This window comes from Coregonus clupeaformis, chromosome 30, assembly GCF_020615455.1.
Source record: "Coregonus clupeaformis isolate EN_2021a chromosome 30, ASM2061545v1, whole genome shotgun sequence".
NCBI lineage: Eukaryota > Metazoa > Chordata > Actinopteri > Salmoniformes > Salmonidae > Coregonus > Coregonus clupeaformis.
Window position 1 is genome coordinate 4,686,016 of NC_059221.1, and position 144,179 is coordinate 4,830,194.

Here is a 144,179-nt window from a genome sequence, read left to right on the forward strand (position 1 = left end):
CATGCCACGTCATCGACTGTGTCATCGACTTGCTATAACATATGTGGTTGGCTGATATGTAAAATACATAACCAGGCATTGTAAGATCTGGCAGGCGTCAGCAACACCTGAGCAGAGGAACACGCCCTATATCTTCATTTGATGCCCTATATCTTCATTTGATGTCCTGGGGACTTTACCCCTTGGAACGCTGCACCAATCAGGGCCTCCCTAACCAGAATGACACCGCCCACAAATCTGCATATAATTGCACCCACTTCAACTAATTCGGCTATTGCGGTTGTGCCTTTGAAGACTGAACATTGAAACGATTCGCTGCTAATTTTAAAGGAGCTTTTATTCATCCACAGACGTTTTGATCTTATGGGACTAAAAAAAAGATGGACAATGACAACACAATCTGTCCAAGGTTGATACAAAAATGTTTACTCTGTATATAAAACACACACACCAGATATTTTATTAATTGTGGTTCTTTCACACATGCCTAAATATACTGTATTTACATCATCATTAAAATCCCCTGAACCTCCACTCAAACAGCCAGGGTAAAAATCCATAGCAATTTAGTTTTAGAGAAGTTTCTTGTCCCAGTCCAGCCCTACATCACATATGAGGGATGGTTCCAGATCCAGGCAGCAGGTCCGGTTTGTCTCCTCCCGTCCCCCCGCGGGCTTTCCCTTCCCTGGGGCTCTCTAGTCCCTGGAGGCCCCCGATCATTGAGCCCAGGGTACCGAAGCTGCTGGCGCAGTGCTCCACCTGGGCTGACACGGACACACACAGGGGCCCCTGCTGGGCCTTGGAGCCCTGAGGCACGGGAGTGGTAGCGTTCTCACTGAGGCTCTGCACTGTCACACAGGACTGGGGGGGGGGTAGGAGGAGGGAAGGTAGGAAGGGAGGTAAGAGAGATGGAAGTGGGAGGGAGGGAGAGTGACAGAGAGAGAGAGGGTAGGAGAAAGAAAGATAGGGGAGGAAAAAGGTGAGAGAGCTAGTTCCAATTTTGGGCTGATAATCAACAGGTGTAATACATTAATGTACTAACGACCCTTGCCTAGGGTGTAATGCACTCACGTTCGCCATAGAAATGTCGCTCCCCACCAGTGTCTTCTTCTTTCTGGCTAGATTGGGGTTCCAGTGGCACACAAGACTGTCATTCTGAACACTGTAGTTCTTGTGTCCGATCAGCCAGTATGTGTTCATTTTCCCTTTACCCTGGGAGAGAGGAAGTCAACTGTCATCACACCAACATAGAGGAGAGAAGTGGTGTGTAATGAACTGTAAATAGACTGGTGAAGTGTTTAATTATGTGGAGTCGATCCAGACTCTAATTAACTAACGAGTTAAAAGTGACTCAAAGCCATCAGTGTGACTCATTGACCCATTAGAGCAGGGGTGTCAAACTCATTCCATGGAGGGCCTAGTGTCTGCTGTTTATTCTTTTCCCCTTTCAATTAAGACCTAGACAACCATGTGAGGGGAGTTCCTTACTAATCAGTGACCTTAATTCATCAATCAAGGACAAGGGAGGAGCGAAAACCATCGGCCTGCCGTGGAATGAGTTTGACACATTTGCATTAGATTTAAGGAGGATATACACTAAGTGTGCAAAACATTATGAACATCTTTCTAATATTGAGATGCACCCCCTTTTGCCCTCAGAACAGCCTCAATTCGTCGGGGCATGGATTCTACAAGGTGTCGAAGGCGTTACACAGGAATGCTGGCCCATGTTGACTCCAATGCTTCCCACAGTTGTGTTAAGTTGGCTGGATGTCCTTTGGTTGGTGGACTATTCTTGATAGACAATGGAAATTGTTGAGTGTGAGAAACCCAGTAGCGTTGCATTTTTTTGGTACTTTTTACCCCTGTTTCTCCCCAATTTCGTGATATCCAATTGGTATTTGCAGTCTTGTCCCATCGCTGCAACTCCCGTATGGACTCGGGAGAGGCGAAGGTCGAGAGCCATGCATCCTCCGAAACATGACCCTGCCAAGCCACACTGCTTCTTGACACACTGCTCGCTTAACCCGGAAGCCAGCCGCACCAATGTGTCGGAGGAAACACCGTACAACTGGCGAACGTGTCAGCGTGCATGCGCCCGGCCCGCCACAGGAGTCGCTAGCGCGCGATGGGACAAGGACATCCCGGCCAGCCAAACCCTCCCCTAACCCGGACGACGCTGGGCCAATTGTGCGTTGACTCATGGGTCTCCCGGTCGCGGCCGGCTACGACACAGCCTGGGATCGAACCCGGAACTGTAGTGACGCCTCAAGCACTGCAGTGCCTTAGACCGCTGCGCCACTCGGGAGGCCATTGTTGCAGTTTTTGACACACTCAAACCGGTGCGCTTGGCACCTACTACCATACCCTGTTCAAAGGCACTTAAATATTTTGTCTTGCCCATTCACCCTCTGAATGGCACACATACACAATCCATGTCTCAATTGTCTCAAGGAATACACTGATTGAAGTGGATTTAACAGGTGACATCAATAAGGGATCATAGCTTTCACCTGGTCAGTCTGTCATGGAAAGAGCAGGTGTTCCTAATGTTATGTACACTCAGTGTAAGTGGTATGTATCAATCTGAGTGGTCATAACTTCACAATCATATCTTATTAAACTGTCAAGAGGAGTGAAACAAGGTTGTCTACTATAGGGATATATACAGTGGGGGAAAAAAGTATTTAGTCAGCCACCAATTGTGCAAGTTCTCCCACTTAAAAAGATGAGAGAGGCCTGTAATTGTCATCATAGGTACACGTCAACTATGACAGACATATTGAGAAAAAAAAATCCAGAAAATCACATTGTAGGATTTTTAATGAATTTATTTGCAAATTATGGTGGAAAATAAGTATTTGGTCACCTACAAACAAGCACGATTTCTGGCTCTCACAGACCTGTAACTTCTTCTTTAAGAGGCTCCTCTGTCCCCACTCGTTACCTGTATTAATGGCACCTGTTTGAACTTGTTATCAGTATAAAAGACACCTGTCCACAACCTCAAACAGTCACACTCCAAACTCCACTATGGCCAAGACCAAAGAGCTGTCAAAGGACACCAGAAACAAAATTGTAGACCTGCACCAGGCTGGGAAGACTGAATCTGCAATAGGTAAGCAGCTTGGTTTGAAGAAATCAACTGTGGGAGCAATTATTAGGAAATGGAAGACATTCAAGACCACTGATAATCTCCCTCGATCTGGGGCTCCACGCAAGATCTCACCCCGTGGGGGTCAAAATGATCACAAGAACGGTGAGCAAAAATCACAGAACCACACGGGGGACCTAGTGAATGACCTGCAGAGAGCTGGGACCAAAGTAACAAAGCCTACCATCAGTAACACACTACGCCGCCAGGGACTCAAATCCTGCAGTGCCAGACGTGTCCCCCTGCTTAAGCCAGTACATGTCCAGGCCCGTCTGAAGTTTGCTAGAGTGCATTTGGTTGATCCAGAAGGGGATTGGGAGAATGTCATATGGTCAGATGAAACCAAAATATAACTTTTTGGTAAAAACTCAACTCGTCGTGTTTGGAGGACAAAGAATGCTGAGTTGCATCCAAAGAACACCATACCTACTGTGAAGCATGGGGGTGGAAACATCATGCTTTGGGGCTGTTTTTCTGCAAAGGGACCAGGATGACTGATCCGTGTAAAGGAAAGAATGAATGGGGCCATGTATCGTGAGATTTTGAGTGAAAACCTCCTTCCATCAGCAAGGGCATTGAAGATGAAACGTGGCTGGGTCTTTCAGCATGACAATGATCCCAAACACACCGCCCGGGCAACGGAGTGGCTTCGTAAGAAGCATTTCAAGGTCCTGGAGTGGCCTAGCCAGTCTCCAGATCTCAACCCCATAGAAAATCTTTGGAGGGAGTTGAAAGTCTGTGTTGCCCAGCGACAGCCCCAAAACATCACTGCTCTAGAGGAGATCTGCATGGAGGAATGGGCCAAAATACCAGCAACAGTGTGTGAAAACCTTGTGAAGACTTACAGAAAACGTTTGACCTGTGTCATTGCCAACAAAGGGTATATACAGTGGGGGAAAAAAGTATGTAGTCAGCCACCAATTGTGCAAGTTTTCCCACTTAAAAATATGAGAGAGGCCTGTAATTGTCATCATAGGTACACGTCAACTATGACAGACAAAATGAGGGGAAAAAAATCCAGAAAATCACATTGTAGGATTTTTATGAATTTATTTGCAAATTATGGTGGAAAATAAGTATTTGGTCAATAACAAAAGTTTCTCAATACTTTGTTATATACCCTTTGTTGGCAATGACACAGGTCAAACGTTTTCTGTAAGTCTTCACAAGGTTTTCACACACTGTTGCTGGTATTTTGGCCCATTCCTCCATGCAGATCTCCTCTAGAGCAGTGATGTTTTGGGGCTGTCGCTGGGCAACACGGACTTTCAACTCCCTCCAAAGATTTTCTATGGGGTTGAGATCTGGAGACTGGCTAGGCCACTCCAGGACCTTGAAATGCTTCTTACGAAGCCACTCCTTCGTTGCCCGGGCGGTGTGTTTGGGATCATTGTCATGCTGAAAGACCCAGCCACGTTTAATCTTCAATGCCCTTGCTGATGGAAGGAGGTTTTCACTCAAAATCTCACGATACATGGCCCCATTCATTCTTTCCTTTACACGGATCAGTCGTCCTGGTCCCTTTGCAGAAAAACAGCCCCAAAGCATGATGTTTCCACCCCCATGCTTCACAGTAGGTATGGTGTTCTTTGGATGCAACTCAGCATTCTTTGTCCTCCAAACACGACGAGTTGAGTTTTTACCAAAAAGTTCTATTTTGGTTTCATCTGACCATATGACATTCTCCCAATCCTCTTCTGGATCATCCAAATGCACTCTAGCAAACTTCAGATGGGCCTGGACATGTACTGGCTTAAGCAGGGGGACACGTCTGGCACTGCAGGATTTGAGTCCCTGGCGGCGTAGTGTGTTACTGATGGTAGGCTTTGTTACTTTGGTCCCAGCTCTCTGCAGGTCATTCACTAGGTCCCCCGTGTGGTTCTGGGATTTTTGCTCACCGTTCTTGTGATCATTTTGACCCCACGGGGTGAGATCTTGCGTGGAGCCCCAGATCGAGGGAGATTATCAGTGGTCTTGTATGTCTTCCATTTCCTAATAATTGCTCCCACAGTTGATTTCTTCAAACCAAGCTGCCTACCTATTGCAGATTCAGTCTTCCCAGCCTGGTGCAGGTCTACAATTTTGTTTCTGGTGTCCTTTGACAGCTCTTTGGTCTTGGCCATAGTGGAGTTTGGAGTGTGACTGTTTGAGGTTGTGGACAGGTGTCTTTTATACTGATAACAAGTTCAAACAGGTGCCATTAATACAGGTAACGAGTGGAGGACAGAGGAGCTTCTTAAAGAAGAAGTTACAGGTCTGTGAGAGCCAGAAATCTTGCTTGTTTGTAGGTGACCAAATACTTATTTTCCACCATAATTTGCAAATAAATTCATTAAAAAATCCTACTATGTGATTTTCTGGATTTTTTTCCCTCAATTTGTCTGTCATAGTTGACGTGTACCTATGATGAAAATTACAGGCCTCTCTCATCTTTTTAAGTGGGAGAACTTGCACAATTGGTGGCTGACTAAATACTTTTTTCCTCCACTGTAACAAAGTATTGAGAAACTTTTGTTATTGACCAAATACTTATTTTCCACCATAATTTGCAAATAAATTCATTAAAAATCCTACAATGTGATTTTCTGGATTTCTTTTTCTCATTTTGTCTGTCATAGTTGACGTGTACCTATTATGAAAATTACAGGCCTCTCTCATCTTTTTAAATGGGAGAACTTGCACAATTGGTGGCTGACTAAATACTTTTTTTCCCCACTGTATTTATTATGGCCATCGAAATGTTAGCTATTAAACATTGATCCAATAATAATATCAAGGGGGACCACCCATACACAAAAATGTATGCACGCATGACTGTAAGTCGCTTTGGATAAAAGCGTCTGCTAAATGGCATATTATTATTATTATTATTATAAATCCAGGGCTTATTAAAAACAAAGGTGTCATTGTACGCTGACGACTCATGGTTTCTTTTAAATCCACAATTTTAATCCCTGAACAGCCTCATAGAAGATATAGATACTTTCTCTGTAGCTCAGCTGGTAGAGCACGGCTCTTGTAACGCCAGGGTTGTGGGTTCGATCCCCGGGACCACCCATACCTAAAAATTTATGCACGCATGACTGTATGTCGCTTTGGATAAAAGTGTCTGCTAAATGGCATATTATTATTATTATTATTATTATTACAACCAAACTATGAAAAGTATGATAATTATCATAGTTGTGATTTAAAAAAAATACAACTTTTACATTACCGTGTAGTTTACCAATAAAATGGTCTGATGGTGAAGTGGACATACTCGGTATTCATATCCCGAAAGAAAGAAACAATCTCAATACAATACATTTTAATAGAAAGTTAGCAAAAATAGATAAGATCTTGCTACCATGGAAAGGTAAATACCTTTCTATTTGTGAAAAAATATCCCTGATTAATTATTTAGTTATATACCAGTTTACTTATTTACTTATGGCCCTGCTTACATCGAACAACTTTTTTTTTTTTTATTATATGAGCAAAACATATTCCACTTTATTTGGAACAGCAAGCCGAACTAAATTAAACGGGCCTATTTATATAACGAATATTAATTCAGAGAGCTGAAATTATTACATTTTAATGCATTGAACCTTTCACTAAAGGCTTCAGTCATACAGAAGTGCTTAAATCCGAACGGGTTTTCCAGCAGATTAGTAAGATTGTCTCAACCTGTGTACAAAAATGGCCTTTTTCCCTTTATTCAGATTCCAACCTCTTACTTTCGGTTATTTGAAAATGAAATCATCTCCAGAATATTTTTTAAACAAGCCATAGAAAGCTGGTTGCAATTTCAGTTTTATTTAATCCACCAGAAAATACTAAAATATACTAACTGATAAAAAAAAACATTTTTGAAAATAAAAATAGAAAATTGGATAATCGTTGTTAATGATATCCTAAATACGATTGATGGAGTTATGTCACTGATGGAGTTATGTCACACATGCAGCTAACAATAATATATGGAAATGTCTGCTCTCTCCAAAATTACAACCAACTGATTGCAGCATTACCGCTAAAATGGAAGAGGCAAGTGTAAGGGGGAGAAGGTAAGGAACTTGTCTGTCGGCCCTACATTAAAGACCAAAATTGGTTGAAGAAAATTGTGAGAAATAAAAAGTATAACAGTTTAATTTAAGGACAAAAAAATTGACAGCTGCGCCATACAGGTTGCAAAATAGTAAGGAAGAGATTTTTGTTGTGCCGATTCCATGGCACATGGTTTATGAACTGATACACAAAACAACGGCAGATTCAAAATTTGTATACAAAATTCTTGCAAACAAATAGAATGTTATGTATATGAAGATACAACCATCCCAGCTCTGCAGATTTTGTTGCGAAGAGAAAAGCATTAGATCACTTGTTTTGGTACTGCCCATGTGACAGGTTAAAGGAAATACTCATAGCCTGTTATACACTAAAAAGTATCAGTAAGTTCATAGTATGTGAGGATCTTAAAATATCTAAGGTTAAAAAGATCTACGAAATGCTCTTAATCTATGAGCCTGAGATCGATTGCTCTGGTCTCCACCCAAGTTCCCGGGGAAATCACGGTCTTTTCCTCATTACACTAAAGTTCTCAGTGAGGAAACATAACCGTATCACTCTCGTGATTATTTCTCCCCTTTTTCAGATACATTATTGATATAAAACATAGTTAATTTAAATGTAATAACTTGCTAACATGTCAAGAGTGTTTTAGGTGTGTTTTAGTAACATCTTGAGTAAGTTAGAGTTAAGTTTTCAGAGTGTAATATGGGTGTGTGTGAGCGGAGCCCCGCTCGGTTGCAGCGAAGAATAGCTTCGTACTGAGAGTAGCTGCCATTTTATGTTAATTGTGAATGAACATGTACACTGTTAATAATATATTTTGCGGTGTTATTTGTATAATGTGTTTCAAACACTTTATTGACATTGTTGATAAATGTAGTTATGGTTTACTGAGCTAAAGCTACTTTGTGCTTGACAGTTATTGTTACGGATACAGGTATCCTGTGTCCTGTGTTTTTCTCTCCTTCTGCTCTAATCACAGGTGTCCTGTATGTTCCTGATTGGTGGTCGTTGAGGTGTCTGCTGATTGGACCAATCAGTGAACATTCCTGTGCATTGCACCACCTGTTACTCGTTTTTTTCAATCACACATCCCATTATATAAAACCAGTCACTTGTGTTTGTTGTGAGAGAGAGAATATTTCCGTATGTGAGTATGGACACTGTGGTGTCCTGTTTTTGTTTACTCACTAAATTGCTGGTTACTCTGGTTGGTAATTTTGTTAGACCACTGTTTTGTATGGAGTAATGGATACTGTGATGTCCTGTGTTTAGAGTACTCAGTAATTTGCTGGTTACTCTGTTTGGTAACTATTGTGTGTTTCTGGGAAAAGGGGAGTTTGAGCTAGCTGCCCTTGGGCATACATTTCCCGTAGAAAGAACTGTCTATAAACACTAGTTAGACCTGAGCGGACCACCCCCTGTGCTTTTGTATGATTAGCAGTAGTTTAGCGGTTCTTGAGGCAGGCAAGATCAGTTTAGGGGTGTTTTACACTATTGTTTCATTTCTTGGGTCCTGCTCAGCCCTTTTTCCCAAACCGTTACCGTGTGTTCAGAAATAAACCATTTGTGTTTGACGGTAGTTCATGGTTGTTGTGTCATATTTGTTCTCACTGTTCCATGCCACACTTATAATTTACATGAATTATGTTACGGGTCTCATGTCCATCACCCTAGACGTTCAAAGCCACGGGGTTCGTAACATAAAGTGGGGGCTCGTCTGGGATATATCCCATGCTACTCATGCAAATTAGTAAGTGTCTGGTTCAGTGTTGAGCTTGGCAGCTGTAACTACCTGTTTTTTTTTGTGTGTTCAGTATTCGACGGCTCGTGTTGCTAATTTAGGATGGCTACTTTTGAGTTGGATGCATTTTTGGAAAACCCTACGTGGGAGGTTTTTGATAATTGCCGTAGAGTGGATCTACAGGCTTTGGCTGACCACTTTTCTGTACCCATACCGAGGGGTTTAGTGAAAGCAGAAGTTAGGGAAGTAGTGCTAGCGATATTGTTGAACGAGCGAGTGCTTGAGTTACCGCCGCCTGAGTCTGCTGCTCCTGTAGGGGATGTGGTTGCTGTTCCTGTAAGCCCATCAGTGTCTGAGGACGAGACTAAGGCTCCAGCCACATTGCCCCGTTATGACCCACTCTCCCCACTGACTGACAGTGATGCCAGGATGGATGTCCGCTCGACACGGCTCCAAATGGAGGCGGAAGAGCGGGCACAAATCAGGCTAGACAAACTGGAGACGCGTAAGATGGAACTGGAGACGCGTAGGCTTGATCAAGAACTAGAGACGCGTAAGATGGAACTGGAGACGCGTAGGCTTGATCAAGAACTGGAGATGCGTAAAATGGAACTAGAGGCAGAAACAGCGAGGTTAGTCTCTGCTCATACTATGCCTGCTAGTGAGCCATCCTCACCAGCTGTGTCGTCTGCTACGTTTGATATTAGTAGGCAGATCACCTTGGTACCTGTGTTCAGGGAGTCAGAGGTTGATTCCTATTTCAGTGTTTTTGAACGTATAGCAGTAGCATTGAAATGGCCCAAAGAGGTATGGTGCCTATTACTTCAGTGTAAACTAACAGGTAAAGCCCAAGAGGGTCTGGCAGCGCTACCTCTTGAAGACAGTTTGAATTATGACGTGGTCAAAGCTACTGTTCTTCGTGCCTATGAGCTTGTTCCTGAGGCGTATCGACAGAGATTTAGGTCTCATAAAAAGTCTCCTACTCAGACTTATGTGGAGTTTGCTAGAGACAAAGGAAATCTGTTTGACAAATGGCACAGTGCTAGTAAAGTAACTGATTTTAACTCTCTACGGGAGTTAATCTTGTTAGAAGAGTTTAAAAATTGCTTACCCGAACGCATTGTAGTTTATCTGAACGAACAGAAAGTATCCTCACTGTCGGAAGCGTCTGTATTGGCAGACGAGTTTGTGTTGACGCATAAGAGCGTGTTTTCGGCTCGTACGGAGGGCAGGGCTGCGGAGTTGCTAACTTTTAGTCCTAGTCGACCAGCAGTACATCCAGCACGCCCAAAAGATGTGCGTCACTGTTTCTATTGTCATAAGGTGGGGCATATGGTTAATGATTGCTTTCTGCTAAAACGCAAACCGGGGATGCCTCAGCACGCCAGGCCGCCAACGGGTGTTGGGCTGATTCGATGCGGTTGTAAGGCCGGAATCAAGACAGAGGCCTCATACTGAATGTGGTTTGAAAGTCCCTGTCCCAGATCACAGTTATGAACTGTTCATTTTTGAGGGGTTTGTTTCTATATCAGATGACGAAGCGTCTCAGCGTCCAGTTAGAATCCTCAGAGATACTGGTGCGGCGCAGTCGTTCATACTATCTGATGTGTTGCCCTTGTCCAATAATACATATTGTGGTTCCAATGTGTTAGTACAAGGAATTGAAATGGGATTTGTCCCAGTGCCATTGCACTTTGTGAACGTACACTCTGAGTTAGTCAGTGGATTGTTCAGAGTGGGCGTACGTCCTATGTTGCCAGTAAAAGGTGTGACATTTATAATGGGCAACGATATTGCCGGAGGAAAGGTGATACCCGTATTGGAGGTATTGGATAAAAGTGACCAGTCTCTCTCCGAGGAGCTGGCACAGGGTTATCCAGATGTGTTCCCCGCTTGTGCTGTCACACGTGCTCAAGCACGACAAGTGGGTGAAGTGATAGATTTGTCAAACACGATTCTATTCAGAGAGTGTGACCCCGAGGATAGTTCGGGTGCTACCTCTGGTAAGCTGGTGCAGTCTGACCAACAGCCCAGAGAAAGGAAGAAGGATGTGGAACTTGTTGCTGAGGCCATACAGTTACCAGTTACTCGTGAGCAGCTGATCGCTAACCAACAGGTTGACATTAGCCTGGCTAAATGTTTTTCTAGTGTTGTCTCAGAGGAGGAGCTAAAGAAGAAAAACATGGCATACTTCATTGATGGTAATCTCCTCATGCGTAAATGGACATCCCATGTTGACGCTGGCGGAGATTGGAATGCTGTTTACCAAATAGTGATTCCTACAGCCTTTCGACAAAATGTTTTATCCCTCGCTCATGATCACCAGTGGTCCGGACATCTGGGAGTCACCAAGACTTATGATCGAGTTTTGCGACATTTCTTTTGGCCTGGTTTAAAGCAAGATGTGGCTCAGTTCTGTCGGACTTGCCACACCTGTCAAGTAACTGGGAAACCGAACCAGGTTATTTCCCCGCGCCTCTTTGTCCCATACCGGCCATAGGTGAACCCTTCGAACATGTGATGGTTGATTGTGTTGGACCATTACCAAAAACAAAATCTGGTAACCAGTTTATGTTGACAATTATGTGTGTGGCCACCAGGTACCCAGAGGCCATTCCTCTGCGAAGGATTACTGCTCCGGTGGTGAGTAAAGCGTTGATCAAATTCTTCTCAACTTTTGGGTTACCTAAGGTGATACAAACTGATCAGGGTACGAATTTCCTTTCTAAACTTTTCAAACAAGTGTTAAAATCCTTGTCAGTTACACACCGTGTGTCAAGCGCATATCACCCAGAGTCTCAGGGTGCGCTTGAACGTTGGCATCAGACCCTGAAGTCTATGCTCCGTAAATATTGCTTGAAATCTGAGAAAGATTGGGATGAGGGAGTTCCTCTAGTTTTGTTTGCTGTCCGTGAGACAGTACAGGAATCCCTAGGGTTCAGCCCAGCTGAACTGGTGTTTGGACACACCATGAGAGGACCTATGAAAGTCCTTAAGGATCAGTTTTTGTCACAAGAGTTGTGTGTGAAAGAAAATGTGTTGGACTACGTTAGTCGCTTTCGTGAGCGCCTACATGCTGCCTGTGCTCTAGCAAAGGAAGCGCTGTCTTCCTCACAGAAACGGATGAAACGACAATATGACACACAGGCTGTTTCTCGTTCACTGCAGCCAGGTGACCAAGTTCTTGTATTGTTGCCTGTGCCAGGAGCGTCATTGTCAGCACGTTTCTCTGGTCCTTATGTCATTGAAAAGAAACTAAGTGAAACTGACTACGTGATACAGACTCCTGATAGAAAACGCCAATCTCGTGTGTGCCACGTTAACATGTTGAAGACATACCACACCAGACCCGTCACTCAGGTAGACAGTCCAGAGAAACTGGCCGAGTCGGCTGTCTCTATTGCTGCTACGGCTGTAGTGGGAGGTCATGTTAATGATGTGGACGGAGATGGTTTGGAGTTGCGCAATACTCAGCAGCAGTGTGCTAGATTGCCCAATTCAGAGATGCTGCTGTCTCTCCCGTCAAGCCTGATTCATTTAACGGACAGACAGTCAGATGATATTGTGAGACTATTACACAGCTTTCCATGTCTTTTTAATGATGTTCCTACGTGCACAAATGTGTTAGAACATGACATTAATGTTGGAAACGCTGCACCTATCAAGCAACATCCTTATCGTGTCAACGTCTCTAAAAGAAAGATAATGAGGGGTGAGGTCGGTTATTTGCTGGAGAATAACCTGGCTATGCCAAGTTCAAGTCCTTGGAGTTCTCCGTGCATTCTGGTTCCTAAACCTGATGGGACATCCAGATTATGTACGGACTATCGGAAAGTCAATGCTGTCACAGTGCCCGACTCGTTCCCGTTACCCAGACTGGATGACTGTATTGATACTGTTGGTGCTGCTACTTATGTAACCAAACTAGATCTTCTAAAGGTTACTGGCAGGTGCCGTTAACCCCACGTGCCTCCGACATCTCTGCCTTTGTGACCCCAGATCACTTCCTACAATATGCTGTCATGGCATTTGGGATGCGGAACGCACCAGCCACTTTCCAACGCCTGGTTAACACAGTATTGGCTGGAGTTCCTAATTGTAGTGCTTACCTTGATGATCTGGTAATTTATTCAACTGAGTGGTCTGATCATGTTAACACTCTAAGGGTAGTGTGTGAACGTCTAGCAACCGCTTCTCTAACCCTGAACTTAGCAAAGTGCGAGTTTGGGAAGGCCACTGTTACTTATCTTGGTAAACAGGTCGGCCATGGTCAGGTGCGCCCTCTAGATGCCAAGGTCTCGGCTATAAACGCATTTCCCGCACCTACCACCAGAAGAGAGCTACGCCGTTTTTAGGGATGGTTGGCTACTACCGTAGTTTCTGTAAAAATTTCTCTGCTGTAGTTGCTCCATTAACGGATTTGCTCAGTCCGGCGAGAAAATTTGTATGGTCTGAAGATTGTCGTACTGCTTTCAACACTGCTAAAGCACTCTTATGTAGTACTCCTGTTCTTGCTGCGCCAGATTTTGAACGACCGTTTAAACTGGAGGTAGATGCAAGTGCCAGAGGTGCTGGGGCTGTTCTACTGCAGCAAGACCAGAGTGGAGTGGACCATCCTGTCTGTTATTTTTCACGGAAATTTAACAAATGTCAGACAAACTATTCCACCATTGAACAAGAAGCTCTAGCTTTGTTGTTAGCTCTGCAGTACTTTGAAGTTTATGTTGGTTCCAGTGCATTACCAGTGATAGTGTATACTGACCATAACCCCTTAGTTTTTCTCCACCGGATGTACAACCAGAACCAACGCCTTATGCGTTGGGCACTTGTCGTGCAAAATTATAATTTGGAGATCCGCCACAAAAAGGGGTTGGATAATGTGTTGGCAGATGCTTTGTCTCGTGTGTAATGATCTAGGTTTTTTTTTGTTATCCCGGCAGGATGATTTGTGAATTTGGGTGTTGTGATAGTCCGTGTGTCGCAAACCATTGTGGTTTGCTCTTTTAAGGGTGGGAGTGTTACGGATACAGGTATCCTGTGTCCTGTGTTTTTCTCTCCTTCTGCTCTAATCACAGGTGTCCTGTATGTTCCTGATTGGTGGTCGTTGAGGTGTCTGCTGATTGGACCAATCAGTGAACATTCCTGTGCATTGCACCACCTGTTACTCGTTTTTTCAATCACACATCCCATTATATAAAAACCAGTCACTTGTGTTTGTTGTGAGAGAGAGAATATTTCCGTATGTGAGTATGGACACTGTGGTGTCCTGTTTTTGTTTACTCACTAAATTGCTGGTTACTCTGGTTGGTAATTTTGTTAGACCACTGTTTTGTATGGAGTAATGGATACTGTGATGTCCTGTGTTTAGAGTACTCAGTAATTTGCTGGTTACTCTGTTTGGTAACTATTGTGTGTTTCTGGGAAAAGGGGAGTTTGAGCTAGCTGCCCTTGGGCATACATTTCCCGTAGAAAGAACTGTCTATAAACACTAGTTAGACCTGAGCGGACCACCCCCTGTACTTTTGTATGATTAGCAGTAGTTTAGCGGTTCTTGAGGCAGGCAAGATCAGTTTAGGGGGTGTTTTACACTATTGTTTCATTTCTTGGGTCCTGCTCAGCCCTTTTTCCCAAACCGTTACCGTGTGTTCAGAAATAAACCATTTGTGTTTGACGGTAGTTCATGGTTGTTGTGTCATATTTGTTCTCACTGTTCCATGCCACACTTATAATTTACATGAATTATGTTACGGGTCTCATGTCCATCACCCTAGACGTTCAAAGCCACGGGGTTCGTAACAGTTATATTGGAAAATTAGTATATGTTTCAGTGAATTACAGTGTATGCTGTTTTGACTTGAATAAGCTTTGTACTCTACAAAACTATCTATTTCCTGTATATCTGTTGTTCTGTAAAAGGTGGTAGTTTTGTAAAATGATTACACTAAAGTTCTCAGTGAGGAAACATAAACGTATCACTCTCGTGATTATTTCTCCCCTTTTTCAGGGGCGTAACATTTTTGGAGGCACGGCTGAGATTGCTGCTCAGATGTCCGGTTTCCACATCCTGGTCGCTGAATTCCGAGCCAGCTAAATCCAAACATAACAACCCAGGCAGGCTGCAGTGAGGAAAGTGTTGCTGTTCGAGGGGAGCTGGAAGTTGGTGGTTAAGTACGTGTCAACTGAGGCCATTGAGAGACCATCAGAGACATTAAGGACCATCTAATTCAGAGTCAACTCCTGCACAGTAAAAGTTCATCCTGTCCTGTCAACATGACAAGAGGTAGTAGGAGAATTGGCAGGAAGAGGTAGTAGGAGAATTGCACACCCTGACTAAAGACAAGTTACTAGAGATATGTGATATCCTTGACATATCAGGCGAACAGAGAAGAGATGTTCAAGACAAATCCCGCATATCATTGATGACTCACATTATGATGTTCCTTGAAAGAGAGGAAGTTGCAGAGTTAGAAGATGGCGGCATGTCGGAATTGTTGCTACTTAAAGACAAAATGACAGAGATGATCAGGGGCACAGATAACAAAACAGGGCAAACTGACCATGATATTGAAACAGCCGGAACACATCACAGAATAGAGGAACTGAGAACTGTAACCCCACAACAAGGAGTGGGAACTGAGCAGATTACTGCAGCCAAAGCCAGTGATTCGCTGCGCCAGCCCCAACCCCCTGCCCATCTTCAGGGGAGCATGCAGCTCTCACCCGGTGCACAGCCCGGCTCATACTGGCGCAAAGAGTTAAACATTTCTGGGCCAGAAAGATAAACTGACTTTTTCCAGCCTTGCCCATCAGATTGAGAATGGATTTAACAGAGGCTATCCTGAGGTAGAAATAGTAGACACAGTAATCAGGGCTATTTCTCCAGGCTCACAGCTACTTGGAAGGTAAACCCCAGCTAACTCTTCCCACACTTAGATGCATCCTGCGTTCCCACTTCCAAGAGAAGAGTGCAACAGAGCTTTACAAACAGCTAGCTTCAGAAGCACAGCATAGCAAGGAGACCCCTCAAAGCTTCCTGATGCGCGTTTTAGATTTGAGGCAGAAAGTACTATTTGCGTCCCAGGAGTCAGAATCAGGGCTTAAGTATGACCCTGCTCTGGTCCAGCGCATGTGTTTACACACAGTCCTTACAGGTCTCCAGAGTGACAGTATCAGGATAGACATGCAGCCTCTCCTGCTAGATAGCGAAACATCAGATGAGGTTTTGCTAGAGAAGCTTAACATTTCTTGTGCTAATGAGATAGAAAGACGAAACAAAAAGCGGTTTAATGCCCCACAGCCTGCTACAACTGTAAGTGTAGTCCAGTTAGAAGATACGCCATCTGCAAAGTGTCCTGTGAAGGAAGCCAATGCTAAGATACCCGCAGAACTGTTAACAGAGTTAGCTGAACTTAAGACAGATGTAGCTTCCCTAAAAGGTCTCAGTGCAGAGATTGCTCAGATTAAGGAGACATTACAGCAGCCTATGTTTCAGTCACCGCCTTATGCCTATGCCACAGCTCCAGTTAGGAGGCCAGATAGGGACCCCCAGCCACCTGTTTCCCAGCAGCAGTATTACAGCAACTACAGTCAGCCCCAAGCACCTGACCCTGCGCAGCATCAATATGCACCTAACCTGTATACCAACCGCTCTGCTCAAGCTCCAAGGAGGTGTTTTTTCTGCCAGCAGGCCAGAACAGATGCACGCTGCACACACTGCTTCCGATGTGGGAGTGGAGAACATTTTCAAGCTGGATGTAAAATCCGGGGAGTCAGACCATCAAAAGAGGCCCCTTTAAACGGGGAAGGGTTACCGCTGAGGGACGAGTGTTAACCGTAGCTACCAAAAAGTCCCAGAAATGTGCAAATTGTGCCAGAGAAGATTCATTTGAGAACCTGAAACAATGTTCATCATGTAAAGAGACACTGTACTATTCCAAAGGATGTCAAAACCAACATTGGACCAAAGATAAGGAAAAATGCACTCACCTGAAAATTGACTCTACCAGTGAAAAGCTTTCCTGTACAGAGGAAAATGCCCACTCTTTACCATCCCTAGCTCAAGTTTGCCACCCCGATAAGGTCACCTCGCTAGTCGGCAGACAGTGCCTTGTTTAGTGTCACCTGAATCGCCACCACCTCCAAGCCCTATGGGACACAGGCTCTCAGGTATCGGTCATTGATGAACAATGGAAAGAGTAATCTCTCCCAAACGCAAGGCTGAGGGATGTTTCAGAAATTCTGGACTCACCTGATGATCTAAGATTTACTGCAGCAAATGGGACTGAAATGCCGTACCTGGGATGGATTGAAACAACTTTTCGGCTAGCCTCTGAAACTGACCAAACAAAGGAACTGATCATCCCAGTGCTGGTAATGAAAGGCTGTCACCTATCTCATCCCATCATAGGTTTCAATGTTATCGAGCACATCCTGACAATGACCGAAAAGACTAAACGGTACAGTACAGTGAAAAAAGCTTTCCCAAGCCTCAAAAGAAACAAGGTGAGAGCTTTTATACAGGCTGTTAGCGCAGAACAAACAGATGAATATGAAGTAAAAACCAAGAAAGAAAAGGTTGCTGTACCAAAACAGTAGCATTCAGATTGAGTGCCGTGTAGCTTCCCAGCCTTTCAAAGAGGACATGACAATGCTTTTCCAGCCAGACCTGAACCCGCAGTGGCCAGATGAACTTGAGTTCTTTGACACACTAGTCAGAGTCAGGAAAGGTGTTTTTCCAGTTATCATGCTTGATGTCTCTAACCCCACTGACCACGACATTGCCCTGCTAGGACGCACAATAATCGGTACAGTACAAACCATTATGACTGTGTTACCTGCCCAAGTCTTTGAAAAAGCTGTCACCCCAGCCACAGTGAATCACACCAGCGTTCGAACCCCATGTACTGCCACTAAACAGTGGGATCCACTAGTAGGTTTAAGTCACCTAACCGAAGAACAGAGAGAGGTTGTTAGGCAAATGCTTAGAGAAGATTGTCACTCCTTCTCCAGATCAGACAATGACATTGGCTGCATTGAACGATTGAAAATGACTATTTCTCTAAAGGACTCTGACCCAGTCAAGCGCACATACATGTCAGTGCCCAGGCCACTGTATCAGGAGATGAAGGGTTACCTTCATGACCTCATAGCCCAGGGCTGGGTTAGGAAGTCAAACTCTTCATATTTCTCACCTGTCGTGTGCGTTAGGAAGAAGGACGGGACCCTCCGGTTGTGTATAGATTACAGAAACCTGAACAGAAAGACACATCCCGACCGCCAGCCCATCCCTCGGGTCCAAGACATCATGGACAGTTTAGGTGGTAATTCCTGGTTCTCCCTCTTAGATCAGGGAAAAGCGTATCACCAGGGGTTCATCTCTGAAGAAAGCAGATCACTGACAGCATTTGTGACCCCGTGGGGACTCTGAGTGGATACGTATGCCATTCGGCCTCATGAACGCTCCTGCAGCTTTTCAGCGTTGTATGGAGGAATGTTTGGAAGGGCTCCGGGATAACATCTGCATTCCTTATCTGGACGACACGCTAGTTTTCAGTAAAACTTTCGACAGCCATGTGAATTATGTGCGAAAAGTTTTGCAGCGTCTCAGAGAGTATGGCATCAAACTCAAGCCAAGTAAGTGTGATCTCTTTAAACCCCAGGTCCGTTATTTGGGCAGAATAGTGTCTGCAGAGGGCAGCAGAGTTGAACCAGCCGATTTTGAAGCAGTAAGAGCATTGAAAGAAATCAGACCAGAGACTGTGGGCCAGCTCAGAAAAATGCTTGGTTTACTCACTTACTACAGACAGTACATCAAAGACTTTTCTAGGAGGGCCAGCTGTCTGTATGACCTCCTGAAAGCAGATTCAGAGAAATTACTTGACCACCCACGGAAAACAAAAACAAAGAAAGTAAGTCATGTGGTGCCCTCAAACAAGCCAATCCTGTGGACTGACCAGCATCAACAGGTACTTGAACAGCTGATTGAGTGTTTGCTTCACCCACCAGTCTTAGGTTTCCACTGATGCGTCACACCAAGGCTTGGGAGCAGTTCTTTATCAAAAGCAAGATGGGAAGCTTAGGGTCATTGCTTATGGCTCTCGAACCTTAACAGCAGCTGAGAAGAACTATCACTACCACTCTGGCAAGCTAGAATTTCTAGCTCTAAAATGGGCAATCACTGATAAGTTCCATGATTATTTGTACTATGCTCCGACCTTCACTGTATACAGCGATAACAACCCGCTCAGCTACATTCTGTCTACTGCAAAAAGGAACACAACCACTTCCAGGTGGGTTGCAGAATTGGCTGATTTCCACTTTACAATAAAGTACAGGCCAGGCAGAGTGAACAGTGATGCAGATGCTTTGTCAAGAATGCCACTGGATGTAGAGTCACTGATGAGAGAATGTTCTGAGGAGCTTCCACCAGACACCATTGCCGCCACGATACAAGCAGTTGAGGTAGAGAAAGAGTCTGTTGTACCTTGGTCACTTTCAGCTGCATCTATGTCAGTATCAGCTGAAGGTGAGACAACCACTGCAACAATCAGCTCGATCCCAAAAAATGGGATAAGAGAAGCACAAGAATCTGATCTGGTCATCCGTCCTGTGCTCGATTTCAAACTGTCTGGTTCCAAACCACCAGTTAAAGAGCAAAAGGAATCCAGTCCAAAGACAAAATGCCTATTCAGAGAATGGGACAAATTGACAATAGACAGTGATGGCATCCTGTACAGAATCACTACTGCCCGCAAGCAGTTAGTTCTACCAGTGCAGTACAAAGGTAAAGTGATGGAAGAGCTGCACAATAACATGGGACACCAAGGTACTGACCGCACTGTATCACTAGTACGTGACCGCTTCTTCTGGCCATATATGCAATCTGACATCGAGCACTATGTGACTAAAACTTGTAGCTGTGTCAAGCAGAAAAAGCCAGGCCATGAAACAAGAGCTCCTCTGACAAACATTGTGACAACACAGCCATTTGAACTGGTATGTATAGATTTCCTCCATCTCGACAGATGCAAAGGGGGATATGAGTACATCCTCGTGATTGTTAATCATTTTACACGTTTCACTCAAGCCTACGCCACCACATCAAAGTCAGGAAAAACTGCTGCAAATCTCATTTTCAATGACTTTGCCCTGAAGTTTGGGTTCCCCTCCCGCATCCACCATGACCAAGGGGGAGAATTTGAAAATCAGTTGTTCCATCAGTTAAAGAAACTCAGTGGCATGGCGGGGTCCAGAACAACACCCTACCACCCGATGGGGAACGGTCAAGTGGAACGTATGAACAGAACATTGTTGCAAATGCTAAAGACACTAACTGAGACACAAAAGTCAAATTGGAAGGAGTCTCTGAACAAACTGGTTTATGCCTATAACTGCACCTGTTGCGAAGTGACTGGCTATTCACCATTTTATCTTCTGTTTGGGAGATCACCCAGGCTTCCAGTTGATATGCTCTTTGGATTGTGCACAGATGCAGGTTCCAGTAACCAGCGAGACTACGTGGAGAACTGGAAACGAGGGATGGAAGAAGCATACGCCATTGCAAATGAAAATGCTCAGAAAGCTGCTGAAAGAAGTAAGAAGTACTATGACACTAAAGTTAGGAGTTCAGTGCTACAGCCTGGCAAGCAAGTTCTGATTAAAAACCTGACACCAAGAGGAGGACCAGGCAAACTCTGTAACTATTGGGAAGATAAAATTCACACAGTAGTGAGACAAATGGGTTCAGACCTGCCGATTTATGAGTTGAGACCAGAAAAGGGTAGGGGACGCTCCAGGGTCCTGCACAGAAACCTGCTCATGTCCTGTGACCACTTACCTTTTGAGACACAACCAGAAAGGTCTAAAGATGACAAAAGTAAGAAAAAAAAGAGACATCAGCCTGCATCACAGCCTCTAGATTCTGATGAAGACAGCGGGGATGAATATGACCTTCATCATGAGCCGCTACAGGTCCCCACATCTCCTACAGTACCTGAGGAGAGGTATGCTGAACCAGCGAGAGAGTCGGAACACAGGCCCCCACCAGTGAAACAGACAGTTGCGGTGCCAGTTCCTGATACGCTAGCAGCACAGCCTCTTGTTGAAAAGCAGCTGGAGGAGACAACAACAGTTAAAGACCTGCCTGCTGAGGAGATGAACTTGCCTGCTGAAAATGTGCCTGATGATCGTCCACTAAGTGCCTTTCCTTCATTAACTGCTGCTGCTGAACCTGAGAAACCAGCCTACCAGCTGTCACAAAGAGAGAGACACCCTCCAAGACGTATCACCTATGATCAGCTTGGTATCCCTTCCTGCTACAGTATCCAGCCACAGCCACAGTTGTTTCCTGTCTACCCTGCACCAGGACTGGTTCCATGGCTGCCATCACTACAGCGATATTACCTACAGCCACCCTACATGTATGGACTTCAGCAAACATGTGGCTACAGAGTTGGCATGTTTGACCATGGACTACTGACTGATTTCACAGACTGTCACAAGAGACAATTTGCAGACTATGCATATAGATAATTAAAACTGATGGACTGTTGACAATAGTATGAGAAAAGACTGCTTATGGACTGTTTATACAGCTGGTCAACAGATATGAACTGTGAATATAACTTGTTGGTTCTATTTGAACTGTGACCTTTGACCTCTGCTCAAGTACTAGCTTACAGAAGAGGATTTTCTAGGTCCAGTGCATATAGACTGTTTAAGAAGACAATGTTGGTAATGTTGGGACAACATTTATTTTGTCGGGGAGAGTGTGACAGGTTAAAGGAAATACTCATAGCCTGTTATACACTAAAAAATATCATTAATTAACTTAAACACATTTAGCATCTCCTGGCTTCCACGCATAGCCTACAAGCCACTGATGCAGACCTTTGGAACATCTACATTTTAAAAAGTCGAATAAATCCATGTAATATAGCCTACACCATCACAATAAATCCATTATTTATTTTAGACAGGTCTAAAGAAACATGATATGAAGAAAATGTAGTCTATTTCAGAAGAACAGAATAGCATACTCTGAGTTGTCCTTATGTTAGGCCCTGATCTGGCTATGCCATATGGCTGTGCGCTACATTAGTTCATTTGCTTAGAATTCCGTGGCATTTTTTTATATTATTTTATAGTATGAAGAATACAATTGATGATAGCTGAATAAAATAGAAAGGCTATTTTCTCCAAACGATTTGAGGGAGTGCGCACATGCGGCTATTCTGTGTTGAGCTGGTATATATGCTTAATTTAGAGTTATTTATTTAACTTTAGTTGTGATACAAATGTTGGGCTATATGTTTTGATTTTGAATACATTCTAAGGCTGCATGATACAACTCTAATGATGATTTGAAAAAAGTCGCATGAAAGGCATGATCACTGCATTGTTTTCTGCGCAGGCTGTACACACTTCATCAGTCTCTCATTCACAATTTGACAAGCACTTGATAACGCCTCAAATTTCCCAGCTGCATCCCCTTTGTGTGGCCGTAATGCCCCCTAAAAAAATCGATGCCTTTTGTAGCCAGTGGCCGTTGTGCCCTTGGGCTGAATGTAATAATTATAATTCCCTTCTCCCGGCTGCGTGCAGAAGCACCTCTCACTCACATGGCTCTCCATCACGTGATCGGGTCTTTCTCACAGACTACAAGTGAAGACAGACACATCGGGGATGCAACTGCGCACGTCCTTATCCAATTCCGAGGCGCATATGGAAGATATTGGAAGAAATGTCCACATTTACTTTTCGTCAGCCAACAAGATGAGGAGGCCTAATGAACAGCAAAAGCACTAGCCTATGTCAATCTACAAAATGTTAACCTATTTTATTCTGTGCGAGAAATAAATATTCCAAAGTATTCATCGCCCTTGGCATTTTTCCTATTTTGTTGCCTTACAACCTGGAATTAAAATGGATTTTTTGGGGGGTTTGTATCATTTGATTTACACAACATGCCTACCCCTTTGAAGATGCAATATATTTTTTATTGTGAAACAAACAAGAACTAAGACAAAAAAACAGAAAACTTGAGCGTGCATAACTATTCACCCCCCCAAAGTCAATACTTTGTAGAGCCACCTTTTGCAGCAATTACAGCTGCAAGTCTCTTGGGGTATGTCGCTATAAGCTTGGCACATCTAGCCACTGGGATTTTTGCCCATTCTTCAAGGCAAAACTGCTCCAGCTCCTTCAAGTTGGATGGGTTCCGCTGGTGTACAGCAATCTTTAAGTCATACCACAGATTCTCAATTGGATTGAGGTCTGGGCTTTGACTAGGCCATTCCAAGACATTTAAATGTTTCCCCTTAAACCACTTGAGTGTTGCTTTAGCAGTATGCTTAGGGTCATTGTCCTGCTGGAAGGTGAACCTCCGTCCCAGTCTCAAATCTCTGGAAGACTGAAACAGGTTTCCCTCAAGAATTTCCCTGTTTTTAGCGCCATCCATCATTCCTTCAATTCTGACCAGTTTCCCAGTCCCTGCCGATGAAAAACATCCCCACAGCATGATGCTGCCACCACCATGCTTCACTGTGGGGATGGTGTTCTCGGGGTGATGAGAGGTGTTGGGTTTGCGCCAGACATAGCGTTTTCCTTGATGGTCAAAAAGCTAAATTTTTGTCTCATCTGACCAGAGTACCTTCTTCCATATATTTGGGGAGTCTCCCACATGCCATTTGGCGAACACCAAACGTGTTTGCTTATTTTTTTCTTTAAGCGATGGCTTTTTTCTGCCCACTCTTCCGTAAAGCCCAGCTATGTGGAGTGTATGACTTAAAGTGGTCCTATGGACAGATACTCCAATCTCCGCTGTGGAGCTTTGCAGCTCCTTCAGGTTTATCTTTGGTGTCTTTGTTGCCTCTCTGATTAATGCCCTCCTTGCCTGGTCCGTGAGTTTTGGTGGGCGGCCCTCTCTTGGCAGGTTTGTTGTGGTGCCATATTCTTTCCATTTTTTAATAATGGATTTAAAGGTGCTCCGTGGGATGTTCAAAGTTTCGGATATTTTTTTATAACCCAACCCTGATCTGTACTTCTCCACAACTTTGTCCCTGACTTGTTTGGAGAGCACCTTGGTCTTCATGGTGCTGCTTGCTTGGTGGTGCCCCTTGCTTAGTGGTGTGGCAGACTCTGGGGCCTTTCAGAACAGGTGTATACAGTGAGGGAAAAAAAGTATTTGATCCCCTGCTGATTTTGTACGTTTGCCCACTGACAAATACATGATCAGTCTATAATTTTAATGGTAGGTTTATTTGAATAGTATTTGACTCCCTCTCAATCAGAAAGATTTCTGGCTCCCAGGGGTCTTTTATACAGGTAACAAGCTGAGATTAGGAGCACACTCTTAAAGGGAGTGCTCCTAATCTCAGCTTGTTACCTGTATAAAAGACACCTGTCCACAGAAGCAATCAATCAGATTCCAAACTCTCCACCAAGACCAAAGAGCTCTTCAAGGATGTCAGGGTCAAGATTGTAGACCTACACAAGGCTGGAATGGGCTACAAGACCATCGCCAAGCAGCTTGGTGAGAAGGTGACAACAGTTGGTGCGATTATTCGCAAATGGAAGAAACACAAAATAACTGTCAATCTCCCTCGGCCTGGGGCTCCATGCCTCGAAACCTTAATGACTTGGAGAAGATCTGCAAAGAGGAGTGGGACAAAATCCCTCCTGAGATGTGTGCAAACCTGGTGGCCAACTACAAGAAACATCTGACCTCTGTGATTGCCAACAAGGATTTTGCCACCAAGTACTAAGTCATGTTTTGCAGAGGGGTCAAATACTTATTTCCCTCATTAAAATGCAAATCAATTTATAACATTTTTGACATGCGTTTTTCTGGATGTTTTTGTTGTTATTCTGTCTCTCACTGTTCAAATAAACCTACCATTAAAATTATAGACTGATCATGTCTTTGTCAGTGGGTAAACGTACAAAATCAGCAGGGGATCAAATACTTTTTTCCCTCACTGTATATACTGAGATCATGTGACAGATCATGTGACACTTAGATTGCACACAGGTGGACTTTATTTAACTAATTATGTGACTTCTGAAGGTAATTGGTTGCACCAGATCTTATTTAGGGGCTTCATAGCAAAGGGGGTGAATACATATGCACGCACCACCTTGCCGTTATTTATTTTTTGGAATTTTTTTGAAACAAGTTATTTTTTTCATTCCACTTCACCAATTTGGACTATTTTGTGTATGTCCATTACATGAAATCCAAATAAAAATCCATTTAAATTACAAGTTGGAAAAACGCCAAGGGGGATGAATACTTTTGCAAGGCACTGTAGTCTGAGACAGTTGTGGGATGCATAGATCCCAAATGAATACAACCACTAACATCAGAAAACCCTGTTTTATGCAATGAGCCTGACGCAACAGATGAGAACGTTTAGCTGAAAATGTTGATAAACTATTAGGCTATTTCTTCAAATTATAAGCACAGCAATGCGCACATGGCAGTAGGCTATAAGCGCGAATGTTCCATTAGCAGGAAAACACTATTCTCAAAAGTAACCACAAATGTGATTATGCATGTAATGCTTTTATTATAAAGGTGCATTTTTACGGTGAAAATGATCTTCCCCAAACTTGAAACCCACGCACTGTATGTATGCCAGTTAGGCTCTACACCCCTTGTAAAGCGGATTAATGTGCTTCATTTTACGAAGTTATTTGGCTACTTTAGTTGTGATACAAACCTTATCAAAACATATAGGCCTATGGGCTAGGCTACATGAGATGTGCGAATACGATTTGAAAAAGTTGCAAAAAAAACGCGCTGTTTCTTGTCTTAAGCTGGGCATCATTCAAAAGTGATAGGCTAATATATCATTCACAGGTGATAGGCTAATATTGTCACCCATTACACTATTCTTGATTTAATCTTGTCTTTACATATACTAAATAATACACGTGTGAAATTTGTTTTGATTTAGAATGGACCATTATCATGCACCTGCCTCGAAACAGGGGCAGCGGAAAAAAATACATGTCATCTATGCACTTAAATAGCGAATGGAGGACGCTTTTCCCGTGGTTCATTTTCATGCCAGCCAGGTAGGCTATACTCCTGTTGTAAAGAGAAGCAATGTGCTTAATATTAGGAAAGTTGAGAAATAAATATAGTAGACCTAGCCTATAGAAAGCTGATGGGATCCTCCTCTTTTTAATAGAGGCCATCACTCTATTTTCTCACGCAATTGCATAGCCTATAGAAATGTTGCGCAACATGAGCTCATGCTCTCATTAAGTGTTTGATTAGATTTTCGATTACATTTGCATTGATGTTAGAGTGATTAGAGGGACAATAGAGTGCTGAGTACCAGGCAGTTAGCAAGTTTGGTAGGCTACTAATGACCATCAGCAGCATCCGAGCTTGGAGAAGCCTAATTACCATTACTAAATGGTCATGTGGAATTTGACTGCCGTCATGACTTGTGACCACTGGTGTGGCGGTAATACGGTCACCGTAACAGCCCTACTGACAACTCATACTAAATTCTTCCGCTGCTACGTACCTTAGTCTGAAACTGCCATCTTTGTCTTTTGTGGTGACCAGGGGCAGGATGGGTGTTGCACAAAATAAAGTCTTCAGCAATAGGATCGTCTCTAACCAATCAGAGTATCAGCCAATGACACATTTTCAAACTGCCGCTTTACCCACGTGTGTTCTGGCTCCGGCCCAACCCATCAGTTTCTGGACCAATCAGACGGCCCCAAATGTGTTCACACTCGGTGAAGTCAGGAAGGTGCTCAGATCCAGACTCATTGCGGAGAAGAAACTAACGTCCGTGAGCATGGCGTAGCGTTGGACGGAGCAAGGAGTCTGGGTAGCCAGGCAAGATTAAGCCTATTCCAGGACTAAAAATATAACAACTTTATTTCCCTCAAAGAGAACTTCAGGGGTATGCTATTTTTCCCAGTGTCAATAGAAGAGCCTTACCTTCACCTCGATCTCTCCTCTCAGCTGGAGCTCGTAGGCACCGTCCTTCATCAGAGCCAGGTATACGGCTGAGCTGGCGTGGATCCTCTGAGCTGACACACACACACACACACACACACACACACATACACACACACACAAACACACACAAAGAAAAGTGGAATGTTTGTACAAAAAGAGAGGAGAGTGTGTGTGTGTGTGCATGCATGCCGTACACCTACGCAAGCTGGTGGACTCCATTCTAGAGGCTGTGTTGACAGTATCTCCAAACAGGCAATATCTGGGCATCTTGTAGCCGACAATACCTGCCACACATGGACCTGGGGCAAGGAGAGCAAATGAAGAGAAAGACAAGCCTGCTACACCATAATTTACTCACTGATATTTACTTTGGTAATAACACCAGGTTATAGACTTACATCAAACTTACCACAGAAATAAGTATGCAAGATATAGTATACAGTGCCTTGCAAAAGTATTCATCCCCCTTGGCGTTTTTCCTATTTTGTTGCATTACAACTTGTAATTTAAATTGATTTTTATTTGGATTTCATGTAATGGACATATACAAAATAGTCCAAATTGGTGAAGTGGAATGAAAAAAATAACTTGTTTCAAAAAATTCAATAAATAACGTAAAAGTGGTGCGTGCATATGTATTCACCCCCTTTGCTATGAAGCCCCTAAATAAGATATGGTGCAACCAATTACCTTCAGAAGTCACATAATTAGTTACATAAAGTCCACCTGTGTGCAATCTAAGTGTCACATGATCTGTCACATGATCTCAATATATATACACCTGTTCTGAAAGGCCCCAGAGTCTGTCACACCACTAAGCAAGGGGCACCACCAAGCAAGCAGCACCATGAAGACCAAGGAGCTCTCCAAACAGGTCAGGGACAAAGTTGTGGAGAAGTACAGATCAGGGTTGGGTTATAAAAAAAATATCCGAAACTTTGAACATCCCACGGAGCACCAGTAAATCCATTATTACAAAATGGAAAGAATATGCCACCACAACAAACCTGCCAAGAGAGGGCCGCCCACCAAAACTCACGGACCAGGCAAGGAGGGCATTAATCAGAGAGGCAACAAAGACACCAAAGATAACCCTGAAGGAGCTGCAAAGCTCCACAGCGGAGATTGGAGTATCTGTCCATAGGACCACTTTAAGCCATACACTCCACAGAGCTGGGCTTTACGGAAGAGTGGGCAGAAAAAAGCCATTGCTTAAAGAAAAAAATAAGCCAACACATTTGGTGGTTGCCAAATGAAATTCTTGAGGGAAACCTGTTTCAGTCTTCCAGAGATTTGAGACTGGGACGGAGGTTCACCTTCCAGCAGGACAATGACCCTAAGCATACTGCTAAAGCAACACTCGAGTGGTTTAAGGGGAAACATTTAAATGTCTTGGAATGGCCTAGTCAAAGCCCAGACCTCAATCCAATTGAGAATCTGTGGTATGACTTAAAGATTGCTGTACACCAGCGGAACCCATCCAACTTGAAGGAGCTGGAGCAGTTTTGCCTTGAAGAATGGGCAAAAATCCCAGTGGCTAGATATGCCAAGCTTATAGCGACATATCCCAAGAGACTTGCAGCTGTAATTGCTGCAAAAGGTGGCTCTACAAAGTATTGACTTTGGGGGGGTGAATAGTTATGCACGCTCAAGTTCTGTTTTTTTGTCTTATTTCTTGTTTCTTTCACAATAAAAAATATATTCGAAGTGGTAGGCATGTTGTGTAAATCAAATGATACAAACCCCCCAAAAATCAATTTTAATTCCAGATTGTAAGGCAACAAAATAGGAGAAATGCCAATGGGGGTGAATACTTTCGCAAGCCACTGTATACATTGAGTGTACAAAACATTAGGAACACCTTCCTAAAATTGAGTTGCACCCCCTTTTGCCCTCAGAACAGCCTCAATTCGTCGGGGCATGGACTCTACAAGGTGTCGAAAGCGTTCCACAGGGATGCTGGCCCATGTTAACTCCAATGCTTCCCACAGTTGTGTCAAGTTGGCTGGATGTCCTTTGGGTGGTGGACCATTGTTGATACACACAGGAAACTGTTGAGCGCGAGAATCCCAGCAGCGTTGCAGTTCTTACACACTCAACCCGGTGCGCCTCGCACCTACTACCATACCCCGTTCAAAGGCACTTAAATATTTTGTCTTGCCCATTCACCCTCTGAATGGCACACATACACAATCCATGTCTCAATTGTCTCAAGACTTAAAAATCCTTCTTTAACCGGTCTCCTCCCCTTCATTTACACTGATTGAAGTAGATTTAACAGGTGACATCAATAAGGGTTCATAGCTTCACATGTCAGGGAAAGAGCAGATGTTCCTAATATTTTGTACACTCAGCGTATATTACCAAACATAAAGTTCCCTCTCAGGAAATGAAAGTTATTTGCATTAAATGAAATATTGCTTGCGTACACATGTCAGAAAACTCAAAGCATCTGCCTGTTAGGTGAGTTTATCAGGTACTTTTACAGCACCTAAAACCCTTATGCGATTTTAACATGGGTAAGAAAGGTGTGTGTGGCGGTGTGTGGTGTGTGCCTGTGTGTGTGCGTAATGTGTGTGTTCTCTCACCTGTGTGTATGCCTGCGCGGAGCTGTAGTCTCGTGTTGGGCATGTGGGGGATTGCCACCTGTCTGACCGCCGCCACCAGGTCCAGCGACATCTTGGCGATCTCATCAGCGTGCTTATCCCCATTCCTTTCAGGCAGCCCACTCACCACCATGTAGGCATCGCCTATCGTCTCCACCTGGGGGAGCAAATACAATGGCTCCACTCATGATAAGCGCATTTCAGATAGGTCGGAAACATCCCAATACTCAAACTTACACACTATTTAGTATGAAGTGATGTATTGGCCATTCATACTACATAATATGCTAGTATGTAGATTGGGACATAGGAAGTCTCCGATTACCCATACTTGTGTTTTCAATAGTATGCACTTTGAGTATACAAAAATATAACGTTTTACAGCTTTAAATGCCAGGATGCCATACTCATTTATGCTTTTTTTCCTAGTATGAATTCGCTGTACACTATTGAGTCGTCTTATCAGACCCACATATGTTTGACAACAGCTGATAATCAGATAAGGGGATGGGCTGTACCAAAATGAAGGAATGGCGGGGAACAACCCTATTGCGAATTAGATGACGTCTTCTCAGTATGGATGAGCGTATTCTGTTGATATTTGTTCCGTTTTTGTTCAAAATAGTAGGTAGTATGGTTAGTACACAGTATTTAGTTTTAGTAAGTAGTAGTATGAAAAATGTATGCACTCACTAACTGTAAGTCGCTCTGGATAAGAGCGTCTGCTAAATGACTAAAATGTAAAATGTAGGCAAGAACGATTTTGGTCCAATCCAATCTCCATGTAGGCTACCCCAGTTCAGTCTTACCTTGTAGACGTCATAGGAGTCGATGCGAGTGTCAAAGCACATGTACAGGTTGTTCAGCATCTCCACGACTTGCAGAGGGGTGCAGGAGGCCGAGATAGTGGTGAAACCAACGATATCAGAAAAGAAAATAGTCACCTGTACAGAAAAACATTTTTAAGATGCCTTTCTTAGCCTCATCATATGTTAAATTGTTAAAGTGCTAGTACAGTCAGTACATTGTATTTATATTCATTTCTCTCTTATTTATGCCCATAGGGGGATCATGGGCACGTGCCCCCTCAGATTTGTCTTGTTTTACATTTTTCAGATGTTAAATTAATTACTATACATTTTTAAGCCGACGTTTTATCATAATTATTTATAAAAAGATCTGTCAGCTGCGGAGGGGGCACATTAACTGGACCAGGCAAAGAGTATCACCCCCTTATTCTCCCTAGTAAGATGGGCAGGATTCACAGGAGGTGTGCTTGTAAATTAATTTGATCAAGCTATGTTGACTATTGATTCCTTCTTGATGAATAAATAAAATGAAAATGTTTTGTTGTTTCTCTGTAATACTAGCCACCTAGCAATTTTATGAAGTTGGATTTAGCTAGCCAGCAATCTACCAACCTAATAACTAGCTACCAAGCCATTTCAGGGTATCAATCAAGTTAGAGCAGCTTGTCTAACTACACTATATATACAAAAGTATGTGGACACCCCTTCAAATTAGTGGATTCGGCTATTTCAGCCACACCCGTTGCTGACAGGTGTATAAAATCGAGCACACAGCCATGCAATCTTCATAGACAAACATTGGCAGTAGAATGGCCTTACTGAAGAGGTCAGTGACTTTCAACGAGGCACCGTCATATGAAGCCACCTTTCCAACAAGTCAGTTTGTCAAATTTCTGTCTTGCTGGAGCTGCCCCGGTCAACTGTAAGTGCTGTTGTTGTGAAGTGGAAACGTCTAGGAGCAACAATGGCTCAGCCACGAAGTGGCAGGCCACACAAGCTCACAGAATGGGACTTCTGCATGCTGAAGTGCTTAAAATTAGCTCACTACTGAGTTACAAACTGCCTCCGGAAGCAATGTCAGCACAATAATTGTTAGTTGGGAGCTTCATGAAATGGGTTTCCATGGCTGAGCAGCCGCACACAAGCCTAAGATCATCATGCTCAATTCCAAGCGTCGGCTTGAGTGGTGTAAAGCTCGCTGCCTTTGGAAACTGTTCTCTGGAGTGATGAATCACGCTTCACCATCTGGCAGTCTGACAGATGAATCTGGGTTTGGCGGATGCCAGGAGAACGCTACCTGCCCGAATGCATAGTGCCAACTGTAAAGTTTGGTGGAGGAGAAATAATGGTCTGGGGCTGTTTTTCATGGTTCGGGCTAAGCCCCTTCCAGTGAAGGGAAATCTTAACGTTACAGCATACAATTACATTCTAGACGATTCTGTGCTTCCAACTTTGTGGCAACAGTTTGGGGAAGGCCCTTTCCTGTTTCAGCATGACAATGCCCCTGTGCACAAAGCGAGGTCCATACAGAAATGGCTTGTTGAGATCGGTGTGGTAGAACTTGACTGGCCTGCATAGAGCCCTGAGCTCAACCCCATCGAACACTTTTGGGATGAATTGGAATGCTGATTGCGAGCCAGGCCTAATCGCCCAATATCAGTGCCCGACCTCACTAATGCTCTTGTAGCTGAATGGAATCAAGTCCCCGCAGCAATGTTCCAACATCTAGTGGAAAGCCTTCCCAGAAGAGTGGAGGCTGTTATAGCAGCAAAGGGGGACCAGCTCTTTTTTAAAGCCCATTATTTTGGCATGAGATGTTCGACGACAGGTGTCCACAGGGTTGTTTTACTTTAGAAATGACTGAAATTGCTTTAATTATTTCGTTATGATACTATATACCAGTGTGGCAGTTGTACTAAACTCCTAAGAAGTTAAAAAGTTCTTAAAGAATCAATGTGCATAATTAATAAAAATGACAATTGAACAGATAAAGAGGTATGCTTAGATAACTTATGCAGAAAAATACAATTTTTTTTTACATAGAATTAGGCATAATGATTTTGGCTCTAGATTTCAGGAAAAAGCTGTTTCAGGTGTTTAAAAATAATCTACATTCTCCGACTTCTGATAACCCCCCTCCATCAACACATACTTCGTACCCCCTCTAAATAATAGGTGCATGACGCCACTGGTTGACGCCATTTAGATTTCAATCTACAGTATTCTACAAGAGAGACAGTGATCCATGGTAAACATGAGAAAACCAATGGTGTGTCATTTGTAAGTGTACTGTACAGTCATATTGTATACTTATAATACTTATAGTGTCTTTGTTTAGCACAATGGTGGTTCCCCAGGAATCTGTCTTATGGCCTTCAACGTTGAGTTTATATGACCTAAGACAGTATGACCTTCCTCGTGTATGCAGATTATACTCTTGTGCTAATATTGTGTTCCATTTTCAGAATGTTCCATTGCTGGAACTCAAAGAAGCCTGTGTAAAAACGGACCACATCCCCTTTGGTAGCTAATAGCCCTGAGCAGAGTGCTTTTGGCCCAGCTGCTTCAAGCACCTCAATGAGCTGGACGCAATTTGCACCTGCGTAACCCGTTTTATCTCCTAATGAATATGGAACACCGTAATTATAGGTAATTACAACAACAATAAGAACAAAGAAACCAAATGCAGGGGTTCATTCAGTGATCTTGCCAAAGTATCGCACCAATACTGTCCCCTATCATTACAAGGCCCTCACACTGCTAAAAGTGTGGAGGTGAAGGGGGTGGGGGGGTGGGGGGGGCATGATAATACACCTTGTGTCAGTGTCACACAGAAAGGGTATTATCTTGCTGATATTTAAGTTGGTTATAGACATTTTAAAACGTTTCTTTAACTTAGAAGTTGTGGTTAGAAGGTGCTATAAGAAAACAGGATTCTTGAGAGGTTATTTGCTCTATTCAAAGAACCATTTTCTCTTCCAAATGGTTCTTTACAATGTTGAGGGGGGTTCACTAATGTTGAGGGTTGTGGCTAATTTTGAATTCCTAACTCTCTAGCATAACCAAAGAGTGATGACCATGGGATATGGAAATGATGACGCAGCAAGAAATAGAATTGATCGACATGATGGAACTGAAGGCCCACATCTGCTCAGATCAATCAAACCCACCTTCTCGTAGCTCTCCGCCTCCACGTGCTTCTGCTGCCTCAGCTGCTTGGCTACGGTCTTGGGCAGCATCTGGTGCAGGAGGTCCTCGGCCAGCTGTCTCTGGCGCTTCAGGTCCTCGGTCCTCTCCTGCAGGCTGCGTGCATAGTTCTGGATCCACTCCGTCATCTGCTTGAAGGACACCAGCACCAACGGATAGATCAGGCAGGCCAATGTCAACAGGGAGATCCGCATGCTGAGCCCTGAGAACATGGCCCTGGATCGGAGCTTCAGAGCTGGCACCGCCCTGGCCAGCAGGCACGCCTGGGTGTCCCTCAGAGCCTGGATGCCAGTCTGAGAGCCTGTGAGGACGCCTGCTGTTCTCACCGTGCCAAACGCTGGGATCTGCCACGGGGCAGACTCAAAGACATATGGGTCAACTTTGAGGCTGTTGGTCAGGTTGAGCTTTAGTTGAATGTTCTCCACCCAGCAGTCCTCTAGCGTTTCTGACAAGAGCTGGGCAAAGGCTAGACGGCTGAGTGCGTGGATCCACTTCTTGTGAAAGTCAGCTTGGTTTCCTATGGAAGGGAGTTCCCTGAACTGGTGGTTGAGTTCCAGGAATGTGACCAACAGTCTCAATGAGAGGACATCTTTCCAGTCTGAAAACTGCTTGACTTGACTAATGTCCTGTTCCACGTCCCCCCAAATGTCCAGGAGTCTGACAATGGTCAAGGAGAACACGGACATGTCACTGTTGTCCTCAACTCCCCATGTTGTGTTCAGAAATTCTGTCAAATCTTCCCAGAGTTTCTGGCAGAACTCCACCAACTCCTCGCTGCATGGGTGACCCTGACTGTTTCTGTGGCCCTCCTTATCAGTGCAAAGTCTAATAATCACTGGTAAAATGCTAGTTGGTAGACACTTTTCTTGGTCTGTCTCGTTACTCCTGTACTTTCTGCATAGACTTCTCCTGTTTTGGAGTTCACCTATGAGTTGGAGAATAGCCGTAGTCCTGCATGAAGTCAGCTCGGCGACAGCGGCCTCTGTGGCGCGCAGCAGGTCCAAGTTGGAGCTGAGGTCGACGGAGACTGAGCCGAGCAGAGCCAGAAACGAGAGCAGACAAGCCGTGAAGATGCGACGAACAGTGCGGTTACTGCCGAGACACAGATAGAGAGAGAAACTGCAAAAAATATAAAAATATACAGAAATAAGGATCTGATTAAATAATACAAATAATACAATTGATTGTCAATATGAAATATTATTAAATTATGACATTATCATTTAAAAACCTTGGAATCAAGGCTGAGTTGCTGTTTATTGGTGAATTAATAGATATGTGTAGGATATAAATGTTTGATTACACTTAGAAAAAAGGTTTCTGGACAGAACCAAAAAGGGTTATATTGCTTGCTTCGTACACTGAGTATACAAAACATTAAGAACATATGCTCTTTCCATGACATAGACTGACCAGGTGAAAGCTATGATCCCTTATTGATGTCACTTGTTAAATCCACTTCAATCAGTGTAGATAAAGTGGAGGAGACAGAAATCTTTCTTTAACCTTGACACAACTGAGACATGAATTGTGTGTGGGCCCCATTCAGAGTGTGAATCGGCAATACAATCGATATCAACGGGGTATGGTAGTAGATGCCAGGCGCACCGGTTTGTGTCAAGAACTGCAACGCTGCTGGGTTTTTCATGCTCAACAACAATTTCCCATATGTATCAAGAATGGTCCACCACCCAAACGCCATCCAGTGCAACTCAGTATTAGGAAGGCGTTGCTAATGTTTGGTATACTCAGTGTATATGGCATTTGTAGGGTTATTTTTTAAGTCCATGGATTCTTCACTGAACCAAAATGAGTTCCATATAGAAACCTTGGGCTCCATTTAGGGTTCTATATGGAACCAATTTCCTTTTTGGTTCTATCCAGAACCTTTTTTTCAAAGAGCTAATAAATTGGTACACTTACTCTTTCAAATAGCCTTACTCTATCAAATAGGCTATCTTTCTGCGAAAAAGCTCAAATAAGGCTATAGGCCTAATGTAAATATTTATAATAGTTTTCATCATTATTGCCAAAAACGTAGCCCTTTATAGGATAGGCCTACAAAAGTAAACTAAGGTGTTCGGTTTGTAGGCTATTAACATTTATAGAACAATAGTCACAATTGACATACACACCTGCAAATATTGCAGCCGCTGTCTGTCTCTTCCTGCGTCTTTGGTGCGACTCTTCTTTTACGTCTGCTTTTCTGAATTTTGGTAAATGTTCCTTTCAGAGAAGCTGAGGACAGGGTCCCAGATGCGAAGCATTCCTTTTTCATGTACTCCAAAGATGACATGGACTCGTCGTTCGAAAGTAAAACGTGAATATCAAAATAATTATTTTATGATGTAAGTTCAAGAGAATAAAAGGTGAACATTGTGACCTATTATTTACAAAAATGTCTGTCATTTGGACCTGGAATATCGCATGTTCCAGCTATCAGATAGGACTCACAGGATGCTTATTAATGGTTGCAACTAGTGACGTGTGTTGGATAATTGTTGAGGTTTAATTTCTGCAAAGGGAGGGAATACATGCCAATCAAATCTCACCTCGTTTCACCCAGGCTTTTCAACAGACAAACAAGTAATACATTAGATTCTAATTTTATCATGCGTCTCTTTGAAATGTTTTATTACATTTTCATATTGACATTTTTATTCGATGACAATCTACAAAAAGCATAATCAACAATTGCCCATCATCTTAAAATAGTTCAAAAATCCTGTGTTATTACACTCATTAACAATATTCATTCGTTTCATGTTTAACACGAATGATTGAGGTAACAAAGTAGGCTTCTATGCTCAAACTCCAAAATGATGGGCATAATCTTATTAGCGCACAAAAATATCCTATGGATTCCAATTGAGTTGAATGCTTATTGAATTGATTATTTGATTTTCACTAATATCTATAATTGAGAGATGTTCCTTTATCAGAAGAGTTGGTTGAAAAAGATGCGTTTCCACAAACGGGGGAAATAATGAATAGTGCGTAATTGCTTTTGTATATGGAACTCCATGACAGCTGTGTCCACCCTTGAGCATAGGTTTAGCCTATCGATATTTGAGTGAGTCTAAATAAAGAGAAATACGTTAAATCTTAGTATGCAGAATAAGGGAACAAGGGAAATTGTAGGCTCCTATCCAGTTATTGATCTGCCTAATTCAGTGTCTGCTCCATAATAACAGGAAAAGCCAATAAATACCATGCGTTTAAACTTTATTTTGGTGGGGTGAGAAAACGAAAAGGACAATACTTTTGCTGGAAACCAAAATAAAACTTATTTAAGGTCGATTACCAGTGCTAGACTTGGGATGAAAGAAGTGCAAGAGCTTTCTTTTTCTATGTCGGTCCATTAGTCTATGTTCACCGAAATTCACAAATGACATTATGCTATAGAGACCTCTGATTATTCACTGTTAATGGTTTATACACATTTTCCATGACTTCTCCGTGTCTTATAACCACATTTTCATGACTCTTATCATAGCCTACATGAAAAAGTAAGCATTTTTTACACTGGAAAGCTGCTGAGTCTGAGCCCATGTAGACCTACCACCTCCTGCCGCTTAGCCCTTGATCAAGGCACTTAGTCTCCCACATAGAACTGCACTGTTAGTCACATGTTGTCATAGCCACGTGAAGTAGTTTGGGGTTGGTGCAATTTGCAGAAGAAAAAAAAGTTGACAGCACTGAAGACATTGGTCTGCTAATACAGGACTAGTAAAGGCCCAGTGCACTACTTTTGTGAAGCATTTTAAACTAAATGTATTTGAGTGTTTACTAGCATTTGTAACTTGAGTCTTATAATTATCTGTACAAAACAGTTAATCTAATAATACTTGCTTGATAAACACTACAAGTCAAAAGATTGGACACACCTAATCAAGGGTTTTTCGTATTTTTTGTAAACTATTTTCTACATTTTATTGAATACATCAAAACTATGAAATAACATGTAGTATCCAAAAAAGTGTTAAACAAATCAAAATATATTTTATATTTGAGATTCTTCAAAGTAGCTGGATGGAAAGTCTACAGGTGCAAACCTAGATGACCAGCCTATGTACAATACAGTAACGTACATTTACATTAAGTGGTTTGTAAGGATGGTAAATTAATACTGCACAAAAAGGGGTTGTTTCCCATGTTATTTGATCTAGAAAAATATTTAATTTGATGTGGATGTTTTGTGTCTTTGCCAATAACTTATTACCTTTTTTTGTAAATGTTTGAGGACAGGGTTTTGTTCTTTCTGGATCCCATTAGAATGACAATCACAGAGAAAGGGACAGGGCAACAACTCTTACAATTCCAACTATTAAATCCTGCAAGATACTGTTCTTAATTATATAATTACCTTTTTTGCCAAAGCAGAAATGCTAAAAAACTAATGTTGTTGCCTATGCTACAGACGTCTATATCTGTCCGCTAATACTAGTAAAGGCCCAGTGCAATACTTTGGTGATTTGTTATATAATTTATATACAGTCAGGTCCATAAGTATTTGGACAGTGACACAGTTTGCATCATTTTGGCTCTGTACGCCACCACACTGGATTTGAAAGGAAACAATCAAGATGTGCTTTAAAGTGTAGACTTTCGTATTTAATTTAAGGGTTTTGTCAAAATTATTGAATGAACCGTGTAGGAATTACAACCATTTTTATACATAGCACCCCAATTTTAGGGGCTCAAAATTAATTGGACAAACTAACATAATCATAAATTAAATTGTGAGTTTTAATACTTGGTTGCAAATCCTTTGCAGTCCGGAACCCATAGACATCACCAGATGCTGGGTTTCTTCCCTGGTGATGCTCTGCCAGGCCTTTACTGCAGCGGTCTTCAGTTCCTGCTTGTTTTTGGGGCGTTTTGCCTTCAGTTTTGCCTTCAGCAAGTGAAATGTATGCTCAATTGGATTCAAGTCAGGTGATTGACTTGGCCATTGCAGAACATTCCACTTCTTTGCCTTAAAAAAGTATTTGGTTGCTTTCGCAGTATGCTCCGGGTCATTGTCCATCTGCACTGTGAAGCGCCGTTCAATGAGTTTTTAAGCTTTTGGCTGAATCTGAGCAGGTAATATAGCCCTAAACACTTCAGAATTCATCCTGCTGCTTTTGTCAGCAGTCACATCATCAATAAATACAAGGGAACCCGTTCCATTGGCAGCCATACATGCCCACGCCATAACACTACCTCCAGCATGCTTCACAGATGAGGTGGTGTGCTTCGGATCATGAGCAGTCCCTTTCCTTCTCCATACTCTTCACATTATTCTGGTACAAGGTGATCTTTGTCTCATTTACTCTGGTGGTCTTCTCTTGATTGTTGACTTTGACACAGATACGCCTACCTCCTGGAGGGTGTTCTTGATCTGGCCAACTGTTGTGAAGGGGTTTTTCTTCACCAGGGAAATAATTATTCTGTCATCCACCACAGTTGTTTTCCGTGGTCTTCCGGGCCTTTTTGTGTTCCTGAGCTCACAAGTGCGTTCTTTCTTTTTAAGAATGTACAAAATAGTTGATTTGGCCACACCTAATGTTTTTGCTATCTCTCCGATGGGTTTGCTTTGATTTTTCAGCCTAATGATGGCTTGCTTCACTGGCAGTGACAGCTTTTTGGACTACATATTGAGGGTTAACAGCAACAGATTTCAAATGCAAATGCCACACTTGAAATCAACTCCAGACCTTTTATCTGCTTAGTTGTAAATGAACTAATGAGGGAATAATAAAATAATAATAACTTGGTCAATGTCCAAATATTTATGGACCTGACTGTATGTACAGTATCTCACAAAAGTGAGTACACCCCTCACATTTTTGTAAATATTTGAGTATATCTTTTCATGTGACAACACTGAAGAAATGACACTTTGCTACAATGTAAAGTAGTGAGTGTACAGCTTGTATAACAGTGTAAATTTGCTGTCCCCTCAAAATAACTAAACACACAGCCATTAATGTCTAAACCGCTGGCAACAAAAGTGAGTACACCCCTAAGTGAAAATGTCCAAATTGGGCCCAATTAGCCATTTTCCCTCCCCGGTGTCATGTGACTCGTTAGTGTTACAAGGTCTCAGGTGTGAATGGGGAGCAGGTGTGTTAAATTTGGTGTCATCGATCTCACACTCCCTCATTCTGGTCACTGGAAGTTCAACATGGCACCTCATGGCAAAGAACTCTCTGGGGATCTGAAAAAAAGAATTGTTGCTCTACATAAAGATGGCCTGGGCTATAAGAAGATTGCCAAGACCCTGAAACTGAACTGCAGCACGGTGGCCAAGACCATACAGCGGTTTAACAGGACAGGTTCCACTCAGAACATGCCTCGCCATGGTCGACCAAAGAAGTTGAGTGCACATGCTCAGCGTCATATCCAGAGGTCGTCTTTGGGAAATAGACGTAAGAGTGCTGCCAGTATTGCTGCAGAGGTTGAAGGGGTGGGGGGTCAGCCTGTCAGTGCTCAGACCATACGCAGCACACTGCATCAAATTGGTCTGCATGGCTGTCGTCCCAGAAGGAAGCCTCTTCTAAAGATGATGCACAAGAAAGCCCACAAACAGATTGCTGAAGACAAGCATACTAAGGACATGGATTACTGGAACAATGTCCTATGGTCTGATGAGACCAAGATAAACTTATTTGGTTCAGATGGTGTCAAGCGTGTGTGGCGGCAACCAGGTGAGGAGTACAAAGACAAGTGTGTCTTGCCTACAGTCAAGCATGGTGGTGGGAGTGTCATGGTCTGGGGCTGCATGAGTGCTGCCTGCACTGGGGAGCTACAGTTCATTGAGGGAACCATGAATGCCAACATGTACTGTGACATACTGAAGCAGAGCATGATACCCTCTTTTCAGAGACTGGGCCGCAGGGCAGTATTCCAACATGATAACGACCCCAAACACACCTCCAAGACGACCACTGCCTTGCTAAAGAAGCTGAGGGTAAAGGTGATGGACTGGCCAAGCATGTCTCCAGACCTAAACCCTATTGAGCATCTGTGGGGCATCCTCAAACGGAAGGTGGAGGAGTGTAAGGTCTCTAACATCCACCAGCTCCGTGATGTCGTCATGGAGGAGTGGAAGACCCATTTGCGACCAAGCTTTAACATCCTGACTGATCTCTTGATGTTGCTTCAATTATTTTTTTTACATTTTAGTCATTTAGCAGACGCTCTTATCCAGAGCGACTTACAGTTAGTGAGTGCATACATTTTTCATTCTGGTCCCCCGTGGGAATCGAACCCACATCCCTGGCATTGCAAGCGCCATGCTCTACCAACTGAGCTACAAGAGAGATATATCAACATAATTTTCCTTCCTCATGATGCCATCTATTTTGTGAAGTGCACCAGTCCCTCCTGAAGCAAAGCACCCCCACAGCATGATGGTGCCACCCGTGCTTCACAGTTGGGATGGTGTTCTCCGGCTTGCAAGCCACCCCCTTTGTCCTCCAAACATGAAGATGGTCATTATGGCCAAACAGTTCTATTTTTGTCCCCTTGTGCAGTTGCAAACTGTAGTCTGCCTTTTTTATGGCGGTTTGGAGCAGTGGCTTCTTCCTTGCTGAGCGGCCTTTCAGGTTATGTCGATATAGGACTAGTTTTACTGTGGATATAGATACTTTTGTACCCGTTTCCTCCAGCATCTTCACAAGGTCCTTTGATGTTGTTCTGGGATTGATTTGCACTTTTCGCACCAAAGTACGTGTCACGTTCGTTAAATGAAGGGACAGACCAAGGCGCAGCGTGATATACGTACATGTTTATTAAACAATAAACGAAACGTGAAGTCCAAGGTAGCGCACACACAACATACATTTACATTACATTTACATTTTAGTCATTTAGCAGACGCTCTTATCCAGAGCGACTTACAGGAGCAATTAGGGTTAAGTGCCTTGCTCAAGGGCACATTAACGTCATTTAGCAGACGCTCTTAGCCAGAGCGACTCACAAATTGGTGCGTTCGCCCTATAGCCAGTGGGATAACCACTTTACAATTTGGGGGGGGTTAGAAGGATTACTTTATCCTATCCCAGGTATTCCTTAAAGATTTTCACATACCTTACAATGAGAGAGTTAGCTAACTCTCTCTCCGCACTGCTAAAGCTAACTCTCTCTCCTCTGCTCTTGTCCTTCTAGACCTGTCTGCTGCCTTTGATACTGTGAACCATCAGATCCTCCTCTCCACCCTCTCCGAGCTGGGCATCTCCGGCGCGGCTCACTCCTGGATTGCGTCCTACCTGACCGGTCGCTCCTACCAAGTGGCGTGGCGAGAAGCGAGAAGGAGAGAGAGAGCTAACTCTCTCTCCTTTAAGGTATTCCTTAAAGATTTTCACATACCTTACAATGAACAAGATCCCACAACTAGACTGTGCCAAAAGGCTGCTTAAGTATGGTCCCCAATCAGAGACAACGCGCGACAGCTGCCTCTGATTGGGAACCACACCGGCGACATAGATCCACACATGCTAGATATACAACATAGAATATATACAAACAAAGAATACACACACCCTGACTCAACATATAAGAGTCCTCTGAGTCAGGGCGTGACAGTACGTTCATCTCTAGGAGACAGAAAGCGTCTCCTTCCTGAGCGGTATGACGGCAGCGTGGTCCCATGGTGTTTATACTTCCGTACTATTGTTTGTACAGATGAACGTGGTACCTTCAGGCGTTTGGAAATTGCTCCCAAGGATGAACCAGACTTGTGGAGGTCTACAATTTCTTTTCTGAGGTTTTGGCTGATTTCTTTTGATTTTCCCATGATGTCAAGCAAAGAGGCACTGAATTTGAAGGTAGGCCTTGAAATACATCCACAGGTACACCTCCAATTGACTCAAAAGGATGTCAATTAGCCTATCAGAAGCTTCTAAAGCCATGACATAATTTTCTGGAATTTTCCAAGCTGTTTAAAGGCACAGTCAACTTAGTGTATGTAAACAGAAATAGAACTGTTTGCCCATAATGACCATCGTTATATTTGGTGGAAAAAGGGGAGAACTGCAAACTGAAGAACACCATCCCAACCGTGACGCACGGGGATGGCTGCATCATGCTGTGGGGGTGCTTTGCTGCAGGAGGGACTGGTGCACTTCACAAAATAGATGGCATCATGAGGAAGGAAAATTATGTGGATATATTGAAGCAACATCTCAAGATATCAGTCAGGAAGTTAAAGCTTGCGCGAGCAAGGAGGCCTACAAACCTGATTCAGTTACACCAGCTCTGTCAGGAAGATTCAACCAACTTATTGTGGGAAGCTTGTGGATGGCTCCCCGAAACGTTTGACCCAAGTTAAACAATTTAAAAGGCAATGCTCCCAAATACTAATTGAGTGTATGTAAACTTCTGACCCACTGGGAATGTGATGAAAGAAATAAAAGCTGAAAAAAATTCTGACATTTCACATTCTTAAAATAAAGTGGGGATCCTAACTGACCTAAGACAGGGAATTTTTACTAGGAGTAAATGTCAGGAATTGTGAAAAACTGAGTTTAAATGTATTTGGCTAAGGTGTATGTAAACTTCCAACTTCAGCTGTATGTACAGTGAGGGAAAAAAGTATTTGATCCCCTGCTGATTTTGTACGTTTGCCCACTGACAATGACATGATCAGTCTATAATTTTAATGGTAGGTTTATTTGAAAAGTGAGAGACAGAATAACAAAAAAATCCAGAAAAACGCATGTCAAAAATGTTATAAATTGATTTGCATTTTAACGAGGGAAATAGTATTTGACCCCTCTGCAAAACATGACTTAGTACTTGGTGGCAAAACCCTTGTTGGCAATCACAGAGGTCAGACGTTTCTTGTAGTTGGCCACCAGGTTTGCACACATCTCAGGAGGGATTTTGTCCCACTCCTCTTTGCAGATCTTCTCCAAGTCATTAAGGTTTCGAGGCTGACGTTTGGCAACTCGAACCTTCAGCTCCCTCCACAGATGTTTTATGGATTAAGGTCTGGAGACTGGCTAGGCCACTCCAGGACCTTAATGTGCTTCTTCTTGAGCCACTCCTTTGTTGCATTGGCCGTGTGTTTTGGGTCATTGTCATGCTGGAATACCCATCCACGACCCATTTTCAATGCCCTGGCTGAGGGAAGGAGGTTCTCACCCAAGATTTGATGGTACATGGCCACGTCCATCATCCCTTTGATGCGGTGAAGTTGTCCTGTCCCTTTAGCAGAAAAACACCCCCAAAGCATAATGTTTCCACCTCCATGTTTGACGGGGGGGGGGTGGTGTTCTTGGGGTCATAGGCAGCATTCCTCCTCCTCCAAACACAGCGAGTTGAGTTGATGGCAAAGAGCTCGATTTTGGTCACATCTGACCACAACACTTTCACCCAGTTCTCCTCTGAATCATTCAGATGTTCATTGGCAAAATTCAGACGGGCCTGTATTTGTGCTTTCTTGAGCAGGGGGACCTTGCGGGCGCTGCAGGATTTCAGTCCTTCACAGCGTAGTGTGTTACCAATTGTTTTCTTGGTGACTATAGTCCCAGCTGCCTTGAGATCATTGACAAGATCCTCCCGTGTAGTTCTGGGCTGATTCCTCACCGTTCTCATGATCATTGCAACTCCACGAGGTGAGATCTCGCATATGGAGCCCCAGGCCGAGGGAAACAGGTGCACTAAACTAGACATGACCAAACAAACATCGAAACATCCAACGGTGGCAGCTAGTACTCCGGGGACGACGAACGCCGAAGCCTGCGCGAACAAGGAGGAGGAGCAGCCTTGGCGGTATTCGTGACAGTGGAATGCTTTCGACACCTTGAAGAGTCCATGTGCCGATGAATTATGGCTGTTCTGAGAGCTAAAGGGGGTGGGGGGGTCTCAATATGTGACCCGTTTCAGAAAGCTAGGTGTATGTCGCACGTCACTACTTCACAGGAGAGGCATTTGAACATATTTTTTTGGGAGGGGATCAAAATGTGAGCATAGTTGGTTTCGCCACGGAAAAAGACAGGAACCTTCCCGCTAGCCATGATTGGCTGAGATAATGGGTGGGCTGGACATGCCGGGAGATGAGTTTGGATTGGTCTGACATGTAGCATGCCTCTGTCTATAACGTGAGCTGCTCAGTATGTGTTGATGATCCTTTCTACCGCAGCTTTTTTTAAACATACACTACATGCCCAAAAGTACGTGGACACCTGCTCGTTGAACATCTCATTCCAAAATCATGGGCGTTCATTTGGAGTTGGACACCCCTTTGTTGCTATAACAGCCTCCACTCTTCTGGGAAGGCTTTCCACTAGATGTTGGAACATTGCTGTGGGGACTTGATTCCATTTAGCCACAAGAGCATTAGTGAGGTCGGGCACTAGATTTGTCCGTCGGACTGCCAGATGGTGAAGTGTAATTCATCACTCCAGAGAACGCATTTTCACTGCTCCAGAGTCCAATGGCGGCAAGCTTTACATCACTCCAGCCGACGCTTGGCTTTGCGCATGTTGATCTTAGGCTTGTGTATGGCTGCTCAGCCATGGAAACTAATTTAATGAAGCTCCCGATGAACAGTTCTTATGTGGACGTTGCTTCCAGAGGCAGTTTGGAACTCGGTAGTGAGTGTTGGAACCGAGGACAGATGATTTTTACACGCTATTCGCTTCAGCACTTGGCGGTCCCGTTCTGTAAGCTTGTGTGGCCTGCTACTTCGCGGCTGAGCCGTTGTTGCTCCTAGACGTAACTCTTTAAAGAACCGCTCTCGTGGTACCCCAGATCCTAATTAGTTAATTGTTACATGATTAATGTAATCGGGTAACAATTAAACATAGTTAGTTAATTAGAGAAACAGTCTTCTGATTAATGTTAAAGTCAAGTCATGACACACTGTACCCAATGATTTATGAAAATGTACTTGATAGGTGATGTCCTCATTGTGGTTTCACAGACGTGTTTAATACGTTTTATGTACACACTTTATTAGAATACTTATGAAATGTACATTGTTATATTTGGTAACACTTGCTTATTTTCCCTCGACTCCAACCCCATTCGATGCATTGAACGGATGTGAGTGGAGCAATGTCTACATAAGGGTGCAAATTATAAACACTCACAAAAGCTCTGTACAAAAAAGACTTGAGGCCGATACGTAAAACTTAATAAAGAGCAGTGATACCAGCAAGAGCAATGTGCGGGTTTCTTCTTTTTTCTCATCTTATTCAACTGTTAACATGCACCTGCAACAAATATACAGTTGAAGTCAGAAGTTTACATACACTTAGGATGGAGTCATTAAAACTCGTTTTTCAACCACTCCACTAATTTCAGGTTAACAAACTATAGTTTTGGCAAGTCGGTTAGGACATCTACTTTGTGCATGACACAAGTCATTTTTCCAACAATTGTTTACAGACATATTATTTAACTTATAATTCACTGTATCACAATTCCAGTGGGTCAGAGGTTTACATACACTAAGTTGACTGTGCCTTTAAACAGCTTCCAGAATTCCAGAAAATGATGTCATGGCTTTAGAAGCTTCTGATAGGCTAATTGACATCATTTGAGTCATTTGCTTCAGTGAAGCCTCCGTTTAACAGAAAGAATAGCAGAGCCCTGTTTAGTGTAAATGGAATAGGCTATTACTATTTTTGAATTTTAGTCTTTGAGAAATATATATTTGTCCATCCATTCAATATCAACCCCTCTGTCAAACTGAGAAACACTGGATGTATTTCAAGGCCTACCTTCAAACTCAGTGCCTCTTTGCTTGACATCATGGGAAAATCAAAAGAAATCAGCCAAGACCTCAGAAAAAAAATTGTAGACCTCCACAAGTCTGGTTCATCCTTGGGAGCAATTCCCAAACGCCTGAAGTTCACCACGTTCATCTGTCAAACAATAGTACGCAAGTATAAACACCATGGGACCACGCAGCCATCATACCGCTCAGGAAGGAGACATCTTCTGTCTTCTAGAGATGAACGTACTTTGGTGAGAAAAGTGAAAATCAATCCCAGAACAACAGCAAAGGACCTTGTGAAGATGCTGGAGGAAACAGGTACAACAGTATCTATATCCACAGTAAAACGAGTCCTATATCGACATAACCTGAAAGGCCGCTCAGCAAGGAAGAAGCCACTGCTCCAAAACTGCCATAAAAAAGCCAGACTACGGTTTGCAACTGCACATGGGGACAAAATATCGTACTTTTTGGAGAAAGGTCCTCTGGTCGGATGGAACAAAAATAGAACTGTTTGGCCATAATGACCATCGTTATGTTTGGAGGAAAAAGGGGGTTGCTTGCAAGCCGAAGAACGCCATCCCAACCGTGAAGCACGGGGCTTCACAAAATAGATGTCATCATGAGGAAGGAAAATTATGTGGATATATTGAAGCAACATCTCAAGACATCAGTCAGGAAGTTAAAGCTTGGTCGCAAATGGGTCTTCCAAATGGACAATGACCCCTTCCAAAGTTGTGGCAAAATGGCTTAAGGACAACAAAGTCAAGGTATTGGAGTGGCCATCACAAAGCCCTGACCTCAATCCTATAGAAAATGTGTTGGCAGAACTGAAAAACCGTGTGCGAGCAAGGAGGCCTACAAACCTGACTCAGTTACACCAGCTCTGTCAGGAGGAATGGGCCAAAATTCACCCAACTTATTGTGGGAAAGTTGTGGAAGGCTACCCGAAATGTTTGACCCAAGTTAAACAATTTAAAGGCAATGCTACCAAATACTAATTGAGTGTATGTAAACTTCTGACCCACTGGAATGTGATGAAAGAAATAAAAGCTGAAATAAATAATTCTCTCTATTATTATTCTGACATTTCACATTCTTAAAATAAAGTGGTGATCCTAACTGAACTAAGACAGGGATTTTTTTACAAGGATTAAATGTCAGGAATTGTGAAACTGAGTTTAAATGTATTTGCCTAAAGTGTATGTAAACTTCTGACTTCAACTGTAGCTCGGATGTGCAAGTGCCTTTTGAATTTTAAATGACTCAAATGTAAAATGAGAAAATTGAGGATGGATCAACAACATTGTAGTTAATCCACAATACTAACCTAAATGACAGAGTAAAAAGAAAGAAGCCTGTACAAAATAAAAATATTCCAAAACATAAATCCTGTTTGCAACAAGGCACTAAAGTAATTCCGCAAAAAATGTGGCAAAGCAATTAACCTTTTGTCCTGAATACAAAGTGTTATGTTTGGGGCAAATCCAATACAACACATTACTAAGTACCACTCTCCATAGTTTCAAGCATAGTGGTGGCTACATCATGTTATGGGTATTGTGATGATCGTCTTTATGTCCTCCACCACCTAATCTAAAGCCAGGCCTTATTCTAAATAACCAGACATTGCAAACGGTTAATGATTAATGAGAAGCACATTTATTAATTGTATTTGTGTGGTTAGTGATGTCCTTTTGATTGATGATCATCTGTGAAAGAGAGAAGAAACATGTGTTAGAGTTTATGGTCGCACGCCAACAATTGTTTTTTGCGCGCAAAACCTCTTGTTGTGCGGTGCCCAGTATGATGCTTCTTCTAATCATGTATATACTGGTCAAACCTTACAACTACAATGTTTAACTATCATATCGTTAAAGTTAAGCAAAATAAATGTACATTTTTACCTTGTTTTCCTTGTTAATTGAAGAGGGTTATCTGTCCATTTCCTGGTCCGAGTTTCCACAGGCAAACAGTGGATGCGTTCAAGCGCATGGTTTATTCAGTGTATGGGTAAAGCGGTAGTAGCTTATCCCAGGGGGACGTACATGTTTAAATCCCAGGTTGTATTTATGCGTAGATCAGGTGAAGCACCTTTGTTGATATGTGTGCTTGTATGAATACATACATGTTTATGAACTGAACATGTTGTATTGAATTTCTTGCATTGTGAAGGTTAATTGATCATTGTGTCAGGTCTTCCTCCTATTGGCTGATGCATTGTGGGTATGTGTATTTAAACCCTGTCATTGTTATTGTTTGTTGGACAAGACTGAAACAGACAGGACAAGAGTAGCATGCTGCTGGGTTAACAGGCAATTATTGAGCCTGGGTTTTTGTTTGAGTTTATTAGGCCTACTTTTTGTTCATTGCACAATCCAGGTGTGGAAAGCTCTTAGAGGCTTAGCCAGAAAGACGCACAGCTGTAATCGCTGCCAAAGGTGCTTCTACAAAGTATTGAATACTTATGTAAATGGGTGTGAATACTTATGTAAATGAGATTTCTGTATTTCATTTTCAATACATTTGCTAAAATTACTAAAAACATTTTCACTTTGTCATTATGGGGTATTGTGTGTAAATGGGTGAGATTATAATTTTTTTGAATCCATTTTGAATTCAGGCTGTAACACAACAAAATGTGGAGTATGTCTAGGAGTATTAATTCTTTCTGAAGGCACTGCAGCTGCGCAATTTAGATAACGCATTGATATATAGCTAGCTAGCTTTCTGAAATGATGACAGAGAGAACAAAGAATATGCATGTCCAAATATTAATGACGTCTGGAATCCGACATGGTTTCACTGCAATTATCAACATTTCAACAGCTTGTATAGACACGGTTTAGCTGAGACTCATCTCTTGAAAGGTAGACTGGTAGCCTTTTTCTGAAATAATTGTCACCTGACTTAACTGAAATGGGGCTCACATAACTTTAATTAGCTGGCTAAGGTTAGCATGCTTGCTAGGTACACTGACAGCTGTCAGTCAGTGGCCTATTTGTTGTTATTTCTCTGCTACACGTGGAAATCACCACAACGTTCCCACCCCCAATTCCTGAATATGTATTGGCAGCTTGCGTCAGTCTTCGAGCTGTAACCTAGATGAAAATGTCCACTCTAGGACAGGAATTACTCAAAATAGGTGCAGCAACTTCCTCTGAGGTGGGCCTTTAAACATAATGTATGTGAGGCTGAGACTGTGAGAGGAAACCTTGAGGTGGTGAAGAGTTCTGATCAGAAGAAACTCAATCACCACTCCATCATGATGACTTTCCGTATCCTTGAAGCCCAGGGATTTTTTGAAGTCTCAGTGAGGTACTGGGGGAGAAGATTCTTAGGTGTGATGCACCCACCCACACACACACACACACACACTCCTCCTTCCTGATGATGGATGGAATCCCCTGCATCTCCCTCCCAAAGCCCACCTTCTCCATCTGGTCCTCTGTAGCTCAGCTGGTAGAGCACGGCGCTTGTAACGCCAAGGTAGTGGGTTCGATCCCCGGGACCACCCATACACAAAAAAAAAAAAAAAATGTATGCACGCATGACTGCAAGTCGCTTTGGATAAAAGCGTCTGCTAAATGGCATAAAAAAATAAAAAATAAATAAAAGATTGACAGTTCTTTTGCGTTTCTTCCATTTCCACTGTTGTCACCTTCTCACCAAGCTGCTTGGCGATGGTCTTGTAGCCCATTCCAGCCTTGTGTAGGTCTACAATCTTGTCCCTGACATCCTTGGAGAGCTCTTTGGTCTTGGCCATGGTGGAGAGTTTGGAATCTGATTGATTGATTGCTTCTGTGGACAGGTGTCTTTTATACAGGTAACAAGCTGAGATTAGGAGCACTCCCTTTAAGAGTGTGCTCCTAATCTCAGCTTGTTACCTGTATAAAAGACACCTGGGAGCCAGAAATCTTTCTGATTGAGAGGGGGTCAAATACTTATTTCCCTCATTAAAATGCAAATCAATTAATATATTTTTTTCTTTCATTTCATTTTTGTTTTGTTATTCTGTCTCTCACTGTTCAAATAAACCTACCATTAAAATTATAGACTGATCATGTCTTTGTCAGTGGGCAAACGTACAAAATCAGCAGGGGATCAAATACTTTTTTCCCTCACTGTATGTGTGTATATATATACAGTGGGGAGAACAAGTATTTGATACACTGCCGATTTTGCAGGTTTTCCTACTTACAAAGCATGTAGAGGTCTGTAGTTTTTATCATAGGTACACTTCAACTGTGAGAGACGGAATCAAAAAAAAAATCCAGAAAATCACATTGTATTATTTTTAAGTAATTCATTTGCATTTTATTGCATGACATAAGTATTTGATACATCAGAAAAGCAGAACTTAATATTTGGTACAGAAACCTTTGTTTGCAATTACAGAGATCATACGTTTCCTGTAGGTCTTGACCAGGTTTGCACACACTGCAGCAGGGAATTTGGCCCACTCCTCCATTCAGACCTTCTCCAGATCCTTCAGGTTTCGGGGCTGTCGCTGGGCAATACGGACTTTCAGCTCCCTCCAAAGATTTTCTATTGGGTTCAGGTCTGGAGACTGGCTAGGCCACTCCAGGACCTTGAGATGCTTCTTACGGAGCCACTCCTTAGTTGCCCTGACTGTGTGTTTCGGGTCATTGTCATGCTGGAAGACCCAGTCACGACCCATCTTCAATGCTCTTACTGAGGGAAGGAGGTTGTTGGCCAAGATCTCGCGATACATGGCCCCATCCATCCTCCCCTCAATACGGTGCAGTCGTCCTGTCACCTTTGCAGAAAAGCATCCCCAAAGAATGATGTTTCCACCTCCATGCTTCACGGTTGGGATGGTGTTCTTGGGGTTGTACTCATCCTTCTTCTTCCTCCAAACACGGCGAGTGGAGTTTAGACCAAAAAGCTCTATTTTTGTCTCATCAGACCACATGACCTTCTCCCATTCCTCCTCTGGATCGTCCAGATGGTCATTGGCAAACTTCAGACGGGCCTGGACATGCACTGGCTTGAGCAGGGGGACCTTGCGTGCGCTGCAGGATTTTAATCCATGACGGCGTAGTGTGTTACTAATGGTTTTCTTTGAGACTGTGGTCCCAGCTCTCTTCAGGTCATTGACCAGGTCCTGCCGTGTAGTTCTGCGCTGATCCCTCACCTTCCTCATGATCATTGATGCCCCACGAGGTGAGATCTTGCATGGAGCCCCAGACCGAGGGTGATTGACCGTCATCTTGAACTTCTTCCATTTTCTAATAATTGCGCCAACAGTTGTTGCCTTCTCACCAAGCTGCTTGCCTATTGTCCTGTAGCCCATCCCAGCCTTGTGCAGGTCTACAATTTTATCCCTGATGTCCTTACACAGCTCTCTGGTCTTGGCCATTGTGGAGAGGTTGGAGTCTGTTTGATTGAGTTTGTGGACAGGTGTATTTTATACAGGTAACAAGTTCAAACAGGTGCAGTTAATACAGGTAATGAGTGGAGAACAGTAGGGCTTCTTAAAGAAAAACGAACAGGTCTGTGAGAGACGGAATTCTTACTGGTTGGTAGGTGATCAAATACTTATGTCATGCAATAAAATGCAAATTAATTACTTAAAAATCATACAATGTGATTTTCTGGATTCTGTCTCTCACAGTTGAGGTGTACCTATGATAAAAATTACAGACCTCTACATGCTTTGTAAGTAGGAAAACCTGCAAAATCGGCAGTGTATCAAATACTTGTTCTCCCCACTGTAGGTGGAAATCTACATTTTGACAATTACATTTAACATGTTTTAAGGTAGTCAACTTGGTGGACCCGCTTTCCAACTCTATATATATACACACATAATTATTTTTTCACTGGGTGATGCAGCACCCTCATCACCCCTACTTCCCGCGGCTGCTCCTGGGTATGCAGGCTTCAACATTACATCCAAATCCTTTTGTCTTTATAACATTATTCCCTCATTCAATAAATCAGGGATCAAATGGATAAGGTAGGCTACTTCTAAGCAGTAGCTGTGCGTGGGTAAAATCACTGGGAAAGCCCCCCCTCCCCCCCAAAAAGAAAAGCCATATTACAACCTGTGTTGTGATAATTGCGTTGTTTACTCTATAACCTGTTAATTCATATGCCTTGCGCCCGTGATATACAGGCCTAAGGCCGAGACAATAAGAACATAGTGGCAGAATAAATTCAACCGGATAGAAAGTATATTGCATGTACAGTAACAGACAGTTACATGACCTATAGCATGGTCATGCAAGTTAATGCTTTACATTTTTGAACCACTAAACAACTATTGATTTAGAACCGCAGGGAGTTACCGCAAGTCGCAAAGAAAACAGGAGCTGCCTCCACTATTCCAGCACCATTTCAACTTCAACAAATCACCTCTGCTTAGTCTAATACAGTGACAACTAAAAGATAACAAAAACAATTTAGTCCAATCAACGCAAGCTAAATATGTGGCTGTACATGGTTCTGATTTCTGTGTGTGTGCGTGCGCGCGTTTGTACAAGTAGAAAAACATGTTTGACTAACCCTACTTGTAGAGAAACGCCAATGCCGCCACCTCCTCTCTTTCATGTTGACGAAACGGTCTATCACTGTCATACAGCACACGCTTTTATTTTTTGTTGTCCTAGGCCACCTGGTTGAAATGCTTGCTCGCTAGTCTAACTTCCATTCATGGGCAACGTTAGCTAGTTAACATTAGCCTTCTACATCTAGCTACATATCCTCTCAAGCCAGGGGCACAACAATGTATGAATTAATGGTTGGATCAGAATCACCGTTATAATCATTGGCCAGAATTAAGTAAAAAGTCAAAATCCCTATCTCCATTCATGGCTTATTTAGGAAAGGGCCACCTGAGGACAACAACACAACAATATGCAACAATTCAAGTTTTTCTGTCAATGACGTATGCTCTCAATGGGTTTTGGTAGGAGTGACGCCAAAATCCAAGCTGGCTTCCCTTGACACTTTTTTTTTGGTGCGCCAGGTCCATTTCACAGTTGAGCTCGCTCAGTTTAGCACAACGCAGATTTTGTATACTTTTGTTTTGTATCAAGGGAGGCCAAATGCTTGCTGGCTTCCCTTGCCTTCAATGAGACGGGCGGCAACAATATCATACTCGTTTGGACCAGACAGCGTCAGATAGATGGCCTACACATAGAGATACAGAGGGGCGCTGTTTCGCTCACTCTGATTCTTTCTCCTCAGATACATTCAGCTGCTAGCGAATTGAAGGAAAATTATGAAAACACAGAGACAAAAGCTACATTATTTTATGTTTTATTTTTTGGGGAAGGCCTGGCTTCCCTTAGCATCCATGAATACATGCCACTGCTTCAAATCGAGGTATCTAACCAGACATGTTTATATAAAAGGCTAAAATATTCATGTTTCGGGCGAGATCTATGCACAGCAAGTTATTTGTCAATTACGCTATTCTTATAATATTTTTAACGTTGTCGCAATTACATGATTACTGTTTAATATAGGGGAATCCCTGCTTTCCAATGGTGCAGATTTATTTAGGCTCTACAGCGCCGGTGGAAAGGCAACAACGAAATGAATACTTAGTTAGCTATAGTTAACTAGCGAGATAACTGCTACAAGTTACGTTTTGAATTGGTGATCTAGTTAGTCTGTTAGTCATTATTTTATACCTGCTGCTGAAATGTCGCTCTCTCCCCTCGGGCAACAGCCCACTCACACAGCACCACAGACATACACTGAAGGGTCATTTCGATAATGGCTGATATGTAGTTTAATTGATTGATCATATTTAAAAGTGTGCTTTCATGAATTACATGAACAATTATGAAACTAATTTCCATGACTTTTCATGAACTTACAAACCCTCATTTGACAACTTGGAACAGCGCATCATGCCATTCAGTCTGGAAACATTTTCAATCTGCGCAATCTCGAACAACCTACTGTCTTTCACAGACTAGTGGCAAATAAACTGGAACAAAGCGGAATCAGGAAATGAATGCCCACTCTCCATTGCTGTTCATTCAGCTTTGATCAAACTTTTTTGCCTCGGTGTGTGAATCTGGGCCAGCGATTGGCTACTTTGTTTTTTTTAGAGGAGCCGGTACGCAATTCCCAAAAAATGAGAAGTGCCGGTTCAGTGTTCCAGACAGCTCCGGCTCAAGTCAAGCACTGTTGAATACAAATATAACATCATAGATTTCACTTTCAATGCTCATTCACAAAGGAGTTTAACAATCTCTGACAGCATACTTTAATTGAACATATTTCAATCATAATTCAGTCTCTATGAATGCATTTGTATTTTATCCAAATCAACTTACAATAACATACACATACATTTTTATTTTCTCCCAAATCACATTCAAGTACAATCCAACCAAACTGTAGGTGTAATCAGAATAAATTAATTTAAGGCACACTCAGTAGTTACAATCAAAATAACAGATTCAAAAAAGCCCTTAAAAATGCTATATGAACAAGAAAACAATTCACACTTCACAACAAATCAGATTGGTAGAAACTCCGTTTATCTAGTAATTGTGGAGTATTTAAAAACAACATTAAGTTAAAGCACATAAATTCAATCATGGTAGATTCATTTGCATAATATAGAGTATAGAAACATCTGCTGTATGAATGTCCAAATGTAAGTCCATTGGTTTAATGTGTCAGAGTGAAGTGGCAGTGGAAACATACAGGCTACAAAAAACATTTAAGTATATTCCAAAACCAACCAAAAAAACAAGGCTCATTTACAATGTGAATGTTTACATTTCAATACATTGTTAATGGAGATGATTGCTTAGGGCCGAATCCTAACTTGAGATACAGTCATGACCGAAATGATTGGCACCCTTGATAAAGAGGAGCAAAAAAGACTGTATAAAATAAATTATACAATTACTGAGCTATATTGTGTGCAATTTTTTTTTGAAAATGATATTTGATACAAATACAATTGCTCAGAGAAATAGATTTAGTTAACAATACTTTTTTTCTCAAAAAGATAGGGGTCAATTATTGGCACACCTGTTTTCAATACCCCGACACCCTCCCCTTGCGAGGTCAATGGCACTGAGCCTTTTCCTAAAATGTTTTATGAGTTGCAGAACACATTGGGAGGGATCTTAGACCATTCAGAATCGTTCCAGAGCTTGATATCCTTTGTCTACTCTTATGGACTGCCCTCTTCAATTCATACCACATGTTTTCAATGGGGTTCAAGTCCAGAGACCACGATGGCCATAGCACTATTTTTTTGGGGTGTTCAATTAAACATTTCATTGTGGAATTTGATATGTGCTTGGGGTTATTGTTTTGCTGGAAGATCCACTTGCGGCCAAGTTGTTGCAGAGGTAACCAGGTTTTTGGCTAAAATGTCCTTGTACTGGGTAAAGTTCATGATGCCGTTGGCCCTAATCAGTGGAAGCAAAATAGCACCATAACAAAGATCCACCAACGTATTTTACAGTAGGTATGAGGTTATTTTCTGCTTATCATAGCCTTCTTTTGACACCAAACCCACCACTGGTGTGTGTGGCCAAAGAGCTCTATTTTCATGTCATCCAATAAATGTAAACGCCTGGAGTTTGCTAAACGGCATTAGCACCGACTTTTTTTTAAATCATTTTTTTATTTTTTTTGTCATTTAGCAGACGCTCTTATCCAGAGCGACTTACAGGAGCAATTAGGGTTAAGTGCCTTGCTTAAGGGCACATCGACAGATTTTTCACCTAGTCGGCTCGGGGATTAGAACCAGCGACCTTTCGGTTACTGGCACAACGCTCTTACCCACTAAGCTACCTGCCGCCCCCACTTCCACTTGGATTGGAACCGGTGCTATGGTCAGATGACATGAAAATAGAGCTCTTTGGCCACACACACCAGTGGTGGGTTTGGCGTTGAAAGGAAGATGTGATAAGCAGAAAAGATCCCCATACCTAAAAAGGGGAGGGTGCCAGATTATTGAAAACAGGGGTGCCAATAATTTTGACCCTTATCTTTTAGATACATTTTTTATTACTTGTTAAACAAAATGTCTTTCTCTGAGAAATTGTATTAGTATAAAATATAATTTGCCCAAAAAATTGCGAATACAATATAGCTCAGTGAATATATTTTGGTCACCTTAGCAATGTTTGGTGTTCAGAAGCAGAGGTCTTGAAGAAGTGCATTGAGTGGCAGACTCAGAGAAATGCACCAATAAGTGACTTTTTCCACTAGGAAATTAATACCCAATGCACACTGCCGGACGGACCTGGTAATTTAGCATCAGTTTGATGTCAATGGTTCTTAAGATTAAATTGACACTTGCTCGGCGTGAGTTGATCCTCAGATTTAAAAAAAACTTTATTTGGACTATATTAAGCTTAGCAGAAAATAGACTAGAGGGGTATAGGAAATTGACCTGTTTAAATACTTTGAAAATCCATCCCCCCATTCCATGAAACAATGACATTGGTGAAAGCTAGATAGTGGAACCCTTGTCTTTACCAATGCAATCATTTTAGACCATGTTAGACTTCCAAGTAAGTAAGGAAGCAAGGATCGATATTAAGATTTACCAACAGGACCGATAATGTGAAAGAAAATAAGCCGATTCCCTTCAATCACTCTCATACTTCAACCTTTGAGAAATGAGCCTCCATTTGGAGTTTTGCCAGTGAGTGACAACAAATCGGTTGGCATCATTCCACCCATAGTGTATGATGATGGTATTCATTCAAACCGACAGGTCGTCCTGCCAAAATGAATAGAAGCATTGTAAACAATGACAGACTTTCACTAGCCTTGCCAATGAAATAGGTTGTCAGGCGATATGAGCTTTTTTCTCTGAATTCAGTTCCAACATGTCGAAAGTCAAATCAACATGTTGACCATCACAACACAAATATAATTGCTAAATAATGACCCCAATCAGATGACATGAACAGTAACACACTTTATGGCAATGTAATTTGCTTGCTGCTACTCTGCACCTGTGATGTCATGGCTGCTTCCTAAGCTTCCATTTCCTCACTTGGCTTCGTCACCTGGTAAGGTTAAAGGGGAGGGTTATAAACAGGAAGAGGAAACAGCAAATGCAATGAAATCACTTTTGACAGCACCCCTTTTGATTTGAACAAAACCTTCCATACATATTTGCCCATTGTAGAAGTGATCAGAGTGACCTTTTGGACCTGAATGCCAAAACATTCAAGAGATAAAAGTGCTCAAAGTTGACCGATTTTGCATACCATAAGACATCCATGTCGTTATCACTGGAAAAGATAAACGGTTGAGATTTATATAACTTAAAATCTTACAAACAGGTTGTCAAACTGTTTTATAATTTCTTTAAAAAAAAAATTGAATAAGAAAAATATATTTAACCTTAAACGTCAATTATCCAAAAATTTGCAAACTCCGATTTTTTTCCTATTCGCATATGTTGTATCTTAGAGCCCATTTGACATAATCTGAGGTTGTGTTGTGCCCACCATCGGTTGAGACACAACATGCTCTTGAACACAGGGTGGGTGTCATGTTTGGGCTGATAAATGTACTAAAATAGGAATCAAATTTAAATGTTGACTTTCAAATGGCACCACAAAGCTGGTTGGAGGTCTACACATCAGAGAATGTTGACTTGAATGGTAATATCTGTTTTAAATTATACAGTCAATCCTCCATAGGAAACCTATTGAAATCATAGAAATATAGATAATAGAATAGACATGACCATTTAAGTTGACATTCGATGGTGGGTAGACTAGCGGACATCTTTGTGGTAGTAATTAGTTAAAATTAACATTTACATTTCTATGGTGTACCAGCTAAATTGCAGTGGTCTGAAGGGATAGGTCAATTCTACGAATTCTATTTATATGATTGAAATGACACTCACCCTGTATTCAAGAGCATGTTGTGTAAACAGATGGCGGGCACAACACAAAAACCTCAGATTATGTAAAGTAGGTTCTAAGCTACAACCTATGCGAATGAGAAATGTGAGTTTACTAGTTTTTAGATAATTTAAAGGTATAAAAAGGACAATTTTTATTTAAAAAAAACATGATTTTAGAAATTATAACAGTTTGACAACCCTGTTTGTAAGCTTTTAAATGATATCAAACTGAACCGTTTATCTTTTCCAGTGATGAATACATGGATGTCTCATGGTATGGTGGGGTTTGCTAAATGGGTAAACTTTGAGCACCTCCATCTCCTGAATGTTTAGGCGTTCAGGTCCAAAAAGTCCCTTTCTGACCACTTCTTCATGGACCAGACCCAGCGCCAGAACAAATCAGTTGGAGGGGCATTTGATTTCCATAGGCAGGCCCGTTTTTTCACGGGACCTCTTATGTGTGATTGCGCTTGCAATTTTTTAAAAATGGGTGTTATAGTAAAGACCATAGGCAGCTTATGTTTCAAGTTTGAGGAAGCTTACAATTTATCCTACCATTTCTACCCATCTACGTGCCAGTTATTAATATTTACATATGCACATTTTCGTGGAACAGTTTAATTTCAATAATAATGTTTTGTTTATCAAAACCATTGTCACGTGGTTAATCATACAAATCTGAAGTAAAATTATAAAATTCTAGAAGTTAAAATTCAACTATGGCTAGAGCACTAGCTACCATATGGACACATTGATCCATTGGCGGCTAAAGAAACGAGAGCGTAGAACTCAGCCTATAGGCCAATGCAGCAGTAGGCCTATAACTTCCATCATCAACTAAGTAAAATACATAGGCCTAAAGCCGACAAAATAAAAACAGTAGAAAATATCCAGATGAAATTTCTGGTTCTTTCAATCACATTCATCTCTCTTCCCTGCCTGTCTCTGCCTTCTTTCTTTGAGCTTCCTCTGGCTATATGGGATGATCAGATCATTCTATTTTGCTCTTTCACACCGAGGCTTGGTGATTATCAAGGCCGGGAGTGTTGGAAAGATTTTTCAAATACTGAGGAACTCATTCACAATGGATGTTAAAAAAACAGACTTTGTTGACTTGTGTGAGGCAAAGAAAAAAACGTGTGGTGAATTAAGACAAATCAGAAATAAGACATTGCCAAATGGGCACTTTCCTACATATGCATGCATTCTGGAGATGCACCATATCTTCGCCACACCCCCATACCCATACATGGTCTACACATACTGAGACAGAGGGCGCTGCTTCACTCACTCGGATGCTTTAACTGAGATTGATGCGTCTTTCTGTCGGCGCGCATCTCGGTCAGATAAATTATCAATATTTCAATATTGAATTTGGACGGGCAAGGCGGTACAGTAGGGCGGGCCTGGCCCCCTAAAGTTTTGTTTAAATCAAAAAGGATGCTGTCAAACAGTGATTGAATTAATATGGATTTACCCCAATCCCAAATCGACCCAAGGTTGAGCTTCTAACCCCGGGGCAAATGTGGCAATCTGAGAGGACTGGAAAGGTGTAAGAAATATGGCAGCAATTCCACCTGGCCTATCAGAAGACAATGTGGAGCTACTGGAACTGTCATCGAAATCTCTACAAGTGTCTAGGAGCTGGGAGTCGGTTGCGGATAGGACGAGTGCCTATCAACACATACAGTGGGGAGAACAAGTATCCAGAAAATCACATTGTATGATTTTTAAGTAATTAATTTGCATTTTATTGCATGACATAAGTATTTGATCACCTACCAACCAGTAAGAATTCCAGCTCTCACAGACCTGTTAGTTTTTCTTTAAGAAGCCCTCCTGTTCTCCACTCATTACCTGTTAACTGCACCTGTTTGAACTCGTTACCTGTATAAAAGACACCTGTCCACACACTCAATCAAACAGACTCCAACCTCTCCACAATGGCCAAGACCAGAGAGCTGTGTAAGGACATCAGGGATAAAATTGTAGACCTGCACAAGGCTGGGATGGGCTACAGGACAATAGGCAAGCAGCTTGGTGAGAATGCAACAACTGTTGATGCAATTATTAGAAAATGGAAGAAGTTCAAGATGACGGTCAATCGACTCGGTCTGGGGCTCCATGCAAGATCTCACCTTGTGGGGCATCAATGATCATGAGGAAGGTGAGGGATCAGCCCAGAACTACACGGCAGGACCTGGTCAATGACCTGAAGAGAGCTGGGACCACAGTCTCAAAGAAAACCATTAGTAACACACTACGCCATCATGGATTAAAATCCTGCAGCGCACGCAAGGTCCCCCTGCTCAAGCCAGCGCATGTCCAGGCCCATCTGAAGTTTGCCAATGACCATCTGGATGATCCAGAGGAGGAATGGGAGAAGGTCATGTGGTCTGATGAGACAAAAATAGAGCTTTTTGGTCTAAACTCCACTCGCCGTGTTTGGAGGAAGAAGAAGGATGAGTACAACCCCAAGAACACCATCCTAACCGAGAAGCATGGAGGTGGAAACATCATTCTTTGGGGATGCTTTTCTGCAAAGTGGACAGGACGACTGCACTGTATTGAGGGGAGGATGGATGGGGCCATGTATCGCGAGATCTTGCCAACAACCTCCTTCCCTCAGTAAGAGCATTGAAGATGGGTCGTGGCTGGGTCTTCCAGCATGACAACGACCCGAAACACACAGCCAGGGCAACTAAGGAGTTGCTCCGTAAGAAGCATCTCAAGGTCCTGGAGTGGCCTAGCCAGTCTCCAGACCTGAACCCAATATAAAATCTTTAAAGGGAGCTGAAAGTCCGTATTGCCCAGCGACAGCCCCGAAACCTGAAGGATCTGGAGAAGGTCTGTATGGAGGAGTGGGCCAAATTCCCTGCTGCAGTGTGTGCAAACCTGGTCAAGACCTACAGGAAACGTATGATCTCTGTAATTGTAAACAAAGGTTTCTGTACCAAATATTAAGTTCTGCTTTTCTGATGTATTAAATACTTATGTAATGCAATAAAATGCAAATTAATTACTTAAAAATCATACAATGTGATTTTCTGGATTTTTGTTTTAGATTCCGTCTCTCACAGTTGAAGTGTACCTATGATAAAAATTACAGACCTCTACATGATTTGTAAGTAGGAAAACCTGCAAAATCGGCAGTGTATCAAATACTTGTTCTCCCCACTGTAGGTATGAGTAAACAGCAAGGTTATTGTTAGATTGGATATCAAAAGAGAGACCAAGTCCTCCTGTCAATTTAATTCCTTAATTTAATCAGAGTGAATCAATAGAAAACACCATCCAAAAAATACAGACAAACCAAAATGATGCCACACGGCAAAAAGGGATTAGTTGGTGGCGCTCAGTCATAGCTAATCAAAAGACAACCACTTACAGTAGAAATGTTCATCCTTCATAGTGGCCATTATTTCAAACACACATCTCATTTTGCAACCAATACTGTAGATAGATGAGTATCAAGAAGCTTTTGGAAAATTCCCAGACTAGGTAGTACCACCTCGTTTAACCCATTTGTGTTTTCCAGTTTTGGTGTCTCTCTTTCGCTAAATGCCTTATGGGCATATTGTCTTTCTCATTAAGATACAAAGCCTAGCCTATCTGTGCTCAGTAATTTCTTACTGAAATTAGTATGCCATGTGTCAAATCGAGGTGGTAATAACTAGAATAGTACTGAAGCGAACAGAACTGAAAAGATTCAAAACCCACATTCGCACCATTGTTGATTGAGAGTAGACTTTAAGGCACCAGTATAAGGATTGAACAGAGGGGGAACTGAGCTAAACAAAACAACATTAGCTACACCAGAGGCTTATGGTTGGGGGAAAACCTTGTTTGCATCCACACGGACAGGAAATGACAGACAAATTGAGGAAAAAAAATCCAGAAAATCACATTGTAGGATTTTTTATGAATTTATTTGCAAATTATGGTGGAAAATAAGTATTTGGTCACCTACAAACAAGCAAGATTTCTGGCTCTCACAGACCTGTAACTTCTTCTTTAAGAGGCTCCTCTGTCCTCCACTCGTTACCTGTATTAATGGCACCTGTTTGAACTTGTTATCAGTATAAAAGACACCTGTCCACAACCTCAAACAGTCACACTCCAAACTCCACTATGGTCAAGACCAAAGAGCTGTCAAAGGACACCAGAAACAAAATTGTAGACCTGCACCAGGCTGGGAAGACTGAATCTGCAATAGGTAAGCAGCTTGGTTTGAAGAAATCAACTGTGGGAGCAATTATTAGGAAATGGAAGACATACAAGACCACTGATAATCTCCCTCGATCTGGGGCTCCACGCAAGATCTCACCCCGTGGGGTCAAAATGATCACAAGAACGGTGAGCAAAAATCCCAGAACCACACGGGGGGACCTAGTGAATGACCTGCAGAGAGCTGGGACCAAAGTAACAAAGCCTACCATCAGTAACACACTACTCCGCCAGGGACTCAAATCCTGCATTGCCAGACGTGTCCCCCTGCTTAAGCCAGTACATGTCCAGGCCTGTGTGAAGTTTGCTAGAGTGCATTTGGATGATCCAGAAGAGGATTGGGAGAATGTCATATGGTCAGATGAAACCAAAATATAACTTTTTGGTAAAAACTCAACTCATCGTGTTTGGAGGACAAAGAATGCTGAGTTGCATCCAAAGAACACCATACCTACTGTGAAGCATGGGGGTGGAAACTTCATGCTTTGGGGCTGTTTTTCTGCAAAGGGACCAGGACGACTGATCCGTGTAAAGGAAAGAATGAATGGGGCCATGTATCGTGAGATTTTGAGTGTAAACCTCCTTCCATCAGCAAGGGCATTGAAGATGAAACGTGGCTGGGTCTTTTAGCATGACAATGATCCCAAACACACCTCCCGGGCAACGAAGGAGTGGCTTCGTAAGAAGCATTTCAAGGTCCTGGAGTGGCCTAGCCAGTCTCCAGATCTCAACCCCATAGAAAATCTTTGGAGGGGAGTTGAAAGTCCGTGTTGCCCAGCGACAGCCCCAAAACATCACTGCTCTAGAGGAGATCTGCATGGAGGAATGGGCCAAAATACCAGCAACAGTGTGTGAAAACCTTGTGAAGACTTACAGAAAACGTTTGACCTGTGTCATTGCCAACAAGGGGTATATAACAAAGTATTGAGAAACTTTTGTTATTGACCAAATACTTATTTTCCACCATAATTTGCAAATAAATTCATAAAAAATCCAACAATGTGATTTTCTGGAATTTCTTTTCTCATTTTGTCTGTCATAGTTGACATGTACCTATGATGAAAATTACAGGCCTCTCTCATCTTTTTAAGTGGGAGAACTTGCACAATTGGTGGCTGACTAAATACTTTTTTCCCCCACTGTATCAGTACACTTGTAACAACCTCAGCATTACAAAACCTTATTAGATCAAATAAGCCTCACGCAATTAATTTTAACTAGACTAAATTCGACACTCATTAGCCCTCATACAAAAACTAAACTTGCTTAATAATTAATTAATGATCTGCTTAACGTGGGCAGATTTTGTGTGGAGTAAACCCACTCACTTCGCCTCTTCCTCTCTGATAAGGTGCAACAAAAGGAGGTTGCTTGCACTGTTTCTGAAATTGATAGACTAAAACAACTTGCGTCAGGAAACAAGTAAGCCTTATGTTATTGATGCATTAGTGTATGTTAGGGTTGTCAAGATACCAGTATCGCGATACTACAATACCAGATCCATGGCAAAAAAGAAAACATGAAAGAGATGAAACTCTACGGTCCTTGAAAAACCTACTTATTGTGTGTTTTTTCAACATTACGACTGTTATCTGCTTCATGTTTAGTTTTTTCCTTAACACGATCTTCGGAGTATTGCGATACTAGTATTATGACAACGCTAGTGCATGTAGTGAAATGTTCAGTAACAGAACTGGGATTTTGTGGTCCGCCATCTTAAATGAGGACTCCTAATACTGGTGCGTTCAATGACACAGAAGTGTTCTCATCAAATGTACGTCTCATATTAGAATATAGGCCTAATAGGATAGTCATTGCAAAATATAGTGGGGTCCGAAATTATTGACATCCTTGATAAAGATTAGCAATAATGACTGTATAAAATAAATCATTCAAATACTAAGCTATATTGTATGCAACAAAAACATTTTTTGGTGAAATTATATTATACTAATGCAACATCTCTTTTTCTGAGCAATTGTTAAACAAGTTTTTTTTTTTTTATATTCTCAAAAAAGGTAGGGGTCAAAATTATTGACACCCCTAATTATTCGTAGAAATAAAGTAGTCAAAAGTTTAGTATTTGGTCCCATATTCCTAGCATGCAATGACTACATCAAGCTTGTGACTCTACAAACTTGTTGGATGCATTTGCAGTTCGTTTTGGTTGTGTTTCAGATTATTTTGTGCACATCAGAAATGAATAATAAATAATGTATTGTGTCATTTTGGAGTCCATTTTATTGTAAATAAGAATAGAATATGTTTCTAAACACTTCTACATTATTGTGGATGCTACCATGATTACGGATACTGCTGAATGAATCGTGAATAATGTTGAGTGAGAAAGTTAGATGGTCAAAGACCATACCCCCAAGACATGCTATCCTCCGCTGTTATTGGTGAGAGGTTAGCATGTCTTGGGGGTATGATCTTTGACCATCTGTAACTTCACGATTCATTCAGGATTATCCGTAATCATGTTAACATGCACATTAATGTAGAAGTGTTTACAAACATTATATTCTTATTTATAATAGTGACTCCAAAATGACACAATACATTATTTACCATTGATTTCTATGGGGCACAAAATCATCTGAAACACAACCAAAAAACAAACCGCATCCAACAAGTTTAAGAGTCACAAACTTGTTGTAATCATTGCGTGCTAGGAATATGGGACCAAATACTAAACTTTTATAAGAATCTTTAGGGGTGTCAATAATTTTGGCCTCCACCATTTAGGGGGAAAAAAAGTATTACTTGTGAAACAAAATCTCTGACCAACTGTATTAATATAAAATACAATCTCTCAATTTTGATGAGCATACAATATAGCTCAGTATTTGAGTTATTTATTTTATAGTCATTATTGCTAATTTTTAACAAGGGTGCCAATTTTGGACCCCACTAAATATTGTGCATTACTTTCCGATAATTTGTTGTCAAATGACTTCTCAAACTGATTCCTTTCACACATAGAAAATGACAACACACCAAATCATTTCTTGTTTGTACAGAGAGCAGAAAGGGTGCACCGCAATTATGCAAATCCACTCCAAAGACAACATCCCACACACACATCCAAACTATGTCTCCGCTAAGACAGACAGATAGACACCCAAAGAGGAATTAAAGAAAAAGGTCATTCTCGCCACCACACAGAAAATACAAATCAAGAAGAGGACAATTGACAGTTTTTTTTGTTAATCAGTTCGAAGCAGTTTGTTGTGGAATTTTTTTTGTTCATCAGTTCAAAGCAGTTTGTTGTGTTTGTGTTTTTATACCTTGCTCCTGAAGAGAGGCTTGGCGCCGGGGCCGCAGTACTCGTTGTAGATGAGCTTGAAGAGAAAGAGGTGGAAGAGGGTGACGAGCGAGGCCACGCTGAACCAGAAGAGGAAGGGCAGGCCGGGGTACTGCTTGGCCATGTGCTCCTCATGCGCCAGGATGGCCTTGAGGTGCAGCGTGTGCCGCAGGTCCTGCAGGTGGCGCAGGTCCGTGGAGATGTAGAGCAGCGGCGTGATGGGCTGTGTCACCATCACTGGGAACACGTGGCCCTTGGCCTCCACCAGCGACGACGTCAGCTCGACAGGCTCGTTGAGGCAGCCCGCCTCGCAGGCGTACAGCGCCACGGACTTCTCCTGGGGCTTGACTGACACGTGCAGGAAGGGTTTGCCCTCGAGGTCCAGGAGCACGGCCAGGTTGATCAGGTCCTGGTTGTAGTGGATTCCCCGCAGCGCGTAGCTGTTGTGCAGCACGTCCGGGTCCGCCTGGAACTGCAGGTGGTTTTCGTTGAACGAGAGGCCTCCGAAGCTGAGCACGGCACCCTGCATAACTCCATGGGCGCCTGCCGCCACCAGCACCTTGCAGCCCCTCTTCTGCAGAGTGAGGGTCCACAGGTTGACCAGCTGCAGGACTTGGGCCACACTGCTGACCCGCTCCGGCCACAGGTTCTCAGCGTGCATTGTGGCATGCCCGCTGAAGCAGTGGTCGGCGTAGTTGAGGCTGGACTCCAGACGGGCACGCTCCTCAGTGCCAAGTCGGCGGTCCAGCAGGGGCGCCGGCGAGGCCGAGAGGACGTAGTAGAGCGTGGTGTTGACCGTGGCGCTGGACGGCGTGTGTGCGTCGGTGATCTTACGCATCTCCACCCCTGCAGGAGAAACACACACACAGTAGATGTGGGAACAGAATAGGTCAACATAGTAAAGCTGGGACGATCAACCGAAAAGTACCGACACTTCTTAACATCTCATGGAACTGAGGGGACTGTGAAGGGGATACACACAGAGAAACAAAAACGCACGCGCACACAGACACACTAACACAATCGTTTTAGTTGTATTGATTGTATTCTTTTTTGTTGTATTGTTTGTATATCGTTGTATTTAAAAATGTGTGTGACTGTCCTTGTCTATCAGTGTATCAGTGTTTTGTTACTTGTCATGTTGTGTTTTTTGTGGACTCCAGGAAGAATAGCTGCTGCCTAGGGGATCCAAATAAACAGAGATTGCCTTCCTCTTACCGAAGCAGTTTGCTTACATCTGAATGTTTGGGTGATTTTGCTACACAACGTTCCTGTAGCTCACTAGTCACCAACCTTTGAGTCAAGATCACTTTCGCAGTCAAAAAGCAAGCAAAGATCTACCACTCCGATTTTCTTGTGACTTAAGGAATGTAAGCCAATGCAACATTAACTGAATAAAACAGTTCTGTAGGAATGAGGTTTGGGCAGTAGGCCTAATAGATTATTACAGCATATTGGCTATATGCCTGGCCTGCCAATATTGCTCTTCTCAGACCATATTATATTTCAAAACTCAAGCTTTGATAACAAAACAGATCAGTTGTTATATCACTTGCGAGGCACAGCTAAGCATAAATGGTAATAATTTGCTTTTTTATTTCACTGGACTGATGGGTACCTGCTCAGTCTCAGCGGAGGGAGAGAGCAGCAGTGCTGAATAAAAACGTAAACTTATAAAAATAGCAGCTCTTTGCTGTATTCTTTGACAGTCTCTCTCTGGTCATGGTTTTAAAAGTTATGAAAACTCACGTAGGCTAGTATCAACCTTGGCTGTGCCTGTAGGGTCGTGGAAGCTGTAGGCACAGTGATTTGAGCTATCTGATTGGCCAGCGCAGGAGACGCACTTGATTTAGCCACAACTCTCCTGGTCTGCCGGGTAGGCGGAGTTTGTCCCTTCAGACAAATGAAATGGTTCAAAATGGGAACACTACCCAGTGTGCAGGGCTTATGAATCAAGTGCACCTACCACCAACAACGCAAGACAAATCAAAACAGTAATAGCCTATGCATTGTTGAGTCCTGCTATGAAAGTATCTGCCGGTCCCTGTTTCGCTGTCGGCTGCTGACTCACTCCCTCTCCCCACTGTGGGCACGGAGGAGGGAGAAATGCATTCTGAGAAGCACAAGCATATGACCGTTGCTCAAAATGCTACTACGGGAAAAATACAGTTTTCAAAGCGACGACTATTTTTCTAGTTACAGAGTCACAGCTTTCTGCGAGTAATGAGTATAGAATGCATTTCTCACCTCTTAATATTGAGTTCATGGCACCACTTTACAACCGGAGTAGGCTGTAGTTAGTATGGTTTTGATGTAGCCTAGGCCTAGCGCTGGAAAGTTTTTGTAGGACATTAGCCTAGATTTACTGATATATTAGGGATGAGAATCTTTCCTTTTCTAGATGATTCGATACGCATCTAGATAAATGGGCTCCGTTCCGTTACAGGAACAATATGTTTTAGTTAAAACGAGTCAGTGCGATTTGGTTTGATTAGAGAACGAATCGATGCAATTCGGTTCGATGCAATACGATTCGATGCACTACCATTTGTTGCATAAACACATTCATTTTCCATTCTAAATTAAAATCTGATGATGATGGAGCTCATGAGCTGGGCCTCTCTGAGCTGACGTGTGTAAATGATGTATGTACTATGTAGGCCCCTTAAGGGAGACCGCCCCACTAACACTATCAGATTGTAGCCTATGGTTTTTGTCCCCCCACTTTGGTTCTGAAATTACCATCACCCACTAATTAACTTGTCATTTTGCAGATTAAGTGTTAGCTAGTAATGTATCAATATTTATTGTTTACAAATTAGCTATGACATAGCCAATGAATATAGCACAATTTTGGATTTCACCCCCCCCCATCTCAAAATCGAATGGTTTTGAACGTTTGGAAGTTTTTACGGAGTGATCTTCTCTTCTCCTTTTTGGCCATGCAGTGCACATTGCAAAAGTGATTTCTGTCCTCGTTATGACATTTTCAACTTTACCCTGTATATCTACAAATGACCATATATTGTTTCAAGCAAAACTACCAAAACTATTGTTGGTGGTAAACCTAAATCTATTGTAAGCCCCATTCAGCAGATTTGACCAGATGAGAGCTGTGTCTCCAGTAGCTTACTTTTATTCCGGTGTTTCTAGCTTGAAAAGGTACTTATTCATGTTATCATACTAGAACTCATTAATTACTTTACATGTATAAGGAATGTATATGTTGGGGTCAATGAAGGGTAGATGGGAACTAGGTATATGGAAAGTTACTGAGAGTACATATTCAGTTCCATGTTTCTAAGGAGGGAGGCGAAGGGCAGTTTTTAGTCTCTGATAAGGCAGGCTGGCTGCGGAACGAGGGAGGAGCGAGGAAAGCGTCTCGAGGTCAAATCAACAGATGAAGTGAGAAGAAACCTCGGAGAAGAAACCACAATGACTCTCCTACTACACTCCTATCTAACACATACACGCCCACCAAGGTTTCAGTAACAGGCAGGGCTGTGACTACACCAGTGAGAGGAACCAATTAAATTCCTGCCTAGCAACAGAGATGTATTGGTTGTCTAGATGTGTAAGGAGTTGACCCTACCTATTAGAAGGTTATAAATAGATGTGCTTGTGTAATCATGCCTTGTATTTGCCGCTGTATGACCCCAGTGGGTGAACAAACTTGGTTGGAGCTTTTTCTAGTTGTCCATTTGAGTTTTTACTCAGTTTGTTCAGAACCTAACACCGGTAAAATACAATTTTCAACAGCCCATAGTTAACAATAACCTATGAAATTACATAGGTTGTCACTCAACTAATAAAGCCTAATATCACGCAAGCCATTTTACCATTTGAATGCTGAAGGTGCCGCTCAGGTGCGTAAGATCAGGCCGCCTACCTCGCGTTGGTCAGCTTGCGAAGCTGGGCAGAGTGCGCTGTTTGACTAGGCTACTGATATTGCCTGGGGGTTTTCAGCATGCAAAATGACTTGTAGATCAATGCCTGTCAACACAGTTCCATGCAGTTCGACACTGAAGGAGAGGATGCATCAGTTGTCACAAAAGATGAGGTAGAAAGAATGTAATTGTGAACAATTGTGATGCATGCTACATTTGGATCGGTTTGGGGTCCGTGGATGACGCACTTGTATCTTAAACATTTCAATCGGGGACCGATGCGTATCGATGAATCGTTACATCCCTATGATATATTAATTAATTAGCCTACATGGCTATCTAGCAACAACATAATATTTAGAGTTAGCAATCTAGCTAAGTGTTTTGAGTTCCCACTTCCTCAGGTAGTGAATAATATAGCCTATAGGCCAATTCGCACAAAGATGTCGCCAAATTCTCTGAAGAGCCTGAAATCAATCTCTGATAATTCTGGATCATATTTTGACAGGTTGAACATCAAAATATCAAATCATGCATTTCCTGGATATGTTATATGAAATATACTGAACAAAAATAAACGCAACATGCAACAATTTCAAAGATTTGACTGAGTTACAGTTCATATAAGGAAATCAGTCAATTGAAATACACTGCTCAAAAAAATAAAGGGAACACTTAAACAACACATCCTAGATCTGAATTAATGTTCTTTACATAGTTGAATGTGCTGACAACAAAATCACACAAAAATTATCAATGGAAATCAAATTTATCAACCCATGGAGGTCTGGATTTGGAGTCACCCTCAAAATTAAAGTGGAAAACCACACTACAGGCTGATCCAACTTTGATGTAATGTCCTTAAAACAAGTCAAAATGAGGCTTAGTAGTGTGTGTGGCCTCCACGTGCCTGTATGACCTCCCTACAACGCCTGGGCATGCTCCTGATGAGGTGGCGGATGGTCTCCTGAGGGATCTCCTCCCAGACCTGGACTAAAGCATCCGCCAACTCCTGGACAGTCTGTGGTGCAACGTGGCGTTGGTGGATGGAGCGAGACATGATGTCCCAGATGTGCTCAATTGGATTCATGTCTGGGGAACGGGCGGGCCAGTCCATAGCATCAATGCCTTCCTCTTGCAGGAACTGCTGACACACTCCAGCCACATGAAGTCTAGCATTGTCTTGCATTAGGAGGAACCAAGGGCCAACCGCACCAGCATATGGTCTCACAAGGGGTCTGAGGATCTCATCTCGGTACCTAATGGCAGTCAGGCTACCTCTGGCGAGCACATGGAGGGCTGTGCGGCCCCCCCAAAGAAATGCCACCCCACACCATGACTGACCCACCGCCAAACCGGTCATGCTGGAGGATGTTGCAGGCAGCAGAACATTCTCCACGGCGTCTCCAGACTCTGTCGTGTCTGTCACATGTGCTCAGTGTGAACCTGCTTTCATCTATGAAGAGCACAGGGCGCCAGTGGCGAATTTGCCAATCTTGGTGTTCTCTGGCAAATGCCAAACGTCCTGCACGGTGTTGGGCTGTAAGCACAACCCCCACCTGTGGACGTCGGGCACTCATACCACCCTCATGGAGTCTGTTTCTGACCGTTTGAGCAGACACATGCACATTTGTGGCCTGCTGGAGGTCATTTTGCAGGGCTCTGGCAGTGCTCCTCCTGCTCCTCCTTGCACAAAGGCGGAGGTAGTGGTCCTGCTGCTGGGTTGTTGCCCTCCTACGGCCTCCTCCACGTCTCCTGATGTACTGGCCTGTCTCCTGGTAGCGCCTCCATGCTCTGGACACTACGCTGAGAGACACAGCAAACCTTCTTGCCACAGCTCGCATTGATGTGCCATCCTGGATGAGCTGCACTACCTGAGCCACTTGTGTGGGTTGTAGACTCCGTCTCATGCTACCACTAGAGTGAAAGCACCGCCAGCATTCAAAAGTGACCAAAACATCAGACAGGAAGCATAGGAACTGAGAAGTGGTCTGTGGTCACCACCTGCAGAACCACTTCTTTATTGGGGGTGTCTTGCTAATTGCCTATAATTTCCACCTGTTGTCTATTCCATTTGCACAACAGCATGTGAAATTTATTGTCAATCAGTGTTGCTTCCTAAGTGGACAGTTTGATTTCACAGAAGTGTGATTGACTTGGAGTTACATTGTGTTGTTTAAGTGTTACCTTAATTTTTTTGAGCAGTGTACATTTATTAGGCCCTAATCTATGGATTTCACATAACTGGGAATACAGATATGCATCTCTCTGTAGCTCAGCTGGTAGAGCACGGCGCTTGTAACGCCAAGGTAGTGGGTTCGATCCCCCGGGACCACCCATACACACAAAAAAAAAATGTATGCACGCATGACTGTAAGTCGCTTTGGATAAAAGCGTCTGCTAAATGGCATATTATTATTATTATTATAAAAAAAAGGTAGGGCAATGAATCTGAAAACCAGTCAGTATCTGGTGTGACCACCATTTGCCTCACGCATCGCGACACATCTCCTTCCCATAGAGTTGATCAGTCTGTTGAATGTTGTCCCACTCCTCTTCAATGAATGTGCACATTTTCTGGAACAAGCTGTCGTACACGTTGATCCAGAGCATCCCAAACATACTCAATGGGTGATGTGTCTGGTGAGTATGCAGGTCATGGAAAAACTGGGACATTTTCAGCTTCCAGGAATTGTGCACAGATCATTGCGACGTGGTGCTGTGCATTATCATGCTGAAACATGAGGTGATGGCGGCAGACAAATGGCACGACAACGGGCCTCAGGTTCTCGTCACGGTATCTCTGTGCATTCAAATTGCCATCGATAAAATGCAATTGTGTTCGTTGTCTGTAGCTTATGCCTGCCCATACCATAACCCCACCAAATTGTGTTCGTTGTCTGTAGCTTATGCCTGCCCATACCATAACCCCACCACCACCATGGGATGCTCTGTTCACAACGTTGACATCAGCAAGCCGCTCGCCGCCATACACGTGGTCTGTGGTTGTGAGGCCGGTTGGATGTACTGGCAAATTATCTAAAACGATGTTGGAGGCGGCTTATGGTAGAGAAATAAACATTCAATTCTCTGGCAACAGCTCTGGTGGACATTCATGCAGTCAGCATGCCAACTGCACGCTCCCTCAAAAATTGAGACATCTGTGGCATTGTGTTGTGTGACAAAACTGCACATTTTAGAGTGAACTTTAATTGTCCCCAGCACAAGGTGCACCTGTATAATGATCATGCTGTTTAATCAGCTTCTTGATATGGCACACTTCTCAGGTGCATGGATTATCTTGGCAAAGAAGAAATGCTCACTAACAGGGATGTAAACAAATTTGTGCACAACATTTTAGAGAAATAAGCTTTTTGTGAATATAGAAAATTTCTGAGAACTTTTATTTCAGCTCATAAAACATGGGACCAACACTTTACATGTTGTGTTTATATTTTTGTTAAGTTCAGCAGACTTTTTTTTATATCATAGGCTACCATCTCAGTCATCTTTCTTGGCACTGGAAAAAAAATGTCTAGAGCCCTGTAAATGTCCATAAAAATAAACAAATATTGTTGTATTTGTTGTTATCGAGCAAAATATTAACATTTGTGATGTGACTTTTTGTCCATTTCACCCAGCTCTAGCACCTCCATCCAAAATAATGTATCTTAATGTATCGCATCGAAAAACAATTCGTTGATTTATCGCAATATGGATTTTTGTCCATATCGCCCAGCTCTATAGTAATTTGATATAGAACTACATCATTCATTAGCCTATTCATTCATCATGATCAGGTAGCATGCAAGTATTTTTTAGATACTGGGTTCTCTCAATACCATCCATGAATTGTTTCATCCTGTACAGTCTATGAGAAAACTGGCATCTCAGCCTTGACTTTGCATTTACTCACCAGAGATGAAGAGGTCCATCCAGGCCTGTTGGTGGTCCTGGACCAGATCTTCTACGTTGGCCCTCAGCAGCTCTCCCAGCTCTTTCTTGGCCCCGTCTCGGAGCCTGGTGAAGGTCTCCTCCAGCTTGGCCGACTCGATGGGCTCCGACATCCACACCACCGACAGCACACTCTCTGCAAACTCTGACTTGGCAGCCACCTGGATGCGGCTGCCCAGCTTATTGGTGGCCACCACCACCACCACTATCTGCTTCTTCTCCGGCAGAACCACGCGGCCCGACGACAGCACCACCTCCTTGTCCTCCACCTTCTCCACACTGGCTGAGAACTTGCTCCCGAACAAGGGCGTTTCGGTGGACACCTCCAGGGTGGCGGCCCGCTCAGAGGGGTTGTTGACGTGGATCCTCTGGAGGAAGACGTTGGGCCGGCTGCGGTGGGCGATGAACTCCTCTCGGACGGTGAGGCAGTCACGGGCTGACCCGGAGCTGCCGACTCCCCCTGGGAGGACGCAGCGGACGGACAGGACAGCCCCTTTGCGGAACCAGAGCATGGTGGCCCGCGCCTCGGCCAGCTTCCCGGGGACATGGACGCCCACTATGGGTGAGTACTCAGTCTGGTAGACGGGGGCCGAGCCGGGCTGGGAGGACGAGGCCACCCACAGTCTGTTGGAGTCAATGTCCACCAGGAAATGGCCGTTACCGGAGACAAAAGGCGTGACCGCTTTCTCCTGGGGAGTAGTGTATATTCCCTCGCCCCGGTCCACCAGTGACTTCCACCTGTGGATCTCAGTCTGGAGGCATTGTCCAGCCAGCCCGTCCGACTGGCTTGAGCCACTGAACAACCTCAAAGCGCTGTCTGAGCTAAGGTACCAGTAGAAGATGAGGAAAAACAGCAGTCCAATGAGCATTCTTCTAGCCCAGCTGCTTGACAGCAGACCTGGTAGGCCCTTTAGTCTTTGCTGGAGCCACATTGTATTTATGCGTTAGTCACTATAACTCAAGTTTGCAATTTGAGTAATTAACGTTAGCTAGTGAGTTTAGTTAGCTACCTAATTATAACAAAAAACTGAACGGTCAAAGGTGGTTCTTCATTCTTTCTAACCAATATCAACGTTAGCAGACTAGGAGATGACCGCTTAGGTTTCTAGTTATTTTTGTAGGAAGTGTTGTCTTTCCTGTTGACAACTAGCAATGCACACGGTAGCTGGCTAGCTAACGTTAACTAGCGATGCTAATACACTGGTACTCAAAGATTGTATACCTAACAAGCTATGTTGCTATCCAACTAACAGCAACGTAGCTAAAAACATGTTTTCCATGTCAAACCTTGCTTGCTGTCAAATCTAACCAGTTAGCATGCTAACAAGTTAACCAAAACAAGCTAATTGAGCTAACGTACCTAGCGAGCTAGCTAAGTTATGGTGGTTGCAAACTAGCATTGCGCTGCGAGTTAGGCGACACTTTGCATTTGTTTCTCACATCGTGGCAATACGTTCATTGAGTGCAATTGTTGCTCATTTGTCGCTTGTCTCTAGCAGTTGGAATTGCATTCCTTTTTTAGGTGGATTACTTTTTTTCAAGCAATTCACCAATCTATCGTTGATACTTCTGGGTTTACTGAAATTACCGAAATTCACGTTGGATGATAGCAACCTTCTTCTTCTTCGATGAGGTTTAACGGCGGTTGGCATCCAATACATGTTGCATTGTCGCCACCTACTAGACTGGAGTATAACTCCCTTATACTTTGTTTTTAAAAAACAAAACAAAAAAACAAAAAATTAAATAAAATACAAAATAATAATACTAATACCCTACCATCTAACACTACACTCACAAAACATAAAAAAGCATAATAAGTCTCGCACACCCAAATAGCTCTCTGCAGCTGCCACCACAACCTTTATTTTCTGCGACTTAAGTTCCATCCCTGCAGTACAGTTGATAACCATTGCTATAAATGCCAAAAATCCAATCTTACTGAAACATATATCACTTGTTGGCCTATCCCTCTGTACTAGTACAGATCTACTACTCACACCACTCCTCTCAGGATCCCTCCCCCTTGACCCATCATCCTCTACTTTCTTCACTGCCTCAGTATATGACAGCTTCTGCACTACTCTAACACTGAAAACCTCAACCTGCCTCTCTCGCACGGGACATTTCTGATCCCCAGCCCCATTGTCACCCCTGCAATTAACACGTACCACTACTTTCCCCAATGCAACACATTCCTTTGACTCATGCCCTTCTGCACACTTCTCACACCTAGGAACCTCCCTCCTACACACTGCTGCCACATGCCCATAAGCTTGACACCTGTAACAGCGTAATGTATTCGGCACAAAAGCTTGTACAGGATAATATATCCTAACATCACTTTGTCGGGCAAAGACTCAACATCAAAACTCAAAAGAACAGACAATGACTCTTCTGTTTCTCCACTCACGCCACCCTGTCTGCATCGTACCAAACGACGAGCATCACAAACACCGGGAATCTTCCCCTTCAGTTGGTCAGCTTTCACATTTACCCCATATCCCAGTAATCACTCCTTTCAATGGTGCCCTTTTCTTGAGAGCAAAACAATTCACATCCCTTGCCCCCATTCGTTTAACACGGAGCGCCTGCTCCCTCTGACCAGCAGAAACACAAACAATTATCACAAGACCACTTCTGGTTACCCTCATCGATTCCACAGCACCCAACTCTGTTTTCACCCACCATGAAACCACAAATGGAACAGCCAAAAGGCAAGGGTCCACTTTTTCCAAAAACTTCACTCCTACTGTCACAGACTCATCTTTATCCTGACCCTTGGTGCAAGCCTCGGGCTCCGAGAACTTCACCACACCTACCACCTCCGATACTTCGCCCTCCTTCACTTCCATTTCTCCTCCTGTCTTCAACTCACTCTCCTTACACTTTCTACCATTCTTCTTTAACAACCCATCTCCCTTTTTCCCGCCACTTTTAACCGACTCAAGCTCACCCTCTTCCTCCCTCTCTCTCTTAGACCTCCCCTGCCTCTCTTTTCCCCTCCATTCCGCCTCCGTATTCTAAGTAAAAGTCTCCTTATGATAATACTGCACTTCTCCTGACATACATCTTGTTCTTGCCTTGTCAAGGGACGCCATTTAGTTGGCTGTCACAATTTCCTTACAATCAGCACGAACCCCTTGGGATGTAGCTTGTAAATCCGAATTGTAGGCTAGTGTCTGTCTGATGATAGCAACCGGAAGTGTCGGAATTAGTTGAGAATTTTTACGACACAGTCTTTTGTCTTAGCTAGAAAGTTGCAAGTTATCACGTTTGTGTCTGAACTGAATATTCAATGTTAATCGCTATTCTAGCCTCGTTTATCCATCGAACCTGCTACTTATGAACCGGGTTCTGATCTTTTGTCTCTGATGATAAAACGTTTTGAGACAGACTGATGGGGCATTCAAGTGGGAAGTCGTAGTCCAACATGATTGTGGTCAATTAAAACTTGTCTATTATATTGACAAGTCGATTGACCGCTCTAACAATGGAAATACATGTCCTCAAAAATGGAAGGCCGGTGGGATGAGGCGAGATCAGGTGGGACCATTCTAGCCAGATACAACAGGCCATAGACCTAGATAGATGACTCATCTTTGTATCTGTGCAATTATAGTGTCTGTGACAGCATAGGCAGCGCCATTGAGGTTATCTCCATTTTAAAGTGGTGAATGTTCTTACTTGGCTGATTGCTCCCAACTCATAGGAATCCCCACCCAGTTGACTACTTTAAAATGGTGGAAGCCCTCAATGGCAATGTTAATGTTAAAATGGGTTATATCCATGATGAGTCCTCTATCTCTATGACAACTTTTTTCAAAGTTGCCTAAATGCCACATGCGTCCACATATCAGTGCATTATATCAGTGCATTCCTAACAACCTAACTATTACAAAACTTCTATGAGCTCAAAGCCTCAATTAGAAAAAATCAAAATAAATTGTTGACCAAATTCAACGCTCATTGACCTCCATACAGGAATTCCTTAATTTATGCCCTTATTTTTTGTGGACAGATTTTGGGTGGAGTAAAACCTCTTGCTTTGCTCTTCCTCTGCTTCAAGTGCTTGTGAAGTCTTGACCACAGAGATAGATAGAGGACACATTTTTGTATCTGTGCCATTATAGTGTCTGTGACAGCATGGACAGTGCCATTGAGGCTATCTCCATTTTGAAGTAGTCAATTTTATTCTTCACGATTGGCTGATCCCTCCTGACGACCCGGTTGGACATGACTCCAACAAGTCCCACCCAGTTGACCACATTAAAATGGTGGAAGCCCTTACTTGCGCTGCCCATGCTAATACCTCATTTTGGCCAGTAGAGGCCTCTCTCATTCTAGTCTTCAACCAATTGGATTTTAGCTAGTTGGATAAGCTACTAGCTAACATTGCTAATAATGAAGTTAGAAAACTTGCTTAACATTGACAATATGGTCAAACTAGCTACAGTGGGGAAAAAAAGTATTTAGTCAGCCACCAATTGTGCAAGTTCTCCCACTTAAAAAGATGAGAGAGGCCTGTAATTTTCATCATATGTACACGTCAACTATGACAGACAAAATGAGAAAAAAAAATCCAGAAATTCACATTGTAGGATTTTTAATGAATTTATTTGCAATTTATGGTGGAAAATAAGTATTTGGTCAATAACAAAAGTTTCTCAATACTTTGTTATATACCCTTTGTTGGCAATGACACAGGTCAAACGTTTTCTGTAAGTCTTCACAAGGTTTTCACACACTGTTGCTGGTATTTTGGCCCATTCCTCCATGCAGATCTCCTCTAGAGCAGTGATGTTTTGGGGCTGTCGCTGGGCAACACAGACTTTCAACTCCCTCCAAAGATGTTCTATGGGGTTGAGATCTGGAGACTGGCTAGGCCACTCCAGGACCTTGAAATGCTTCTTACGAAGCCACTCCTTCGTTGCCCGGGCGGTGTGTTTGGGATCATTGTCATGCTGAAAGACCCAGCCACGTTTCATCTTCAATGCCCTTGCTGATGGAAGGAGGTTTTCACTCAAAATCTCACGATACATGGCCCCATTCATTCTTTCCTTTACACGGATCAGTCGTCCTGGTCCCTTTGCAGAAAAACAGCCCCAAAGCATGATGTTTCCACCCCCATGCTTCACAGTAGGTATGGTGTTCTTTGGATGCAACTCAGCATTCTTTGTCCTCCAAACACGACGAGTTGAGTTTTTACCAAAAAGTTATATTTTGGTTTCATCTGACCATATGACATTCTCCCAATCCTCTTCTGGATCATCCAAATGCACTCTAGCAAACTTCAGACGGGCCTGGACATGTACTGGCTTAAGCAGGGGACACGTCTGGCACTGCGTAGTGTGTTACTGATGGTAGGCTTTGTTACTTTGGTCCCAGCTCTCTGCAGGTCATTCACTAGGTCCCCCCGTGTGGTTCTGGGATTTTTGCTCACCGTTCTTGTGATCATTTTGACCCCACGGGGTGAGATCTTGCCAGATCGAGGGAGATTATCAGTGGTCTTGTATGTCTTCCATTTCCTAACAATTGCTCCCACAGTTGATTTCTTCAAACCAAGCTGCTTACCTATTGCAGATTCAATCGTCTGGTGCAGGTCTACAATTTTGTTTCTCGTGTCCTTTGACAGCTCTTTGGTCTTGGCCATAGTGGAGTTTGGAGTGTGACTGTTTGAGGTTGTGGACAGGTGTCTTTTATACTGATAACAAGTTCAAACAGGTGCCATTAATACAGGTAACGAGTGGAGGACAGAGGAGCCTCTTAAAGAAGAAGTTACAAGTCTGTGAGAGCCAGAAATCTTGCTTGTTTGTAGGTGACCAAATACTTATTTTCCACCATAATTTGCAAATAAATTCATTAAAAATCCTACAATGTAATTTTCTGGAAAAACATTTCTCAATTTGTCTGTCATAGTTGACGTGTACCTATGATGAAAATGACAGGCCTCTCTCATCTTTTTAAGTGGGAGAACTTGCACAATTGGTGGCTGACTAAATACTTTTTTTCCCCACTGTACATTATCCACAATGATAAGTTAGTAGGCTAATGCCACGTTCAAAACAACTGGGAACTGGGAACTGGGAACTCTGAAAACTCTGACTTCAGTGCGTTCAATACAACTGGGAACTCTGAAAAAAACTAGCTCAGACTGGGAAAAATCTTTTTGAACGGTCATCCAACTCGAAATTCCAATTCGGGAACTCGGGCGTCTTTCTAGAGCTCTGACTCTCCGACCTGAAGATCACTGACGTCATGATTTGAACTCATATTTTTCTGAGTTCCCAGCTGTTTTGAACGCAGCATAAATGTCAGAAATTGATTTGTTGTTTTCTTTTGGTAGAAAAGGTGAAAGGTCAGTGGTGACACCACAACTTGGGTAACATAGGGTGTGTTCCACAGCTAAGGGAGGCAATGCAACAACAAATGGTTGCGTGCCACGTCATCGACTGTATCATCGACTGGAAAATTGCTATAACATGATATGGTTAGCTGATACTACAGTAAAATACCTAACCAGGCGTTGTAAGATCTGTCAGGCGTCAGCAACGTCTAAGCATAGGAACACGCCCTACATTTTCTCTGAGTTTCCCACTTGTAATTCTTACTTAAGGGTCGTTCAATTGAAACACTCTAGTCGGAACTCAGAACTTCTGATAACTCCGACAGCTTGTGAGACTGAGGAAGATGAAAGTGTACCGACTGGGCACAGACATCAGTTCAACGTGTAGTTTTGATTTACATTTGGTTGAGTTGTCAACTAATGTGAATTCAACAAAATAAATGTCACAATTTCATTGGATTTAGGTTATTAGTTGGGTTATTTTTGTTAAATTTTTTAAATGACTTTTTTCAAATATAATCAGTTATTCCTAATGAGCAGGTGTTCCTAATGTTTTGTACACTCAGTGTCTATCTATCTATCTATCTATCTATCTATCTATCTATCTATCTATCTATCTATCTATCTATCTATCTATCTATCTATCTATCTATCTATCTATCTATCTATCTATCTATCTATCTATCTATCTATCTATCTATCTATCTATCTATCTATCTATCTATCTATCTATCTATCTATCTATCTATCTATCTACACACACAGAGTGTACAAAACATTAGGAACACCTGCTCTTTCCATGACATAGACTGACCAGTTGAATCCAGGTGAAAGCTACTGTATATTCCGGACTCTGACATTGCTCGTTCTGATATTTTTGGATTTCTTTCTTTTTACTTTTGGATTATGTGCGTATTGTTTTCTAGGTATTATTCCTGCACTGTTGGAGCTAGAAACACAAACATGACGTAGACTGACCAGGTGAATCCAGGTGAAAGCTCCAGTATGATCCCATATTGATGTCACTTGTTAAATCCACTTCAATCAGTGTAGGTTAAAGATTTGTAAGTCTTGAAACAATTGAGACATGGATTGTGTATGTGTGCCATTCAGAGGGTGAATGGGCAAGACAAAATATTTAAGTGCCTCTGAACAGGGTATGGTAGTTGGTGCCAGGCTCACCGGTTTGAGTGTGTCAAGAACTGCAACGGTGCTGGGTTTTTCACACTCAGCAGTTTATTGTGTGTATCAAGAATGGTCCACCACTCAAAGGACATCCAGCCAACTTGACACAACTGCGGGAAGCAGTGGAGTCAACATGGGCCAACATCTCTGTGGAATGCTTTCGACACCTTGAAGAGTCCATGCGCCGATGAATTATGGCTGTTCTGAGAGCTAAAGGGGGTGGGGGGTCTCAATATGTGACCCGTTTCAGAAAGCTAGGTGTATGTCGCACGTCACTACTTCACAGGAGAGGCATTTGAACATCTTTTTTTGGGGAGGGGATCAAAATGTGAGCATAGTTGGTTTAGCCACGGAAAAAGACAGGAACCTTCCCGCTAGCCATGATTGGCTGAGATAATGGATGGGCTGGACATGCCGGGAGATGAGTTTTGATTGGTCTGACATGTAGCATGCCTCTGTCTATAACGTGAGCTGCTCAGTATGTGTTGATGATCCTTTCTACCGCAGCTTTTTTTAAACATACACTACATGCCCAAAAGTACGTGGACACCTGCTCGTTGAACATCTCATTCCAAAATCATGGGCGTTCATTTGGAGTTGGACACCCCTTTGCTGCTATAACAGCCTCCACTCTTCTGGGAAGGCTTTCCACTAGATGTTGGAACATTGCTGTGGGGACTTGATTCCATTTAGCCACAAGAGCATTAGTGAGGTCGGGCACCAGATTTGTCCGTCGGACTGCCAGATGGTGAAGTGTAATTCATCACTCCAGAGAACGCATTTTCACTGCTCCAGAGTCCAATGGCGGCAAGCTTTACATCACTCCAGCCGACGCTTGGCTTTGCGCATGTTGATCTTAGGCTTGTGTATGGCTGCTCAGCCATGGAAACTAATTTAATGAAGCTCCCGATGAACAGTTCTTATGTGGACGTTGCTTCCAGAGGCAGTTTGGAACTCGGTAGTGAGTGTTGGAACCGAGGACAGATTATTTTTACGCGTTACTCGCTTCAGCACTTGGCGGTCCCGTTCTGTAAGCTTGTGTGGCCTGCTACTTCGCGGCTGAGCCGTTGTTGCTCCTAGACGTAACTCTTTAAAGAACCGCTCTCGTGGTACCCCAGATCCTAATTAGTTAATTGTTACATGATTAATGTAATCGGGTAACAATTAAACATAGTTAGTTAATTAGAGAAACAGTCTTCTGATTAATGTTAAAGTCAAGTCATGACACACTGTACCCAATGATTTATTAAAATGTACTTGATAGGTGATGTCCTCATTGTGGTTTCACAGACGTGTTTAATACGTTTTATGTACACACTTTATTAGAATACTTATGAAATGTACATTGTTATATTTGGTAACACTTGCTTATTTTCCCTCGACTCCAACCCCATTCGATGCATTGAACGGATGTGAGTGGAGCAATGTCTACATAAGGGTGCAAATTATAAACACTCACAAAAGCTCTGTACAAAAAAGACTTGAGGCCGATACGTAAAGCTTAATAAAGAGCAGTGATACCAGCAAGAGCAATGTGCGGGTTTCTTCTTTTTTCTCATCTTATTCAACTGTTAACATGCACCTGCAACAAAGATACAGTTGAAGTCAGAAGTTTACATACACTTAGGATGGAGTCATTAAAACTTGTTTTTCAACCACTCCACTAATTTCAGGTTAACAAACTATAGTTTTGGCAAGTCGGTTAGGACATCTACTTTGTGCATGACACAAGTCATTTTTCCAACAATTGTTTACAGACATATTATTTCACTTATAATTCACTGTATCACAATTCCAGTGGGTCAGAGGTTTACATACACTAAGTTGACTGTGCCTTTAAACAGCTTCCAGAATTCCAGAAAATGATGTCATGGCTTTAGAAGCTTCTGATAGGCTAATTGATATCATTTGAGTAATTTGCTTCAGTGAAGCCTCCGTTTAACAGAAAGAATAGCAGAGCCCCGTTTAGTGTAAATGGAATAGGCTATTACTATTTTTGAATTTTTGTCTTTGAGAAATATATATTTGTCCATCCATTCAATATCAACCCCTCTGTCAAACTGAGAAACACTGGATGTATTTCAAGGCCTACCTTCAAACTCAGTGCCTCTTTGCTTGACATCATGGGAAAATCAAAAGAAATCAGCCAAGACCTCAGAAAAAAAATTGTAGACCTCCACAAGTCTGGTTCATCCTTGGGAGCAATTCCTAAACGCCTGAAGTTCACCACGTTCATCTGTCAAACAATAGTACGCAAGTATAAACACCATGGGACCACGCAGCCATCATACCGCTCAGGAAGGAGACACGTTCTGTCTTCTAGAGATGAACGTACTTTGGTGAGAAAAGTGAAAATCAATCCCAGAACAACAGCAAAGGACCTTGTGAAGATGCTGGAGGAAACAGGTACAACAGTATCTATATCCACAGTAAAACGAGTCCTATATCGACATAACCTGAAAGGCCGCTCAGCAAGGAAGAAGCCACTGCTCCAAAACTGCCATAAAAAAGCCAGACTACGGTTTGCAACTGCACATGGGGACAAAAGATCGTACTTTTTGGAGAAAGGTCCTCTGGTCTGATGAAACAAAAATAGAACTGTTTGGCCATAATGACCATCGTTATGTTTGGAGGAAAAAGGGGGTTGCTTGCAAGCCGAAGAATACCATCCCAACCGTGAAGCACGGGGGTGGCAGCATCATGCTTTGGGGGTGCTTTGCTGTAGGAGGGACAGGTGCACTTCACAAAATAGATGTCATCATGAGGAAGGAAAATTATGTGGATATATTGAAGCAACATCTCAAGACATCAGTCAGGAAATTAAAGCTTGGTCGCAAATGGGTCTTCCAAATGGACAATGACCCCAAGCATACTTCCAAAGTTGTGGCAAAATGGCTTAAGGACAACAAAGTCAAGGTATTGGAGTGGCCATCACAAAGCCCTGACCTCAATCCTATAGAAAATGTGTTGGCAGAACTGAAAAAGCGTGTGCGAGCGAGGAGACCTACAAACCTGACTCAGTTACACCAGCTCTGTCAGGAGGAATGGGCCAAAATTCACCCAACTTATTGTGGGAAACTTGTGGAAGGCTACCCGAAATGTTTGACCCAAGTTAAACAATTTAAAGGCAATGCTACCAAATACTAATTGAGTGTATGTAAACTTCTGACCCACTGGAATGTGATGAAAGAAATAAAAGTTGAAATAAATAATTCTCTCTACTATTATTCTGACATTTCACATTCTTAAAATAAAGTGGTGATCCTAACTGAACTAAGACAGGGATTTTTTTACAAGGATTAAATGTCAGGAATTGTGAAACTGAGTTTAAATGTATTTGGCTAAAGTGTATGTAAACTTCTGACTTTAGCTCGGATGTGCAAGTGCCTTTTGAATTTTAAATGACTCAAATGTAAAATGAGAAAATTGAGGATGGATCAACAACATTGTAGTTAATCCACAATACTAACGTAAATGACAGAGTTAAAGAAAGAAGCCTGTACAAAATAAAAATATTCCAAAACATAAATCCTGTTTGCAACAAGGCACTAAAGTAATACCGCAAAAAATGTGGCAAAGCAATTAACCTTTTGTCCTGAATACAAAGTGTTATGTTTGGGGCAAATCCAATACAACACATTACTAAGTACCACTCTCCATAGTTTCAAGCATAGTGGTGGCTACATCATGTTATGGGTATTGTGATGATCGTCTTTATGTCCTCCACCACCTAATCTAAAGCCAGGCCTTATTCTAAATAACCAGACATTGCAAACGGTTAATGATTAATGAGAAGCACATTTATTAATTGTATTTGTGTGGTTAGTGATGTCCTTTTGATTGATGATCATCTGTGAAAGAGAGAAGAAACATGTGTTAGAGTTTATGGTCGCACGCCAACAATTGGTTTTTGCGCGCAAAACCTCTTGTTGTGCGGTGCCCAGTATGATGCTTCTTCTAATCATGTATATACTGGTCAAACCTTACAACTACAATGTTTAACTATCATATCGTTAAAGTTAAGCAAAATAAATGTATATTTTTACCTTGTTTTCCTTGTTAATTGAAGAGGGTTATCTGTCCATTTCCTGGTCCGAGTTTCCACAGGCAAACAGTGGATGCGTTCAAGCGCATGGTTTATTCAGGGTATGGGTAATGCGGTAGTAGCTTATCCCAGGGGGACGTACATGTTTAAATCCCAGGTTGTATTTATGCGTAGATCAGGTGAAGCACCTTTGTTGATATGTGTGCTTGTATGAATACATACATGTTTATGAACTGAACATGTTGTATTGAATTTCTTGCATTGTGAAGGTTAATTGATCATTGTGTCAGGTCTTCCTCCTATTGGCTAATGCATTGTGGGTATGTGTATTTAAACCCTGTCATTGTCATTGTTATTGTTTGGTGGACAAGACTGAAACAGACAGGATAAGAGTAGCATGCTGCTGGGTTAACAGGCAATTATTGAGCCTGGGTTTTTGTTTGAGTTTATTAGGCCTACTTTTTGTTCATTGCACAATCCAGGTGTGGAAAGCTCTTAGAGGCTTAGCCAGAAAGACGCACAGCTGTAATCACTGCCAAAGGTGCTTCTACAATGGGTGGTCCTCTGTAGCTCAGCTGGTAGAGCACGGCGCTTGTAACGCCAAGGTAGTGGGTTCGATCCCCGGGACCACCCATACACAAAAATGTATGCACGCACGACTGTAAGTCGCTTTGGATAAAAGCGTCTGCTAAATGGCATATTATTATTATATTATTACAAAGTATTGACTCAGGGGTGTGAATACTTATGTAAATGAGATTTCTGTATTTCATTTTCAATACATTTGCTAAAATTACTAAAACCATTTTCACTTTGTCATTATGGGGTATTGTGTGTAGATGGGTGAGATTATTATTTTTTTGAATCCATTTTGAATTCCGGCTGTAACACAACAAAGTGTGGAGTAAGTCAAGGAGTATGAATTCTTTCTGAAGGCACTGCAGCTGCGCAATTTAGATAACGCATTGATATATAGCTAGCTAGCTTTCTGAAATGATGACAGAGAGAACAAAGAATATAGCTATTTGATCATGTCCGTGTGCATGTCCAAATATTAATGACGTCTGGAATCCGACACGGTTTCACTGCAATTATCAACATTTCAACAGCTTGTATAGACACGGTTTGGCTGAGACTCATCTCTTGAAAGGTAGAGTGGTAGCCTTTTTCTGAAATAATTGTCACCTGACTTAACTGAAATGGGGCTCACATAACTTTAATTAGCTGGCTAAGGTTAGCATGCTTGCTAGGTACACTGACAGCTGTCAGTCAGTGGCCTATTTGTTGTTATTTCTCTGCTACACGTGGAAATCACCACAACGTTCCCATCCCCAATTCCTGAATATGTATTGGCAGCTTGCGTCAGTCTTCGAGCTGTAACCTAGATGAAAATGTCCACTCTAGGACAGGAATTACTCAAAATAGGTGCAGCAACTTCCTCTGAGGTGGGCCTTTAAACATAATGTATGTGAGGCTGAGACTGTGAGAGGAAACCTTGAGGTGGTGAAGAGTTCTGATCAGAAGAAACTCAATCACCACTCCATCATGATGACTTTCCGTATCCTTGAAGCCCAGGGATTTTTTGAAGTCTCAGTGAGGTACTGGGGGAGAAGATTCTTAGGTGTGATGCACCCACCCCCCCACACACACACACACACACTCCTCCTTCCTGATGATGGATGGAATCCCCTGCATCTCCCTCCCAAAGCCCACCTTCTCCATCTGCTCCCTTATGAAGCGTTCAATCCTCTCCAGGCTACTGCCCTACATGAAGGGAGTGGTGGTGCTGAGGTCCTCAGAGGAAGGCATCTATGCTGAATGCTACTGCTAGGTCAAGGTGTTCTGGAGGTGGCCTGTCATGCCTAATACAGTCTACCTACCAATATGTGTCCAGCCCTGCGTCACAATGGGATTTGATAAGCGTCCGTTGCTATATCAACTTTGTGATGAGCTAATGCGTCGAATTTTGTAGATCATTTCAGCCAAAATGACGTTATTTTCATCCCTGCTATGTAAACAAAGCTGATTTCTGTGACAATTTTGCTGCTAAAACAAGTTTAGTTTAGCTAATAAGATGAATACATTAATTTGAACTACTTTTGGCTACCGTGTTTACATTTCGACAACATGAAAATACATGTCTTAAACGTTTCTATGTTTCAAAATAGCAAAACAAAAAAGTGTAATCTGCTTGACACATTGTTACTTACCTAACAGATCACAAAGTCAGACCTTCAGACAGGAGCTGAACCACTACCGCAGACACGAGGGGGGTAAACTACCTTGGTGTGAGTTTTTTGGAAAGGAACTTGGCTACCCATTCCACAAATCCATCATCACACAGATCTCTCTACCATGGGCTGAGCAGCAAGTCATGGGAGTCTGGGCTGAATGGAGGTTCAGCAGGGAGGTAAAAACTTGATTGAATGCTTCAAGCTGATGTGATGAAGGAGCTTGCTATTCTTGTACGTGTCATGATAGTTTTGGTGGGACGGAGTTTTCCAAACAGCTAGTTTTCAGTTTTCTTCTCCCCACTTAGACAGCTCCCAGACAGTCCTAGCAAAATTATTGCTTGAGAAATTGCTTCTTGCTAAGAAGCTGTTTTTGTTTTCCATTACAATGGTCAAAAAGAAAACAATCACAGTAAAGTACTTAATTGTTACCCAGAAATGATTTGATATTGAGATAAAAACAGCTGCATTGGGCCTTTAACTGCTTCAGCTTTTTTTCAGCTTCTATGACTGTATCAACTGTACATTTGACATTGTATTGTTGCTGAATTATTGCAATGATCATCAGCGCTGTTGAGTGGAACAAACTGCCACATGGTACAAACTACCAACAAACTACCACCTTTACCACCGGCCATACCCCGGGTATTGGGTAAGTTGAGCCGGGGGACAGGGTAAGTTAAGCCGCCTACGAATTTGTGTACTGAAACAAATATTACCACTACCTTTTTAAAACCATGTCTATCTTTATTTTCCAAACACAATTCAACACAATCACAATTGTTTTTTTTGGTATTTTAATCATGTTAAGCATATTTTAACACCTAACAAACAATGTGTACTTTTTAAAAACATGTTGTTACCTCATATTCCAGCGATAATGCTTTGCATTACGCCTGGCAAGAAAACTTCAATTTGCTCAACTTGTCATTGACTCAACTTACCCAATTTACTATATTAGCCTACACCTGAGGAGGCTGGTGAGGGGAGGACTGCTCATAATATTGGATGGAATGGAGTACATGGAATGGTATCAAACACATGGAAACCTAGGTATTAGATGTGTTTGATACCGTTCCATTAATTCCGTTCCAGCCATTACTATGTGCCTGTCCTCCCCGTTTAAAGTCCCACCTCAACCACTGGCCCGCACAGCTACAATGATGCATTTTCATGCTAGGATTAGGACCTCATATTGAAGCTTATAGAGACCCCAACTGATGTATAGAACAACCTTAAAATTATCTACTTTGGTTTAGATACAAGCATCTTGAAACCTCTAACACAAGAAATCCATTTGACTTGGTGAAAATCTGTTTTTTTGGACCTAACTTGCTTACCACTTTTTCCATATGGTTTCTTCCTTCACAGACTCCATGAAACGATGACCTCTTCCTAAAAATACAAACTTTTTTTTATTCCTAAAAATTCCGAACCTGTCTAAGACAATGTCCACAAGGTGGTAGTGTAGTCTGAGTATGTATTTTGTGAGAGCAGCCATAGACAGGGCAATTTAGAGTTACAGAGGATATATTCAGTCTTATATTATTTAAATTGATCCCGCTTAATTTATTTTTCATTACATCACACTGTCTGTCTCTCTTTGTGTGTGTGTGTGTGAGTAGCCATTTGATTAGATGTTCAGAAGTCTTATGGCTTGGGGGTAGAAGCTGTTTAGAAGCCTCTTGGACCTAGACTTGGCGCTCCAGTACCGCTTGCCGTGCGGTAGCAGAGAGAACAGTCTATGACTAGGGTGGCTGGAGCGCAATTACGCAAACTTTGTATTTCTAAGGTTGGGTAAACTTTTTGGGACATTTGTTCGTTTGGACAATATTTCGGACATTATGACTTTGCGTGTACATTTTTTTGTTATTAGGTGAAAATAGCATTGTTTTCACGTCAATGAGAAAATGAGCCTGAAGACTGCAATAACATTTATCTTTCTAATAAAGAGGATATGTTGGTCAGTCGAAATAGGAGATATTCAACCTTTCATGCGAGTAACCATCCTGTATAATTCATAATATTATGTTAGCCTACATAATATACAGTGGGGAGAACAAGTATTTGATACACTGCCAATTTTGCAGGTTTTCCTACTTACAAAGCATGTAGAGGTCTGTAATTTTTATCATATGTACACTTCAACTGTTGGAGACGGAATCTAAAACAAAAATCCAGAAAATCACATTGTATGATTTTTAAGTAATTAATTTGCATTTTATTGCATGACATAAGTATTTGATCACCTACCAACCAGTAAGAATTCCGGCTCTCACAGACCTGTTAGTTTTTCTTTGAGAAGCCCTCCTGTTCTCCACCTGTATTAACTGCACCTGTTTGAACTCGTTACCTGTATAAAAGACACCTGTCCACACACTCAATCAAACAGACTCCAACCTCTCCACAATGGCCAAGACCAGAGAGCTGTGTAAGGACATCAGGGATAAAATTGTAGACCTGCACAAGGCTGGGATGGGCTACAGGACAATAGGCAAGCAGCTTGGTGAGAAGGCAACAACTGTTGGCACAATTATTAGAAAATGGAAGAAGTTCAAGATGAGGGTCAATCACCCTCGGTCTGGGGCTCCATGCAAGATCTCACCTCGTGGGGCATCAATGATCATGAGGAAGGTGAGGAATCAGCCCAGAACTACACGGCAGGACCTGGTCAATGACCTGAAGAGAGCTGGGACCACAGTCTCAAAGAAAACCATTAGTAACACACTACGCCGTCATGGATTAAAATCCTGCAGCGCATGCAAGGTCCCCCTGCTCAAGCCAGCGCATGTCCAGGCCCGTCTGAAGTTTGCCAATGACCATCTGGATGATCCAGAGGAGGAATGGGAGAAGGTCATGTGGTCCGATGAGACAAAAATATAGGTTTTTGGTCTAAACTCCACTCGCCGTGTTTGGAGGAAGAAGAAGGATGAGTACAACCCCAAGAACACCATCCCAACCGTGAAGCATGGTTGTGGAAACATCATTCTTTGGGGATGCTTTTCTGTAAAGGGGACAGGACGACTGCACCGTATTGAGGGGAGGATGGATGGGGCCATGTATCGTGAGATCTTGGCCAACAACCTCCTTCCCTCAGTAAGAGCATTGAAGATGGGTCGTGGCTGGGTCTTCCAGCATGACAACGACCCGAAACACACGGCCAGGGCAACTAAGGAGTGGCTCCGTAAGAAGCATCTCAAGGTCCTGGAGTGGCCTAGCCAGTCTCCAGACCTGAACCCAATAGAAAATCTTTGGAGGGAGCTGAAAGTCCGTATTGCCCAGCGACAGCCCCGAAACCTAAAGGATCTGGAGAAGGTCTGTATGGAGGAGTGGGCCAAAATCCCTGCTGCAGTGTGTGCAAACCTGGTCAAGACCTACAGGAAACGTATGATCTCTGTAATTGCAAACAAAGGTTTCTGTACCAAATATTAAGTTCTGCTTTTCTGATGTATCAAATACTTATGTCATGCAATAAAATGCAAATTAATTACTTAAAAATCATACAATGTAATTTTCTGGATTTTTGTTTTAGATTCCGTCTCTCACAGTTGAAGTGTACCTATGATAAAAATTACAGACCTCTACATGCTTTGTAAGTAGGAAAACCTGCAAAATCGGCAGTGTATCAAATACTTGTTCTCCCCACTGTACATACACGGCTCAACCCAATAAATTATTTTTAAAACACTGGTCCAAGACGGGCATTTATTGCTATTAGCCTATTTTCTGATGATCCCTGTAAAGAACAATGTCTTAGCCCACTGGGCACACCACTGTCATTTCGACGTGGACATTTTTGTGATATTTGGTTGAGACGTTGATCAATCAGTTACATTATTATATGCTCCACCACCCATGTTAACTACATGATTAAATGTCCATGTGGGCTGTGTTGTGTACAGTGAGGGAAAAAAGTATTTGATCCCCTGCTGATTTTGTACATTTGCTCACTGACAAAGAAATGATCAGTCTATAATTTTAATGGTAGGTTTATTTGAACAGTGAGAGACAGAATAACAACAACAAAATCCAGAAAAACGCATGTCAAAATTTTTATAAATCATTTGCATTTTAATGAGGGAAATAAGTATTTGACCCCCTCTCAATCAGAAAGATTTCTGGCTCCCAGGTGTCTTTTATACAGGTAACGAGCTGAGATTAGAGCACACTCTTAAAGGGAGTGCTCCTAATCTCAGTTTGTTACCTGTATAAAAGACACCTGTCCACAGAAGCAATCAATCAATCAGATTCCAAACTCTCCACCATGGCCAAGACCAAAGAGCTCCCAAAGGATGGCAGGGACAAGATTGTAGACCTACACAAGGCTGGAATGGGCTATAAGACCATTGCCAAGTAGCTTGGTGAGAAGGTGACAACAGTTGGTGCGATTATTCGCAAATGGAAGAAACACAAAATAACTGTCACTCTCCGTCGGCCTGGGGCTCCATGCAAGATCTCACCTCGTGGAGCTGCAATGATCATGAGAACAGTGAGGAATCAGCCCAGAACTACACGGGAGGATCTTGTCAATGATCTCAAGGCAGCTGGGACCATAGTCACCAAAAAAACAATTGGTAACACACTATGCCGTGAAGGACTGAAATCCTGCAGCGCCCGCAAGGTCCCCCTGCTCAAGAAAGCACATAAACAGGGCTGTCTGAAATTTGCCAATGAACATGTGATTCAGAGGAGAACTGGGTGAAAGTGTTGTGGTCAGATGAGACCAAAATCAAGCTCTTTGGCATCAACTCAACTCGCCGTGTTTGGAGGAGGAGGAATGCTGCCTATGACCCCAAGAACACCATCCCCACCGTCAAACATGGAGGTGGAAACATTATGCTTTGGGGGTGTTTTTCTGCTAAGGGGACAGGACAACTTCACCGCATCAAAGGGACGATGGACGGGGCCATGTACCGTCAAATCTTGGGTGAGAACCTCCTTCCCTCAGCCAGGGCATTGAAAATGGGTCGTGGATGGGTATTCCAGCATGACAATGACCCAAAACACACGGCCAAGGCAACAAAGGAGTGGCTCAAGAAGAAGCACATTAAGGTCCTGGAGTGGCCTAGCCAGTCTCCAGACCTTAATCCATAGAAAATCTGTGGAGGGAGCTGAAGGTTCGAGTTGCCAAACGTCAGCCTCGAAACCTTAATGACTAGGAGAAGATCTGCAAAGAGGAGTGGAACAAAATCCCTCCTGAGATCTGTGCAAACGTGGTGGCCAACTACAAGAAACGTCTGACCTCTGTGATTGCCAACAAGGGATTTGCCACCAAGTACTAAGTCATGTTTTGCAGAGGGGTCAAATACTTATTTCCCTCATTAAAATGCAAATCAATTCATAACATTTTTGACATGCGTTTTTCAGGATTTTTTTGTTGTTATTCTGTCTCTCACTGTTCAAATAAACCTACCATTAAAATTATAGACTGGTCATGTCTTTGTCAGTGGGCAAACATACAAAATCAGCAGGGGATCAAATAATTTTTTCCCTCACTGTAGGTAAAACCTCTCATTCTCTCAACAGAGAATTAGTGAACATTAAAGTTCAATCAGGAGAAACGACAGGGATTATCCAGTCGCAGTACATTTTAATGACCTAAAACATGACATTTCTACCTTTTAGATTTTGTGGCATAGAGAAAGTCAAGATTTCAGACAAGGGAGGTGATATAGATAATACTCTGAGCAAAAGAGAATGTTTTTGGATTTTCCCCCTCCAGACATTATTCCCAGAAGGTCTTAATAATGAAATGCCCCTGCATGTTATGTTGTAAATGTGAACATTAATTAATGCCACCACTTCAGATTACTCAGACGTTTTTTCTTGCACTGTACCCAATGATTTATGAAAACTTACTTGATGGGTCCATGTCCTCACTGAGGTTTTACAGACTTGTTTAATGCATTTTATGTACACACTTTATTAGAATACTTATGAAATGCACATGGTTATATTTGGTAACACTTGCTTATTTTCCCTCGACTCCAACCCCATTTGATGCATTGAACGGATGTGAGTGGAGCAATGTCTACATAAGTGTGCAAATTATAAACACTCACAAAAGCTCTGACGAAGGCCTTGAGGCCGATACGTAAATCTTAATAAAGAGCAGTAATACTAGCAAGAGCAGTGTGCGGGTTTCTTATTTTTTTCTCATCTTATTCAACAGTTACCATGCACCTGCAACAAAGATCGCTCAGATGTGCGAGTGCCTTTTGAATTTTGAGTCACTCAACACAATGCCACAGATGTCTCTAGTTTTGAGGGAGTGTGCAATTGGCATGCTGACTGCAGGAATGTCCACCAGAGCTGTTGCCAGAGAATGTAATTTTATTTATCTACCATAAGCCGTTTTAGAGAATTTGGTAGTACGTCCTACTGGCCTCACAACCGCAGACCACGTGTAACCACGCCAGCCCAGGACCACCACATCTGGCTTCTTCATCTGCGGGATCATCTGAGACAGACAGCTGATGAAACTGTGGTTTTGCACAGCCAAATAATTTCTGCACAATCTGCCAGAAACTGTCTCAGGGAAGCTCATCTGCGTGCTTGTCGTCCTTAACAGGGTCTTGACTTGACTACAGTTCGGCGTCGTAACTGACTTCAGTAGGCAAATGCTCACCTTCGATGGCCACTGGCGAAGTGTGCTCTTCATGGATGAATCCCGGTTTGGCATTGTGTGGGCAAGTGGTTTGCTTAGGTCAACGTTGTGAGCAGAGTGCCCCATGGTGGCGGTGGGGTTATGGTATGGGCAGGCATAAGCTATGGACAACGAACACAATTGATGGCAATTTGAATGCACAGAGGTACCGTGACGAGATCCTGAGGCCCATTGTCGTGCCTTTCATCCGCCGCCATCACCTCATGTTTCAGCATTTACACAATTCCTGGAAACTGAACATGTCCCAGTTCTTCCATGGCTTGCATACTCACCAGACATTTCAACCATTGAGCATGTTTGGGATGCTCTAGATCAACGTGTGCGACAGCGTGTTCCAGTTCCCGCCAATATCCAGTAACTTCGCACAGCCATTGAAGAGGAGTAGGACAACATTCCACAGGCCACAATCAACAGCCTGATCAACTCTATGCGAAGGAGATGTGTCATGCTGCATGAGGCAAATGGTGGTCATACCAGATACGGACTGGTTTTCTGATCCACACCCCTATCTTTATTTTAAAGCTATCTGTGACCAACAGGTGCATATCTGTATTCCCAGTCATGTGAAATCCATAGATTAGGGCCTAATAAATTTATTTCAGTTGACTGATGTCCGAATATGAGCTGTAACTCAGGACAATCTTTGACATTTTGCACGTAGCAGTGGCTTCTTCCTTGCTGAGCGGCCTTTCAGGTTATGTCGATATAGTACTTGTTTTACTGTGGAAATAGATACAGTGAGGGAAAAAAGTATTTGATCCCCTGCTGATTTTGTACATTTGCCCACTGACAAAGAAATTATCAGTCTATAATTTTAATGGTAGGTTTATTTGAACAGTGAGAGACAGAATAACAACAAAATAATGCAGAAAAACGCATGTCAAAAATGTTATAAATTTATTTGCATTTTAATGAAGGAAATAAGTATTTGACCCCCTCTCAATCAGAAAGATTTCTGGCTCCCAGGTGTCTTTTATACAGGTAACGAGCTGAGATTAGGAGCACACTTTTAAAAGGGAGTGCTCCTAATCTCAGCTTGTTAACTGTATAAAAGACACCTGTCCACAGAAGCAATCAATCAATCAGATTCCAAACTCTCCACCATGGCTAAGACCAAAGAGCTCTCCAAGGATGTCAGGGACAAGATTGTAGACCTACACAAGGCTGGAATGGGCTACAAGACCATCGCCAAGCATCTTGGTGAGAAGGTGAAAACAGTTGGTGCGATTATTCGCAAATGGAAGAAACACAAAATAACTGTCAATCTCCCTCGGCATGGGGCTCCATGCAAGATCTTACCTCGTGGAGTTGCAATGATCATGAGAACAGTGAGGAATCAGCCCAGAACTACACAGGAGGATCTTGTCAATGATCTCAAGCCAGCTGGGAACATAGTCACCAAGAAAACAATTGGTAACACACTACGCCATGAAGGACTGAAATCCTGCAGCGCCCATAAGGTCCCCCTGCTCAAGAAAGCACATATACAGGCCCGTCTGAATTTTGCCAATGAACATCTGAATGATTCAGAGGAGAACTGGGTGAAAGTGTTGTGGTCAGATGAGACCCAAATCGAGGTCTTTGGCATCAACTCAACTCGCCGTGTTTGGAGGAGGAGGAATGCTGCCTATGACCCCAAGAACACCATCCCCACCGTCAAACATGGAGGTGGAAACATTATGCTTTGGGGTGTTTTTCTGCTAAGGGGACAGGACAACTTCACCGCATCAAAGGGACGATGGACGGGGCCATGTACCATCAAATCTTGGGTGAGAACCTCCTTCCCTCAGCCAGGGCTTTGAAATTGGGTCGTGGATGGGTATTCCAGCATGACAATGACCCAAAACACACGGCCAAGGCAACAAAGGAGTGGCTCAAGAAGAAGCACATTAAGGTCCTGGAGTGGCCTAGCCAGTCTCCAGACCTTAATCCCATAGAAAATCAGTGGAGGGAGCTGAAGGGTCGAGTTGCCAAACGTCAGCCTCGAAACCTTAATGACTTGGAGAAGATCTGCAAAGAGGAGTGGAACAAAATCCCTCCTGAGATGTGTGCAAACCTGGTGGCCAACTACAAGAAACATCTGACCTCTGTGATTGCCAACAAGGGTTTTGCCACCAAGTACTAAGTCATGTTTTGCAGAGGGGTCAAATACTTATTTTCCTCATTAAAATGCAAATCAATTTATAACATTTTTGACATGCGTTTTTCTGGATTTTTTTGTTGTTATTCTGTCTCTCACTGTTCAAATAAACCTACCATAAACATTATAGACTGATCATTTCTTTGTCAGTGGGCAAACGTACAAAATCAGCAGGGGACCAAATACTTTTTTCCCTCACTGTACTTTTGTCACCGTTTCCTCCAGCATCTTCACAAGGTCCTTTGCTGTTGTTCTGGGATTGATTTGCACTTTTCGAAACCAAAGTACGTTAATCTCTAGGAGACAGAACGCGTCTTCTTCCTGAGCGCTATGACGGCTGTGTGGTCCCATGGTGTTTATACTTGCGTACTATTGTTTGTACAAATGAACGTGGTACCTTCAGGCATTTGGAAATTGCTCCCAAGGATGAACCAGACTTTTGTAGGTCTACAATATTTTTTCTGAGGTCTTGGCTGATTTCTTTTGATTTTCCCATGATGTCAAGCAAAGAGGCACTGAGTTTGAAGGTAGGCCTTGAAATACATCCACAGGTACACCTCCAATTTCTGGAATTTTCCAAGCTGTTTAAAGGCACAGTCAACTTAGTGTATGTAAACTTCTGACCCACTGGAATTGTGATACAGTGAATTAAAAGTGAAATAATCTGTCTGTAAACAATTGTTGGAAAAATGACTTGTGTCATGCACAAAGTAGATGTCCTAACCTACTTGCCAAAACTATAGTTTGTTAACAAGACATTTGTGGAATGGTTGAAAAATTAGTTTTAATGACTCCATCTTAAGTGTATGTAAACTTCCGACTTCAACTGTATATAGGTCCTGGATGGCAGGAAGCTTGGCCCCAGTGATGTATTGGACCGTACGCACTACCCTCTGTAACTCCTTACGGTCAGATGCCGAGCAGTTGCCATACCAGGCGGTGATGCAACCGGTCAGGGTGCTCTCGATGGTGCAGCTGTATAACTTTTTGAGGATCTGGGGACCCATGCCAAATCTTTTCAGTCTCCTGAGGGGGAAAAGGTGTTGTCATGCCCTCTTCACGACTGTCTTGGTGTGTTAGGACCATGATAGTTTGTTGGTGATGTGGACACCAAGGAACTTGAAACTCTCGACCCGCTCCACTACAGCCCCGTCGATGTTAATGGGGGCCTGTTTGGCCCGCCTTTTCCTGTAGTCCACGATCAGCTCCTTTGTCTTGCTCACATTGAGGGAGAGGTTGTTGTCCTGGCACCACACTGCCAGGTCTCTGACCTCCTCCCTATAGGCTGTCTCATCGTTGATCAGTCCTACCACTGTTGTGTCGTCATCAAACTTAATGATGGTGTTGGAGTCATGTTTGGCCACGCAGTCGTGGGTGAGTACAGGAAGGGACTAAGCACACACCCCTGAGGGGCCCCAGTGTTGAGGATCAGCGTGGCAGACGTGTTGTTGCCTACCCTTACCACCTGGGGGCGGCCTGTCAGGAAGTCCAGGATCCAGTTGCAGAGGGAGGTGTTTAGTCCCAGGGTCCTTAGCTTAGTGATGAGCTTTGAGGGCACTATGGTGTTGAACGCTGAGCTGTAGTCAATGAACAGCATTCTCACATAGGTGTTCCTTTTGTCCAGGTGGGAAAGGGCAGTGTGGAGTGCGATTGTGATTGCGTCATCTGTGGATCTGTTGGAGCGAAATGCGTATTGGAGTGGGTCTAGGGTATCCGGGATGATGCTGTTGATGTGAGCCATGACCAGCCTTTCAAAGCACTTCATGGCTACCGATGTGAGTGCTACGGGGCGGTAATCATTTAGGCAGGTTACCTATGGTGGTCTGCTTGAAACATGTAGGTATTACAGACTTGGTCAGGGAGAGGTTGAAAATGTCAGTGAAGACACTTGCAGTTGGTCCGCGCATGCTTGTATAAAACATGTTGAATTTGTACGTTTGAAACAATGTCAGATCTTGTCAGATTCAACGTTATATCCACTATTAGAAAAACAAAACAATAGACTGGGCAAGACCTCTTACTCGAGAGTTGATCTACAGCTATTTATTAGGTATCCCTCCCATCCAGGGTTTTAACCAAGCCCAGCTTTTATATTTGTCACTGACTACCACCAATGTGCTATCGTGAGAATGATTATTGAAAGATGTCTTAAAAAGAAAAATATTCACTGTTGCTATCGAAGTCATGTAACCATACCTTAAGTCATATACTGTATCATCAATGATATTATTTAGGCTGACAGTATATAGCTAAGTCAAAGAATGAAATCAAAGTGCATTTAAAGTTTAATTAGATGTATTCCTATTCTTTAACTTAGATTTTTCGTTGAGTTGGAGACGTGAATCCAACATATCAATTCTTCATTTGTAGACAAACTGGATATTGAATTGTGTTTGGTTGGATATATCCACATTTGTATCAACATTTGAAGGAAATATTTTCGTAGGATAGGTTGCTTGGATAGTTGGAGAAGTTAATCCAACATATCAATTATTAATTTGTAGACAAGATTGGAATTAAAGCCAGACTATGTCAGTGGCACAAAATATACTTATCCTGCGTTGCCAACCAAACACAATTCAACTACACTTTTTCAATACAGTAAATAGCCTATTAACTTGTCGACATGTTAACAAATTATATGTTTGATTGATGTCTCCAACTTAACCAAAGATAAAAGTTAAAGAATAAGATTAAACCAGTGGCTCAGATGAAACTTTCCAAGCATTAAATACTTTTGTAATACAGTAAATTGCCGAAAGTTAAGGCTATCTTACAAACTAATATAACAGTATTTATTCCACCTTAAAATGATTAACACATCCATGTCACGGATCCCCCCTGTACTGCTGCTAATTCCGTTCACCAGTTCCTGAGGTCTACATCACCGGCTTTCTAGGCGTCACTGACATGGATCATTACCACCAACCCCGGACTGTCTTGTCTCATTACGCACACCTGGTTCCCATCCCCCCTGATTGGTATATATATATATGTGCCCTCTGTTCCCCATTGTCCTTGTCGATTATTGTCCCATGTCCGTTGGTCTCGTGAGTACCGTGTATTGTGCTCTTGTTGTTTACGGGTCTCGTCCCGTGTATTGTGTAGAGGTTACACCTCACTCTTTGTTTGGGTTACATCCCTTTTGCATATATATATATATGTGTTTGTGTTGGGTGGAGTAATAAAACCCCTAAAACGTATTCCTGTGTCACGCCCTGGCCTTGAGAGGCCTGTTGTCTTTAGTTGGTTTGGTCAGGGCGTGAGGATCTATGTTAGAATTTCTATGTTTAGGATCTAGATGTGTATTTCTAGGTTTGGCCGGGTGTGATTCCCAATCAGAGGCAGCTGTCGCTCGTTGTCTCTGATTGGGGATCATACTTAAGTAGCCTGGTTGCCTACCTTAGTTGTGGGATCGTGTTCCGTGTTAAGCTTGTATGTGTATAGCACCAGTGGTGCGTGTCACCAGTCCGGCCCGGCCTGTTCCACTGGTGCCTGGTCCAGCAACGGTCAGCTGCTCCACTCCGGAGCCAGAGCAGTCCGCTCCACCGGTGCCCAGTCCAGCTCCAGTCAGCGGCTCCATTCTGGAGTCAGATCATTCCGCTCCACCGGGGTCCAGTCCAGCTCCGGTCAGCGGCTCCACTCCGGAGCCAGAGCAATCCGCTCCACCGGTGCCTGATCCAGCTCCAGTCAGTGGCTCCTTTCCGGAGTCAGAGCATTCCGCTCCACCGGTGCCCAGTCCAGCTCCGGTCAGCGGCTCCATTCCGGAGCCAGAGCATTCCGCTCCACCGGGGTCCAGTCCAGCTCCGGTCAGCAGCTCCACTCTGGAGCCAGAGCAGTCCACTCCACCGGTGCCAAGTCCAGCTCCGGTCAGTGGCTCCACTCCGGAGCCAGAGCAGTCCGCTTCACCGGGGTCCAGTTCAGCTCCAGTCAGCGGCTCCACTCTGGAGCCAGAGCAGTCCACTTCACGGGGTCCAGTTCAGCTTCGGTCAGCAGCTACACTCCAGACCCAGAAGTCAGCCCCTCTCCAGGGTCGGGGCCTCCCACACCAAGGTCCAGACAGGGCTTGGTGCATCGTGGGGAATTGCCGATCCAGGCCCAGACGTCAGCCCCTCTCCAGGTTTGGGGTCTCCCACACCAGGGTCCAGACAGGGCTTGGTGCATCGCTGGAGGATTGCCGATCGAGGCCCAGACGTCCGCCCCTCTCCAGGTTCGGGGTCTCCCACACCAGGGTCCAGACAGGGCTTGGTGCATCGTGGGAGGAAGGAGAGGGGAAGCATCACGCCAAGGTCCAGACCAGGGGCGCAACGGGGAGGCAGAGAGGAAGAGGTCGTCACGCCCGGAGCCGGATCCGCCTCCGAGGCTGAAAGCCCACCCGGACCCTCCCCTAATGAGTTAGGTTGGTGCGGCCGGAGTACGCACCTTTGGGGGGGTACTGTCACGCCCTGGCCTTGAGAGGCCTGTTGTCTTTAGTTGGTTTGGTCAGGGCGTGAGGATCTATGTTAGAATTTCTATGTTTAGGATCTATATGTGTATTTCTAGGTTTGGCCGGGTGTGATTCCCAATCAGAGGCAGCTGTCGCTCGTTGTTTCTGATTGGGGATCATACAGTCCCCATTACTGGAGAGACTGCACTTTCCCCGCCAGCACGCTGTCCATGGCACTGCCGAGTCTGGAGAGACAGTCCTCGTGATTGTCCTCGTGATGCTGGACTGTCTCTGATGGTTGTCAGCTCTGCCTTTCCCGCTGTCTCCATTTTATTGGGTCGATTATTCTGTCAAGTTATATAATGATTTGAAGACGGGTGCAGGATGTCACGATCGTTGAGAGACGGGTCAGACCAAGGTGCAGCGTGAAAAGCGTACATGTTTATTTAACTCAATAAACATAAACCAAACACGAAACAACGTAACGTGAAGTCCTCAGGCTTCAGGATCTTGTTCCGTGTTAGGCTTGTATGTGTATAGCCTGAGGACTTCACGTTACATTGTTTCTTGTTTTGTTTATGTTTATTGAGTTAAATAAACATGTACGCTTTTCACGCTGCACCTTGGTCTGACCCGTTGGACGGCGGAGCAGAGAGGGCATTCGAGACGCTGAAGGCACACTTCACCACTGCTCCCGTGCTGGCACATCCCGACCCCTCACTCCCCTTCATCGTTGAGGTGGATGCCTCCGATGTAGGAGTCGGGGTAGTGCTGTCCCAGCGCACCGGAACCCCTCCAAAACTGTGGCCCTGCGCCTTCTACTCCAAGCAGCTGAGCCCCACCCAGAGGAGATACGACGTAGGGAACTGGGAACTCTTGGCGGTCAAGAAGGCTCTGAAGGCATGGAGGCAAACACCCTTTTCTGGTGTGGACGGATCACCGCAACCTGGAGTACATCAGGGCAGCGAAGAGGCTAAACCTGAGACAGGCCAGGTGGGCTCTATTCTTCACCATGTTCCAATTCACGCTTTCCTATAGGCCAGGCTCGAAGAACGTGAAGGCGGACGCCCTGTCTTGCCTCTATGACGCAGAGAAGAGGCAGGGAGAGGAAACCCCCATCGTCCCTCCGTTCCGTATCTTCGCGCCAGTGGTGCGGGACGTGGACGCCGACATACGGCAGGCCCTGCGTACGGAACCCGCACCTGCACTGTGTCCGGAGAACCGGGACCGCCTCCTTTCCTGGACGCACACAGCGCCTGTATCGGGTCATCCTGGGATAGGCCGTACTGGTGGCCCACCTTGGCTAGGGACGTCTGGGTTTATGTCTCTTCCTGCTCCATCTGTGCCCAGTCTAAGACACCCAGACACCTCCCTTATGGAAAGCTCCTTTCCCTTCCGGTTCCACAACGACCCTGGTCTCACCTCTAGGTGGACTTTGTCACTGACCTTCCCCCCTCCCAGGGAAACACCACCATTCTTGTCGTTGTGGACCGGTTTTCCAGAGCTTGTTGCCTCTTTCCTCTGCCTGGGCTCCGTCGGCCATGGAAACTGCAGAGCCTCTTTTTACACACGTCTTCCGGCATAACGGAATTCCAGAGGACATTGTGTCAGACCGTGGTCCTGAGTTCACCTCATGCGTATGGAAAGTGTTCATGGAACGCCTGGGGGTCACGGTCAGTCTCACCTCCGGGAAGTGGGCAGGTTCCTGAGGTGTTACTGTTAGGACCGGCCGGAGGAGTGGGCGGATTTTCTACCTTGGGCTGAGTACGTGCAGAATTCCCTCTTCCATTCCTCCACTAACCTCACTCCTTTCCAGTGCGTGTTGGGGTATCAGCTGGCCCTGTCACCTTGGCATCCGAGCCAGACCGAGGCCCCTGCGGTGGACGAGTGGTTTCGGTGCGCTGAGGAGATCTGGAACGCTGCGCACACTTGTCTCCAGCGGGCCGTGCGTCGGCACAAGGAACAGGCCGACCTCCGCCGCAGTGAGACGCCTGTCAACCGGGTCTGGCACTCCACCCGGAACCCGCCCCTCCGCTTGCCCTGCCGGAAGCTGAGCCCGCGGTTTGTAGGGCCGTTTAAAGTCCTCAGGAGGGTTAATGAGGTAACTTACCGTTTGCAACTCCCTGTTGATTACCACATTAACCCAACTTTTAATGTCTCTCCTCAGGCCAGTGGTGCCTGGTCCCCTCACTGAGGCTGGACCCAGTGATGCCCCGCTTCCTCCTCTGGACATCGAGGGAGGTCCGGCGTACTCGGTCCGTGAAGTCCTGGATTCGAGGCGTCGGGCAGAGCGTCTCCAGTACCTCATCGACTGGGAGGGGTACGGCCCAGAGGAGCGGTGCTGGGTTCCTGCGGTGGACATCCTGGACGCTTCGCTGACCAGGCATTTTCACCGTTGGCGCCCTGACCGACCCGCACTGCGTCCCTGTCGTCGTGTCCCTGGTGCAGCGCGTCGGGGGGGGTACTGTCAAGGACCCCCGGTACTGCTGCTCGTTCCGGAGGTCTACGTCACCAGCTTTCTAGGCATCGCTGACATGTATCATTACCACCAACCCCGGAATGTCTTGTCTCATTACGCACAACAGGTTCCCATTCTCCCTGATTAGTATGTATATATACAGTGGGGAGAACAAGTATTTGATACACTGCCGATTTTGCAGGTTTTCACATTGTATGATTTTTAAGTAATTAATTTGCATTTTATTGCATGACATAAGTATTTGATCACCTACCAACCAGTAAGAATTCCGGCTCTCACAGACCTGTTAGTTTTTCTTTAAGAAGCCCTCCTGTTCTCCACTCATTACCTGTATTAACTGCACCTGTTTGAACTCGTTACCTGTATAAAAGACACCTGTCCACACACTCAATCAAACAGACTCCAACCTCTCCACAATGGCCAAGACCAGAGAGCTGTGTAAGGACATCAGGGATTAAATTGTAGACCTGCACAAGGCTGGGATGGGCTACAGGACAATAGGCAAGCAGCTTGGTGAGAAGGCAACAACTGTTGGCGCAATTATTAGAAAATGGAAGAAGTTCAAGATGACGGTCAATCACCCTCGGTCTGGGGCTCCATGCAAGATCTCACCTCGTGGGGCATCAATGATCATGAGGAAGGTGAGGAATCAGCCCAGAACTACACGGAGGACCTGGTCAATGACCTGAAGAGAGCTGGGACCACAGTCTCAAAGAAAACCATTAGTAACACACTACGCCGTCATGGATTAAAATCCTGCAGCGCACGCAAGGTCCCCCTGCTCAAGCCAGCGCATGTCCAGGCCCGTCTGAAGTTTGCCAATGACCATCTGGATGATCCAGAGGAGGAATGGGAGAAGGTCATGTGGTCTGATGAGACAAAAATAGAGCTTTTTGGTCTAAACTCCACTTGCCGTGTTTGGAGGAAGAAGAAGGATGAGTACAACCCCAAGAACACCATCCCAACCGTGAAGCATGGAGATGGAAACATCATTCTTTGGGGATGCTTTTCTGCAAAGGGGACAGGACGACTGCACTGTATTGAGGGGGAGGATGGATGGGGCCATGTATCGCGAGATCTTGGCCAACAACCTCCTTCCCTCAGTAAGAGCATTGAAGATGGGTCGTGGCTGGGTCTTCCAGCATGACAACGACCTGAAACACACAGCCAGGGCAACTAAGGAGTGGCTCCGTAAGAAGCATCTCAAGGTCCTGGAGTGGCCTAGCCAGTCTCCAGACCTGAACCCAATAGAAAATCTTTGGAGGGAGCTGAAAGTCCGTATTGCCCAGCGACAGCCCCGAAACCTGAAGGATCTGGAGAAGGTCTGTATGGAGGAGTGGGCCAAAATCCCTGCTGCAGTGTGTGCAAACCTGGTCAAGACCTACAGGAAACGTATGATCTCTGTAAATGCAAACAAAGGTTTCTGTACCAAATATTAAGTTCTGCTTTTCTGATGCATCAAATACTTATGTCATGCAATAAAATGCAAATTAATTACTTTAAAATCATACAATGTGATTTTCTGGATTTTTGTTTTAGATTCCGTCTCTCACAGTGGAAGTGTACCTATGATAAAAATTACAGACCTCTACATGCTTTGTAAGTAGGAAAACCTGCAAAATTGGCAGTGTATCAAATACTTGTTCTCCCCACTGTATGTGCCCTCTGTTCCCCATTGTCCTTGTTGATTATAGTCCCATGTCCGTTGGTCTTGTGAGCACTGTGTTTTGTGCTCTTGTTTACGGGTCTCGTCCCGTGTATTGTGTAGAGGTTACACGTCGCTCTTTGTTTTGATTAAATCCCTTTTGTATATACATATATGTGTTTGTGTTGGGTGGAGTAATAAAACCCTAATAAACTTAGCAAAAAAAGAAACGTCCTCTCACTGCGTTTATTTTCAGCAAACTTAACATGTGTAAATATTTGTATGAACATAACAAGATTCAACAACTGAACAAGTTCCACAGACATGTGACTAACAGAAATTGAATAATGTGTCCCTGAACAAAGGGGGGGGGGGGGGTAAAAATCAAAAGTAACAGTCAGTATCTGGTGTGGCCACCAGCTGCATTAAGTACTGCAGTGCATCCCCTCCTCATGGACTGCACCAGATTTGCCAGTTCTTGCTGTGAGATGTTACCCCGCTGTTCCACCAAGGCACCTGCAAGTTCCCTGACATTTCTGGGTGGAATGGCCGTAGCCCTCACCCTCCGATCCAACAGGTCCCAGACGTGCTCAATGGGATTGAGATCCAGGCTCTTCGCTGGCCATGGCAGAACACTGACATTCCTGTCTTTCAGGAAATCACGCACAGAACGAGTGGTATGGCTGGAATACCTGGGATAGGATAAAGTAATCCTTCTACCCCCCCCTTACCCCACCCCCCAAAAAAAATAAACATATCGTAAAGTGGTTATCCCACTGGCTATAAGGTGAATGCACCAATTTGTAAGTCGCTCTGGATAAGAGCGTCTGTTAAATGACGTAAATGTAAATGTAATTGACATGCTGGAGGGTCATGTCAGGATGAGCCTGCAGGAAGGGTACCACATGAGGGAGGAGGATGCCTTCCCTGTAACGCACAGCGTTGAGATTGCCTGCAATGACAACAAGCTCAGTCTGATGATGCTGTGACACACCGCCCCAGACCATGACGGACCCTCCACCTCCAAATCGATCCCGCTCCAGAGTACATGCCTCGGTGTAACGCTCATTCCTGCGACGATAAACGCGAATCCGACCATCACCCCTGGTGAGACAAAACCGTGACTCATCAGTGAAGAGCATGTTCACCGACGTTGTTGCCGGTGATGTCTGGTGAGGACCTGCCTTACAACAGGCCTACAAGCCCTCAGTTTAGCCTATTGCGGACAGTCTGACCACTGATGGAGGGATTGTGCATTCCTGGTGTAACGTGGGCAGTTGTTGTTGCCATCCTGTACCTGTCCCGCAGGTGTGATGTTCGGATGTACCGATCCTGTGCAGGTGTTGTTACACGTGGTCTGCCACTGCGAGGACGATCAGCTGTCCGTCCTGTCTCCCTGTAGCGCTGTCTTAGGCGTCTCACAGTACGGACATTGCAATTTATTGCCCTGGCCACATCTGCAGTCCTCATGCCTCCTTGCAGCATGCCTAAGGCAAGTTCACGCAGATGAGCAAGGACCCTGGGCATCTTTCATTTGGTGTTTTTCAGAGTCAGTAGTAAGGCCTCTTTAGTGTCCTAAGTTTTCATAACTGTGACCTTAATTGCCTACTGTCTGTAAGCTGTTAATGTTCTAACGACCGTTCCACAGGTTCATGTTCATTAATTGTTAATGGTTCATTGAACAAGCATGGGAAACAGTGTTTAAACCCTTTACAATGAAGATCTATGAAGTTATTTGGATTTTTACGAATTATCTTTGAAAGACAGGGTCCTGAAAAAGGGACGTTTCTTTTGAGTTTACATATTCCTGTGCCTGTCTTCAAATCATTATACAACGTGACAATCCATGGCCACATTTTGAGGTTAGCCTAACTATAAATGTCTTCTTATATAGGCTAATCATAAAAAGTGTGCATGTTCAAGATTGCGTGCAAATTTCGCAGGTCTGTGGAGATCTTCACAATTGCTATAATAATCTGCGCAGAATCTTGAACAGCATTGATCACTTTCTATGTACTTTTAATGTAATCTCAACTGCAATCCAGGTCATTTGGTTGTGTTATTAGATGAAGCAGTGATAACACATTAACCCTCTAGAGGGGGGGGTTCTACTAAGATAACATATGGAATTGTTTTAAGATGGTCATACCAAGGATCAGTTGACTATTTGATTTAGCATTTTAAGACTCCTTAAGGTATCAAAAACAAATTATTTGATGAAACATTTAATTTGGCATTACTGCTATTAGCCCATACATACGCATTGAAAAACATATTCACTACATGGAACGGTGGATTGAGATTTAGCCCATACACAAAAATCTCTATCTTAAACAGACCGATTTTGATGGGTATTTGTTTTCCGCTGGGCTGCGGAAATTGTAGGCTAAGGGTTAAATCTAAGTGAGAAATCTGAGTGAAAGCGTAATTCGGTTACCGTGGAATTGCCCAGGAGCAATAATGAACAGTAGCAGGATAAATACATAGATACTAATAGTAATGGCACACAATAATTAATGAACAGCAGTGTAATGGTAATAATAAATCTAATCAATAATACATTTAGCAGCATCATAGGTGTGAGTGGGTGTGTGGATGTAAGTGTGTGGCATCAGTAATGAGTGTGTGTGTGTGAAAAAGAGTTACAGTAAAGGTGTGTGTTCTGAGTGGGTAGAGAGTAGAGACCTGTGGATGGGCATAGAGTCAGTGTGGATAGTCTGTGGGAGAGGAAGAGCAGAGAGGGGAGCAGTAGTTATTAGCCATTTAACAGTATTTTTTGAGAAGGTAACTACATTTAAAAAACACATTTACTGTTTTACAAAAGGCCACAAACTTCTGTGTCTTGTGGACTTTTTTCTGAAAATCATATCATGGAAGCTTGAGTCGCTGTGTCTCCTTTTCATCAGGCTCTATTACTAGGCCCATTAGGAAAATAAAAGCTTTCTTTGTTTCAGCCAGAGGATTTAAGGCATTACATGAAACAGCAGATTCGACAGTTACTCTTTGGTCACCTCCCAAATTCCTGTCAGAAAGTGCCTGCCAGAAAAAAGAAGAGTTTTCCAAGGATATTTGGGAATATTGTCATTATGGCTGATGCTCTTCTTTATTTTGGTCTCTGTCCATTTAGTATCTGTCAATCACCCCATCATACACACATACACACGTGCAGGCGTGCCACACACACACACACATACACACACACACACGGGAAAAGCATCCTACTGTGTTACCAACAGATCGAAAAGGGATACACGGCAAATAGGTTGTCAAGATGCGTTTGTCTGTATATGTCTGTGTATCTCAGGAATGCCGAAGACCCAATTCTCAAACGAGTGCATCATGCCTTGTACAGTGGGGAAAAAAAGTATTTAGTCAGCCACCAATTGTGCAAGTTCTCCCACTTAAAAAGATGAGAGAGGCCTGTAATTTTCATCATAGGTACACGTCAACTATGACAGACAAATTGAAAAAAAAAATCCAGAAAATCACATTGTAGGATTTTTAATGAATTTATTTGCAAATTATGGTGGAAAATAAGTATTTGGTCACCTACAAACAAGCAAGATTTCTGGCTCTCACAGACCTGTAACTTCTTCTTTAAGAGGCTCCTCTGTCCTCCACTCGTTACCTGTATTAATGGCACCTGTTTGAACTTGTTATCAGTATAAAATACACCTGTCCACAACCTCAAACAGTCACACTCCAAACTCCACTATGGCCAAGACCAAAGAGCTGTCAAAGGACACCAGAAACAATATTGTAGACCTGCACCAGGCTGGGAAGACTGAATCTGCAATAGGTAAGCAGCTTGGTTTGAAGAAATCAACTGTGGGAGCAATTATTAGGAAATGGAAGACATACAAGACCACTGATAATCTCCCTCGATCTGGGGCTCCACGCAAGATCTCACCCCGTGGGGTCAAAATGATCACAAGAACGGTGAGCAAAAATCCCAGAACCACACGGGGGACCTAGTGAATGACCTGCAGAGAGCTGGGACCAAAGTAACAAAGCCTACCATCAGTAACACACTACGCCGCCAGGGACTCAAATCCTGCAGTGCCAGACGTGTCCCCCTGCTTAAGCCAGTACATGTCCAGGCCCGTCTGAAGTTTGCTAGAGTGCATTTGGATGATCCAGAAGAGGATTGGGAGAATGTCATATGGTCAGATGAAACCAAAATAGAACTTTTTGGTAAAAACTCAACTCGTTGTGTTTGGAGGACAAAGAATGCTGAGTTGCATCCAAAGAACACCATACCTACTGTGAAGCATGGGGGTGGAAACATCATGCTTTGGGGCTGTTTTTCTGCAAAGGGACCAGGACGACTGATCCGTGTAAAGGAAATAATGAATGGGGCCATGTATCGTGAGATTTTGAGTGAAACCTCCTTCCATCAGCAAGGGCATTGAAGATGAAACGTGGCTGGGTCTTTCAGCATGACAATGATCCCAAACACACCGCCCGGGCAACGAAGGAGTGGCTTCGTAAGAAGCATTTCAAGGTCCTGGAGTGGCCTAGCCAGTCTCCAGATCTCAACCCCATAGAACATCTTTGGAGGGAGTTGAAAGTCTATGTTGCCCAGCGATAGCCCCAAAACATCACTGCTCTAGAGGAGACTGCATGGAGGAATGGGCCAAAATACCAGCAGCAGTGTGTGAAAACCTTGTGAAGACTTACAGAAAACGTTTGACCTGTGTCATTGCCAACAAAGGGTATATAACAAAGTATTGAGAAACTTTTGTTATTGACCAAATACTTATTTTCCACCATAATTTGCAAATAAATTCATTAAAAATCCTACAATGTGATGTTCTGGATTTTTTTTCTCATTTTGTCTGTCATAGTTGACGTGTACCTATGATGAAAATTACAGGCCTCTCATCTTTTTAAGTGGGAGAACTTGCACAATTGGTGGCTGACTAAATACTTTTTTCCCCCCACTGTATAACTACATGAGTCTATATGCTGTCTCCCACACATTTTGGTCTTTAAAGGCCTTTGGAGTCTGTGCTTCTGAAGCTGACCAATACAGGGCTTAGAGAGAGTGAAAGGGCCTGGTAAGCTGTCTGACCACCTGTCTCTGTATATTGGTATAACCTGTTTGACAGGGCTCCTTTGGCAGAGTAGAGGGCAATCCATTAGAAAGCTGGGCAGGGGGGTGTTTGTTGTGTCCCTTGAGCTGGCTATAGCCATGGACCTGTGGAAAAAGTGTGAATTCAGACAGCTCTTTGGTGTTTTCCACACTTGTAACAAGTCTCTTGACATGCCCACACAGCTGCATTTTGATGACAGTTTAGATTGAACTTTTTTCTAACATGGAATGATGAAGTGGTGAGAAGAAAAGAAGTTGAACGGATGTGCCAAACGAATTGGCTAACCAGACCAGTTCTGTGCGTGGCATTGAGAAAATGGTGGGCGGTAGCGGGGATTGAGGGCTCCAGACAGTAGTAGAAAGACAAACACTACTATTTCAACAAAGTAGTATAGTAAAATTGGATGCTTTCATAGGAAACCATGGAAAGGCGTAATCTTATAAACCCCATCAGCAAGGAATAAAACCGGATCACAGCAAAATACATTTTTGTCTCATATATCAGCAACTTTGGGTGCATGCCAACAATCCTAAAGTCTGACATTGCCAGACAGTTGTTGGGGATGTGTGAAGGCTTATGTGTGCTTTTTAGCCTTCTCCAGTTGTCATTTTCCCATAATATCTTCACAAACACCTCTTTGTGAATGATCATTCCGCATGAAGCGACCAAATACAACAAACTAAATATTGGCTTAGGAGAATAAAGGGCTTTCCCGGTTTCCCCCTCAACATTGGATTCTCTGGATGGTTACGAAGCTCTCTTGTTGCAACTCACTTCAACGTTAAAGGACAACTATTGTACCAAATTGTCTCCAGTTTGATTTATTGACAGACTTAGAACTGTATAAAGACAAACTGTCTAAAATAATATTCCTGATATTGTGTTTGTTTGGTCTTATTCAATCAAAACTATTGTCTAGAATCCTGGGTTAACGCTAAAAATGTTATGCGGAACAAACTCCCTTATGCGTAACAAACTCCCCTTCATTTAGTGAATACTGACTAGACCACACATCCCTCTTACCGTTCATTTCTAATATCAAGAGCCACTAGAGCCACATGGTGGTCTTTACAGCAATGATCTTCTGGACATGCTTCCTGCATGTTCCACAGAGCATATTATGTTTAATGGATTGAATCAGGACTTGGCACAGTCATCCGCATTGGTTCCTTTTATAACATTATGGCTAGTCTGAGCCAAACGTACCTGATTTGAGGTGTGTGTGTCTCTGTGTGTGTTCCAGTTGGTCCAGGTGGTACGTGGGTCACCTGGAATAGCAGTCAGATGAGAATTACACACACACAGATTATCAGAGGGATGGATTGTCTTTGTCCCTGAACAGGACACAGCCCTCTCTGTTGATCCGTGAAAACACCATAACAAACCTCTTCTCCTCTCTTTATTCTCCTCACCCTGTGACAAAGGGCAGTGGGTGTGTTTGTATGTACTGTATGTATGTATCAGGACTCAGGATAAGACCCAGATGCAGACAGTTCGATTCACAGATGTTTATTACAAAACAGGGGGCAGGCAAACTACAGGTCAAGGGCAGGCAGAGGTCAGTAATCCAGGGCAGAGTCAATAAGGTACAGAACGGCAGGCAGGCTCAGAACAGGCAGAGTGGTCAGAAATCCAAGGCAGCTTTAAACAGGTACAGAACGGCAGGCAGGTTCAGGGCAGGCAGAATGGTCAGAACCAGGACGACTAGAAAACAGCAACTAGAAAACGAGGAAAACACGCTGGTAAGACTTGACGAGACAAGACGAATTGGCAACAGACAAACAGAAAACACTGGTATAAATACACAGGGGATAATGGGGACAAATGGGAGACACCTGGTGGGGGGTGGAGACAAGCACAAGACAGGTGAAACCGATCAGGGCGTAACAGTATGTGTGCACGTGCATGCACGTATCTATTATCTGATGTAGTGGCAAAAAATAAAAATAACGGCCCTAGTGTCAAACAACACTTAAATTAGTATTTTTCCAACACTTAAAGCAGAACGTATTCACTTAATGCTTTCAGTCGCATAACACTTTGCACTACAAAATCCTGAAACAAATGCCATGTCGAGTAATTTACAGTAATATGGCAGGCTTTCACAATGTGACATTTTCTAAATGTAACCCTTAAGTTTGATTTGAGTCCAAGTGTTTCATTTGGGCTGGGGTCTGCTTCTGTACTGTAATTACGCTGTTTAACTGTGTAAATCTATTTATAAACAGGAACCCCTCATTTGTGATGGATTGTATTTACGTTGAATGTTCATTGTTCAGAAGACGTGTTTAGGCAGCTGTGGATGGCCTCCCATTTCGTTTTGGCTAAGAGCCTGGAAAGAGAGAAACTAACGATTAAATGTGGTTCAAAAAGCTGTACATGCTGCCATGGCTCTCAGTCTATCCTACAGTAGGGAATCGTGTTTTTGCCCATAAGTCATACTAAGAGCCTTGAGTTTTTCCTGGCCATGTTTGTGACCAGAACAGGAATAACTCTGTGCCGTAGTTAGTTATACGGTGGCCTTATACGATGGTGTTTATAGACATTATGGCCAGTATATGAATAGAGAAGGTGTGTACAGCAGTAGTTATATAGGATGAGCCTTGACTAGAATACAGTATATGAACAGTATGTAAACATTATTAAAGTGACCAGTGTTCAATGACTATGTACATAGGGCAACAGTCTCTAAGTTGCAGGGTTGAGTACCGGGTGGTAGCCGGCTAGTAACAGTGACTAAAGTTCAGTGCAGGGTACTGGGCAGAGGCCGGCTAGTTGTGACTGTTTAACAGTCTAATGGCCTGGAGATAGAAGCTGTTTTTCAGTCTCTCGTTCCCAGCTTTGATGCACCTCTACTGTCTCCTTCTAGATGGTTGCAGGGTGAACAGGCTGTGGCTCAGGTGGCTGGGGTCCTTGATGATCTTGATCTTGGCCTTCCTGTGCTGGAGGGCAGGCACTATGGTGTTGAAGGCTGAGCAGTAGTCGATGAAGAGCATTCTTACATTCATTATTCCTCTTGTCCAGATGAGATTGGGCAGTGTGCTGTGCGATGACGATTTTGTAATCCGTGGATCTGTTGGGGCGGTATGCAAATTGTAGTGGGTCTAGGGAGTCGGGTAAGGTGGAGGTGATATGATCCTGAACTAGCCTCTCAAAGTGCACAGAAGTGAGTGCTACGGGGCGATAGTCATTTATTACAGTTACCTTAGCTTTCTTGCGTACAGGAGCAATGGTGGACATACTGAAGCAGGTGGGGACAACAGACTGGGATAGGGAGAGATTGAATATGTCTGTAAACACTCCAGCCAGCTGATCTGCACATGCTCTGAGGATGCGGCTAGGTATGCCGTCTGGGCCGTCAACCTTGCGAGGCTTAACACGCTTACATTTCTTACGCACATCGGCCTAGGAGAATAAGAGCACACAGTCCTCGTGAGCGGACCTCGAAGCGGACGAAGAAGGTGTTTAGCTTGTCCGGGAGCAAGGCGTCAGTGGCTAGATTTCCGTTTATTATCCATGTCCATGTTCCCAGTCACATTGCCATGGTTAAAGGGAAATATTTAAAAAAAATGTAACTTCATATTCAGCATCTCCTGCACCACCCCAACATCAACATACAGTACCAGTGAAATGTTTGGACACACCTACTCATTCCAGGGTTTTTCTTTATTTCTACTATTTTCTACATTGTAGAATAATAGTGAAGACATCAAAACTATGAAATAACACATATGGAATCATGTTGTAACGAGAAAAGTGTTAAACAAATCAAAATATATTTTATATTTGAGATTCTTCAAAGTAGCCACCTTTTGCCTTGATGACAGCTTTGCATTCTCTCAACCAGCTTCACCTGGAATGCTTTTCCAACAGTCTTCAAGGAGTTCCCACATATGCTGAGCACTTGATGGCTGCTTTTCCTTCACTCTGCGGTCCAACTCATCCCAAGCCATCTCAATTGTGTTGAGGTTGGGGGATTGTGGAGGCCAGGTCATCTGATGCAGCACTCCATCACTCTCCTTCTTGGTCAAATAGCCCTTACACAGCCTGGAGGTGTGTTGGGTCATTGTCCTGTTGAAAAACAAATGATAGTCCCACTAAGCACAAACCAGATGGGATGGCGTATCGCTGCAGAATGCTGTGGTAGCCATGCTGGTTAAGTGTGCCTTGAATTCTAAATATATCACTGACAGTGTCACCAGCAAAGCACCCCTACACCATCACACCTCCTCCTCCATGCTTCACACATCCGGAGATCATCCGTTCACCTACTCTGCGTCTCACAAAGACACAGCGGTTGGAACCAAAAATCTCAAATTTGGACTCATCAGACCAAAGGACAGATTTCCACTGGTCTAATGTCCATTGTTCGTGTTTCTTGGCCCAAGCAATCTCTTCTTCTTATTGGTGTCCTTTAGTAGTGGTTTCTTTGCAGCAATTTCACCATAAAGGCCTGATTCACGCAGTGTCCTCTGAACAGTTGATGTTGAACTCTGTGAAGCATTAATTTGAACATAGAAACACGCAGGGGTGCGGACACCGACCTTAGGGGGTTAAATGCAGTGGTTCGCTCTTTCAGTTTTACAGGAATGCTGCCATCTATCCAGTGTTTTTGGTTTGGATACGTTGTAATCATCACAGTGGGAACAACATCCTTGTGCTCTTCCTGATTCTCTCTCGCTCAAATTTAAGATGAAAAAAGTTTCTCCCTCTCCCAGCTGTCTGGAGTTCCGGAGTGTGTTTTAACGGTGGCCAGTGTCGAGAGGGCTCGTCGCAGCTCTGTGACTGCCCTGAAGGATTCAATGGACCCAGGTGCCAGTATGGGGAGTGCACAGATATCACAAGATAGTGGTATTCACAGGGTTACTCTCACTGGGTCAATCTCCATTCATGTAAAACAACAGTCAAATTCTGCCCCTGAACTGACTGATGGGACCAAACGAAGTTCAATATGTGTCTGTCAACATAATTTGCCACATTTGTTTTGGTTTCTTCGAGGCCTTGGTAGGCCTATATGTTACAGTGATAGTACTGTACATACATGTTGTTTTCAATCTCATGTCAACATGTCTGTACTATGTGTCAGCCTCGCGCATGTGTGTATGCACGTGTGTATGTGTGTGACATAAATGTGTGTGTGCGCATGCGTGTGTGTGTGTGTGTGTGATAGAAGCATGTTGGTGTGTGTTGAGCACTTTGGGGACCACTGGGCTTCCTTGCTGCGGTTTCCTCAGAATGCGGTAATATAATCTCCCTGCGTGAGCTGTCAGCACATTGACCTAGCTGTTCTCTGTGTGCACAGTGAAATCCAAAATCGAGGTATTCTCTTTGGTGAAAAATGCTTTTGATAATTAGGCCTACATGGCAAGACAAGATTAAAAAAGCAAAGAAGACCGACATGTGGCATACGAAGCAGCCTTCATCAGAAAGGATGATTTTCTGTTAGCCTACCACTGAAGAAATACACGGAGTATACCAAACATTAGGCACACCTCCCCCCCTTTGCCCTCAGAACAGCCTCAATTCATCGGGGCATGGACTGTACAAGGTGTCGAAAGCATTCCACAGGGATGCTGGCCCATGTTGACTCCAATGCTGCACAAAGTTGTCAAGTTGGCTGGAGGTCCTTTGAGTGGTTGACCATTCTTGATACACACGGGAAACTGTTGAGCGTGAAAAACCCAGCAGCGTGCAGTTCCTGACACAAACCGGTGCGCCTGGCACCTACTACCATACTCCATTCAAAGCCACTTAAATCTTGTGTCTTACCCATTCACCCTCTGAATGGCACACATACATAATCCATGTCTCAGTTGTCTCAAGGCTTAAAAATCCTCCATTAACCTGTCTCCCCCCTTTATCTACACTGATTTAAGTGTATTTAACAAGTGACATCAATAAGGGATCATAGCTTTCACCTGGATTCACCTGGTCAGTCTATGTCATGGAAAGAGCAGGTGTTGTTAATGTTTTTTATACTCAGTGTATACAGTATGTTCCTCTAAGATTGGGATGTTCAGTTTGATAACATCAAATTTGTCAGTGCTTAGGACCTGGCTGGTGCTTTCAAAGTCAGGCATCCTCATAGGTCCTTTTAACACTGACACGCCCTGGAACTTGACCTATCAAGGTTTGATGATCAAACTCCCTTGTCAGTTGACCGGGGCTGGTATCAGTTCTGCATAAAGCTAACAATGTTATCAATGTGAATGGTGGCGAATCAGGAAGGTTGTACTGCTGATCGAATTCCGGAAAGTGGTTTTCCGGGATTTCTGTTCCCAACCAAGGTCAGAGAATGGATATCGGAATACCGGGAATGTTGGAACAATGGAAGACACCATCAGAAGTTCCGATGGCAATGGCTCCGGAATGTTCTAGTTCCATTTATTTGGATACCAAAATAAATCAGCTGAACCCTTAACACCCACATTTTAACTTCCTTGATTTTCTGTCTCTGACTGTGGGTCTTCTTTGTAGATTGGACCGCTTGTTGCTGTTAGCATGGGCCATTGGTTCCAGTAGTCTTTTCAGGGATGGCCATAGTTAATCATTTCCAAATTCTTCCACTTTGTCACTTAGTCATGCATTGATGTCAATGGAAGACTAAGTTCAAATTTGATACTAAGAGTGAGTGGATGAGGGACAGGCTGTTTGTTGTAAGTGGGATCTCACAGCTTTAAAGCATCTGTCGTCCTGAAAAATTATTCTTATTCAAACACATTCTTAACATGCTGAAATTGAAAAGTTTAAACTGACGTAATACTTTTTCAGGAACACACACACACACAATCCTGTTTCAGTGGAATGTTACTCAAACCCTTTGATTTGACCTTTGATTATTATTGTTCAGCTAAGTACACATGGAGAAAACAACATGCACTGATCCCAATAGTTCACCTCTTGACTCAGGGTAATTGACTTGACTTCTGGAACACCCCGAGACATCTTTCCCAGCTCCGCCTGAAGCTGTTGCTATCACTCAGTGGCTTACCTCAGGTGTGATATTTGCCTAAGACTTATTCTGTCAGACAAACATGTCCCTTCAATGTTTTTAGCTGGACGAGTCCCATCAGTTGAAATCTGTAGTGAAAGACAATAAGGCTTTTAGATACAAGAGCCATGGAAGTGAATTCTAGAATAGTGCTCGAAGTCTTGGGAAAGGCCAATGAATACATGACTCAATGCTCTACAGTTTAATTCAATGAATACAAATGTGAACCTATTCCAGGTGTTTCACCCCTGAATAACCTTGTGACTCACAGAATCAATGTTACCCACTTAGGGGGCTGCACATTGCACAGCCAGTTATGTGCTGTACTATCTGTCGACACAGCATTAGCTAGTCAAATAATAGCCCTGTTAGGTGAAAGTAAGGCGCTACAATAATACATTATGGATTTTATTACCTTGTAGGAGTACTATAATACCCCAATAAAACATACAAAATGCTCAGTCTATCATTTACAGTAAACTATTACAATAATAAACATTGGTTTCTATGGTTTCGGCACATGTTGCCGCTGTATTCACTCTAATTTTATCATCTACTTTGAGCCATGCCACTTTTTCTCCTCTAAATACAGTACCTAATGGGACTCACAGTAAGTGCTCTTTTCTTTTCTTTCCAAGTAGTTTTTCTTTTTCCACCATTGTGAGAGCTGACCACTCGTTTTGATTTACATTTGGTTGAGTTGTCAACTAAAGTGAATTCAACGTGAAATCAACAAACATTTCACCATGTCATTGGATTAAGGTTAAAAGTTGAGTGAAGAAAATACGAAATGCCCTTACTGTCACGCCCTGGCTCTGGGGACACTTGTATGTTGAGCCAGGGTGTGCATTTCATTTGTGTATCTAGTATGTGTATTTCTATGTTGGCCTGAGTGGCTCCCAATCAGAGGCAACGAGTGTCAGCTGTCGTTGGTTGTCTCTGATTGGGAGCCATATTTAAACTGTCTGTTTCCCATTTGTGTTTGTGGGATCTTGTTTCAAGTCTGTTTATGTTAGACCGTGAACTGTCACGTATCGTTTGTTGTTTTGATCGTGTCTCTAATTAAAGAGTATGTTTGCCTGCAACGCTGCGCCTTGGTCCTCATCTCTGGTCGACGATCGTGACAATCGTCCCTTTGATGCAGTGAAGTTGTCCTGTCCACTTAGCAGAAAAACATCCCCAAAGCATAAGCATAATGTTTCCACCTCCATGTTTGACGGGGTGGTGTTCTTGGGGTCATAGGCAGCATTCCTCCTCCTCCAAACACGGCGAGTTGAGTTGATGCTAAAGAGCTCGATTTTGGTCTCATCTGACCACAACACTTTCACCCAGTTCTCCTCTGAATCATTCAGATGTTCATTGGCAAACTTCAGACGGGCCTGTATATGTGCTTTCTTGAGCAGGGGGACCTTGCGGGCGCTGCAGGATTTCAGTCCTTCACTGCGTAGTGTGTTACCAATTGTTTTCTTGGTGACTATGGTCCCAGCTGCCTTGAGATCTTTGACAAGTTCCTCCCGTGTAGTTCTGGGCTGATTCCTCACCGTTCTCATGATCATTGCAACTCCACGAGGTGAGATCTTGCATGGAGCCGAGGGAGATTGACAGTTCTTTTGTGTTTTTTCCATTTGCGAATAATCACACCAACTGTTGTCACCTTCTCACCAAGCTGCTTGGCAATGGTCTTGTAGCCCATTCCAGCCTTGTGTAGGTCTACAATCTTGTCCCTGACATCCTTGGAGAGCTCTTTGGTCTTGGCCATGGTGGAGAGTTTGGAATCTGATTGATTGATTGCTTCTTGTAGCAGGTGTCTTTATACAGGTAACAAGCTGAGATTAGGAGCACTCCCTTTAAGAGTGTGCTCCTAATCTCAGCTCGTTACCTGTATAAAAGACACATGGGAGCCAGAAAACTTTCTGATTGAGAGGGGGTCAAATACTTATTTCCCTCATTAAAATGCAAATAAATTTATAACATTTTTGACATGCGTTTTTCTGGATTTTTTTGTTGTTATTCTGTCTCTCACTGTTCAAATAAACCTACCATTAAAATTATAGACTGATCATTTATTTGTCAGTGGGCAAACGTACAAAATCAGCAGGGGATCAAATACATTTTTCCCATATTGAACTAAATGTAAGTGATTAATATAACTAACAATATTCGCATACAGGTTTTGTTTTCCTTGATCATTCATTTTAAGAGTTTGTTCTGAAAATTAATTGTTTATCAATATTTTGTATGCATGTATATAACATGTTTTATGTTTTATGTACAATATGTACTGTATATTTGTATAAGCTACACCTAATATATACTAAACCAAAACATAAACGCAACATGCAACAATTTAATTGATTTTACTGAGTTACTGTGCATATGAGGAAATCAGTCAATTGAAATAAATGTATTAGGACCGAATCTATAGATTTCACTTGACTGGGAACACAGATATGCAGCTGTTGGTCACAGATACCTTTAAAAAAAATTGGCCCTCACTATGGGCCTTAGGATCTCGTCACTGTATTTTTGTGCATTCAAATTGCTATCAATAAAATGCAATTGTGTTCGTTGTCCGTAGCTTATGCCTGCCCATACCATAACCCCACTGCCATCATGGGGCACTCTGTTCACAACGTTGACATCAGCAAACCGCTTGCCTACACAACGCCATACACGTGGTACTGCCAAATTCTCTAAAACAACGTTGGAGGCGGCTTATGGTAGAGAAATGAACATTCAATTCTCTGGCAACAGCTCTGGTGGACATTCCTGCAGTCAGCATGCCAATTGCACACTCCCTCAAAACTTGAGACATCTTTGGCATTGTGTTGTGTGATTAACTGCACATTTTTAAGTGGCCTTTTATTGTCCCCAGCACAAGGTGCACCTGTGTAATGATCATGCTGTTTAGTCGGCTTCTTGATATGCCACACCTGTCAGGTTGATGGATTATCTTGGCAAATGATAAATGCTCACTAACAGGGATGTAAACAAATTTGTGCACACAATTTGAGATAAATAAGGTTTTTGTGCATATGGAAGACTTCTGGGATGTTTTATTTCAGCTCATGAAACATGGGACCAACACTTTACATGTTGCGTTTATGTTTTTATTCATTGTAAATTGAAGAGGCAATTCTTAACTAAGCACAACCCTGATCTTCACAACAACCAACACAATTTTACTCAATGGCCATGGTGGAAATACAAAAGACACATAGGGGTCCCTCCCATTTGCCAACAAACAGTCTTCACCACGAAAGGTCAGAGTGTTAGTGGGAGCTTTCCTTAGAGAGGCTATGTTAGTGTAGCTGGTCTGTCCTATTGCATTTCCCATTCTGAGAGTGAAGGTGAACAGGAAGAGGTTTTATCTGAAGTACTGCCCTGGTTCCTGAGTAGAGCATTACTGGGGCCTGGGCTGTCCTCAGCGCTGCCTGTCAGTAGCGTCTGAGAGAGAGAGAGAGAGAGAGAGCGAGAGCGAGAGCGAGAGAGAGCGAGAGAGAGAGAGAGAGAGAGAGAGAGAGAGAGAGAGAGAGAGAGAGAGAGAGAGAGAGAGAGAGAGAGACTTGCAAAGGGTGTGTGGGTGCTGTATGTAGTTTTCCATGTGTGCATGGTATGTATAGGTGTAAAGGGAAAAAAGGTATTATACTGTAGGTGACACAATTGTATGCAATGCGCTGCAGAAGAATGCCATTTTAAAATCTTGTGTTTAGCTCTCTCTAGTGGTCATGTTGAAACTTTGTAATTTCACTAATTTATTGTACTGTATTGTGGGTTATGAGACAATGTCTAACAGCTTACAGTAATTTGGAAAACAGACAACCACAGAACTAAACTGAATATGATTGTTGAATTTATCAACTTCCTCTCATCTCCTGTAATTTTGGCTACACCAGCATTTCTGGCTAGTTAGTTTCAAGCAGCATGTGATTTATTATATGCATACCTGCAATGGGTGTTCTGCAAATAACCTATGCCTTCCATTGGTTTTATATTACAGAGTTACAACAGTTTCCAAATTAACTACATTAGCTGGAAAAATTTGATATGTTCTTGCAATAAATCACAAATGGGAAAAGCACATCAACCAAAGTTTAGTTTAAACCTGACTCTTGATCAATCAATGTATTTATAAAGCCCTTTTTTATAAAGTGCTTATACAGAAACCCAGCCTAAAACCCCAAAGATCAAGCAATGCAGATGTAGAAGTACTCCCACACTATGGTTACAAAGAGCAAGAAATGCAGATGTAGAAGCACCAACCAAGATGTAGAATCAATCTTGGTTGGATGAGAGCAGAATGGGCGGAGCTGCTATGTGTTGCCTAGGAGGCAGGTGGCAGGCTGCTTCCCAGTCCTTGATGAAGGAACAAAGGTCCCTTGTGTGTTCAATTACTAAAGCCTTTCTGCAGAAATATTAAATTGCTTAGTAGTGACAGTTGAAATCCAAACCAACTGTCCTCTATCTCTTAGCAGTCCAGTCCATTGAGACCATGAATGACACTGAGCCACAGCATCTCCTCTTGGCCAAACCCTGACTGACACAGAGGAAAACTGATTTATCGGCTTCGCTTGAAAGTCTAGTTGAGTGCTGATTGCCATCATTACTGCAGTTGCCAGATCCCATTTCACTCTATTATACCACTTCCACTGACTGAGCTCATTGGCAGTGCCTACAGTCCCCTTCATGGGACACTTACCAACAGGAAGCCAGCGCCAGGGTTGATTTGAGGTAAAGGGAGAGAGGCGATACTTGGGTTTTGGCTTGGCCTGGGACAGGACTCCCCCTTCCCAAAGTGGAGATTCAGCTTTAGAATAAACTTCATTATCAAATACCATACAGTACAAACAACAAAAGGAATAGTTACATACAAAAATCACCCACTCAATTACTCACTACTTAAAATCCTTATTAATCATCCCTGTCATGTCATGGAAAAGAAGCGTTGGGAATAATTCCAGCTGCAAGAACAGATACAGTCAGGGGTGAAAGTAAGGACATACGGTCTGGTACAACATCCTGGCAAAATAAATAGTGGGGGTACACCGTACCGGTAAAATGTGAGCCTATCACAATTAATAGAACATGCCCAAAAAACTATATAGGCTATTACACCATTATTTAACATTACTGCATGTCAGCCCATGAACAAATAGAGAATTGACTGGAAACCGGGTGGTATACGCTCCAAATTGCATTGTGGTTTGAGGAGAACACTTTTTGTCAAGGCGGAGATGAGTGGCCTAGACGCTCATGGACAAGGCAGAGATGAATTGCCGAGACCAAGCGCGCGTGGACAACAGTGGAAGCATCCATTCAGGCTAGAAGTGTAGGCCTAATGACAATCGCAGAATATCATTACAATACACGTAGGTGTTTTGTAACTGATGTCTCTTCCCATTCATCAAATTGCGGGTGCAGAGTGAACAAATGTGCGCGGGTAGCCTACAGGAGCGCCTTTGTTAAGTGATTGACAATCAGATGAAAACATCATGACTGGTTGTGTTTCGACCACATTAAAAGGCATAGGGGGGCCATATCCTCGGTGAGTGTGCATATTCACTGTCTTTATCATTGGGTCAGTCCCACTTTTGTTTGTTTTTGGACAATAATTTCCTCCTCCAGGTTAGATGGACGCCATATTGTATTTCTGTCTCCCCTTTTCGTAGGCCAATTATATGGATCAGACAACATTGTTTTTACATTTACATTTACATTTACGTCATTTAGCATACGCTCTTATCCAGAGCGACTTACAAATTGGTGCATTCACCTTATAGCCAGTTGGATAACCACTTTACAATGTGTTTTATTAATTTTTTAAAGTTTTGTTTTATGTTATTTTTATCTCATTTACTATCTATTTCTTATTTTATATTTATTTTGTAATTGTATTTTTTTTAATATATATTTTTTCCCGTTATTGTTTTTTGGTTTTGTTTTTCTTTCTTTTTTTTTGGGGGGTGGTGGGTTGGGGTAAGGGAGTGGTAGAATGATTACTTTATCCTATCCCAGGTATTCCTTAAAGAGGTGGGGTTTCAAATGTCTCCGGAAGGTGGTGAGTGACTCCGCTGTCCTGGCGTCGTTAGGGAGCTTGTTCCACCATTGGGGTGCCAGAGCAGCGAACAGTTTTGACTGGGCTGAGCGGGAACTATGCTTCCGCAGAGGAAGGGGAGCCAGCAGGCCAGAGGTGGATGAACGAAATGCCCTCGTTTGGGTGTAGGGACTGATCAGAGCCTGAAGGTACGGAGGTGCCGTTCCCCTCACAGCTCCATAGGCAAGCACCATGGTCTTGTAACAGATGCGAGCTTCAACTGGAAGCCAGTGGAGTGTGCGGAGGAGGGGGGTGACGTGAGAGAACTTGGGAAGGTTGAACACCAGACGGGCTGCGGCATTCTGGATGAGTTGTAGGGGTTTAATGGCACAGGCAGGGAGCCCAGCCAACAGCGAGTTGCAGTAATCTAGACGGGAGATGACAAGTGCCTGAATTAGGACCTGTGCCGCTTCCTGTGTAAGGCAGGGTCGTACTCTCCGAATGTTGTAGAGCATGAACCTACAGGATCGGGTTACCGCCTTGATGTTAGCGGAGAATGACAGGGTGTTGTCCAGGGTCACGCCAAGGCTCTTCGCACTCTGGGAGGAGGACACAACGGAGTTGTCAACCGTGATGGCGAGATCATGGAACAGGCAGTCCTTCCCCGGGAGGAAGAGCAGCTCCGTCTTGCCAAGGTTCAGCTTGAGGTGGTGATCCGTCATCCATACTGATATGTCTGCCAGACATGCAGAGATGCGATTCGCCACCTGGTTATCAGAAGGGGGGAAAGGAGAAGATTAGTTGTGTGTCGTCAGCGTAGCAATGATAGGAGAGGCCATGTGAGGATATGACAAAGCCAAGTGACTTGGTGTATAGCGAGAATAGGAGAGGGCCTAGAACTGAGCCCTGGGGGACACCAGTGGTGAGAGCACGTGGTGCGGAGACAGCTTTCGCCACGCCACTTGGTAGGAGCGACCGGTCAGGTAGGACGCAATCCAAGAGTGAGCCGCGCCGGAGATGCCCAGCTCGGAGAGGGTGGAGAGGAGGATCTGATGGTTCACAGTATCAAAGGCAGCAGACAGGTCTAGAAGGACAAGAGCAGAGGAGAGAGAGTTAGCTTTAGCAGTGCGGAGAGCCTCCGTGACACAGAGAAGAGCAGTCTCAGTTGAATGACCAGTCTTGAAACCTGACTGGTTTGGATCAAGAAGGTCATTCTGAGAGAGATAGCAAGAGAGTTGGCTAAAGACGGCACGCTCAATAGTTTTGGAGAGAAAAGAAAGAAGGGATACTGGTCTGTAGTTGTTGACATCAGAGGGATCGAGTGTTGGTTTTTTGAGAAGGGGTGCAACTCTCGCTCTCTTGAAGATGGAAGGGACATAGCCAGCGGTCAAGGATGAGTTGATCAGCGAGGTGAGGTAGGGGAGAAGGTCACCGGAGATGGTCTGGAGAAGAGAGGAGGGGATAGGGTCAAGCGGGCAGGTTGTTGGGCGGCCTGCAGTCACAAGTCGCAAGATTTTATCTGGAGAGAGAGGGGAGAAAGAAGTCAAAGCATAGGGTAGGGCAGTGTGAGCAGGACCAGCAGTGTCATTTCACTTAACAAACGAGGATCGGATGTCGTCAACCTTCTTTTCAAAGTGGTTGACGAAGTCATCCACAGAGAGGGAGGGGGGGGAGGATTCAGCAGGGAGGAGAATGTGGCAAAGAGCTTCCTAGGGTTAGAGGCAAATGCTTGGAATTTAGCGTGGTAGAAAGTGGCCTTAGCAGCAGAAAACAGATGAAGAAAATGTAGAGAGGAGGGAGTGAAAAGATGTCAGGTCCGCAGGGAGTCTAGTTTTCTTCAATTTCCGCTCAGCTGCCCGGAGCTCTGTTCTGTGAGCTCGCAATGAGTCATCAAGCCACGGAGCTGGAGGGGAGGACCGAGCCGGCCGGGAGGATAGGGGACATAGAGAGTCAAAGGATGCAGAAAGGGAGGAGAGGAGGGTTGAGGAGGCAGAATCAGGAGATTGGAGGGAGAAGGATTGAGCAGAGGGAAGAGATGATAGGATGGAAGAGGAGAGAGTAGCGGGAGAGAGAGAGCGAAGGTTGCGACGGCGCATTACCATCTGTGTAGGGGCAGAGTGAGTAGTGTTGGAGGAGAGCGAGAGAGAAAAGGATACAAAGTAGTGGTCGGAGACATGGAGGGGAGTTGCAGTGAGATTAGTAGAAGAACAGCATCTAGTAAAGATGAGGTCAAGCGTATTGCCTGCCTTGTGAGTAGGGGGGGACGGTGAGAGGGTGAGGTCAAAAGAGGAGAGGAGTGGAAAGAAGGAGACAGAGAGAAATGAGTCAAATGTAGACGTAGGGAGGTTGAAATCCCCCAGAACTGTGAGGGGTGAGCCATCCTCAGGAAAGGAACGTATCAAGGCGTCAAGCTCATTGATGAACTCTCCAAGGGAACCTGGAGGGCGATAGATGACAAGGATATTAAGCTTAAATGGGCTAGTGACTGTGACAGCATGGAATTCAAATGAGGAGATAGACAGATGGGTTAGGGGAAAAATTGAGAATGTCCACTTGGGAGAGATGAGGATTCCTGTGCCACCACCCCCGCTGACCAGATGCTCTCGGGGTATGCGAGAACACATGGTCAGACGAGGAGAGAGCAGTAGGAGTAGCAGTGTTTTCAGTGGTAATCCATGTTTCCGTCAGCGCCAAGAAGTCGAGGGACTGGAGGGTAGCATAGGCTGGGATGAAGTCTGCCTTGTTGGCAGCAGAACGGCAGTTCCAGAGGCTGCCTGAGACCTGGAACTCCAGGTGGGTGGTGCGTGCAGGGACCACCAGGTTAGAGAGGCAGCAGCCACGCGGTGTGAGGCGTTTGTGTAGCCTGTGCGGAGAGGAGAGAACAGGGATAGGCAGAGGCATAGTTGACAGGCTGCAGCAAATGGCTACAATAATGCAGAGGAGATCGGAATGAAATGAACTAAACATCTGGGAAAGGAGAGAGCGGGGCCTCCCTCAGCACAACTCCCAAATATAACTCTCCCAACTTCCACCTCAGAAACTATAATTGTTGTAAACTACAGCGGTTCAATGTTTCTAGGAATAGACTAACTCAGTTTATTCAGCTAGCTAACTAGGTGCAGTATTATTCTGTGAAAATCGTCCGGGCATCAAGTCATATGACGCCACAGCCAGCTAGCATGCCGGACTCCAGCAACACGGTTTAGCGCCAATACTCTGTCACAACAAACCACCAGTGTATCAACACGCAAGCAGATCGTTCGTGTCCGTGTCTAACGTTGTGGGTTAGTCCCGACAGCTTAAGCGAGTCCGTCGTCAACTTATTCAGCCAGTTAGTTAGCTAGAATAGTTAGCAAACTAGCTAGCCATTGCTTTCAGACAAAGAAGAACCCCTCCTTTCACGGCACGAACACACAGAGAGAACCAAACTAACGTTAACTAGTCACCCATGTCCCAAATTCCTTGAACGACTCGGGCTATCAATATGCAAAAACAAAACACAAATGTAGGTTATGACTTACCCCTAGCAGCTACTGTTAGCTAGCCAAGTGCAAAGCTAGCCACTGAATTGACTCAGCCAGTTCGCGTCTGTTCGCACGGTCGTTCCAGCTATTGTTTACTAGTAGCTATCCAGGTAGCAACAAGCTAGCTAATATTTCAAGCACAGTAGCCACTTGCTACCTAACGTTAACGGTTCAGACAATGAGGTTAGGAAACAGCTGAATGGTAGGCAATTATTGTATGTAATTATTGTAGGCAGCCAGCTGGCGTAATTACAGGCACTCTCAGGCGTGAGTAGGCTAGCCTGTAATTTTTGTAGTACAAAAAATGCGTGCGCCCACTTCGGTGTCCCATACCAGTAAGACATTCAATCTACTTTATAACCCACTGGGTACACACTGATTGAATCAACATTGTGAAATTATGTTGAATCACCTGGGAATACACGTTGTGTTGACATCTGTGCCCATTGGGAAGTGAATAGATAATTAATACCTCAATATGATCCAGCTCATTTCAGAGCTGTGCAAATTCCAGACTAATCGGCTTTATTGGCTAGGTTCTGGCACACACTTATATATGTTTGTTTGGTAATCTTCAGGTTTTAGTGTAATGCTCTCAATCATCCTCCTCATCTTTGGTAGTTTGATCTCATTCCCCCTGTTTTCATTTTCTTCCACTTTTTTGAGTGGTGGCTAATGAGTGAAATCCAACCAACCTCTTGATGTGGTCGCTGGTTTTGTCCTTCAGAAAGTACTTTAGAAAGTGTTCATACCCCTTGACTTATTCCACATTTTGTTGTGTTACAGCCCAAATTCAAAATGTATTAAATAAAAATGTTCTCTACACACAATACCCCATAATGACAAAGTGAAAACATGTTTTTAGAAATTTTAGCAAATTTATTGCAAATGTAATACAGAAATATCTCATTTACATGAGTGTTCACACCCCTGAGTGTCACACCCATTTGGCGGCGATTACAGCTTTGAGTCGTCTTGGGTATGTCTGTATCAGTTTTGCACATCTGGGTTTGGGGATTTTCTTCCTTGCAGATTTTCTCAAGCTCTGTTAAATTAGTCCTCTCAAGGACTTTCACATTCTTGTTCTGAAGCCATTCCAGCGTTGCTTTGGCTGTATGCTTGGGGTCATTATCCTGTTGGAATGTAAATCTTCGCCCTAGTCTAAAGGTCCTTTGCATTTTGAAGTAGGTTCTCATCAAGGATTTGCCTGTATTTGGCTCCATTCATTGTTTCCTCTATCCTTACAAGTCTCCCAGTCCCTGCAGCTGAAATGCATCCCCATAGCATGATGCTGCGACCACCATGCTTCACGGTAGGGATGGTGTTAGACGGGTGATGAGCTGTGCCTGGTTTTCTTTTAGACATAGCGCTTTGCATTCAGGTCAAAGAGTTACATTTTTATCTCATCAGACCACAGTATCTTTTGCCTAAATGATCACAGAATCTTTCACAGGCCTTTTTGCAAACTCCAGGCATGCTGTCATGTGCCTTTTTCTCAGGCGTGGCTTCCATCTGACCACTCTCCCATAGAGCCCAGATTGGTGAAGTGCTGTAGAGACTGTTGTTCTTCTTTTTTTAAATCTTTTTTTGAGCTTACTGCACCTGGTATTCCCAGGCGGTCTCCCGTCCCAGTGCTAACAAGGCATATATTTTTTACCTTTTTTACCGAATTAGGTTATTTGGCTCATCTCTGCAACTCCTCAATGGGCTCGGGAGAGGTGACAGTCGAGTCATGCGTCCTCTGAAACATGACCCACCTGGCCGCCTACTTCTTATCACACTGCTCGCTTAACCCGGACGTCAGCTGCACCAATGTGTCGGAGGAAACACCATTCAACTGACAACCGGGGTCAGCTTGCATGCGTCCGGGCCTGTCACAAGGAGTCGCTATAGCACGAATGAGCCAAGGAAAGCCCCACCGGCCAAACCCTCCCTTACCCCGGACCGCGCTGGGCCAATTGTGCGCCGTCTTATGGGGCTCCCGGTTACGGCCGGTTGTGACACAGCTGAGGTGGTGCCTCAGCACTGCGGTGCAGTGCTTTTGACGACTGCGCCACCCAGGACCCTTACTGTTGTTCTTTTGGCAGGTTCTCCCATCTCAGCCAATGAACTCTGTAGTTCTGTCAGAGTGGTCATTGGGTTCTTGGTCACCTCCCTGACCAAGGTCTTTCTTGCCCAGTTGCTCAGTTTGGTCGGACGGCCAGCTCTAGGCAGAGTCTGGGTAGTTCCATATTTTTTTCAATTACCCAATGATGGAGACCACTGTGCCCTTGGAAACTTTCAACACTCTACAAATTGTTTTATACGCTTCCCCAGAAAAAATGCCTCATCACAATTCTATCTCGATCAACGGCCAGTTACTTGGACTTCATGGTATCGTTTTTACTCTGACATGCACTGCTAACTGTGGGACCTTATGGTGTGTTTCTTTCTAAATCATGTCCAAACAATTGACTTGGCCACAGGTGGACTCCAATCCCATCAAGTTGTAGTGACGTCTCATGGATGATCAAAGGAAATTGGATGCACCTGAGCTCAATTTGGAGTTTCATAGCAAAGGGGTGTGAATACTTTTTTTATTTTTTATTTTTGGGGGGTAGATCAGCTTAATATTGCAGATAGATTGTAACTTCCATCAATGTAATTGTCTGCATCACTTCCAATCCCCCATGTTTATATCTATATATATATATATATATATACAGTGGGGGAAAAAAGTATTTAGTCAGCCACCAATTGTGCAAGTTCTCCCACTTAAAAAGATGAGAGAGGCCTGTAATTTTCATCATAGGTACACGTCAACTATGACAGACAAAATGAGGAAAATAAATCCAGAAAATCACATTGTAGGATTTTTAATGAATTTATTTGCAAATGATGGTGGAAAATAAGTATTTGGTCAATAACAAAAGTTTCTCAATACTTTGTTATATACCCTTTGTTGGCAATGACACAGGTCAAACGTTTTCTGTAAGTCTTCACAAGGTTTTCACACGCTTTTGCTGGTATTTTGGCCCATTCCTCCATGCAGATCTCCTCTAGAGCAGTGATGTTTTGGGGCTGTCGCTGGGCAACACGGACTTTCAACTCCCTCCAAAGATTTTCTATGGGGTTGAGATCTGGAGACTGGCTAGGCCACTCCAGGACCTTGAAATGCTTCTTACGAAGCAACTCCTTCGTTGCCCGGGCGGTGTGTTTGGGATCATTGTCATGCTGAAAGACCCAGCCACGTTTCATCTTCAATGCCCTTGCTGATGGAAGGAGGTTTTCATTCAAAATCTCACGATACATGGCCCCATTCATTCTTTCCTTTACATGGATCAGTCGTCCTGGTCCCTTTGCAGAAAAAACAGCCCCAAAGCATGATGTTTCCACCCCCATGCTTCACAGTAGGTATGGTGTTCTTTGGATGCAACTCAGCATTCTTTGTCCTCCAAACACGACGAGTTGAGTTTTTACCAAAAAGTTATATTTTGGTTTCATCTGACCATATGACATTCTCCCAATCCTCTTCTGGATCATCCAAATGCACTCTAGCAAACTTCAGACGGGCCTGGACATGTACTGGCTTAAGCAGGGGGACACGTCTCGCACTGCAGGATTTGAGTCCCTGGCGGCGTAGTGTGTTACTGATGGTAGGCTTTGTTACTTTGGTCCCAGCTCTCTGCAGGTCATTCACTAGGTCCCCCCGTGTGGTTCTGGGATTTTTGCTCACCGTTCTTGTGATCATTTTGACCCCAGGGGTGAGATCTTGCGTGGAGCCCCAGATCGAGGGAGATTATCAGTGGTCTTGTATGTCTTCCATTTCCTAATAATTGCTCCCACAGTTGATTTCTTCAAACCAAGCTGCTTACCTATTGCAGATTCAGTCTTCCCAGCCTGGTGCAGGTCTACAATTTTGTTTCTGGTGTCCTTTGACAGCTCTTTGGTCTTGGCCATAGTGGAGTTTGGAGTGTGACTGTTTGAGGTTGTGGACAGGTGTCTTTTATACTGATAGCAAGTTCAAACAGGTGCCATTAATACAGGTAACGAGTGGGGACAGAGGAGCCTCTTAAAGAAGAAGTTACAGGTCTGTGAGAGCCAGAAATCTTGCTTGTTTGCAGGTGACCAAATACTTATTTTCCACCATAATTTGCAAATAAATTCATTAAAAATCCTACAATGTGATTTTCTGGAGAAAAAAAATATCAATTTGTCTGTCATAGTTGACGTGTACCTATGATGAAAATTACAGGCCTCTCTCATCTTTTTAAGTGGGAGAACTTGCACAATTGGTGGCTGACTAAATACTTTTTTCCCTACTGAATATATATATATATATATATATATATATATATATATATATATATATATATATACACAGTGGGGAGAACAAGTATTTGATACACTGCCGATTTTGCAGGTTTTCCTACTTACAAAGCATATAGAGTTCTGTAATTTGTATCATACGTACACTTCAATTGTGATAGACGGAATCTAAAACAAAAATCCAGAAAATCACATTGTATGATTTTTAAGTAATTAATTTGCATTTTATTGCATGACATAAGTATTTGATACATCAGAAAAGCAGAACTTAATATTTCGTACAGAAACCTTTGTTTGCAATTACAGAGATCATACGTTTCCTGTAGGTCTTGACCAGGTTTGCATACACTGCAGCAGGGATTTTGGCCCACTCCTCCATACAGACCTTCTCCAGATCCTTCAGGTTTCGGGGCTGTCGCTGGGCAATATGGACTTTCAGCTCCCTCCAAAGATTTTCTATTGGGTTCAGGTTTGGAGACTGGCTAGGCCACTCCAGGACCTTGAGAAGCTTCTTACGGAGCCACTCCTTACTTGCCCTGGCTGTGTGTTTCGGGTCGTTGTCATGCTGGAAGGGCCCAGCCACGACCCATCTTCAATGCTCTTACTGAGAGAAGGAGGTTGTTTGCCAAGATCTCGTGATACATGGCCCCATCCATCCTCCCTTCAATACGGTGCAGTCGTCGTGTCCCCTTTGCAGAAAAGCATCCCCAAAGAATGATGTTTCCACCTCCATGCTTCACGGTTGGGATGGTGTTCTTGGGGTTGTACTCATCCTTCTTCCTCCAAACACGGCGAGTGGAGTTTAGACCAAAAAGCTCTATTTTTGTCTCATCAGACCACATGACCTTCTCCCATTGCTCCACTGGATCATCCAGATGGTCATTGGCAAACTTCAGACGGACCTGGACATGCACTGGCTTGAGCAGGGGGACCTTGCATGCGCTGCAGGATTTTAATCCAAGACGGCGTAGTGTGTTACTAATGGTTTTCTTTGAGACTGTGGTCCCAGCTCTCTTCAGGTCATTGACCAGGTCCTGCCGTGTAGTTCTGGGCTGATCCCTCACCTTTCTCATGATCATTGATGCCCCACGAGGTGAGATCTTGCATGGAGCCCCAGACCGAGGATGATTGACCGTCATCTTGAACTTCTTCCATTTTCTAATAATTGCGCCAACAGTTGTTGCCTTCTCACCAAGCTGCTTGCCTATTGTCCTGTAGCCCATCCCAGCCTTGTGCAGGTCTACAATTTGATCCCTGATGTCCTTACACAGCTCTCTGGTCTTGGCCATTGTGGAGAGGTTGGAGTCTGTTTGATTGAGTGTGTGGACAAGGTGTCTTTTATACAGGTAACGAGTTCAAACAGGTGCAGTTAATACAGGTAATGAGTGGAGAACAGGAGGGCTTCTTAAAGAAAAACTAACAGGTCTGTGAGAGCCGGAATTCTTACTGGTTGGTAGGTGATCAAATACTTATGTCATGCAATAAAATGCAAATTAATTACTTAAAAATCATACAATGTGATTTTCTGGATTTTTCACAGTTGAAGTGTACCTATGATACAAATTACAGAACTCTATATGCTTTGTAAGTAGGAAAACCTGCAAAATCGGCAGTGTATCAAATACTTGTTCTCCCCACTGTGTGTGTGTGTATATATATATATATATATATATATATATATACACATACATACATACATACATACATACATACATACATACATACATATCCTTTAAAAATATATATATATTCCCTTTCCAACCCCGCCACCCTTTCCCCATTTGGAGTAAACTAGTGAACAACAACGCCTAGTTCTCTACTTCCAGCCCATACCCACTATCTACATTTTATGGACACAGTCAATTTTACAGTAATTACATTTTGTTTGTTCTTTCTCCTGAACTTCTTCTACTCTCAACCTCTCCGATCATTTTCATGATGTCCATCCGGTTTGCTTCTATATGCCATATCTTTCTAACTGTGCTCCTTCACAAAAGCTCCCAACCTACAACCCATACACTTATTATGGACACAGCGTGCCTACATTATTAGTTATCTTGTTATTGTTTGTTGTTAGTTGTTATTAGTCCCATCCTTCAATTCCATTCAACACCTCCCATCTATCTTTTAACACCATCCATATAGGATTTCTATTTGCCATATATATTTCAACTGTACTGTGATGTCTTACAAAAGTTCTGAACCTTTCTATTCTCATTGTTTCTACAGATTGTGAATTGAAAATAAACATTTTTGCTAATAGTGTTATGTTATTGATCGATTGACTATGACTTTTCAGATCACCCAGTAGTGCTATCTGAAGGGTTAGCTCCAGGTAAATATTGCAATCCTTTAGCCATTCCTGGACCTGTGTCCAAAAACAAGCTACAAATGGACAGTACCAAAACAAATGATCTAATCATTCTGTCTCTTCGCAGCAAAATCTGCAGAGCTGGGAAGATTGTATCCCCCATATAAATAACATTCTATTGGTAGCAAGAATTTTACATAATAATTTAAATTGAAAGATTCTAAGTTTTGAATCCGGTGTCGTTTTGCGTATCAGTTCATAAACACTATGCCATGGGATCTGTACGTCAAAAATCTCTTCCCAACTATTTTGCAATCTATATGGGACGGCTGTCAATCCTTTGGTCCTTAAATGAAACTGATATACCTTTTTTATTTATCACAGTTTTCCTTAACCAATTATGTTCTTTAATGCAAGGCCGACAGACAAGTTCCTTACTTTCTCCTCCATTTTTGCGGTAAGGCTGCAATTATTTGGTTGTAATTTTGGGTAGAGCAGACATTTCCATATGCTTTTGTTAGCTGCATGTGCGACATAACTCCACCAGTCCTACTGATGATATCATTTACAAAGATTATACCTTTTTTAAACATTTTGTCAAAAAAAATGGTTTTTTCGTCAATTACTATATTTGAGTTTAACCACAATATTTGTTGCATTATTTGTTCTGTCGTTTCTGGAAAATTAAATTGAAATTGCAACCAACTTTCTATGGCTTGTTTTAGAAATAGTGATATCTGGGAGATGATTTCCCTTTCAAATAACTGAAAGTGAGTGGTTGTAATCTGAATAAAGGGAAAAATGCCATTCTTGAACATTGGGTGAGACAATTTTACTAATTTGCTGGAGAACCAGTTCGGATTTAAGTATAACTTTTGTATGACTGAAGCTTTTAATGATAGGTCTAATGCTTTAATATTTAATAATTTCTGTCCTCTGAATTCATATTCATTATATAAATAGGCCCGTTTAATTTTGTCTGGCTTGCCGTTCCAAATAAAATGGAATATTTTTTTCTCATATAATTTTAAAAAACTGTTCACTAGGCGTAGGCAAGACCATAAGCAAATAGGTAAACTGGGATAATATTAAAGAGTTAATCAGGGTGATTTTTCCACAAATTGACAGGCACCCACCTTTCCATGGTAGCAAGATCTTATCTATTTTTGCTAACTTTCTATTATAATTTATTGAAGTGAGATCATTTATTTCCTTTGGTATTCCGAGTATATCCACATCACCAGCAGACCATTTTATTGGTAAACTACATGGCAATTTTGCAAAATTGTATTTTTTATTGATTCAATACATAATTTAGTACATTTGTCATAATTTGGTTGTAATCCAGAGAGGTTAGAAAATGTATCTAGATCCTCTGTGAGGCTGTGGAGTGATTCTAGTTGTGGATTTAAAAGAAAACATGAATCATCAGCGTACAATGACACCTTCATTTTTAAGCCCTGGATTTCTAATCCCCTGATATTATTGTTGGATCTGATTTTAATAGCTAACATCTCGATGGCCACAATAAATAGATATGCCGATAGTGGACAACCTTGTTTCACTCCTCTTCACAGTTTAAAACTTTCGGAGAAATAGCCATTATTTACTATTTTACACCTAGGGTTACTATACATGATTTTGACCCATTTTATAAGAGATTCACCAAAATTGAAATGCTCCTGGCATTTATATATAAACCCCAGTCGTACTTTTCGAAGTCTGCTATGAATAGCAGGCCTTGTTTCTCCGATTTTCCATAATGTTTTATTGTTTCCAATACTTGCCTTATATTATCTCTAATGTATCTTCCTTGTAAAAAACCTGTCTGATTTAGAATGAATAATATCCAACAATACCTTTTTAATTCTATGCGCTATACATTTTGCTAGAATTTTTGCATCACTACACTGAAGTGTAAGGGGCCTCCATTTTTTTAAATGGACTGGATCTTTATATCTATAGATCTATAAATCTACAATTTACATAGGAGTGGTTAAAACATGCTAATAGCGGTCCTCTTAGTATATCAACATTTTTTTGGTATACTTCGACTGGTATGCCATCCAACCCTGGAGTTTTCCCAGACTTAAAATCTTTAATTGCATCCAGAAGTTCCTCCTCTGTAATTTCACCTTCACATGAGTCTTTCTGTTTGGCTGTTAATTTTACATTATCAATAGAAAAAAAATCTCTACAATTAGCTTCAGTTAGAGGAGATGGAGGCGACTGAAACGAAAACATATGCTTAAAGTACCTTGTTTCCTGTGAATCATGGGTTACTCCGTCAATTGTAACCAATTTCATTAAATTATTTTTGGTAGCATTCCTATGTTGAAGATTAAAAAAGAATTTGGTGCATTTTTCCCCATATTCCATCCAGTTTGCTTTATTTTTTATAATATATTACACCTGATCTTTCTTGAATAAGTTTCTCCATTTCTTTTTGTTTTTCCTCTAATTTATTCTGAACCTCTGTTAGTTTTTATTGCCATCTATCTGTTCTGTTAGACTTTCTATTTCCTTTTGTTAGTATAAACTCTTTTGACCTAAATTGCTTTTGTTTTCGAGATGAGTACTGAATTGCATGGCCTCTAAAGGCACATTTAAAGGTGTCCCATACAATAAGGGGATTTGCTGTACCTATGTTATGTCGGAAAAAGTCAGTTATAAATTCCTTTGTCCTAGTTAAAAATAAATTATCATCCAATAGGCTTTGATTAAATTTCCAATATCCTCGCCCACGTGGAAATTCAGTAAGAGTAATGTATATGCCAATTATATGATGGTCAGACCGCATTCTGTCCCCTATCAACACTTTTTAAACTTTTGGTGCCAACGAGAATGAGATAAGAAAGAAGTCAAGACGACTAGCTTGATTGAGTCTCCGCCATGTATATCTCACTAGATCAGGATATTTAAGCCTCCATATATCTACTAGTTCTAATGTATCCATGACATTCACGATTTCCTTAAGAGCATGTAGGTGATTGTTTGTGGTGTGATTTCCTTTACGGTCCATTGAGCTATTTAAAACAGTATTATAATCCCCCACCATAATAATATTGTATTGAATTACTTGCAGGGTTGATAATTTATTATATATATTGTCAAAGAAGTGTGGATCATCATTATTTGGTCCGTAAATGTTCATGAGCCATATCTGTTTATTGTCCAATAACATATTTAAAATAATCCATCTACCTTGCGTATCTGTTTGGACAATTTGCACATTCGGATCGAAATTACTATTAATTAATATCATCACTCCTTTTGAATTTCTTTGCCCATGGGAGAAGTATATTTCGCCCCCCCATTCCTTTTCCCACGCAACTTCATCTAGAATTGCTGAATGAGTTTCCTGTAAACAATAGATATTATATTCCTTCTCTTTGAGCCATGTAAATATTGTTCTTCTTTTGTTATTATCAGCTAATCCATTACAATTATAACTGGCTATACTTATTTCACCATACACCATAATGAGATACGAGTTTCAAGTCTATTTATCATTATATATGTTTGTAAATTTACCATAAAAAAAAACGTAATGATTGAGTGTCCATATAGCTGTACCTTGATATTTGCATTGCTACTAAGTATCCCTTCAATTGTTCTCCACTAATTCCCCTGCTAAAGCCCCTCCCCATCCCAAGTTGAGCCGTCATCCCAGTGATCAGCATCCCACCCACATCCCTCCGGATCCCTACGGCCCCGAGAGGCCAGGACCCATCCATCAAAAACAGCACACAGTGCCACGCACAAAACAGAAGCAGATTAACCGCCAAAAGCATTTCCAATGCTGTCACCTCTATATATAACTATTTAAAAATATATATCTATTCAAATATCTTGCATATCTTATTTTCCATCATTATCAATTAATATGCGTAATGTCGGCAGTTCATACATAGGATTTTAACATATAACCCGGATTGCCATTGTATTACATTTAATTTATTGACAAGCAATTATTATCCTAGCAAATAATTACCGTGGTCCATCCCATAGCCCCCCCCCAACATCCCCACCACAACAGATGCCGGACAAACACACATGCACATACTTCAACACACTCATCCCCCCTCCTCCACAATCCACCATAAAATCAGATACTCAACGGTTGTTATATCCCAGAGCCCAACTCAAGAAAGGACCTGATTTACGAGTGCACATACAGTTACAGCTGATTGAGAAAGCATGCAATATTGAGCAGAAATTGACAACAATGTCAGATTTGATTAATCTACTTAATCTATGTCAAGTCCTAGGTGATGGAGATCAGATCCACCCTCTTCACCTGAGACACAAACACTCTGGTCCCCCGTTGTAACCATTTTTACCAAGCATCTCCGTGCAGTCAGACCTTTGATTATTTTGTGCCACCTGGGCCACAATGATAAACCCCCTCTCTGATTGTCCGAGTGTGACCCCCTCCCCATGGGTTATTGCAGCCAGTGTTGCCAGCACTGCCACTACCTGGGTGGGGGTACCCCACTGGAATCCCCAAAGGCTAGGTAAAAGGTCGTCAAGGTTCTCATTAGCAGCTTTGAGAATTTCCTTGTATATAATGCTCTCCCATCAGGGGGCTCTGGCTTTGTAGGACCAACCCTGCCAGGCAGGCTCAGAATCTTGAGGGGGCGGTGCTGCTCAAGTAGGTCTCTGACCGCATTTATTTCTCTGTTTAGGCTGCATACTCACAGCAGGTCCATAAAAGAGATGGGAACTTCTCTTTGGTGCATGGGTCACTTAGGTGGGTGTCCAGGATATAGGGTTGGACAATAAAAAAATTAATTAGATGTATACTATATTAAAAAATGTATATCCTTTATCTACACAAAATTGAAAGCTCTCCCTCACTACCCCTGCTCATAGACACCCGTCGGCTCTAGGATATGCAACCATTTGCCCTCTCACTCAATTAACACCGCAGAAATGCACACCACATGGTTGACTGCGGAGGAAATGGGCCGAGCGTGCAAACGCACCCACTTCCCACACCTTCCGCAAGGGGGAAAGGACGCCAGGGAGAACACAGGACCAACCCCAACAACCGTCCCCAAAACAACAATTGCCCGCCAAAAAAGCCATGTTCTAATTAGTTTTATTTGAAGATGTATTATTCTGCTTGTTATCTTTTCTTGTTATATCGTTTGATCCTTTTTTAAATACTATACTTACTATAAATGTTATTTAATATTCCAATCCCTATCATTGCTAGTATTGGGTGTTTCATTATTCAACTCCTCTATTACAACTTTTAGAATAGCCATGGAGTAGTCTTTGTGTCTCTGAACATTTGGTTGCCAATATATAGTTTATCGACCACAAGTGCCACACGTTTCCCTTTTAATCTATTTTCCTTGAAGATTGGATACAGAACTTTGCGCCTTTCTGCAATCTCCTCGGGAACTGATCATTCATGCCTATTTTCGTGCCAGCAAGTCTTTTTCCTAGGCTTTTAACCATAGCTTTATCCTTAAAAAATGCAAATTTGGCAACGATTGGGCGATCATATTTCTGTCCTCTTTGTCCGAAACGGTGTACACGTTCAAGTTGGATTTTATCGACAGCCTCGAGTGGTATTTGAAGCGCTGTATGCAGGAAATCCTTCATAATAGTCTCGGTTATTTCTCCCTCCTTTTCCTGAATACCCGTAAGTACTAGATTTTCTCTCATCGATCTAGTTTGGATGTCTAGTAAGGCTTCTCTCAGAAGGTTGTTCTCCTTTTTAAGTTCCCTAACGTCCGTTTCCATTTTAGTTAATCTCACTTTTTCATTTTTTGGTTTCTTTCTCCATTATCAATGCTTTTTCGTCACTCATTTCAAGACTCGCTTTCAACTCTTTTACGTCCTTACTGACCAATTCTAGTATGCCCAATTTGTCATTTATCGACTTCAACAGGTCGCTTTCCCCACTTACCAGACCCAGTGATGAAAAGCATATATCATCTGTATCAGTCGACGAGTCGCGTTTTCTCTTGGGGATTGGTTCTCCTCGTTTATCTTCCGCCATGTTTGGGTGTTGCGTGTTGTAATATTTGTCGATATATTTCTCTAGCCTTATGATTTGTTTTGTGTTATTATCCAGATTGAATTTTATTTACTACGAATATATGAAATGCTAATATTTTGTCTAACTTACTGATTTAGAATATTATGTTTTTGTCTTGAGGTGGTTTGTACCGCTTTCTATTCAATACGCCATCTTGTCTACGTGCGCGTGCCGTTGGGGTGTGAATACTTATGTAAATGAGATATTTCTGTATTTTATTTTCAATACATTTGCAAACATTACTAAAAACATGTTTTCACTTTGTTATTACGGGATATTGTGTAGATGAGTGAGAGAGAAAACATTGATTTAATCGATTTTGAATTCAGGCTGTAACACAACAAAATGTAGAATAAATGAAAGGGTATGAATACTTTCTGAAGGCACTGTACTTCCCCCTTTCTTTGGGAGGCCTGTCCCTGTGCTTCCACTCTCTTTCAAAAACCTTCGTTCATCTGCATTCATTTTATGACGCTTGGTAGATCAAGAAAATATATTAAGTTTGAGTTAAGAACATGATGCTTCAGTCCAAAATGCCTCCATCAGATTGAGGTTTTGTTGAAATGTTGCCTCAAGGTTAATTTTAAAGGTAAGAGGGAACAGAACATTGATCACAACATTGCATGAATCTGAATGAAACCTTCTAGCAAACTGGCTTCTGTAACCCCATAAGGTGATTATGGTGAGTATGGGAGAGTTTTGCCGTGCTAAACATTTATGATTTTTATGATTTATTTGGGCCGCACACTTAATTTGGACCCTTCACACGAATCCTATATGGGGAGAGGGTAACATCATAACTGTGCACTGGAATTGACTTGGATGGAAGAACTAGAAGCTCACACAGCCATACACATCCATACCTCACTATCCACACTCTCCTCCTGGCGCAGCTTGTAAAAGCGATTTCACATGTACATAACCCAGGAGGCCTATGTAGTTCATGCATGTTTCTCCCGATAATCAAAGAGACGAGTGGATTTGTTGAGTTTCCAATGCCAGGAAAGCTATAAAGCTACAGTATATTATGTTTCGGAGACAAAGCCGTACTGTATTTAAATGACGCCAGGCCCGAAACCATGCCAGGACTTCTTCGCTGTGATGAATGCAGACCTGCTCGCATCGTGCTTACTCTAGATGTGAATTCATTGCTTTCTTTTCCCTGCGGTGCTAGCTGTAGAAAATGTTATGCTGAGGTGGAAGTTAAAAGTTATTGCAAAGAGTAAGAGTTATTGCATAGAGAGCTCAAAATAAACAGTTGCACTTATAAACAGCGTTTGTATTTTCCTCCTTTGGTCTAGGTGTCATTGATTTTGGTGATCTGTTCCATGTATATACAGTCAAGTCCAAAATTATTGGCACCCTTGATGAAGATGAGCAAAAAAGACTGTATAAAATAAAAATAAAATGTATTTTATGCTAATATAATTGCTCAGAGAAATATATTTTGTTTAAGAAGTAATAACAAATAAATAAAATAGGGGTCAAAATGATTGGCACCTCTGTTTTCAATACTCCAGCACCCTCCCCTTGTGTGGATAACGACACTGAGCCGTTTTCAAAATGTTATATGAGATTGGAGAACACATTGTGAGGGATCTTAGACCAATCCTCCATACAGAATCTTGGTAACAATTTACTTTTACTACATATTCATAACCCATTTATTACACATCTATAAGCATTTAATGAACGTGTTATAACAGGTCCAAACTGTATCATAGTACATTAATGTCATGCTATGCAAGAGCTCATATTTAGGTATCTTAATAGATGCATTATTACAATGACATAGTAGTGTCATCGTTATGGCTGTTCTCAAAAGTGTGCTTCTGCCAAACCACATTTGGAAAATTATGCTAATATATAGCCTGTACCAGCCCCATTTCCCCCACGGGCCGGTATAGCCCCGTTACTTACCTCCTTCTGGAGGCCTGGAGATGCTAAATGTGTTTATGTTAATTAACGGTCAATTACCGTGAGACCGGCAGTCTTTTGCATGACAATAACCGTCGGACAAAATTTAAGAGAGATTGTGAATCAAAGAACCCAGCCACAGTCATGCAAAATGGGCTGCAGAATCCCAGATGGGGGTTTTCCGTATAGAATCCCCTTAAGTGCTCCCTTCTGCCAGTCCCCACATAGCCTGCGGGAGACAAAATAAGCACCAGTTTAATGAATGTCAGTCTTTCCGCTTCAGTTTAATAACATTGAACCTAATAGAGATTTATTTATTCTCAATTGAATTAAATAATTTTAGTGTGTAATATTATTTAAGTCTTGTATTGAAACACATAGACTGTAGGGGAAACTGTGCAGGTTAGAAGAGCATAGCTTACCCCACTGATCTGTTTCTTGGATGATGGGGAAAGCAAAATAATGAACAACATTACATTTCATAATGGGGGAGCAAGATCGCAGCCAAATATAAGAATTTTCATGTCAATATTACTGCTCCCATGCAACTTACATACTCAATACAGTTGAAAAGGAGGCGAGGAGATATGATGCAAGGAATCGAGGAAAGATGAATTGAGATTGCATGCCTTCTCTCTCCCTCTTTTCCAATTACCTCCCCTTTCCCCTTCCTTACCTGGTGTCCTCCCAGGCTCACTGTGAATAAAATTAAAATGTGGGAAACATGGATGAGTATGCACATATTAACTACATCTAGCTTGTTCTTTGGGCCAGCTAAATACAATCAATGCATGGATCACACCCAAACAAACTTAGCTACTGTGTTTAAATTCTCTTTCATTGTATTTCTTTTTTTAAACGGTGAGTTGAGGTTCAATTGCAAATGCAAGCAACTGCTTTTTGGGTGATGCACGAACAGCTTGTTTCGTTGGGCCTGTGTAACAAGTCCCAGGTGTGGAACACTGTGTCTACAAAACATTAGGAACACCTTCCTACTATTATGTTGTACCCCATTTTGCCCTCAGAACAGCCTCAATTCGTCGGGGCATGGACTCTACAAGGTGTTGAAAGCGTTCCACGTGGATGCTGGCCCATGTTCCACATGGATGCTGGCCCATGCTGGCCCATGTTGACTCCAATGCTTCCCACAGTTGTGTCAAGTTGGCTGGATGTCCTTTGGGTGTTCGACCATTCTTGATACACACAGGAAACTGGCCCATGTCAAGTTAGCTGGATGTCCTTTGGGTGTTGGACCATTCTTGATACACACAGGATGCTGGCCCATGTTGACTCCAATGCTTCCCACAGTTGTGTCAAGTTGGCTGGATGTCCTTTGGGTGTTGGACCATTCTTGATACACACAGGAAACTGTTGAACTTGAAAAACCCAGCAGTGTTGCAGTTCTGTTGATCACTGGAGTCGGTTAGTAGATGTGTTTAGCACAAAGGCTCTGAAAGAAGGGCCGTTGTCAGGGTACGCCCCATTGTCAGAGAATGCCCCCTCGACACTTGCCGCATTTAGACCCTTCTCAGCTAGCTAGCTAACATTACATTAGTGAATAAGGGGGAAACGCTAGCTAGCTTTACCACCCTTTGTTAGTAGCTACATTTTACTTACGAAAATAGTTATTGATAGCTGTGAGTCTGAAATTGGGAATTTAATTTGAATGGTTTGAATATGTTAAATCTATTCAAGAAATTTCAAACAAAAAATATAAATACTATGATTCTTCGGTGATGTCCTCATTAATAGTTTTTCTGTGCTAGCTAGCTAACATTACATCTGGAAAATTGAAATAAAATGTTCATATTTCATTTTACATTCTGTGTTGTGTCCGCATTCTTTTTGATAAGTGAGGCATGTTTATAAATGCTTAATGAATGGGGAAAATAGAAAATGACAGCATAAAATTAATACATGGACATTTAATGTTGGTGTTATAGATCAGTGGCAAACTGCACAGTTAATTACCATGAAGTGCTTAGCTATAAATGCTTTATGAATGGGAAAATTGATTTGACTTTACTTGACTGCATAGAACTCATACGTAGACCCTTCATGTGTGTGTTGTAGACCAGTATGACCAACTTAATTGTGATGTGGATAAGGGCTGTTAATGAGTTACGAAAAAGTTATGATATGACCCTCAACTACACGATTTGATCTGTAAAAAGTACCCTGAGGATTCAACCCTGTGGGGAGCTTCATGCACCATTGACCTCAGTGAGAAGAAGAAGCAGAAGGTAAGTCACGGGCCCATACCGGCCGGTGGGGGAAATTGGGCTGGTACTGCTCAAAAAAATAAAGGGAACACTAAAATAAAACACCCTAGATCTGAATGAATGAAATAATCTTATTAAATACTTTTTACTTTACATAGTTGAATGCGCTGACAACAAAATCACACAAAAATTATCAATGGAAATCAAATGTATTAACCCATGAAGGTCTGGATTTGGAGTCACCCTCAAAATTAAAGTGGAAAACCACACTACAGGCTGATCCAACTTTGATGTAATGTCCTTAAAACAAGTCAAAATGAGGCTCAGTAGTGTGTGTGGCCTCCACATGCCTGTATGACCTCCCTACAATGCCTGGGCATGCTCCTGATGAGGTGGCGGATGGTCTCCTGAGGGATCTCCTCCCAGACCTGGACTAAAGCATCCGCCAACTTCTGGACAGTCTGTAGTGCAACGTGGTGTTGGTGGATGGAGCGAGACATGATGTCCTAGATGTGCTCAATTGGATTCAGGTCTGGGGAACAGGCGGGCCAGTCCGTAGCATCAATGCCTTCCTCTTGCAGGAACTGCTGACACACTCCAGCCACATGAGGTCTAGCATTGTCTTGTATTAGGAGGAACCCAGGGCCAACCGCACCAGCATATGGTCTCACAAGGGGTCTGAGGTTCTCATCTCGGTACCTAATGGCAGTCAGGCTACCTCTGGCGAGCACATGGAGGGCTGTGCGGCCCCCCAAAGAAATGCCACCCCACACCATGACTGACCCACCGCCAAACCGGTCATGCTGGAAGATGTTGCAGGCAGCAGAACGTTCTCCACGGTGTCTCCAGACTCTGTCACGTCTGTCACGTGCTCAGTGTGAACCTGCTTTCATCTGTGAAGAGCACAGGGCGCCAGTGGCGAATTTTCCAATCTTGGTGTTCTCTGGCAAATGCCAAACGTCCTGCACGGTGTTGGGCTGTAAGCACAACCCCCACCTGTGGACGTCGGGCCCTCATACCGCCC

General features: G+C 43.0%; 2 protein-coding genes and 1 long non-coding RNA gene across 4 annotated transcripts; all 3 read right to left on the minus strand.

The window, feature by feature from the left end:
• Window positions 1-298: 298 nt before the first annotated feature.
• On the minus strand, window positions 299-34,667 carry LOC121546769 (receptor-type guanylate cyclase gcy-28-like). Its single transcript, XM_041858009.2, has 7 exons — window positions 33,526-34,667; window positions 30,356-30,490; window positions 29,529-29,703; window positions 27,141-27,239; window positions 26,920-27,011; window positions 1,072-1,212; window positions 299-861 (listed from the first exon to the last, which is right to left on the minus strand). Exons 1-7 carry the CDS (start codon window positions 34,246-34,248, stop codon window positions 607-609), a joined length of 1,620 nt encoding a protein of 539 aa, XP_041713943.2. The 5' UTR covers window positions 34,249-34,667; the 3' UTR covers window positions 299-606.
• Window positions 34,668-46,155: 11,488 nt separating this feature from the next.
• Window positions 46,156-50,572, minus strand: LOC121545307. Its single transcript, XR_005996262.1, has 3 exons — window positions 50,560-50,572; window positions 49,936-49,938; window positions 46,156-46,256 (listed from the first exon to the last, which is right to left on the minus strand). It is a non-coding gene; the product is annotated as an uncharacterized LOC121545307 (long non-coding RNA).
• Window positions 50,573-56,306: 5,734 nt separating this feature from the next.
• Window positions 56,307-75,161, minus strand: LOC121545942 (uncharacterized protein KIAA2013 homolog). Of its 2 annotated transcripts, none has more exons than XM_041856876.2 (3): window positions 73,496-75,161; window positions 65,676-66,538; window positions 56,307-57,304 (listed from the first exon to the last, which is right to left on the minus strand). In XM_041856876.2, exons 1-3 carry the CDS (start codon window positions 74,463-74,465, stop codon window positions 57,272-57,274), a joined length of 1,866 nt encoding a protein of 621 aa, XP_041712810.1. In that variant the 5' UTR covers window positions 74,466-75,161; the 3' UTR covers window positions 56,307-57,271. The 2 variants fall into 2 exon arrangements, with proteins under 2 accessions (XP_041712810.1, XP_041712809.1); XM_041856875.2 differs by lacking the exon at window positions 56,307-57,304 and adding an exon at window positions 59,053-59,700.
• Window positions 75,162-144,179: the final 69,018 nt, after the last annotated feature.

Coding starts and splice junctions, on each gene's coding strand:
- LOC121545942 (XM_041856875.2), bottom strand. CDS start 74,465: ATGTGGCTCCAGCAAAGACTAAAGGGCCTACCAGGTCTGCTGTCAAGC. Junction 66,539..73,495: donor GATGGACCTCTTCATCTCTG/GTGAGTAAATGC, acceptor TTTCTCCTGCAG/GGGTGGAGATGCGTAAGATC. Junction 59,701..65,675: donor AGCCTCTCTTCAGGAGCAAG/GTATAAAAACAC, acceptor ACACCTTTCCAG/TCCTCTCAGATTGCCACATT.
- LOC121546769 (XM_041858009.2), bottom strand. CDS start 34,248: ATGTCCGTGTTCTCCTTGACCATTGTCAGACTCCTGGACATTTGGGGG. Junction 27,012..27,140: donor AATGGAGTCCACCAGCTTGC/GTAGGTGTACGG, acceptor TGTGTGTGTCAG/CTCAGAGGATCCACGCCAGC. Junction 862..1,071: donor GCGACATTTCTATGGCGAAC/GTGAGTGCATTA, acceptor CCCCCCCCCCAG/TCCTGTGTGACAGTGCAGAG.